We start from the raw sequence: 144,179 nt of genomic DNA, 5'->3' as shown, positions 1-144,179 counted from the left end.
AAAAATAGAAAAAAAATTTGGGAAAAAATTTGGTAAAAAATGGTGATAATTCCGCTAAATATCGTTTAAAGTCATTTGTATTGAACCAATCATACTTTTATTATTTTTATCGTTAAGTTCACATTATTTTACATCTAAAACACGTCTTTACAATACATTTGGGTGAATATAAAAGGTCGTAAAAAAATTTTGAAATACAGGTGATGAATCCCCTAAATATCGTCTTAAGTCATTTCTATTAAACTAATCATACTTTTTATATTTTTAACGTTAAGTTCACATTATTTTACATCTAAAACACGTGTTTACAATACATTTGGATGAATACAAAAAATAGAAAAAAAATTTGGGAAAAAATTGGGTAAAAAATGGTGATAATTCCGCTAAATATCGTTTAAAGTCATTTGTATTGAACTAATCATACTTTTTATATTTTTATCGTTAAGTTCACATTATTTTACATCTAAAACACGTATTTACAATACATTTGGGTGAATACAAAAAATAGAAAAAAAATTTGGGAAAAAATTTGGTAAAAAATGGTGATAATTCCGCTAAATATCGTTTAAAGTCATTTGTATTAAACTAATCATACTTTTTATATTTTCATCGTTAAGTTCACATTATTTTACATCTAAAACACGTATTTACAATACATTTGGGTGAATATAAAAGGTCGTAAAAAAATTTTGAAATACAGCTGATGAATCCGCTAAATATCGTCTTAAGTCATTTCTATTAAACTAATCATATTTTTTATATTTTTAACGTTAAGTTCACATTATTTTACATCTAAAACACGTGTTTACAATACATTTGGGTGAATACAAAAAATAGAAAAAAAATTTGGTAAAAAATGGTGATAATTCCGCTAAATATCGTTTAAAGTCATTTGTATTGAACTAATCATACTTTTTATATTTTTATCGTTAAGTTCACATTATTTTACATCTAAAACACGTATTTACAATACATTTGGGTGAATACAAAAAATAGAAAAAAAATTTGGGAAAAAATTTGGTAAAAAATGGTGATAATTCCGCTAAATATCGTTTAAAGTCATTTGTATTGATCTAATCATACTTTTTATATTTTTATCGTTAAGTTCACATTATTTTACATCTAAAACACGTATTTACAATACATTTGGGTGAATACAAAAAATAGAAAAAAAATTTGGTAAAAAATGGTGATAATTCCGCTAAATATCGTTTAAAGTCATTTCTATTCAACTAATCATACTTTTTATATTTTTAACGTTAAGTTCACATTATTTTACATATAAAACACGTATTTACAATACATTTGGGTGAATATAAAAGGTCGTAAAAAAATTTTGAAATACAGGTGATGAATACGCTAAATATCGTCTTAAGTCATTTCTATTAAACTAATCATATTTTTTATATTTTTAACGTTAAGTTCACATTATTTTACATCTAAAACACGTGTTTACAATACATTTGGGTGAATACAAAAATAAAGAAAAAAAATTTGGTAAAAAATGGTGATAATTCCGCTAAATATCGTTTAAAGTCATTTGTATTGAACTAATCATACTTTTTATATTTTTATCGTTAAGTTCACATTATTTTACATCTAAAACACGTATTTACAATACATTTGGGTGAATACAAAAAATAGAAAAAAAATTTGGGAAAAAATTTGGTAAAAAATGGTGATAATTCCGCTAAATATCGTTTAAAGTCATTTGTATTGAACTAATCATACTTTTTATATTTTTATCGTTAAGTTCACATTATTTTACATCTAAAACACGTATTTACAATACATTTGGGTGAATACAAAAAATAGAAAAAAAATTTGGGAAAAAATTTGGGAAAAAATTTGGTAAAAAATGGTGATAATTCCGCTAAATATCGTTTAAAGTCATTTGTATTGAACTAATCATACTTTTTATATTTGTATCGTTAAGTTCACATTATTTTACATCTAAAACACGTCTTTACAATACATTTGGGTGAATATAAAAGGTCGTAAAAAAATTTTGAAATACAGGTGATGAATCCGCTAAATATCGTCTTAAGTCATTTCTATTAAACTAATCATACTTTTTATATTTTTAACGTTAAGTTCACATTATTTTACATCTAAAACACGTGTTTACAATACATTTGGATGAATACAAAAAATAGAAAAAAAATTTGGGAAAAAATTGGGTAAAAAATGGTGATAATTCCGCTAAATATCGTTTAAAGTCATTTGTATTGAACTAATCATACTTTTTATATTTTTATCGTTAAGTTCACATTATTTTACATCTAAAACACGTATTTACAATACATTTGGGTGAATACAAAAAATAGAAAAAAAATTTGGGGAAAAATTTGGGAAAAAATTTGGTAAAAAATGGTGATAATTCCGCTAAATATCGTTTAAAGTCATTTGTATTGAACTAATCATACTTTTTATATTTTTATCGTTAAGTTCACATTATTTTACATCTAAAACACGTCTTTACAATACATTTGGGTGAATATAAAAGGTCGTAAAAAAATTTTGAAATACAGGTGATGAATCCGCTAAATATCGTCTTAAGTCATTTGTATTGAACTAATCATACTTTTTATATTTTTATCGTTAAGTTCACATTATTTTACATCTAAAACACGTATTTACAATACATTTGGGTGAATATAAAAGGTCGTAAAAGAATTTTGAAATACAGGTGATGAATCCGCTAAATATCGTCTTAAGTCATTTCTATTAAACTAATCATATTTTTTATATTTTTAACGTTAAGTTCACATTATTTTACATCTAAAACACGTGTTTACAATACATTTGGGTGAATACAAAAAATAGAAAAAAAATTTGGTAAAAAATGGTGATAATTCCGCTAAATATCGTTTAAAGTCATTTGTATTGAACTAATCATACTTTTTATATTTTTATCGTTAAGTTCACATTATTTTACATCTAAAACACGTATTTACAATACATTTGGGTGAATACAAAAAATAGAAAAAAAATTTGGGAAAAAATTTGGTAAAAAATGGTGATAATTCCGCTAAATATCGTTTAAAGTCATTTGTATTGAACTAATCATACTTTTTATATTTTTATCGTTAAGTTCACATTATTTTACATCTAAAACACGTCTTTACAATACATTTGGGTGAATATAAAAGGTCGTAAAAAAATTTTGAAATACAGGTGATGAATCCGCTAAATATCGTCTTAAGTCATTTCTATTAAACTAATCATACTTTTTATATTTTTAACGTTAAGTTCACATTATTTTACATCTAAAACACGTGTTTACAATACATTTGGATGAATACAAAAAATAGAAAAAAAATTTGGGAAAAAATTTGGTAAAAAATGGTGATAATTCCGCTAAATATCGTTTAAAGTCATTTGTATTGAACTAATCATACTTTTTATATTTTTATCGTTAAGTTCACATTATTTTACATCTAAAACACGTCTTTACAATACATTTGGGTGAATATAAAAGGTCGTAAAAAAATTTTGAAATACAGGTGATGAATCCGCTAAATATCGTCTTAAGTCATTTCTATTAAACTAATCATACTTTTTATATTTTTAACGTTAAGTTCACATTATTTTACATCTAAAACACGTGTTTACAATACATTTGGATGAATACAAAAAATAGAAAAAAAATTTGGGAAAAAATTTGGTAAAAAATGGTGATAATTCCGCTAAATATCGTTTAAAGTCATTTGTATTGAACTAATCATACTTTTTATATTTTTATCGTTAAGTTCACATTATTTTACATCTAAAACACGTCTTTACAATACATTTGGGTGAATATAAAAGGTCGTAAAAAAATTTTGAAATACAGGTGATGAATCCGCTAAATATCGTCTTAAGTCATTTCTATTAAACTAATCATACTTTTTATATTTTTAACGTTAAGTTCACATTATTTTACATCTAAAACACGTGTTTACAATACATTTGGATGAATACAAAAAATAGAAAAAAAATTTGGGAAAAAATTTGGTAAAAAATGGTGATAATTCCGCTAAATATCGTTTAAAGTCATTTGTATTAAACTAATCATACTTTTTATATTTTTATCGTTAAGTTCACATTATTTTACATCTAAAACACGTATTTACAATACATTTGGGTGAATATAAAAGGTCGTAAAAAAATTTTGAAATACAGCTGATGAATCCGCTAAATATCGTCTTAAGTCATTTCTATTAAACTAATCATACTTTTTATATTTTTAACGTTAAGTTCACATTATTTTACATCTAAAACACGTATTTACAATACATTTGGGTGAATATAAAAGGTCGTAAATAAATTTTGAAATACAGGTGATGAATCCGCTAAATATCGTCTTAAGTCATTTCTATTAAACTAATCATACTTTTTATATTTTTAACGTTAAGTTCACATTATTTTACATCTAAAACACGTGTTTACAATACATTTGGGTGAATACAAAAAATAGAAAAAAAATTTGGGAAAAAATTGGGTAAAAAATGGTGATAATTCCGCTAAATATCGTTTAAAGTCATTTGTATTGAACTAATCATACTTTTTATATTTTTATCGTTAAGTTCACATTATTTTACATCTAAAACACGTATTTACAATACATTTGGGTGAATACAAAAAATAGAAAAAAAATTTGGTAAAAAATGGTGATAATTCCGCTAAATATCGTTTAAAGTCATTTGTATTGAACTAATCATACTTTTTATATTTTTATCGTTAAGTTCACATTATTTTACATCTAAAACACGTATTTACAATACATTTGGGTGAATATAAAAGGTCGTAAAAGAATTTTGAAATACAGGTGATGAATCCGCTAAATATCGTCTTAAGTCATTTGTATTGAACTAATCATACTTTTTATATTTTTATCGTTAAGTTCACATTATTTTACATCTAAAACACGTATTTACAATACATTTGGGTGAATATAAAAGGTCGTAAAAGAATTTTGAAATACAGGTGATGAATCCGCTAAATATCGTCTTAAGTCATTTCTATTAAACTAATCATATTTTTTATATTTTTAACGTTAAGTTCACATTATTTTACATCTAAAACACGTGTTTACAATACATTTGGGTGAATACAAAAAATAGAAAAAAAATTTTGAAATACAGGTGATGAATCCGCTAAATATCGTCTTAAGTCATTTCTATTAAACTAATCATATTTTTTATATTTTTAACGTTAAGTTCACATTATTTTACATCTAAAACACGTGTTTACAATACATTTGGGTGAATACAAAAAATAGAAAAAAAATTTGGTAAAAAATGGTGATAATTCCGCTAAATATCGTTTAAAGTCATTTGTATTGAACTAATCATACTTTTTATATTTTCATCGTTAAGTTCACATTATTTTACATCTAAAACACGTATTTACAATACATTTGGGTGAATATAAAAGGTCGTAAAAAAATTTTGAAATACAGGTGATGAATCCGCTAAATATCGTCTTAAGTCATTTCTATTAAACTAATCATACTTTTTATATTTTTAACGTTAAGTTCACATTATTTTACATCTAAAACACGTGTTTACAATACATTTGGATGAATACAAAAAATAGAAAAAAAATTTGGGAAAAAATTTGGTAAAAAATGGTGATAATTCCGCTAAATATCGTTTAAAGTCATTTGTATTAAACTAATCATACTTTTTATGTTTTTATCGTTAAGTTCACATTATTTTACATCTAAAACACGTATTTACAATACATTTGGGTGAATATAAAAGGTCGTAAAAAAATTTTGAAATACAGCTGATGAATCCGCTAAATATCGTCTTAAGTCATTTCTATTAAACTAATCATACTTTTTATATTTTTAACGTTAAGTTCACATTATTTTACATCTAAAACACGTATTTACAATACATTTGGGTGAATATAAAAGGTCGTAAATAAATTTTGAAATACAGGTGATGAATCCGCTAAATATCGTCTTAAGTCATTTCTATTAAACTAATCATACTTTTTATATTTTTAACGTTAAGTTCACATTATTTTACATCTAAAACACGTGTTTACAATACATTTGGGTGAATACAAAAAATAGAAAAAAAATTTGGGAAAAAATTGGGTAAAAAATGGTGATAATTCCGCTAAATATCGTTTAAAGTCATTTGTATTGAACTAATCATACTTTTTATATTTTTATCGTTAAGTTCACATTATTTTACATCTAAAACACGTATTTACAATACATTTGGGTGAACACAAAAAATAGAAAAAAAATTTGGGAAAAAATTTGGTAAAAAATGGTGATAATTCCGCTAAATATCGTTTAAAGTCATTTGTATTGAACTAATCATACTTTTTATATTTTTATCGTTAAGTTCACATTATTTTACATCTAAAACACGTGTTTACAATACATTTGGATGAATACAAAATATAGAAAAAAAATTTGGGAAAAAATTGGGTAAAAAATGGTGATAATTCCGCTAAATATCGTTTAAAGTCATTTGTATTGTACTAATCATACTTTTTATATTTTTATCGTTAAGTTCACATTATTTTACATCTAAAACACGTATTTACAATACATTTGGGTGAATACAAAAAATAGAAAAAAAATTTGGGAAAAAATTTGGTAAAAAATGGTGATAATTCCGCTAAATATCGTTTAAAGTCATTTGTATTGATCTAATCATACTTTTTATATTTTTATCGTTAAGTTCACATTATTTTACATCTAAAACACGTATTTACAATACATTTGGGTGAATACAAAAAATAGAAAAAAAATTTGGTAAAAAATGGTGATAATTCCGCTAAATATCGTTTAAAGTCATTTGTATTGAACTAATCATACTTTTTATATTTTTATCGTTAAGTTCACATTATTTTACATCTAAAACACGTATTTACAATACATTTGGGTGAATATAAAAGGTCGTAAAAGAATTTTGAAATACAGGTGATGAATCCGCTAAATATCGTCTTAAGTCATTTGTATTGAACTAATCATACTTTTTATATTTTTATCGTTAAGTTCACATTATTTTACATCTAAAACACGTATTTACAATACATTTGGGTGAATATAAAAGGTCGTAAAAGAATTTTGAAATACAGGTGATGAATCCGCTAAATATCGTCTTAAGTCATTTCTATTAAACTAATCATATTTTTTATATTTTTAACGTTAAGTTCACATTATTTTACATCTAAAACACGTGTTTACAATACATTTGGGTGAATACAAAAAATAGAAAAAAAATTTTGAAATACAGGTGATGAATCCGCTAAATATCGTCTTAAGTCATTTCTATTAAACTAATCATATTTTTTATATTTTTAACGTTAAGTTCACATTATTTTACATCTAAAACACGTGTTTACAATACATTTGGGTGAATACAAAAAATAGAAAAAAAATTTGGTAAAAAATGGTGATAATTCCGCTAAATATCGTTTAAAGTCATTTGTATTGAACTAATCATACTTTTTATATTTTTATCGTTAAGTTCACATTATTTTACATCTAAAACACGTATTTACAATACATTTGGGTGAATACAAAAAATAGAAAAAAAATTTGGGAAAAAATTTGGTAAAAAATGGTGATAATTCCGCTAAATATCGTTTAAAGTCATTTGTATTGAACTAATCATACTTTTTATATTTTTATCGTTAAGTTCACATTATTTTACATCTAAAACACGTATTTACAATACATTTGGGTGAATACAAAAAATAGAAAAAAAATTTGGGAAAAAATTGGGTAAAAAATGGTGATAATTCCGCTAAATATCGTTTAAAGTCATTTGTATTAAACTAATCATACTTTTTATGTTTTTATCGTTAAGTTCACATTATTTTACATCTAAAACACGTATTTACAATACATTTGGGTGAATATAAAAGGTCGTAAAAAAATTTTGAAATACAGCTGATGAATCCGCTAAATATCGTCTTAAGTCATTTCTATTAAACTAATCATACTTTTTATATTTTTAACGTTAAGTTCACATTATTTTACATCTAAAACACGTATTTACAATACATTTGGGTGAATATAAAAGGTCGTAAATAAATTTTGAAATACAGGTGATGAATCCGCTAAATATCGTCTTAAGTCATTTCTATTAAACTAATCATACTTTTTATATTTTTAACGTTAAGTTCACATTATTTTACATCTAAAACACGTGTTTACAATACATTTGGGTGAATACAAAAAATAGAAAAAAAATTTGGGAAAAAATTGGGTAAAAAATGGTGATAATTCCGCTAAATATCGTTTAAAGTCATTTGTATTGAACTAATCATACTTTTTATATTTTTATCGTTAAGTTCACATTATTTTACATCTAAAACACGTATTTACAATACATTTGGGTGAACACAAAAAATAGAAAAAAAATTTGGGAAAAAATTTGGTAAAAAATGGTGATAATTCCGCTAAATATCGTTTAAAGTCATTTGTATTGAACTAATCATACTTTTTATATTTTTATCGTTAAGTTCACATTATTTTACATCTAAAACACGTGTTTACAATACATTTGGATGAATACAAAATATAGAAAAAAAATTTGGGAAAAAATTGGGTAAAAAATGGTGATAATTCCGCTAAATATCGTTTAAAGTCATTTGTATTGTACTAATCATACTTTTTATATTTTTATCGTTAAGTTCACATTATTTTACATCTAAAACACGTATTTACAATACATTTGGGTGAATACAAAAAATAGAAAAAAAATTTGGGAAAAAATTTGGTAAAAAATGGTGATAATTCCGCTAAATATCGTTTAAAGTCATTTGTATTGATCTAATCATACTTTTTATATTTTTATCGTTAAGTTCACATTATTTTACATCTAAAACACGTATTTACAATACATTTGGGTGAATACAAAAAATAGAAAAAAAATTTGGTAAAAAATGGTGATAATTCCGCTAAATATCGTTTAAAGTCATTTGTATTGAACTAATCATACTTTTTATATTTTTATCGTTAAGTTCACATTATTTTACATCTAAAACACGTATTTACAATACATTTGGGTGAATATAAAAGGTCGTAAAAGAATTTTGAAATACAGGTGATGAATCCGCTAAATATCGTCTTAAGTCATTTGTATTGAACTAATCATACTTTTTATATTTTTATCGTTAAGTTCACATTATTTTACATCTAAAACACGTATTTACAATACATTTGGGTGAATATAAAAGGTCGTAAAAGAATTTTGAAATACAGGTGATGAATCCGCTAAATATCGTCTTAAGTCATTTCTATTAAACTAATCATATTTTTTATATTTTTAACGTTAAGTTCACATTATTTTACATCTAAAACACGTGTTTACAATACATTTGGGTGAATACAAAAAATAGAAAAAAAATTTTGAAATACAGGTGATGAATCCGCTAAATATCGTCTTAAGTCATTTCTATTAAACTAATCATATTTTTTATATTTTTAACGTTAAGTTCACATTATTTTACATCTAAAACACGTGTTTACAATACATTTGGGTGAATACAAAAAATAGAAAAAAAATTTGGTAAAAAATGGTGATAATTCCGCTAAATATCGTTTAAAGTCATTTGTATTGAACTAATCATACTTTTTATATTTTTATCGTTAAGTTCACATTATTTTACATCTAAAACACGTATTTACAATACATTTGGGTGAATACAAAAAATAGAAAAAAAATTTGGGAAAAAATTTGGTAAAAAATGGTGATAATTCCGCTAAATATCGTTTAAAGTCATTTGTATTGAACTAATCATACTTTTTATATTTTTATCGTTAAGTTCACATTATTTTACATCTAAAACACGTCTTTACAATACATTTGGGTGAATATAAAAGGTCGTAAAAAAATTTTGAAATACAGGTGATGAATCCGCTAAATATCGTCTTAAGTCATTTCTATTAAACTAATCATACTTTTTATATTTTTAACGTTAAGTTCACATTATTTTACATCTAAAACACGTGTTTACAATACATTTGGATGAATACAAAAAATAGAAAAAAAATTTGGGAAAAAATTTGGTAAAAAATGGTGATAATTCCGCTAAATATCGTTTAAAGTCATTTGTATTGAACTAATCATACTTTTTATATTTTTATCGTTAAGTTCACATTATTTTACATCTAAAACACGTCTTTACAATATATTTGGGTGAATATAAAAGGTCGTAAAAAAATTTTGAAATACAGGTGATGAATCCGCTAAATATCGTCTTAAGTCATTTCTATTAAACTAATCATACTTTTTATATTTTTAACGTTAAGTTCACATTATTTTACATCTAAAACACGTGTTTACAATACATTTGGATGAATACAAAAAATAGAAAAAAAATTTGGGAAAAAATTTGGTAAAAAATGGTGATAATTCCGCTAAATATCGTTTAAAGTCATTTGTATTAAACTAATCATACTTTTTATATTTTTATCGTTAAGTTCACATTATTTTACATCTAAAACACGTATTTACAATACATTTGGGTGAATATAAAAGGTCGTAAAAAAATTTTGAAATACAGCTGATGAATCCGCTAAATATCGTCTTAAGTCATTTCTATTAAACTAATCATACTTTTTATATTTTTAACGTTAAGTTCACATTATTTTACATCTAAAACACGTATTTACAATACATTTGGGTGAATATAAAAGGTCGTAAATAAATTTTGAAATACAGGTGATGAATCCGCTAAATATCGTCTTAAGTCATTTCTATTAAACTAATCAGACTTTTTATATTTTTAACGTTAAGTTCACATTATTTTACATCTAAAACACGTGTTTACAATACATTTGGGTGAATACAAAAAATAGAAAAAAAATTTGGGAAAAAATTGGGTAAAAAATGGTGATAATTCCGCTAAATATCGTTTAAAGTCATTTGTATTGAACTAATCATACTTTTTATATTTTTATCGTTAAGTTCACATTATTTTACATCTAAAACACGTATTTACAATACATTTGGGTGAACACAAAAAATAGAAAAAAAATTTGGGAAAAAATTTGGTAAAAAATGGTGATAATTCCGCTAAATATCGTTTAAAGTCATTTGTATTGAACTAATCATACTTTTTATATTTTTATCGTTAAGTTCACATTATTTTACATCTAAAACACGTGTTTACAATACATTTGGATGAATACAAAATATAGAAAAAAAATTTGGGAAAAAATTGGGTAAAAAATGGTGATAATTCCGCTAAATATCGTTTAAAGTCATTTGTATTGTACTAATCATACTTTTTATATTTTTATCGTTAAGTTCACATTATTTTACATCTAAAACACGTATTTACAATACATTTGGGTGAATACAAAAAATAGAAAAAAAATTTGGGAAAAAATTTGGTAAAAAATGGTGATAATTCCGCTAAATATCGTTTAAAGTCATTTGTATTGATCTAATCATACTTTTTATATTTTTATCGTTAAGTTCACATTATTTTACATCTAAAACACGTATTTACAATACATTTGGGTGAATACAAAAAATAGAAAAAAAATTTGGTAAAAAATGGTGATAATTCCGCTAAATATCGTTTAAAGTCATTTGTATTAAACTAATCATACTTTTTATATTTTTATCGTTAAGTTCACATTATTTTACATCTAAAACACGTATTTACAATACATTTGGGTGAATACAAAAAATAGAAAAAAAATTTGGGAAAAAATTTGGTAAAAAATGGTGATAATTCCGCTAAATATCGTTTAAAGTCATTTCTATTCAACTAATCATACTTTTTATATTTTTAACGTTAAGTTCACATTATTTTACATATAAAACACGTATTTACAATACATTTGGGTGAATATAAAAGGTCGTAAAAAAATTTTGAAATACAGGTGATGAATCCGCTAAATATCGTCTTAAGTCATTTCTATTAAACTAATCATATTTTTTATATTTTTAACGTTAAGTTCACATTATTTTACATCTAAAACACGTGTTTACAATACATTTGGGTGAATACAAAAATAAAGAAAAAAAATTTGGTAAAAAATGGTGATAATTCCGCTAAATATCGTTTAAAGTCATTTGTATTGAACTAATCATACTTTTTATATTTTTATCGTTAAGTTCACATTATTTTACATCTAAAACACGTATTTACAATACATTTGGGTGAATACAAAAAATAGAAAAAAAATTTGGGAAAAAATTTGGTAAAAAATGGTGATAATTCCGCTAAATATCGTTTAAAGTCATTTGTATTGAACTAATCATACTTTTTATATTTTTATCGTTAAGTTCACATTATTTTACATCTAAAACACGTATTTACAATACATTTGGGTGAATACAAAAAATAGAAAAAAAATTTGGGAAAAAATTTGGTAAAAAATGGTGATAATTCCGCTAAATATCGTTTAAAGTCATTTGTATTGAACTAATCATACTTTTTATATTTTTATCGTTAAGTTCACATTATTTTACATCTAAAACACGTCTTTACAATACATTTGGGTGAATATAAAAGGTCGTAAAAAAATTTTGAAATACAGGTGATGAATCCGCTAAATATCGTCTTAAGTCATTTCTATTAAACTAATCATACTTTTTATATTTTTAACGTTAAGTTCACATTATTTTACATCTAAAACACGTATTTACAATACATTTGGGTGAATACAAAAAATAGAAAAAAAATTTGGGAAAAAATTTGGGAAAAAATTTGGGAAAAAATTTGGTAAAAAATGGTGATAATTCCGCTAAATATCGTTTAAAGTCATTTGTATTGAACTAATCATACTTTTTATATTTTTATCGTTAAGTTCACATTATTTTACATCTAAAACACGTCTTTACAATACATTTGGGTGAATATAAAAGGTCGTAAAAAAATTTTGAAATACAGGTGATGAATCCGCTAAATATCGTCTTAAGTCATTTCTATTAAACTAATCATACTTTTTATATTTTTAACGTTAAGTTCACATTATTTTACATCTAAAACACGTATTTACAATACATTTGGATGAATACAAAAAATAGAAAAAAAATTTGGGAAAAAATTTGGTAAAAAATGGTGATAATTCCGCTAAATATCGTTTAAAGTCATTTGTATTAAACTAATCATACTTTTTATATTTTTATCGTTAAGTTCACATTATTTTACATCTAAAACACGTATTTACAATACATTTGGGTGAATATAAAAGGTCGTAAAAAAATTTTGAAATACAGCTGATGAATCCGCTAAATATCGTCTTAAGTCATTTGTATTGAACTAATCATACTTTTTATATTTTTATCGTTAAGTTCACATTATTTTACATCTAAAACACGTATTTACAATACATTTGGGTGAATATAAAAGGTCGTAAAAAAATTTTGAAATACAGGTGATGAATCCGCTAAATATCGTCTTAAGTCATTTCTATTAAACTAATCATATTTTTTATATTTTTAACGTTAAGTTCACATTATTTTACATCTAAAACACGTGTTTACAATACATTTGGGTGAATACAAAAAATAGAAAAAAAATTTGGTAAAAAATGGTGATAATTCCGCTAAATATCGTTTAAAGTCATTTGTATTGAACTAATCATACTTTTTATATTTTTATCGTTAAGTTCACATTATTTTACATCTAAAACACGTATTTACAATACATTTGGGTGAATACAAAAAATAGAAAAAAAATTTGGGAAAAAATTTGGGAAAAAATTTGGTAAAAAATGGTGATAATTCCGCTAAATATCGTTTAAAGTCATTTGTATTGAACTAATCATACTTTTTATATTTTTATCGTTAAGTTCACATTATTTTACATCTAAAACACGTCTTTACAATACATTTGGGTGAATATAAAAGGTCGTAAAAAAATTTTGAAATACAGGTGATGAATCCGCTAAATATCGTCTTAAGTCATTTCTATTAAACTAATCATACTTTTTATATTTTTAACGTTAAGTTCACATTATTTTACATCTAAAACACGTGTTTACAATACATTTGGATGAATACAAAAAATAAAAAAAAAATTTGGGAAAAAATTTGGTAAAAAATGGTGATAATTCCGCTAAATATCGTTTAAAGTCATTTGTATTGAACTAATCATACTTTTTATATTTTTATCGTTAAGTTCACATTATTTTACATCTAAAACACGTCTTTACAATACATTTGGGTGAATATAAAAGGTCGTAAAAAAATTTTGAAATACAGGTGATGAATCCGCTAAATATCGTCTTAAGTCATTTCTATTAAACTAATCATACTTTTTATATTTTTAACGTTAAGTTCACATTATTTTACATCTAAAACACGTGTTTACAATACATTTGGATGAATACAAAAAATAGAAAAAAAATTTGGGAAAAAATTTGGTAAAAAATGGTGATAATTCCGCTAAATATCGTTTAAAGTCATTTGTATTAAACTAATCATACTTTTTATATTTTTATCGTTAAGTTCACATTATTTTACATCTAAAACACGTATTTACAATACATTTGGGTGAATATAAAAGGTCGTAAAAAAATTTTGAAATACAGCTGATGAATCCGCTAAATATCGTCTTAAGTCATTTCTATTAAACTAATCATACTTTTTATATTTTTAACGTTAAGTTCACATTATTTTACATCTAAAACACGTATTTACAATACATTTGGGTGAATATAAAAGGTCGTAAAAAAATTTTGAAATACAGGTGATGAATCCGCTAAATATCGTCTTAAGTCATTTCTATTAAACTAATCATACTTTTTATATTTTTAACGTTAAGTTCACATTATTTTACATCTAAAACACGTGTTTACAATACATTTGGGTGAATACAAAAAATAGAAAAAAAATTTGGGAAAAAATTGGGTAAAAAATGGTGATAATTCCGCTAAATATCGTTTAAAGTCATTTGTATTGAACTAATCATACTTTTTATATTTTTATCGTTAAGTTCACATTATTTTACATCTAAAACACGTATTTACAATACATTTGGGTGAACACAAAAAATAGAAAAAAAATTTGGGAAAAAATTTGGTAAAAAATGGTGATAATTCCGCTAAATATCGTTTAAAGTCATTTGTATTGAACTAATCATACTTTTTATATTTTTATCGTTAAGTTCACATTATTTTACATCTAAAACACGTATTTACAATACATTTGGGTGAATATAAAAGGTCGTAAAAAAATTTTGAAATACAGGTGATGAATCCGCTAAATATCGTCTTAAGTCATTTCTATTAAACTAATCATATTTTTTATATTTTTAACGTTAAGTTCACATTATTTTACATCTAAAACACGTGTTTACAATACATTTGGGTGAATACAAAAAATAGAAAAAAAATTTGGTAAAAAATGGTGATAATTCCGCTAAATATCGTTTAAAGTCATTTGTATTGAACTAATCATACTTTTTATATTTTTAACGTTAAGTTCACATTATTTTACATCTAAAACACGTGTTTACAATACATTTGGATGAATACAAAAAATAGAAAAAAAATTTGGGAAAAAATTGGGTAAAAAATGGTGATAATTCCGCTAAATATCGTTTAAAGTCATTTGTATTGAACTAATCATACTTTTTATATTTTTATCGTTAAGTTCACATTATTTTACATCTAAAACACGTGTTTACAATACATTTGGATGAATACAAAAAATAGAAAAAAAATTTGGGAAAAAATTGGGTAAAAAATGGTGATAATTCCGCTAAATATCGTTTAAAGTCATTTGTATTGAACTAATCATACTTTTTATATTTTTATCGTTAAGTTCACATTATTTTACATCTAAAACACGTATTTACAATACATTTGGGTGAACACAAAAAATAGAAAAAAAATTTGGGAAAAAATTTGGTAAAAAATGGTGATAATTCCGCTAAATATCGTTTAAAGTCATTTGTATTGAACTAATCATACTTTTTATATTTTTATCGTTAAGTTCACATTATTTTACATCTAAAACACATCTTTACAATACATTTGGGTGAATATAAAAGGTCGTAAAAAAATTTTGAAATACAGGTGATGAATCCGCTAAATATCGTCTTAAGTCATTTCTATTAAACTAATCATACTTTTTATATTTTTAACGTTAAGTTCACATTATTTTACATCTAAAACACGTGTTTACAATACATTTGGATGAATACAAAAAATAGAAAAAAAATTTGGGAAAAAATTTGGTAAAAAATGGTGATAATTCCGCTAAATATCGTTTAAAGTCATTTGTATTGAACTAATCATACTTTTTATATTTTTATCGTTAAGTTCACATTATTTTACATCTAAAACACGTATTTACAATACATTTGGGTGAATATAAAAGGTCGTAAAAAAATTTTGAAATACAGGTGATGAATCCGCTAAATATCGTCTTAAGTCATTTCTATTAAACTAATCATACTTTTTATATTTTTAACGTTAAGTTCACATTATTTTACATCTAAAACACGTGTTTACAATACATTTGGATGAATACAAAAAATAGAAAAAAAATTTGGGAAAAAATTTGGTAAAAAATGGTGATAATTCCGCTAAATATCGTTTAAAGTCATTTGTATTGAACTAATCATACTTTTTATATTTTTATCGTTAAGTTCACATTATTTTACATCTAAAACACGTCTTTACAATACATTTGGGTGAATATAAAAGGTCGTAAAAAAATTTTGAAATACAGGTGATGAATCCGCTAAATATCGTCTTAAGTCATTTCTATTAAACTAATCATACTTTTTATATTTTTAACGTTAAGTTCACATTATTTTACATCTAAAACACGTGTTTACAATACATTTGGATGAATACAAAAAATAGAAAAAAAATTTGGGAAAAAATTTGGTAAAAAATGGTGATAATTCCGCTAAATATCGTTTAAAGTCATTTGTATTAAACTAATCATACTTTTTATATTTTTATCGTTAAGTTCACATTATTTTACATCTAAAACACGTATTTACAATACATTTGGGTGAATATAAAAGGTCGTAAAAAAATTTTGAAATACAGCTGATGAATCCGCTAAATATCGTCTTAAGTCATTTCTATTAAACTAATCATACTTTTTATATTTTTAACGTTAAGTTCACATTATTTTACATCTAAAACACGTATTTACAATACATTTGGGTGAATATAAAAGGTCGTAAAAAAATTTTGAAATACAGGTGATGAATCCGCTAAATATCGTCTTAAGTCATTTCTATTAAACTAATCATACTTTTTATATTTTTAACGTTAAGTTCACATTATTTTACATCTAAAACACGTGTTTACAATACATTTGGGTGAATACAAAAAATAGAAAAAAAATTTGGGAAAAAATTGGGTAAAAAATGGTGATAATTCCGCTAAATATCGTTTAAAGTCATTTGTATTGAACTAATCATACTTTTTATATTTTTATCGTTAAGTTCACATTATTTTACATCTAAAACACGTATTTACAATACATTTGGGTGAACACAAAAAATAGAAAAAAAATTTGGGAAAAAATTTGGTAAAAAATGGTGATAATTCCGCTAAATATCGTTTAAAGTCATTTGTATTGAACTAATCATACTTTTTATATTTTTATCGTTAAGTTCACATTATTTTACATCTAAAACACGTATTTACAATACATTTGGGTGAATATAAAAGGTCGTAAAAAAATTTTGAAATACAGGTGATGAATCCGCTAAATATCGTCTTAAGTCATTTCTATTAAACTAATCATATTTTTTATATTTTTAACGTTAAGTTCACATTATTTTACATCTAAAACACGTGTTTACAATACATTTGGGTGAATACAAAAAATAGAAAAAAAATTTGGTAAAAAATGGTGATAATTCCGCTAAATATCGTTTAAAGTCATTTGTATTGAACTAATCATACTTTTTATATTTTTAACGTTAAGTTCACATTATTTTACATCTAAAACACGTGTTTACAATACATTTGGATGAATACAAAAAATAGAAAAAAAATTTGGGAAAAAATTGGGTAAAAAATGGTGATAATTCCGCTAAATATCGTTTAAAGTCATTTGTATTGAACTAATCATACTTTTTATATTTTTATCGTTAAGTTCACATTATTTTACATCTAAAACACGTGTTTACAATACATTTGGATGAATACAAAAAATAGAAAAAAAATTTGGGAAAAAATTGGGTAAAAAATGGTGATAATTCCGCTAAATATCGTTTAAAGTCATTTGTATTGAACTAATCATACTTTTTATATTTTTATCGTTAAGTTCACATTATTTTACATCTAAAACACGTATTTACAATACATTTGGGTGAACACAAAAAATAGAAAAAAAATTTGGGAAAAAATTTGGTAAAAAATGGTGATAATTCCGCTAAATATCGTTTAAAGTCATTTGTATTGAACTAATCATACTTTTTATATTTTTATCGTTAAGTTCACATTATTTTACATCTAAAACACGTCTTTACAATACATTTGGGTGAATATAAAAGGTCGTAAAAAAATTTTGAAATACAGGTGATGAATCCGCTAAATATCGTCTTAAGTCATTTCTATTAAACTAATCATACTTTTTATATTTTTAACGTTAAGTTCACATTATTTTACATCTAAAACACGTGTTTACAATACATTTGGATGAATACAAAAAATAGAAAAAAAATTTGGGAAAAAATTTGGTAAAAAATGGTGATAATTCCGCTAAATATCGTTTAAAGTCATTTGTATTGAACTAATCATACTTTTTATATTTTTATCGTTAAGTTCACATTATTTTACATCTAAAACACGTCTTTACAATACATTTGGGTGAATATAAAAGGTCGTAAAAAAATTTTGAAATACAGGTGATGAATCCGCTAAATATCGTCTTAAGTCATTTCTATTAAACTAATCATACTTTTTATATTTTTAACGTTAAGTTCACATTATTTTACATCTAAAACACGTGTTTACAATACATTTGGATGAATACAAAAAATAGAAAAAAAATTTGGGAAAAAATTTGGTAAAAAATGGTGATAATTCCGCTAAATATCGTTTAAAGTCATTTGTATTAAACTAATCATACTTTTTATATTTTTATCGTTAAGTTCACATTATTTTACATCTAAAACACGTATTTACAATACATTTGGGTGAATATAAAAGGTCGTAAAAAAATTTTGAAATACAGCTGATGAATCCGCTAAATATCGTCTTAAGTCATTTCTATTAAACTAATCATATTTTTTATATTTTTAACGTTAAGTTCACATTATTTTACATCTAAAACACGTGTTTACAATACATTTGGGTGAATACAAAAAATAGAAAAAAAATTTGGTAAAAAATGGTGATAATTCCGCTAAATATCGTTTAAAGTCATTTGTATTGAACTAATCATACTTTTTATATTTTTAACGTTAAGTTCACATTATTTTACATCTAAAACACGTGTTTACAATACATTTGGATGAATACAAAAAATAGAAAAAAAATTTGGGAAAAAATTGGGTAAAAAATGGTGATAATTCCGCTAAATATCGTTTAAAGTCATTTGTATTGAACTAATCATACTTTTTATATTTTTATCGTTAAGTTCACATTATTTTACATCTAAAACACGTGTTTACAATACATTTGGATGAATACAAAAAATAGAAAAAAAATTTGGGAAAAAATTGGGTAAAAAATGGTGATAATTCCGCTAAATATCGTTTAAAGTCATTTGTATTGAACTAATCATACTTTTTATATTTTTATCGTTAAGTTCACATTATTTTACATCTAAAACACGTATTTACAATACATTTGGGTGAACACAAAAAATAGAAAAAAAATTTGGGAAAAAATTTGGGAAAAAATTTGGTAAAAAATGGTGATAATTCCGCTAAATATCGTTTAAAGTCATTTGTATTGAACTAATCATACTTTTTATATTTTTATCGTTAAGTTCACATTATTTTACATCTAAAACACGTCTTTACAATACATTTGGGTGAATATAAAAGGTCGTAAAAAAATTTTGAAATACAGGTGATGAATCCGCTAAATATCGTCTTAAGTCATTTCTATTAAACTAATCATACTTTTTATATTTTTAACGTTAAGTTCACATTATTTTACATCTAAAACACGTGTTTACAATACATTTGGATGAATACAAAAAATAGAAAAAAAATTTGGGAAAAAATTGGGTAAAAAATGGTGATAATTCCGCTAAATATCGTTTAAAGTCATTTGTATTGAACTAATCATACTTTTTATATTTTTATCGTTAAGTTCACATTATTTTACATCTAAAACACGTATTTACAATACATTTGGGTGAATACAAAAAATAGAAAAAAAATTTGGGAAAAAATTTGGTAATAAATGGTGATAATTCCGCTAAATATCGTTTAAAGTCATTTGTATTAAACTAATCATACTTTTTATATTTTCATCGTTAAGTTCACATTATTTTACATTTAAAACACGTATTTACAATACATTTGGGTGAATATAAAAGGTCGTAAAAAAATTTTGAAATACAGCTGATGAATCCGCTAAATATCGTCTTAAGTCATTTCTATTAAACTAATCATATTTTTTATATTTTTAACGTTAAGTTCACATTATTTTACATCTAAAACACGTGTTTACAATACATTTGGGTGAATATAAAAAATAGAAAAAAAATTTGGTAAAAAATGGTGATAATTCCGCTAAATATCGTTTAAAGTCATTTGTATTGAACTAATCATACTTTTTATATTTTTATCGTTAAGTTCACATTATTTTACATCTAAAACACGTATTTACAATACATTTGGGTGAATACAAAAAATAGAAAAAAAATTTGGGAAAAAATTTGGTAAAAAATGGTGATAATTCCGCTAAATATCGTTTAAAGTCATTTGTATTGAACTAATCATACTTTTTATATTTTTATCGTTAAGTTCACATTATTTTACATCTAAAACACGTCTTTACAATACATTTGGGTGAATATAAAAGGTCGTAAAAAAATTTTGAAATACAGGTGATGAATCCGCTAAATATCGTCTTAAGTCATTTCTATTAAACTAATCATACTTTTTATATTTTTAACGTTAAGTTCACATTATTTTACATCTAAAACACGTGTTTACAATACATTTGGATGAATACAAAAAATAGAAAAAAAATTTGGGAAAAAATTGGGTAAAAAATGGTGATAATTCCGCTAAATATCGTTTAAAGTCATTTGTATTGAACTAATCATACTTTTTATATTTTTATCGTTAAGTTCACATTATTTTACATCTAAAACACGTATTTACAATACATTTGGGTGAATACAAAAAATAGAAAAAAAATTTGGGAAAAAATTTGGTAAAAAATGGTGATAATTCCGCTAAATATCGTTTAAAGTCATTTGTATTGAACTAATCATACTTTTTATATTTTTATCGTTAAGTTCACATTATTTTACATCTAAAACACGTCTTTACAATACATTTGGGTGAATATAAAAGGTCGTAAAAAAATTTTGAAATACAGGTGATGAATCCGCTAAATATCGTCTTAAGTCATTTCTATTAAACTAATCATACTTTTTATATTTTTAACGTTAAGTTCACATTATTTTACATCTAAAACACGTGTTTACAATACATTTGGATGAATACAAAAAATAGAAAAAAAATTTGGGAAAAAATTTGGTAAAAAATGGTGATAATTCCGCTAAATATGGTTTAAAGTCATTTGTATTAAACTAATCATACTTTTTATATTTTTATCGTTAAGTTCACATTATTTTACATCTAAAACACGTATTTACAATACATTTGGGTGAATATAAAAGGTCGTAAAAAAATTTTGAAATACAGCTGATGAATCCGCTAAATATCGTCTTAAGTCATTTCTATTAAACTAATCATACTTTTTATATTTTTAACGTTAAGTTCACATTATTTTACATCTAAAACACGTATTTACAATACATTTGGGTGAATATAAAAGGTCGTAAAAAAATTTTGAAATACAGGTGATGAATCCGCTAAGTATCGTCTTAAGTCATTTCTATTAAACTAATCATATTTTTTATATTTTTAACGTTAAGTTCACATTATTTTACATCTAAAACACGTGTTTACAATACATTTGGGTGAATACAAAAAATAGAAAAAAAATTTGGTAAAAAATGGTGATAATTCCGCTAAATATCGTTTAAAGTCATTTGTATTGAACTAATCATACTTTTTATATTTTTATCGTTAAGTTCACATTATTTTACATCTAAAACACGTCTTTACAATACATTTGGGTGAATATAAAAGGTCGTAAAAAAATTTTAAAATACAGGTGATGAATCCGCTAAATATCGTCTTAAGTCATTTCTATTAAACTAATCATACTTTTTATATTTTTAACGTTAAGTTCACATTATTTTACATCTAAAACACGTGTTTACAATACATTTGGATGAATACAAAAAATAGAAAAAAAATTTGGGAAAAAATTGGGTAAAAAATGGTGATAATTCCGCTAAATATCGTTTAAAGTCATTTGTATTGAACTAATCATACTTTTTATATTTTTATCGTTAAGTTCACATTATTTTACATCTAAAACACGTATTTACAATACATTTGGGTGAATACAAAAAATAGAAAAAAAATTTGGGAAAAAATTTGGGAAAAAATTTGGTAAAAAATGGTGATAATTCCGCTAAATATCGTTTAAAGTCATTTGTATTGAACTAATCATACTTTTTATATTTTTATCGTTAAGTTCACATTATTTTACATCTAAAACACGTCTTTACAATACATTTGGGTGAATATAAAAGGTCGTAATAAAATTTTGAAATACAGGTGATGAATCCGCTAAATATCGTCTTAAGTCATTTCTATTAAACTAATCATACTTTTTATATTTTTAACGTTAAGTTCACATTATTTTACATCTAAAACACGTGTTTACAATACATTTGGATGAATACAAAAAATAGAAAAAAAATTTGGGAAAAAATTTGGTAAAAAATGGTGATAATTCCGCTAAATATCGTTTAAAGTCATTTGTATTAAACTAATCATACTTTTTATATTTTTATCGTTAAGTTCACATTATTTTACATCTAAAACACGTATTTACAATACATTTGGGTGAATATAAAAGGTCGTAAAAAAATTTTGAAATACAGCTGATGAATCCGCTAAATATCGTCTTAAGTCATTTCTATTAAACTAATCATACTTTTTATATTTTTAACGTTAAGTTCACATTATTTTACATCTAAAACACGTATTTACAATACATTTGGGTGAATATAAAAGGTCGTAAAAAAATTTTGAAATACAGGTGATGAATCCGCTAAATATCGTCTTAAGTCATTTCTATTAAACTAATCATACTTTTTATATTTTTAACGTTAAGTTCACATTATTTTACATCTAAAACACGTGTTTACAATACATTTGGGTGAATACAAAAAATAGAAAAAAAATTTGGGAAAAAATTGGGTAAAAAATGGTGATAATTCCGCTAAATATCGTTTAAAGTCATTTGTATTGAACTAATCATACTTTTTATATTTTTATCGTTAAGTTCACATTATTTTACATCTAAAACACGTATTTACAATACATTTGGGTGAACACAAAAAATAGAAAAAAAATTTGGGAAAAAATTTGGTAAAAAATGGTGATAATTCCGCTAAATATCGTTTAAAGTCATTAGTATTGAACTAATCATACTTTTTATATTTTTATCGTTAAGTTCACATTATTTTACATCTAAAACACGTCTTTACAATACATTTGGGTGAATATAAAAGGTCGTAAAAAAATTTTAAAATACAGGTGATGAATCCGCTAAATATCGTCTTAAGTCATTTCTATTAAACTAATCATACTTTTTATATTTTTAACGTTAAGTTCACATTATTTTACATCTAAAACACGTGTTTACAATACATTTGGATGAATACAAAAAATAGAAAAAAAATTTGGGAAAAAATTGGGTAAAAAATGGTGATAATTCCGCTAAATATCGTTTAAAGTCATTTGTATTGAACTAATCATACTTTTTATATTTTTATCGTTAAGTTCACATTATTTTACATCTAAAACACGTATTTACAATACATTTGGGTGAATACAAAAAATAGAAAAAAAATTAGGGAAAAAATTTGGGAAAAAATTTGGTAAAAAATGGTGATAATTCCGCTAAATATCGTTTAAAGTCATTTGTATTGAACTAATCATACTTTTTATATTTTTATCGTTAAGTTCACATTATTTTACATCTAAAACACGTGTTTACAATACATTTGGGTGAATACAAAAAATAGAAAAAAAATTTGGTAAAAAATGGTGATAATTCCGCTAAATATCGTTTAAAGTCATTTGTATTGAACTAATCATACTTTTCATATTTTTATCGTTAAAATCACATTATTTTACATCTAAAACACGTATTTACAATACATTTGGGTGAATACAAAAAATAGAAAAAAAATTTGGGAAAAAATTTGGTAAAAAATGGTGATAATTCCGCTAAATATCGTTTAAAGTCATTTGTATTGAACTAATCATACTTTTTATATTTTTATCGTTAAGTTCACATTATTTTACATCTAAAACACGTCTTTACAATACATTTGGGTGAATATAAAAGGTCGTAAAAAAATTTTGAAATACAGGTGATGAATCCGCTAAATATCGTCTTAAGTCATTTCTATTAAACTAATCATACTTTTTATATTTTTAACGTTAAGTTCACATTATTTTACATCTAAAACACGTGTTTACAATACATTTGGATGAATACAAAAAATAGAAAAAAAATTTGGGAAAAAATTGGGTAAAAAATGGTGATAATTCCGCTAAATATCGTTTAAAGTCATTTGTATTGAACTAATCATACTTTTTATATTTTTATCGTTAAGTTCACATTATTTTACATCTAAAACACGTATTTACAATACATTTGGGTGAATACAAAAAATAGAAAAAAAATTTGGGAAAAAATTTGGGAAAAAATTTGGTAAAAAATGGTGATAATTCCGCTAAATATCGTTTAAAGTCATTTGTATTGAACTAATCATACTTTTTATATTTTTATCGTTAAGTTCACATTATTTTACATCTAAAACACGTCTTTACAATACATTTGGGTGAATATAAAAGGTCGTAATAAAATTTTGAAATACAGGTGATGAATCCGCTAAATATCGTCTTAAGTCATTTCTATTAAACTAATCATACTTTTTATATTTTTAACGTTAAGTTCACATTATTTTACATCTAAAACACGTGTTTACAATACATTTGGATGAATACAAAAAATAGAAAAAAAATTTGGGAAAAAATTTGGTAAAAAATGGTGATAATTCCGCTAAATATCGTTTAAAGTCATTTGTATTAAACTAATCATACTTTTTATATTTTTATCGTTAAGTTCACATTATTTTACATCTAAAACACGTATTTACAATACATTTGGGTGAATATAAAAGGTCGTAAAAAAATTTTGAAATACAGCTGATGAATCCGCTAAATATCGTCTTAAGTCATTTCTATTAAACTAATCATACTTTTTATATTTTTAACGTTAAGTTCACATTATTTTACATCTAAAACACGTATTTACAATACATTTGGGTGAATATAAAAGGTCGTAAAAAAATTTTGAAATACAGGTGATGAATCCGCTAAATATCGTCTTAAGTCATTTCTATTAAACTAATCATACTTTTTATATTTTTAACGTTAAGTTCACATTATTTTACATCTAAAACACGTGTTTACAATACATTTGGGTGAATACAAAAAATAGAAAAAAAATTTGGGAAAAAATTGGGTAAAAAATGGTGATAATTCCGCTAAATATCGTTTAAAGTCATTTGTATTGAACTAATCATACTTTTTATATTTTTATCGTTAAGTTCACATTATTTTACATCTAAAACACGTATTTACAATACATTTGGGTGAACACAAAAAATAGAAAAAAAATTTGGGAAAAAATTTGGTAAAAAATGGTGATAATTCCGCTAAATATCGTTTAAAGTCATTTGTATTGAACTAATCATACTTTTTATATTCTTATCGTTAAGTTCACATTATTTTACATCTAAAACACGTATTTACAATACATTTGGGTGAATACAAAAAATAGAAAAAAAATTTGGGAAAAAATTTGGTAAAAAATGGTGATAATTCCGCTAAATATCGTTTAAATCATTTGTATTGAACTAATCATACTTTTTATATTTTTATCGTTAAGTTCACATTATTTTACATCTAAAACACGTCTTTACAATACATTTGGGTGAATATAAAAGGTCGTAAAAAAATTTTGAAATACAGGTGATGAATCCGCTAAATATCGTCTTAAGTCATTTCTATTAAACTAATCATACTTTTTATATTTTTAACGTTAAGTTCACATTATTTTACATCTAAAACACGTGTTTACAATACATTTGGATGAATACAAAAAATAGAAAAAAAATTTGGGAAAAAATTTGGTAAAAAATGGTGATAATTCCGCTAAATATCGTTTAAAGTCATTTGTATTGAACTAATCATACTTTTTATATTTTTATCGTTAAGTTCACATTATTTTACATCTAAAACACGTCTTTACAATACATTTGGGTGAATATAAAAGGTCGTAAAAAAATTTTGAAATACAGGTGATGAATCCGCTAAATATCGTCTTAAGTCATTTCTATTAAACTAATCATACTTTTTATATTTTTAACGTTAAGTTCACATTATTTTACATCTAAAACACGTGTTTACAATACATTTGGATGAATACAAAAAATTTGGGAAAAAATTTGGTAAAAAATGGTGATAATTCCGCTAAATATCGTTTAAAGTCATTTGTATTAAACTAATCATACTTTTTATATTTTTATCGTTAAGTTCACATTATTTTACATCTAAAACACGTATTTACAATACATTTGGGTGAATATAAAAGGTCGTAAAAAAATTTTGAAATACAGCTGATGAATCCGCTAAATATCGTCTTAAGTCATTTCTATTAAACTAATCATACTTTTTATATTTTTAACGTTAAGTTCACATTATTTTACATCTAAAACACGTATTTACAATACATTTGGGTGAATATAAAAGGTCGTAAAAAAATTTTGAAATACAGGTGATGAATCCGCTAAATATCGTCTTAAGTCATTTCTATTAAACTAATCATACTTTTTATATTTTTAACGTTAAGTTCACATTATTTTACATCTAAAACAAGTGTTTACAATACATTTGGGTGAATACAAAAAATAGAAAAAAAATTTGGGAAAAAATTGGGTAAAAAATGGTGATAATTCCGCTAAATATCGTTTAAAGTCATTTGTATTGAACTAATCATACTTTTTATATTTTTATCGTTAAGTTCACATTATTTTACATCTAAAACACGTATTTACAATACATTTGGGTGAACACAAAAAATAGAAAAAAAATTTGGGAAAAAATTTGGTAAAAAATGGTGATAATTCCGCTAAATATCGTTTAAAGTCATTTGTATTGAACTAATCATACTTTTTATATTTTTATCGTTAAGTTCACATTATTTTACATCTAAAACACGTATTTACAATACATTTGGGTGAATATAAAAGGTCGTAAAAAAATTTTGAAATACAGGTGATGAATCCGCTAAATATCGTCTTAAGTCATTTCTATTAAACTAATCATATTTTTTATATTTTTAACGTTAAGTTCACATTATTTTACATCTAAAACACGTGTTTACAATACATTTGGGTGAATACAAAAAATAGAAAAAAAATTTGGTAAAAAATGGTGATAATTCCGCTAAATATCGTTTAAAGTCATTTGTATTGAACTAATCATACTTTTTATATTTTTATCGTTAAGTTCACATTATTTTACATCTAAAACACGTCTTTACAATACATTTGGGTGAATATAAAAGGTCGTAATAAAATTTTGAAATACAGGTGATGAATCCGCTAAATATCGTCTTAAGTCATTTCTATTAAACTAATCATACTTTTTATATTTTTAACGTTAAGTTCACATTATTTTACATCTAAAACACGTGTTTACAATACATTTGGATGAATACAAAAAATAGAAAAAAAATTTGGGAAAAAATTTGGTAAAAAATGGTGATAATTCCGCTAAATATCGTTTAAAGTCATTTGTATTAAACTAATCATACTTTTTATATTTTTATCGTTAAGTTCACATTATTTTACATCTAAAACACGTGTTTACAATACATTTGGATGAATACAAAAAATAGAAAAAAAATTTGGGAAAAAATTTGGTAAAAAATGGTGATAATTCCGCTAAATATCGTTTAAAGTCATTTGTATTAAACTAATCATACTTTTTATATTTTTATCGTTAAGTTCACATTATTTTACATCTAAAACACGTATTTACAATACATTTGGGTGAATATAAAAGGTCGTAAAAAAATTTTGAAATACAGCTGATGAATCCGCTAAATATCGTCTTAAGTCATTTCTATTAAACTAATCATACTTTTTATATTTTTAACGTTAAGTTCACATTATTTTACATCTAAAACACGTATTTACAATACATTTGGGTGAATATAAAAGGTCGTAAAAAAATTTTGAAATACAGGTGATGAATCCGCTAAATATCGTCTTAAGTCATTTCTATTAAACTAATCATACTTTTTATATTTTTAACGTTAAGTTCACATTATTTTACATCTAAAACAAGTGTTTACAATACATTTGGGTGAATACAAAAAATAGAAAAAAAATTTGGGAAAAAATTGGGTAAAAAATGGTGATAATTCCGCTAAATATCGTTTAAAGTCATTTGTATTGAACTAATCATACTTTTTATATTTTTATCGTTAAGTTCACATTATTTTACATCTAAAACACGTATTTACAATACATTTGGGTGAACACAAAAAATAGAAAAAAAATTTGGGAAAAAATTTGGTAAAAAATGGTGATAATTCCGCTAAATATCGTTTAAAGTCATTTGTATTGAACTAATCATACTTTTTATATTTTTATCGTTAAGTTCACATTATTTTACATCTAAAACACGTATTTACAATACATTTGGGTGAATATAAAAGGTCGTAAAAAAATTTTGAAATACAGGTGATGAATCCGCTAAATATCGTCTTAAGTCATTTCTATTAAACTAATCATATTTTTTATATTTTTAACGTTAAGTTCACATTATTTTACATCTAAAACACGTGTTTACAATACATTTGGGTGAATACAAAAAATAGAAAAAAAATTTGGTAAAAAATGGTGATAATTCCGCTAAATATCGTTTAAAGTCATTTGTATTGAACTAATCATACTTTTTATATTTTTATCGTTAAGTTCACATTATTTTACATCTAAAACACGTCTTTACAATACATTTGGGTGAATATAAAAGGTCGTAATAAAATTTTGAAATACAGGTGATGAATCCGCTAAATATCGTCTTAAGTCATTTCTATTAAACTAATCATACTTTTTATATTTTTAACGTTAAGTTCACATTATTTTACATCTAAAACACGTGTTTACAATACATTTGGATGAATACAAAAAATAGAAAAAAAATTTGGGAAAAAATTTGGTAAAAAATGGTGATAATTCCGCTAAATATCGTTTAAAGTCATTTGTATTAAACTAATCATACTTTTTATATTTTTATCGTTAAGTTCACATTATTTTACATCTAAAACACGTATTTACAATACATTTGGGTGAATATAAAAGGTCGTAAAAAAATTTTGAAATACAGCTGATGAATCCGCTAAATATCGTCTTAAGTCATTTCTATTAAACTAATCATACTTTTTATATTTTTAACGTTAAGTTCACATTATTTTACATCTAAAACACGTATTTACAATACATTTGGGTGAATATAAAAGGTCGTAAAAAAATTTTGAAATACAGGTGATGAATCCGCTAAATATCGTCTTAAGTCATTTCTATTAAACTAATCATACTTTTTATATTTTTAACGTTAAGTTCACATTATTTTACATCTAAAACACGTGTTTACAATACATTTGGGTGAATACAAAAAATAGAAAAAAAATTTGGGAAAAAATTGGGTAAAAAATGGTGATAATTCCGCTAAATATCGTTTAAAGTCATTTGTATTGAACTAATCATACTTTTTATATTTTTATCGTTAAGTTCACATTATTTTACATCTAAAACACGTATTTACAATACATTTGGGTGAACACAAAAAATAGAAAAAAAATTTGGGAAAAAATTTGGTAAAAAATGGTGATAATTCCGCTAAATATCGTTTAAAGTCATTTGTATTGAACTAATCATACTTTTTATATTTTTATCGTTAAGTTCACATTATTTTACATCTAAAACACGTATTTACAATACATTTGGGTGAATATAAAAGGTCGTAAAAAAATTTTGAAATACAGGTGATGAATCCGCTAAATATCGTCTTAAGTCATTTCTATTAAACTAATCATATTTTTTATATTTTTAACGTTAAGTTCACATTATTTTACATCTAAAACACGTGTTTACAATACATTTGGGTGAATACAAAAAATAGAAAAAAAATTTGGTAAAAAATGGTGATAATTCCGCTAAATATCGTTTAAAGTCATTTGTATTGAACTAATCATACTTTTTATATTTTTATCGTTAAGTTCACATTATTTTACATCTAAAACACGTATTTACAATACATTTGGGTGAATATAAAAGGTCGTAAAAAAATTTTGAAATACAGGTGATGAATCCGCTAAATATCGTCTTAAGTCATTTCTATTAAACTAATCATATTTTTTATATTTTTAACGTTAAGTTCACATTATTTTACATCTAAAACACGTGTTTACAATACATTTGGGTGAATACAAAAAATAGAAAAAAAATTTGGTAAAAAATGGTGATAATTCCGCTAAATATCGTTTAAAGTCATTTGTATTGAACTAATCATACTTTTTATATTTTTATCGTTAAGTTCACATTATTTTACATCTAAAACACGTCTTTACAATACATTTGGGTGAATATAAAAGGTCGTAAAAAAATTTTGAAATACAGGTGATGAATCCGCTAAATATCGTCTTAAGTCATTTCTATTAAACTAATCATACTTTTTATATTTTTAACGTTAAGTTCACATTATTTTACATCTAAAACACGTGTTTACAATACATTTGGATGAATACAAAAAATAGAAAAAAAATTTGGGAAAAAATTGGGTAAAAAATGGTGATAATTCCGCTAAATATCGTTTAAAGTCATTTGTATTGAACTAATCATACTTTTTATATTTTTATCGTTAAGTTCACATTATTTTACATCTAAAACACGTATTTACAATACATTTGGGTGAATACAAAAAATAGAAAAAAAATTTGGGAAAAAATTTGGGAAAAAATTTGGTAAAAAATGGTGATAATTCCGCTAAATATCGTTTAAAGTCATTTGTATTGAACTAATCATACTTTTTATATTTTTATCGTTAAGTTCACATTATTTTACATCTAAAACACGTCTTTACAATACATTTGGGTGAATATAAAAGGTCGTAATAAAATTTTGAAATACAGGTGATGAATCCGCTAAATATCGTCTTAAGTCATTTCTATTAAACTAATCATACTTTTTATATTTTTAACGTTAAGTTCACATTATTTTACATCTAAAACACGTGTTTACAATACATTTGGATGAATACAAAAAATAGAAAAAAAATTTGGGAAAAAATTTGGTAAAAAATGGTGATAATTCCGCTAAATATCGTTTAAAGTCATTTGTATTAAACTAATCATACTTTTTATATTTTTATCGTTAAGTTCACATTATTTTACATCTAAAACACGTATTTACAATACATTTGGGTGAATATAAAAGGTCGTAAAAAAATTTTGAAATACAGCTGATGAATCCGCTAAATATCGTCTTAAGTCATTTCTATTAAACTAATCATACTTTTTATATTTTTAACGTTAAGTTCACATTATTTTACATCTAAAACACGTATTTACAATACATTTGGGTGAATATAAAAGGTCGTAAAAAAATTTTGAAATACAGGTGATGAATCCGCTAAATATCGTCTTAAGTCATTTCTATTAAACTAATCATACTTTTTATATTTTTAACGTTAAGTTCACATTATTTTACATCTAAAACACGTGTTTACAATACATTTGGGTGAATACAAAAAATAGAAAAAAAATTTGGGAAAAAATTGGGTAAAAAATGGTGATAATTCCGCTAAATATCGTTTAAAGTCATTTGTATTGAACTAATCATACTTTTTATATTTTTATCGTTAAGTTCACATTATTTTACATCTAAAACACGTATTTACAATACATTTGGGTGAACACAAAAAATAGAAAAAAAATTTGGGAAAAAATTTGGTAAAAAATGGTGATAATTCCGCTAAATATCGTTTAAAGTCATTTGTATTGAACTAATCATACTTTTTATATTTTTATCGTTAAGTTCACATTATTTTACATCTAAAACACGTATTTACAATACATTTGGGTGAATATAAAAGGTCGTAAAAAAATTTTGAAATACAGGTGATGAATCCGCTAAATATCGTCTTAAGTCATTTCTATTAAACTAATCATATTTTTTATATTTTTAACGTTAAGTTCACATTATTTTACATCTAAAACACGTGTTTACAATACATTTGGGTGAATACAAAAAATAGAAAAAAAATTTGGTAAAAAATGGTGATAATTCCGCTAAATATCGTTTAAAGTCATTTGTATTGAACTAATCATACTTTTTATATTTTTATCGTTAAGTTCACATTATTTTACATCTAAAACACGTCTTTACAATACATTTGGGTGAATATAAAAGGTCGTAAAAAAATTTTGAAATACAGGTGATGAATCCGCTAAATATCGTCTTAAGTCATTTCTATTAAACTAATCATACTTTTTATATTTTTAACGTTAAGTTCACATTATTTTACATCTAAAACACGTGTTTACAATACATTTGGATGAATACAAAAAATAGAAAAAAAATTTGGGAAAAAATTGGGTAAAAAATGGTGATAATTCCGCTAAATATCGTTTAAAGTCATTTGTATTGAACTAATCATACTTTTTATATTTTTATCGTTAAGTTCACATTATTTTACATCTAAAACACGTATTTACAATACATTTGGGTGAATACAAAAAATAGAAAAAAAATTTGGGAAAAAATTTGGGAAAAAATTTGGTAAAAAATGGTGATAATTCCGCTAAATATCGTTTAAAGTCATTTGTATTGAACTAATCATACTTTTTATATTTTTATCGTTAAGTTCACATTATTTTACATCTAAAACACGTCTTTACAATACATTTGGGTGAATATAAAAGGTCGTAAAAAAATTTTGAAATACAGGTGATGAATCCGCTAAATATCGTCTTAAGTCATTTCTATTAAACTAATCATACTTTTTATATTTTTAACGTTAAGTTCACATTATTTTACATCTAAAACACGTGTTTACAATACATTTGGATGAATACAAAAAATAGAAAAAAAATTTGGGAAAAAATTCGGTAAAAAATGGTGATAATTCCGCTAAATATCGTTTAAAGTCATTTGTATTAAACTAATCATACTTTTTATATTTTTATCGTTAAGTTCACATTATTTTACATCTAAAACACGTATTTACAATACATTTGGGTGAATATAAAAGGTCGTAAAAAAATTTTGAAATACAGCTGATGAATCCGCTAAATATCGTCTTAAGTCATTTCTATTAAACTAATCATACTTTTTATATTTTTAACGTTAAGTTCACATTATTTTACATCTAAAACACGTCTTTACAATACATTTGGGTGAATATAAAAGGTCGTAAAAAAATTTTGAAATACAGGTGATGAATCCGCTAAATATCGTCTTAAGTCATTTCTATTAAACTAATCATACTTTTTATATTTTTAACGTTAAGTTCACATTATTTTACATCTAAAACACGTGTTTACAATACATTTGGATGAATACAAAAAATAGAAAAAAAATTTGGGAAAAAATTGGGTAAAAAATGGTGATAATTCCGCTAAATATCGTTTAAAGTCATTTGTATTGAACTAATCATACTTTTTATATTTTTATCGTTAAGTTCACATTATTTTACATCTAAAACACGTATTTACAATACATTTGGGTGAATATAAAAGGTCGTAAAAAAATTTTGAAATACAGGTGATGAATCCGCTAAATATCGTCTTAAGTCATTTCTATTAAACTAATCATATTTTTTATATTTTTAACGTTAAGTTCACATTATTTTACATCTAAAACACGTGTTTACAATACATTTGGGTGAATACAAAAAATAGAAAAAAAATTTGGTAAAAAATGGTGATAATTCCGCTAAATATCGTTTAAAGTCATTTGTATTGAACTAATCATACTTTTTATATTTTTATCGTTAAGTTCACATTATTTTACATCTAAAACACGTATTTACAATACATTTGGGTGAATACAAAAAATAGAAAAAAAATTTGGGAAATAATTTGGTAAAAAATGGTGATAATTCCGCTAAATATCGTTTAAAGTCATTTGTATTGAACTAATCATACTTTTTATATTTTTATCGTTAAGTTCACATTATTTTACATCTAAAACACGTCTTTACAATACATTTGGGTGAATATAAAAGGTCGTAAAAAAATTTTGAAATACAGGTGATGAATCCGCTAAATATCGTCTTAAGTCATTTCTATTAAACTAATCATACTTTTTATATTTTTAACGTTAAGTTCACATTATTTTACATCTAAAACACGTGTTTACAATACATTTGGGTGAATACAAAAAATAGAAAAAAAATTTGGGAAAAAATTGGGTAAAAAATGGTGATAATTCCGCTAAATATCGTTTAAAGTCATTTGTATTGAACTAATCATACTTTTTATATTTTTATCGTTAAGTTCACATTATTTTACATCTAAAACACGTATTTACAATACATTTGGGTGAACACAAAAAATAGAAAAAAAATTTGGGAAAAAATTTGGTAAAAAATGGTGATAATTCCGCTAAATATCGTTTAAAGTCATTTGTATTGAACTAATCATACTTTTTATATTTTTATCGTTAAGTTCACATTATTTTACATCTAAAACACGTATTTACAATACATTTGGGTGAATATAAAAGGTCGTAAAAAAATTTTGAAATACAGGTGATGAATCCGCTAAATATCGTCTTAAGTCATTTCTATTAAACTAATCATATTTTTTATATTTTTAACGTTAAGTTCACATTATTTTACATCTAAAACACGTGTTTACAATACATTTGGGTGAATACAAAAAATAGAAAAAAAATTTGGTAAAAAATGGTGATAATTCCGCTAAATATCGTTTAAAGTCATTTGTATTGAACTAATCATACTTTTTATATTTTTATCGTTAAGTTCACATTATTTTACATCTAAAACACGTCTTTACAATACATTTGGGTGAATATAAAAGGTCGTAAAAAAATTTTGAAATACAGGTGATGAATCCGCTAAATATCGTCTTAAGTCATTTCTATTAAACTAATCATACTTTTTATATTTTTAACGTTAAGTTCACATTATTTTACATCTAAAACACGTGTTTACAATACATTTGGATGAATACAAAAAATAGAAAAAAAATTTGGGAAAAAATTGGGTAAAAAATGGTGATAATTCCGCTAAATATCGTTTAAAGTCATTTGTATTGAACTAATCATACTTTTTATATTTTTATCGTTAAGTTCACATTATTTTACATCTAAAACACGTATTTACAATACATTTGGGTGAATACAAAAAATAGAAAAAAAATTTGGGAAAAAATTTGGGAAAAAATTTGGTAAAAAATGGTGATAATTCCGCTAAATATCGTTTAAAGTCATTTGTATTGAACTAATCATACTTTTTATATTTTTATCGTTAAGTTCACATTATTTTACATCTAAAACACGTCTTTACAATACATTTGGGTGAATATAAAAGGTCGTAAAAAAATTTTGAAATACAGGTGATGAATCCGCTAAATATCGTCTTAAGTCATTTCTATTAAACTAATCATACTTTTTATATTTTTAACGTTAAGTTCACATTATTTTACATCTAAAACACGTGTTTACAATACATTTGGATGAATACAAAAAATAGAAAAAAAATTTGGGAAAAAATTCGGTAAAAAATGGTGATAATTCCGCTAAATATCGTTTAAAGTCATTTGTATTAAACTAATCATACTTTTTATATTTTTATCGTTAAGTTCACATTATTTTACATCTAAAACACGTATTTACAATACATTTGGGTGAATATAAAAGGTCGTAAAAAAATTTTGAAATACAGCTGATGAATCCGCTAAATATCGTCTTAAGTCATTTCTATTAAACTAATCATACTTTTTATATTTTTAACGTTAAGTTCACATTATTTTACATCTAAAACACGTCTTTACAATACATTTGGGTGAATATAAAAGGTCGTAAAAAAATTTTGAAATACAGGTGATGAATCCGCTAAATATCGTCTTAAGTCATTTCTATTAAACTAATCATACTTTTTATATTTTTAACGTTAAGTTCACATTATTTTACATCTAAAACACGTGTTTACAATACATTTGGATGAATACAAAAAATAGAAAAAAAATTTGGGAAAAAATTGGGTAAAAAATGGTGATAATTCCGCTAAATATCGTTTAAAGTCATTTGTATTGAACTAATCATACTTTTTATATTTTTATCGTTAAGTTCACATTATTTTACATCTAAAACACGTATTTACAATACATTTGGGTGAATATAAAAGGTCGTAAAAAAATTTTGAAATACAGGTGATGAATCCGCTAAATATCGTCTTAAGTCATTTCTATTAAACTAATCATATTTTTTATATTTTTAACGTTAAGTTCACATTATTTTACATCTAAAACACGTGTTTACAATACATTTGGGTGAATACAAAAAATAGAAAAAAAATTTGGTAAAAAATGGTGATAATTCCGCTAAATATCGTTTAAAGTCATTTGTATTGAACTAATCATACTTTTTATATTTTTATCGTTAAGTTCACATTATTTTACATCTAAAACACGTATTTACAATACATTTGGGTGAATACAAAAAATAGAAAAAAAATTTGGGAAATAATTTGGTAAAAAATGGTGATAATTCCGCTAAATATCGTTTAAAGTCATTTGTATTGAACTAATCATACTTTTTATATTTTTATCGTTAAGTTCACATTATTTTACATCTAAAACACGTCTTTACAATACATTTGGGTGAATATAAAAGGTCGTAAAAAAATTTTGAAATACAGGTGATGAATCCGCTAAATATCGTCTTAAGTCATTTCTATTAAACTAATCATACTTTTTATATTTTTAACGTTAAGTTCACATTATTTTACATCTAAAACACGTGTTTACAATACATTTGGATGAATACAAAAAATAGAAAAAAAATTTGGGAAAAAATTCGGTAAAAAATGGTGATAATTCCGCTAAATATCGTTTAAAGTCATTTGTATTGAACTAATCATACTTTTTATATTTTTATCGTTAAGTTCACATTATTTTACATCTAAAACACGTATTTACAATACATTTGGGTTAATACAAAAAATAGAAAAAAAATTTGGGAAAAAATTTGGTAAAAAATGGTGATAATTCCGCTAAATATCGTTTAAAGTCATTTCTATTAAACTAATCATACTTTTTATATTTTTAACGTTAAGTTCACATTATTTTAAATCTAAAACACGTGTTTACAATACATTTGGATGAATACAAAAAATAGAAAAAAAATTTGGGAAAAAATTGGGTAAAAAATGGTGATAATTCCGCTAAATATCGTTTAAAGTCATTTGTATTGAACTAATCATACTTTTTATATTTTTATCGTTAAGTTCACATTATTTTACATCTAAAACACGTATTTACAATACATTTGGGTGAATACAAAAAATAGAAAAAAAATTTGGGAAAAAATTTGGTAAAAAATGGTGATAATTCCGCTAAATATCGTTTAAAGTCATTTGTATTGAACTAATCATACTTTTTATATTTTTATCGTTAAGTTCACATTATTTTACATCTAAAACACGTATTTACAATACATTTGGGTGAATACAAAAAATAGAAAAAAAATTTGGGAAAAAATTTGGGAAAAAATTTGGTAAAAAATGGTGATAATTCCGCTAAATATCGTTTAAAGTCATTTGTATTGAACTAATCATACTTTTTATATTTTTATCGTTAAGTTCACATTATTTTACATCTAAAACACGTCTTTACAATACATTTGGGTGAATATAAAAGGTCGTAATAAAATTTTGAAATACAGGTGATGAATCCGCTAAATATCGTCTTAAGTCATTTCTATTAAACTAATCATACTTTTTATATTTTTAACGTTAAGTTCACATTATTTTACATCTAAAACACGTGTTTACAATACATTTGGATGAATACAAAAAATAGAAAAAAAATTTGGGAAAAAATTTGGTAAAAAATGGTGATAATTCCGCTAAATATCGTTTAAAGTCATTTGTATTAAACTAATCATACTTTTTATATTTTTATCGTTAAGTTCACATTATTTTACATCTAAAACACGTATTTACAATACATTTGGGTGAATATAAAAGGTCGTAAAAAAATTTTGAAATACAGCTGATGAATCCGCTAAATATCGTCTTAAGTCATTTCTATTAAACTAATCATACTTTTTATATTTTTAACGTTAAGTTCACATTATTTTACATCTAAAACACGTATTTACAATACATTTGGGTGAATATAAAAGGTCGTAAAAAAATTTTGAAATACAGGTGATGAATCCGCTAAATATCGTCTTAAGTCATTTCTATTAAACTAATCATACTTTTTATATTTTTAACGTTAAGTTCACATTATTTTACATCTAAAACACGTGTTTACAATACATTTGGGTGAATACAAAAAATAGAAAAAAAATTTGGGAAAAAATTGGGTAAAAAATGGTGATAATTCCGCTAAATATCGTTTAAAGTCATTTGTATTGAACTAATCATACTTTTTATATTTTTATCGTTAAGTTCACATTATTTTACATCTAAAACACGTATTTACAATACATTTGGGTGAATACAAAAAATAGAAAAAAAATTTGGGAAAAAATTTGGGAAAAAATTTGGTAAAAAATGGTGATAATTCCGCTAAATATCGTTTAAAGTCATTTGTATTGAACTAATCATACTTTTTATATTTTTATCGTTAAGTTCACATTATTTTACATCTAAAACACGTCTTTACAATACATTTGGGTGAATATAAAAGGTCGTAAAAAAATTTTGAAATACAGGTGATGAATCCGCTAAATATCGTCTTAAGTCATTTCTATTAAACTAATCATACTTTTTATATTTTTAACGTTAAGTTCACATTATTTTACATCTAAAACACGTGTTTACAATACATTTGGATGAATACAAAAAATAGAAAAAAAATTTGGGAAAAAATTCGGTAAAAATTGGTGATCATTCCGCTAAATATCGTTTAAAGTCATTTGTATTAAACTAATCATACTTTTTATATTTTTATCGTTAAGTTCACATTATTTTACATCTAAAACACGTATTTACAATACATTTGGGTGAATATAAAAGGTCGTAAAAAAATTTTGAAATACAGCTGATGAATCCGCTAAATATCGTCTTAAGTCATTTCTATTAAACTAATCATACTTTTTATATTTTTAACGTTAAGTTCACATTATTTTACATCTAAAACACGTATTTACAATACATTTGGGTGAATATAAAAGGTCGTAAAAAAATTTTGAAATACAGGTGATGAATCCGCTAAATATCGTCTTAAGTCATTTCTATTAAACTAATCATATTTTTTATATTTTTAACGTTAAGTTCACATTATTTTACATCTAAAACACGTGTTTACAATACATTTGGGTGAATACAAAAAATAGAAAAAAAATTTGGGAAAAAATTGGGTAAAAAATGGTGATAATTCCGCTAAATATCGTTTAAAGTCATTTGTATTGAACTAATCATACTTTTTATATTTTTATCGTTAAGTTCACATTATTTTACATCTAAAACACGTATTTACAATACATTTGGGTGAACACAAAAAATAGAAAAAAAATTTGGGAAAAAATTTGGTAAAAAATGGTGATAATTCCGCTAAATATCGTTTAAAGTCATTTGTATTGAACTAATCATACTTTTTATATTTTTATCGTTAAGTTCACATTATTTTACATCTAAAACACGTCTTTACAATACATTTGGGTGAATATAAAAGGTCGTAAAAAAATTTTGAAATACAGGTGATGAATCCGCTAAATATCGTCTTAAGTCATTTCTATTAAACTAATCATACTTTTTATATTTTTATCGTTAAGTTCACATTATTTTACATCTAAAACACGTATTTACAATACATTTGGGTGAACACAAAAAATAGAAAAAAAATTTGGGAAAAAATTTGGTAAAAAATGGTGATAATTCCGCTAAATATCGTTTAAAGTCATTTGTATTGAACTAATCATACTTTTTATATTTTTATCGTTAAGTTCACATTATTTTACATCTAAAACACGTATTTACAATACATTTGGGTGAATATAAAAGGTCGTAAAAAAATTTTGAAATACAGGTGATGAATCCGCTAAATATCGTCTTAAGTCATTTCTATTAAACTAATCATATTTTTTATATTTTTAACGTTAAGTTCACATTATTTTACATCTAAAACACGTGTTTACAATACATTTGGGTGAATACAAAAAATAGAAAAAAAATTTGGTAAAAAATGGTGATAATTCCGCTAAATATCGTTTAAAGTCATTTGTATTGAACTAATCATACTTTTTATATTTTTATCGTTAAGTTCACATTATTTTACATCTAAAACACGTCTTTACAATACATTTGGGTGAATATAAAAGGTCGTAAAAAAATTTTGAAATACAGCTGATGAATCCGCTAAATATCGTCTTAAGTCATTTCTATTAAACTAATCATACTTTTTATATTTTTAACGTTAAGTTCACATTATTTTACATCTAAAACACGTATTTACAATACATTTGGGTGAATATAAAAGGTCGTAAAAAAATTTTGAAATACAGGTGATGAATCCGCTAAATATCGTCTTAAGTCATTTCTATTAAACTAATCATACTTTTTATATTTTTAACGTTAAGTTCACATTATTTTACATCTAAAACACGTGTTTACAATACATTTGGGTGAATACAAAAAATAGAAAAAAAATTTGGGAAAAAATTGGGTAAAAAATGGTGATAATTCCGCTAAATATCGTTTAAAGTCATTTGTATTGAACTAATCATACTTTTTATATTTTTATCGTTAAGTTCACATTATTTTACATCTAAAACACGTATTTACAATACATTTGGGTGAACACAAAAAATAGAAAAAAAATTTGGGAAAAAATTTGGTAAAAAATGGTGATAATTCCGCTAAATATCGTTTAAAGTCATTTGTATTGAACTAATCATACTTTTTATATTTTTATCGTTAAGTTCACATTATTTTACATCTAAAACACGTCTTTACAATACATTTGGGTGAATATAAAAGGTCGTAAAAAAATTTTGAAATACAGGTGATGAATCCGCTAAATATCGTCTTAAGTCATTTCTATTAAACTAATCATACTTTTTATATTTTTATCGTTAAGTTCACATTATTTTACATCTAAAACACGTATTTACAATACATTTGGGTGAACACAAAAAATAGAAAAAAAATTTGGGAAAAAATTTGGTAAAAAATGGTGATAATTCCGCTAAATATCGTTTAAAGTCATTTGTATTGAACTAATCATACTTTTTATATTTTTATCGTTAAGTTCACATTATTTTACATCTAAAACACGTATTTACAATACATTTGGGTGAATATAAAAGGTCGTAAAAAAATTTTGAAATACAGGTGATGAATCCGCTAAATATCGTCTTAAGTCATTTCTATTAAACTAATCATATTTTTTATATTTTTAACGTTAAGTTCACATTATTTTACATCTAAAACACGTGTTTACAATACATTTGGGTGAATACAAAAAATAGAAAAAAAATTTGGTAAAAAATGGTGATAATTCCGCTAAATATCGTTTAAAGTCATTTGTATTGAACTAATCATACTTTTTATATTTTTATCGTTAAGTTCACATTATTTTACATCTAAAACACGTCTTTACAATACATTTGGGTGAATATAAAAGGTCGTAAAAAAATTTTGAAATACAGGTGATGAATCCGCTAAATATCGTCTTAAGTCATTTCTATTAAACTAATCATACTTTTTATATTTTTATCGTTAAGTTCACATTATTTTACATCTAAAACACGTGTTTACAATACATTTGGATGAATACAAAAAATAGAAAAAAAATTTGGGAAAAAATTGGGTAAAAAATGGTGATAATTCCGCTAAATATCGTTTAAAGTCATTTGTATTGAACTAATCATACTTTTTATATTTTTATCGTTAAGTTCACATTATTTTACATCTAAAACACGTATTTACAATACATTTGGGTGAATACAAAAAATAGAAAAAAAATTTGGGAAAAAATTTGGGAAAAAATTTGGTAAAAAATGGTGATAATTCCGCTAAATATCGTTTAAAGTCATTTGTATTGAACTAATCATACTTTTTATATTTTTATCGTTAAGTTCACATTATTTTACATCTAAAACACGTCTTTACAATACATTTGGGTGAATATAAAAGGTCGTAAAAAAATTTTGAAATACAGGTGATGAATCCGCTAAATATCGTCTTAAGTCATTTCTATTAAACTAATCATACTTTTTATATTTTTAACGTTAAGTTCACATTATTTTACATCTAAAACACGTGTTTACAATACATTTGGATGAATACAAAAAATAGAAAAAAAATTTGGGAAAAAATTCGGTAAAAAATGGTGATAATTCCGCTAAATATCGTTTAAAGTCATTTGTATTAAACTAATCATACTTTTTATATTTTTATCGTTAAGTTCACATTATTTTACATCTAAAACACGTATTTACAATACATTTGGGTGAATATAAAAGGTCGTAAAAAAATTTTGAAATACAGCTGATGAATCCGCTAAATATCGTCTTAAGTCATTTCTATTAAACTAATCATACTTTTTATATTTTTAACGTTAAGTTCACATTATTTTACATCTAAAACACGTCTTTACAATACATTTGGGTGAATATAAAAGGTCGTAAAAAAATTTTGAAATACAGGTGATGAATCCGCTAAATATCGTCTTAAGTCATTTCTATTAAACTAATCATACTTTTTATATTTTTAACGTTAAGTTCACATTATTTTACATCTAAAACACGTGTTTACAATACATTTGGATGAATACAAAAAATAGAAAAAAAATTTGGGAAAAAATTGGGTAAAAAATGGTGATAATTCCGCTAAATATCGTTTAAAGTCATTTGTATTGAACTAATCATACTTTTTATATTTTTATCGTTAAGTTCACATTATTTTACATCTAAAACACGTATTTACAATACATTTGGGTGAACACAAAAAATAGAAAAAAAATTTGGGAAAAAATTTGGTAAAAAATGGTGATAATTCCGCTAAATATCGTTTAAAGTCATTTGTATTGAACTAATCATACTTTTTATATTTTTATCGTTAAGTTCACATTATTTTACATCTAAAACACGTATTTACAATACATTTGGGTGAATATAAAAGGTCGTAAAAAAATTTTGAAATACAGGTGATGAATCCGCTAAATATCGTCTTAAGTCATTTCTATTAAACTAATCATATTTTTTATATTTTTAACGTTAAGTTCACATTATTTTACATCTAAAACACGTGTTTACAATACATTTGGGTGAATACAAAAAATAGAAAAAAAATTTGGTAAAAAATGGTGATAATTCCGCTAAATATCGTTTAAAGTCATTTGTATTGAACTAATCATACTTTTTATATTTTTATCGTTAAGTTCACATTATTTTACATCTAAAACACGTCTTTACAATACATTTGGGTGAATATAAAAGGTCGTAAAAAAATTTTGAAATACAGGTGATGAATCCGCTAAATATCGTCTTAAGTCATTTCTATTAAACTAATCATACTTTTTATATTTTTATCGTTAAGTTCACATTATTTTACATCTAAAACACGTGTTTACAATACATTTGGATGAATACAAAAAATAGAAAAAAAATTTGGGAAAAAATTGGGTAAAAAATGGTGATAATTCCGCTAAATATCGTTTAAAGTCATTTGTATTGAACTAATCATACTTTTTATATTTTTATCGTTAAGTTCACATTATTTTACATCTAAAACACGTATTTACAATACATTTGGGTGAATACAAAAAATAGAAAAAAAATTTGGGAAAAAATTTGGGAAAAAATTTGGTAAAAAATGGTGATAATTCCGCTAAATATCGTTTAAAGTCATTTGTATTGAACTAATCATACTTTTTATATTTTTATCGTTAAGTTCACATTATTTTACATCTAAAACACGTCTTTACAATACATTTGGGTGAATATAAAAGGTCGTAAAAAAATTTTGAAATACAGGTGATGAATCCGCTAAATATCGTCTTAAGTCATTTCTATTAAACTAATCATACTTTTTATATTTTTAACGTTAAGTTCACATTATTTTACATCTAAAACACGTGTTTACAATACATTTGGATGAATACAAAAAATAGAAAAAAAATTTGGGAAAAAATTCGGTAAAAAATGGTGATAATTCCGCTAAATATCGTTTAAAGTCATTTGTATTAAACTAATCATACTTTTTATATTTTTATCGTTAAGTTCACATTATTTTACATCTAAAACACGTATTTACAATACATTTGGGTGAATATAAAAGGTCGTAAAAAAATTTTGAAATACAGCTGATGAATCCGCTAAATATCGTCTTAAGTCATTTCTATTAAACTAATCATACTTTTTATATTTTTAACGTTAAGTTCACATTATTTTACATCTAAAACACGTCTTTACAATACATTTGGGTGAATATAAAAGGTCGTAAAAAAATTTTGAAATACAGGTGATGAATCCGCTAAATATCGTCTTAAGTCATTTCTATTAAACTAATCATACTTTTTATATTTTTAACGTTAAGTTCACATTATTTTACATCTAAAACACGTGTTTACAATACATTTGGATGAATACAAAAAATAGAAAAAAAATTTGGGAAAAAATTGGGTAAAAAATGGTGATAATTCCGCTAAATATCGTTTAAAGTCATTTGTATTGAACTAATCATACTTTTTATATTTTTATCGTTAAGTTCACATTATTTTACATCTAAAACACGTATTTACAATACATTTGGGTGAATATAAAAGGTCGTAAAAAAATTTTGAAATACAGGTGATGAATCCGCTAAATATCGTCTTAAGTCATTTCTATTAAACTAATCATATTTTTTATATTTTTAACGTTAAGTTCACATTATTTTACATCTAAAACACGTGTTTACAATACATTTGGGTGAATACAAAAAATAGAAAAAAAATTTGGTAAAAAATGGTGATAATTCCGCTAAATATCGTTTAAAGTCATTTGTATTGAACTAATCATACTTTTTATATTTTTATCGTTAAGTTCACATTATTTTACATCTAAAACACGTATTTACAATACATTTGGGTGAATACAAAAAATAGAAAAAAAATTTGGGAAATAATTTGGTAAAAAATGGTGATAATTCCGCTAAATATCGTTTAAAGTCATTTGTATTGAACTAATCATACTTTTTATATTTTTATCGTTAAGTTCACATTATTTTACATCTAAAACACGTCTTTACAATACATTTGGGTGAATATAAAAGGTCGTAAAAAAATTTTGAAATACAGGTGATGAATCCGCTAAATATCGTCTTAAGTCATTTCTATTAAACTAATCATACTTTTTATATTTTTAACGTTAAGTTCACATTATTTTACATCTAAAACACGTGTTTACAATACATTTGGATGAATACAAAAAATAGAAAAAAAATTTGGGAAAAAATTCGGTAAAAAATGGTGATAATTCCGCTAAATATCGTTTAAAGTCATTTGTATTGAACTAATCATACTTTTTATATTTTTATCGTTAAGTTCACATTATTTTACATCTAAAACACGTATTTACAATACATTTGGGTTAATACAAAAAATAGAAAAAAAATTTGGGAAAAAATTTGGTAAAAAATGGTGATAATTCCGCTAAATATCGTTTAAAGTCATTTCTATTAAACTAATCATACTTTTTATATTTTTAACGTTAAGTTCACATTATTTTACATCTAAAACACGTGTTTACAATACATTTGGATGAATACAAAAAATAGAAAAAAAATTTGGGAAAAAATTGGGTAAAAAATGGTGATAATTCCGCTAAATATCGTTTAAAGTCATTTGTATTGAACTAATCATACTTTTTATATTTTTATCGTTAAGTTCACATTATTTTACATCTAAAACACGTATTTACAATACATTTGGGTGAATACAAAAAATAGAAAAAAAATTTGGGAAAAAATTTGGTAAAAAATGGTGATAATTCCGCTAAATATCGTTTAAAGTCATTTGTATTGAACTAATCATACTTTTAATATTTTTATCGTTAAGTTCACATTATTTTACATCTAAAACACGTCTTTACAATACATTTGGGTGAATATAAAAGGTCGTAAAAAAATTTTGAAATACAAGTGATGAATCCGCTAAATATGGTCTTAAGTCATTTCTATTAAACTAATCATACTTTTTATATTTTTAACGTTAAGTTCACATTATTTTACATCTAAAACACGTGTTTACAATACATTTGGATGAATACAAAAAATAGAAAAAAAATTTGGGAAAAAATTGGGTAAAAAATGGTGATAATTCCGCTAAATATCGTTTAAAGTCATTTGTATTGAACTAATCATACTTTTTATATTTTTATCGTTAAGTTCACATTATTTTACATCTAAAACACGTATTTACAATACATTTGGGTGAATACAAAAAATAGAAAAAAAATTTGGGAAAAAATTTGGTAAAAAATGGTGATAATTCCGCTAAATATCGTTTAAAGTCATTTCTATTAAACTAATCATACTTTTTATATTTTTAACGTTAAGTTCACATTATTTTACATCTAAAACACGTGTTTACAATACATTTGAATGAATACAAAAAATAGAAAAAAAATTTGGGAAAAAATTGGGTAAAAAATGGTGATAATTCCGCTAAATATCGTTTAAAGTCATTTGTATTGAACTAATCATACTTTTTATATTTTTAACGTTAAGTTCACATTATTTTACATCTAAAACACGTGTTTACAATACATTTGGATGAATACAAAAAATAGAAAAAAAATTTGGGAAAAAATTTGGGAAAAAATTGGGTAAAAAATGGTGATAATTCCGCTAAATATCGTTTAAAGTCATTTGTATTGAACTAATCATACTTTTTATATTTTTATCGTTAAGTTCACATTATTTTACATCTAAAACACGTATTTACAATACATTTGGGTGAACACAAAAAATAGAAAAAAAATTTGGGAAAAAAATGGTGATAATTCCGCTAAATATCGTTTAAAGTCATTTGTATTGAACTAATCATACTTTTTATATTTTTATCGTTAAGTTCACATTATTTTACATCTAAAACACGTCTTTACAATACATTTGGGTGAATATAAAAGGTCGTAAAAAAATTTTGAAATACAGGTGATGAATCCGCTAAATATCGTCTTAAGTCATTTCTATTAAACTAATCATACTTTTTATATTTTTAACGTTAAGTTCACATTATTTTACATCTAAAACACGTGTTTACAATACATTTGGATGAATACAAAAAATAGAAAAAAAATTTGGGAAAAAATTGGGTAAAAAATGGTGATAATTCCGCTAAATATCGTTTAAAGTCATTTGTATTGAACTAATCATACTTTTTATATTTTTATCGTTAAGTTCACATTATTTTACATCTAAAACACGTATTTACAATACATTTGGGTGAACACAAAAAATAGAAAAAAAATTTGGGAAAAAAATGGTGATAATTCCGCTAAATATCGTTTAAAGTCATTTGTATTGAACTAATCATACTTTTTATATTTTTATCGTTAAGTTCACATTATTTTACATCTAAAACACGTCTTTACAATACATTTGGGTGAATATAAAAGGTCGTAAAAAAATTTTGAAATACAGGTGATGAATCCGCTAAATATCGTCTTAAGTCATTTCTATTAAACTAATCATATTTTTTATATTTTTAACGTTAAGTTCACATTATTTTACATCTAAAACACGTGTTTACAATACATTTGGGTGAATACAAAAAATAGAAAAAAAATTTGGTAAAAAATGGTGATAATTCCGCTAAATATCGTTTAAAGTCATTTCTATTAAACTAATCATACTTTTTATATTTTTAACGTTAAGTTCACATTATTTTACATCTAAAACACGTGTTTACAATACATTTGGATGAATACAAAAAATAGAAAAAAAATTTGGGAAAAAATTCGGTAAAAAATGGTGATAATTCCGCTAAATATCGTTTAAAGTCATTTGTATTGAACTAATCATACTTTTTATATTTTTATCGTTAAGTTCACATTATTTTACATCTAAAACACGTATTTACAATACATTTGGGTTAATACAAAAAATAGAAAAAAAATTTGGGAAAAAATTTGGTAAAAAATGGTGATAATTCCGCTAAATATCGTTTAAAGTCATTTCTATTAAACTAATCATACTTTTTATATTTTTAACGTTAAGTTCACATTATTTTACATCTAAAACACGTGTTTACAATACATTTGGATGAATACAAAAAATAGAAAAAAAATTTGGGAAAAAATTGGGTAAAAAATGGTGATAATTCCGCTAAATATCGTTTAAAGTCATTTGTATTGAACTAATCATACTTTTTATATTTTTATCGTTAAGTTCACATTATTTTACATCTAAAACACGTATTTACAATACATTTGGGTGAATACAAAAAATAGAAAAAAAATTTGGGAAAAAATTTGGTAAAAAATGGTGATAATTCCGCTAAATATCGTTTAAAGTCATTTGTATTGAACTAATCATACTTTTAATATTTTTATCGTTAAGTTCACATTATTTTACATCTAAAACACGTCTTTACAATACATTTGGGTGAATATAAAAGGTCGTAAAAAAATTTTGAAATACAAGTGATGAATCCGCTAAATATCGTCTTAAGTCATTTCTATTAAACTAATCATATTTTTTATATTTTTAACGTTAAGTTCACATTATTTTACATCTAAAACACGTGTTTACAATACATTTGGGTGAATACAAAAAATAGAAAAAAAATTTGGTAAAAAATGGTGATAATTCCGCTAAATATCGTTTAAAGTCATTTGTATTGAACTAATCATACTTTTTATATTTTTATCGTTAAGTTCACATTATTTTACATCTAAAACACGTATTTACAATACATTTGGGTGAATACAAAAAATAGAAAAAAAATTTGGGAAATAATTTGGTAAAAAATGGTGATAATTCCGCTAAATATCGTTTAAAGTCATTTGTATTGAACTAATCATACTTTTTATATTTTTATCGTTAAGTTCACATTATTTTACATCTAAAACACGTCTTTACAATACATTTGGGTGAATATAAAAGGTCGTAAAAAAATTTTGAAATACAGGTGATGAATCCGCTAAATATCGTCTTAAGTCATTTCTATTAAACTAATCATACTTTTTATATTTTTAACGTTAAGTTCACATTATTTTACATCTAAAACACGTGTTTACAATACATTTGGATGAATACAAAAAATAGAAAAAAAATTTGGGAAAAAATTGGGTAAAAAATGGTGATAATTCCGCTAAATATCGTTTAAAGTCATTTGTATTGAACTAATCATACTTTTTATATTTTTATCGTTAAGTTCACATTATTTTACATCTAAAACACGTATTTACAATACATTTGGGTGAACACAAAAAATAGAAAAAAAATTTGGGAAAAAAATGGTGATAATTCCGCTAAATATCGTTTAAAGTCATTTGTATTGAACTAATCATACTTTTTATATTTTTATCGTTAAGTTCACATTATTTTACATCTAAAACACGTCTTTACAATACATTTGGGTGAATATAAAAGGTCGTAAAAAAATTTTGAAATACAGGTGATGAATCCGCTAAATATCGTCTTAAGTCATTTCTATTAAACTAATCATATTTTTTATATTTTTAACGTTAAGTTCACATTATTTTACATCTAAAACACGTGTTTACAATACATTTGGGTGAATACAAAAAATAGAAAAAAAATTTGGTAAAAAATGGTGATAATTCCGCTAAATATCGTTTAAAGTCATTTCTATTAAACTAATCATACTTTTTATATTTTTAACGTTAAGTTCACATTATTTTACATCTAAAACACGTGTTTACAATACATTTGGATGAATACAAAAAATAGAAAAAAAATTTGGGAAAAAATTCGGTAAAAAATGGTGATAATTCCGCTAAATATCGTTTAAAGTCATTTGTATTGAACTAATCATACTTTTTATATTTTTATCGTTAAGTTCACATTATTTTACATCTAAAACACGTATTTACAATACATTTGGGTTAATACAAAAAATAGAAAAAAAATTTGGGAAAAAATTTGGTAAAAAATGGTGATAATTCCGCTAAATATCGTTTAAAGTCATTTCTATTAAACTAATCATACTTTTTATATTTTTAACGTTAAGTTCACATTATTTTACATCTAAAACACGTGTTTACAATACATTTGGATGAATACAAAAAATAGAAAAAAAATTTGGGAAAAAATTGGGTAAAAAATGGTGATAATTCCGCTAAATATCGTTTAAAGTCATTTGTATTGAACTAATCATACTTTTTATATTTTTATCGTTAAGTTCACATTATTTTACATCTAAAACACGTATTTACAATACATTTGGGTGAATACAAAAAATAGAAAAAAAATTTGGGAAAAAATTTGGTAAAAAATGGTGATAATTCCGCTAAATATCGTTTAAAGTCATTTGTATTGAACTAATCATACTTTTAATATTTTTATCGTTAAGTTCACATTATTTTACATCTAAAACACGTCTTTACAATACATTTGGGTGAATATAAAAGGTCGTAAAAAAATTTTGAAATACAAGTGATGAATCCGCTAAATATCGTCTTAAGTCATTTCTATTAAACTAATCATATTTTTTATATTTTTAACGTTAAGTTCACATTATTTTACATCTAAAACACGTGTTTACAATACATTTGGGTGAATACAAAAAATAGAAAAAAAATTTGGTAAAAAATGGTGATAATTCCGCTAAATATCGTTTAAAGTCATTTGTATTGAACTAATCATACTTTTTATATTTTTATCGTTAAGTTCACATTATTTTACATCTAAAACACGTATTTACAATACATTTGGGTTAATACAAAAAATAGAAAAAAAATTTGGGAAATAATTTGGTAAAAAATGGTGATAATTCCGCTAAATATCGTTTAAAGTCATTTCTATTAAACTAATCATACTTTTTATATTTTTAACGTTAAGTTCACATTATTTTACATCTAAAACACGTGTTTACAATACATTTGGATGAATACAAAAAATAGAAAAAAAATTTGGGAAAAAATTGGGTAAAAAATGGTGATAATTCCGCTAAATATCGTTTAAAGTCATTTGTATTGAACTAATCATACTTTTTATATTTTTATCGTTAAGTTCACATTATTTTACATCTAAAACACGTATTTACAATACATTTGGGTGAATACAAAAAATAGAAAAAAAATTTGGGAAAAAATTTGGTAAAAAATGGTGATAATTCCGCTAAATATCGTTTAAAGTCATTTGTATTGAACTAATCATACTTTTAATATTTTTATCGTTAAGTTCACATTATTTTACATCTAAAACACGTCTTTACAATACATTTGGGTGAATATAAAAGGTCGTAAAAAAATTTTGAAATACAAGTGATGAATCCGCTAAATATGGTCTTAAGTCATTTCTATTAAACTAATCATACTTTTTATATTTTTAACGTTAAGTTCACATTATTTTACATCTAAAACACGTGTTTACAATACATTTGGATGAATACAAAAAATAGAAAAAAAATTTGGGAAAAAATTGGGTAAAAAATGGTGATAATTCCGCTAAATATCGTTTAAAGTCATTTGTATTGAACTAATCATACTTTTTATATTTTTATCGTTAAGTTCACATTATTTTACATCTAAAACACGTATTTACAATACATTTGGGTGAATACAAAAAATAGAAAAAAAATTTGGGAAAAAATTTGGTAAAAAATGGTGATAATTCCGCTAAATATCGTTTAAAGTCATTTCTATTAAACTAATCATACTTTTTATATTTTTAACGTTAAGTTCACATTATTTTACATCTAAAACACGTGTTTACAATACATTTGAATGAATACAAAAAATAGAAAAAAAATTTGGGAAAAAATTGGGTAAAAAATGGTGATAATTCCGCTAAATATCGTTTAAAGTCATTTGTATTGAACTAATCATACTTTTTATATTTTTAACGTTAAGTTCACATTATTTTACATCTAAAACACGTGTTTACAATACATTTGGATGAATACAAAAAATAGAAAAAAAATTTGGGAAAAAATTTGGGAAAAAATTGGGTAAAAAATGGTGATAATTCCGCTAAATATCGTTTAAAGTCATTTGTATTGAACTAATCATACTTTTTATATTTTTATCGTTAAGTTCACATTATTTTACATCTAAAACACGTATTTACAATACATTTGGGTGAACACAAAAAATAGAAAAAAAATTTGGGAAAAAAATGGTGATAATTCCGCTAAATATCGTTTAAAGTCATTTGTATTGAACTAATCATACTTTTTATATTTTTATCGTTAAGTTCACATTATTTTACATCTAAAACACGTCTTTACAATACATTTGGGTGAATATAAAAGGTCGTAAAAAAATTTTGAAATACAGGTGATGAATCCGCTAAATATCGTCTTAAGTCATTTCTATTAAACTAATCATACTTTTTATATTTTTAACGTTAAGTTCACATTATTTTACATCTAAAACACGTGTTTACAATACATTTGGATGAATACAAAAAATAGAAAAAAAATTTGGGAAAAAATTGGGTAAAAAATGGTGATAATTCCGCTAAATATCGTTTAAAGTCATTTGTATTGAACTAATCATACTTTTTATATTTTTATCGTTAAGTTCACATTATTTTACATCTAAAACACGTATTTACAATACATTTGGGTGAACACAAAAAATAGAAAAAAAATTTGGGAAAAAAATGGTGATAATTCCGCTAAATATCGTTTAAAGTCATTTGTATTGAACTAATCATACTTTTTATATTTTTATCGTTAAGTTCACATTATTTTACATCTAAAACACGTCTTTACAATACATTTGGGTGAATATAAAAGGTCGTAAAAAAATTTTGAAATACAGGTGATGAATCCGCTAAATATCGTCTTAAGTCATTTCTATTAAACTAATCATATTTTTTATATTTTTAACGTTAAGTTCACATTATTTTACATCTAAAACACGTGTTTACAATACATTTGGGTGAATACAAAAAATAGAAAAAAAATTTGGTAAAAAATGGTGATAATTCCGCTAAATATCGTTTAAAGTCATTTGTATTGAACTAATCATACTTTTTATATTTTTATCGTTAAGTTCACATTATTTTACATCTAAAACACGTATTTACAATACATTTGGGTGAATACAAAAAATAGAAAAAAAATTTGGGAAAAAATTTGGTAAAAAATGGTGATAATTCCGCTAAATATCGTTTAAAGTCATTTGTATTGAACTAATCATACTTTTTATATTTTTATCGTTAAGTTCACATTATTTTACATCTAAAACACGTCTTTACAATACATTTGGGTGAATATAAAAGGTCGTAAAAAAATTTTGAAATACAGGTGATGAATCCGCTAAATATCGTCTTAAGTCATTTCTATTAAACTAATCATACTTTTTATATTTTTAACGTTAAGTTCACATTATTATACATCTAAAACACGTGTTTACAATACATTTGGATGAATACAAAAAATAGAAAAAAAATTTGGGAAAAAATTGGGTAAAAAATGGTGATAATTCCGCTAAATATCGTTTAAAGTCATTTGTATTGAACTAATCATACTTTTTATATTTTTATCGTTAAGTTCACATTATTTTACATCTAAAACACGTATTTACAATACATTTGGGTTAATACAAAAAATAGAAAAAAAATTTGGGAAAAAATTTGGTAAAAAATGGTGATAATTCCGCTAAATATCGTTTAAAGTCATTTCTATTAAACTAATCATACTTTTTATATTTTTAACGTTAAGTTCACATTATTTTACATCTAAAACACGTGTTTACAATACATTTGGATGAATACAAAAAATAGAAAAAAAATTTGGGAAAAAATTGGGTAAAAAATGGTGATAATTCCGCTAAATATCGTTTAAAGTCATTTGTATTGAACTAATCATACTTTTTATATTTTTATCGTTAAGTTCACATTATTTTACATCTAAAACACGTATTTACAATACATTTGGGTGAATACAAAAAATAGAAAAAAAATTTGGGAAAAAATTTGGTAAAAAATGGTGATAATTCCGCTAAATATCGTTTAAAGTCATTTGTATTGAACTAATCATACTTTTAATATTTTTATCGTTAAGTTCACATTATTTTACATCTAAAACACGTCTTTACAATACATTTGGGTGAATATAAAAGGTCGTAAAAAAATTTTGAAATACAAGTGATGAATCCGCTAAATATGGTCTTAAGTCATTTCTATTAAACTAATCATACTTTTTATATTTTTAACGTTAAGTTCACATTATTTTACATCTAAAACACGTGTTTACAATACATTTGGATGAATACAAAAAATAGAAAAAAAATTTGGGAAAAAATTGGGTAAAAAATGGTGATAATTCCGCTAAATATCGTTTAAAGTCATTTGTATTGAACTAATCATACTTTTTATATTTTTATCGTTAAGTTCACATTATTTTACATCTAAAACACGTATTTACAATACATTTGGGTGAATACAAAAAATAGAAAAAAAATTTGGGAAAAAATTTGGTAAAAAATGGTGATAATTCCGCTAAATATGGTCTTAAGTCATTTCTATTAAACTAATCATACTTTTTATATTTTTAACGTTAAGTTCACATTATTTTTACATCTAAAACACGTGTTTACAATACATTTGAATGAATACAAAAAATAGAAAAAAAATTTGGGAAAAAATTGGGTAAAAAATGGTGATAATTCCGCTAAATATCGTTTAAAGTCATTTGTATTGAACTAATCATACTTTTTATATTTTTATCGTTAAGTTCACATTATTTTACATCTAAAACACGTATTTACAATACATTTGGGTGAATACAAAAAATAGAAAAAAAATTTGGGAAAAAATTTGGTAAAAAATGGTGATAATTCCGCTAAATATCGTTTAAAGTCATTTGTATTGAACTAATCATACTTTTAATATTTTTATCGTTAAGTTCACATTATTTTTACATCTAAAACACGTCTTTACAATACATTTGGGTGAATATAAAAGGTCGTAAAAAAATTTTGAAATACAGGTGATGAATCCGCTAAATATGGTCTTAAGTCATTTCTATTAAACTAATCATACTTTTTATATTTTTAACGTTAGTTCACATTATTTTACATCTAAAACACGTGTTTACAATACATTGGATGAATACAAAAAATAGAAAAAAAATTTGGGAAAAAATTGGGTAAAAAATGGTGATAATTCCGCTAAATATCGTTTAAAGTCATTTGTATTGAACTAATCATACTTTTTATATTTTATCGTTAAGTTCACATTATTTTACATCTAAAACACGTATTTACAATACATTTGGGTGAACACAAAAAATAGAAAAAAAATTTGGGAAAAAAATGGTGATAATTCCGCTAAATATCGTTTAAAGTCATTTGTATTGAACTAATCATACTTTTTATATTTTTATCGTTAAGTTCACATTATTTTACATCTAAAACACGTATTTACAATACATTTGGGTGAATACAAAAAATAGAAAAAAAATTTGGGAAAAAATTTGGTAAAAAATGGTGATAATTCCGCTAAATATCGTTTAAAGTCATTTGTATTGAACTAATCATACTTTTAATATTTTTATCGTTAAGTTCACATTATTTTACATCTAAAACACGTCTTTACAATACATTTGGGTGAATATAAAAGGTCGTAAAAAAATTTTGAAATACAGGTGATGAATCCGCTAAATATGGTCTTAAGTCATTTCTATTAAACTAATCATACTTTTTATATTTTTAACGTTAAGTTCACATTATTTTACATCTAAAACACGTGTTTACAATACATTTGGATGAATACAAAAAATAGAAAAAAAATTTGGGAAAAAATTTGGTAAAAAATGGTGATAATTCCGCTAAATATCGTTTAAAGTCATTTGTATTGAACTAATCATACTTTTTATATTTTTATCGTTAAGATCACATTATTTTACATCTAAAACACGTATTTACAATACATTTGGGTGAATACAAAAAATAGAAAAAAAATTTGGGAAAAAATTTGGGAAAAAATTTGGTAAAAAATGGTGATAATTCCGCTAAATATCGTTTAAAGTCATTTGTATTGAACTAATCATACTTTTTATATTTTTATCGTTAAGTTCACATTATTTTACATCTAAAACACGTATTTACAATACATTTGGGTGAATACAAAAAAATAGAAAAAAAATTTGGGAAAAAATTTGGTAAAAAATGGTGATAATTCCGCTAAATATCGTTTAAAGTCATTTGTATTGAACTAATCATACTTTTAATATTTTTATCGTTAAGTTCACATTATTTTACATCTAAAACACGTCTTTACAATACATTTGGGTGAATATAAAAGGTCGTAAAAAAATTTTGAAATACAGGTGATGAATCCGCTAAATATGGTCTTAAGTCATTTCTATTAAACTAATCATACTTTTTATATTTTTAACGTTTAAGTTCACATTATTTTACATCTAAAACACGTGTTTACAATACATTTGGATGAATACAAAAAATAGAAAAAAAATTTGGGAAAAAATTGGGTAAAAAATGGTGATAATTCCGCTAAATATCGTTTAAAGTCATTTGTATTGAACTAATCATACTTTTTATATTTTTATCGTTAAGTTCACATTATTTTACATCTAAAACACGTATTTACAATACATTTGGGTGAACACAAAAAATAGAAAAAAAATTTGGGAAAAAATTGGGTAAAAAATGGTGATAATTCCGCTAAATATCGTTTAAAGTCATTTGTATTGAACTAATCATACTTTTTATATTTTTATCGTTAAGTTCACATTATTTTACATCTAAAACACGTATTTACAATACATTTGGGTGAATACAAAAAATAGAAAAAAAATTTGGGAAAAAATTTGGTAAAAAATGGTGATAATTCCGCTAAATATCGTTTAAAGTCATTTGTATTGAACTAATCATACTTTTTATATTTTTATCGTTAAGTTCACATTATTTTACATCTAAAACACGTCTTTACAATACATTTGGGTGAATATAAAAGGTCGTAAAAAAATTTTGAAATACAGGTGATGAATCCGCTAAATATCGTGTTAAGTCATTTCTATTAAACTAATCATACTTTTTATATTTTTAACGTTAAGTTCACATTATTTTACATCTAAAACACGTGTTTACAATACATTTGGATGAATACAAAAAATAGAAAAAAAATTTGGGAAAAAATTCGGTAAAAAATGGTGATAATTCCGCTAAATATCGTTTAAAGTCATTTGTATTAAACTAATCATACTTTTTATATTTTTATCGTTAAGTTCACATTATTTTACATCTAAAACACGTATTTACAATACATTTGGGTGAATATAAAAGGTCGTAAAAAAATTTTGAAATACAGGTGATGAATCCGCTAAATATCGTCTTAAGTCATTTCTATTAAACTAATCATACTTTTTATATTTTTAACGTTAAGTTCACATTATTTTACATCTAAAACACGTGTTTACAATACATTTGGGTGAATACAAAAAATAGAAAAAAAATTTGGGAAAAAATTGGGTAAAAAATGGTGATAATTCCGCTAAATATCGTTTTAAGTCATTTGTATTGAACTAATCATACTTTTTATATTTTTATCGTTAAGTTCACATTATTTTACATCTAAAACACGTATTTACAATACATTTGGGTGAATATAAAAGGTCGTAAAAAAATTTTGAAATACAGGTGATGAATCCGCTAAATATCGTCTTAAGTCATTTCTATTAAACTAATCATATTTTTTATATTTTTAACGTTAAGTTCACATTATTTTACATCTAAAACACGTGTTTACAATACATTTGGGTGAATACAAAAAATAGAAAAAAAATTTGGTAAAAAATGGTGATAATTCCGCTAAATATCGTTTAAAGTCATTTGTATTGAACTAATCATACTTTTTATATTTTTATCGTTAAGTTCACATTATTTTACATCTAAAACACGTATTTACAATACATTTGGGTGAATACAAAATATAGAAAAAAAATTTGGAAAAAATTTGGTAAAAAATGGTGATAATTCCGCTAAATATCGTTTAAGTCATTTGTATTGAACTAATCATACTTTTTATATTTTTATCGTTAAGTTCACATTATTTTACATCTAAAACACGTCTTTACAATACATTTGGGTGAATATAAAAGGTCGTAAAAAAATTTTGAAATACAGGTGATGAATCCGCTAAATATCGTCTTAAGTCATTTTTATTAAACTAATCATACTTTTTATATTTTTAACGTTAAGTTCATATTATTTTACATCTAAAACACGTGTTTACAATACATTTGGATGAATACAAAAAATAGAAAAAAAATTTGGGAAAAAATTGGGTAAAAAAATGGTGATAATTCCGCTAAATATCGTTTAAAGTCATTTGTATTGAACTAATCATACTTTTTATATTGTTATCGTTAAGTTCACATTATTTTACATCTAAAACACGTATTTACAATACATTTGGGTGAATACAAAAAATAGAAAAAAAATTTGGGAAAAAATTTGGTAAAAAATGGTGATAATTCCGCTAAATATCGTTTAAAGTCATTTGTATTGAACTAATCATACTTTTTATATTTTTATCGTTAAGTTTCACATTATTTTACATCTAAAACACGTCTTTACAATACATTTGGGTGAATATAAAAGGTCGTAAAAAAAATTTTGAAATACAGGTGATGAATCCGCTAAATATCGTCTTAAGTCATTTCTATTAAACTAATCATACTTTTTATATTTTTAACGTTAAGTTCACATTATTTTACATCTAAAACACGTGTTTACAATACATTTGGATGAATACAAAAAATAGAAAAAAAAATTTGGGAAAAAATTGGGTAAAAAATGGTGATAATTCCGCTAAATATCGTTTAAAGTCATTTGTATTGAACTAATCATACTTTTTATATTTTTATCGTTAAGTTCACATTATTTTACATCTAAAACACGTATTTACAATACATTTGGGTGAATACAAAAAATAGAAAAAAAATTTGGGAAAAAATTTGGTAAAAAATGGTGATAATTCCGCTAAATATCGTTTAAAGTCATTTCTATAAACTAATCATACTTTTTATATTTTTAACGTTAAGTTCACATTATTTTACATCTAAAACACGTGTTTACAATACATTTGGATGAATACAAAAAATAGAAAAAAAATTTGGGAAAAAATTGGGTAAAAAATGGTGATAATTCCGCTAAATATCGTTTTAAGTCATTTCTATTAAACTAATCATACTTTTTATATTTTTAACGTTAAGTTCACATTATTTTACATCTAAAACACGTATTTACAATACATTTGGGTGAATACAAAAAAATAGAAAAAAAATTTGGGAAAAAATTTGGTAAAAAAATGGTGATAATTCCGCTAAATATCGTTTAAAGTCATTTGTATTGAACTAATCATACTTTTAATATTTTTATCGTTAAGTTCACATTATTTTACATCTAAAACACGTCTTTACAATACATTTGGGTGAATATAAAAGGTCGTAAAAAAATTTTGAAATACAGGTGATGAATCCGCTAAATATCGTCTTAAGTCATTTCTATTAAACTAATCATACTTTTTATATTTTTATCGTTAAGTTCACATTATTTTACATCTAAAACACGTATTTACAATACATTTGGGTGAATACAAAAAATAGAAAAAAAATTTGGGAAAAAATTTGGTAAAAAATGGTGATAATTCCGCTAAATATCGTTTAAAGTCATTTGTATTGAACTAATCATACTTTTTATATTTTTATCGTTAAGTTCACATTATTTTACATCTAAAACACGTATTTACAATACATTTGGGTGAATACAAAAAATAGAAAAAAAATTTGGGAAAAAATTTGGTAAAAAATGGTGATAATTCCGCTAAATATCGTTTAAAGTCATTTCTATTAAACTAATCATACTTTTTATATTTTTAACGTTAAGTTCACATTATTTTACATCTAAAACACGTGTTTACAATACATTTGGGTGAATATAAAAGGTCGTAAAAAAATTTTGAAATACAGCTGATGAATCCGCTAAATATCGTCTTAAGTCATTTCTATTAAACTAATCATACTTTTTATATTTTTAACGTTAAGTTCACATTATTTTACATCTAAAACACGTATTTACAATACATTTGGGTGAATATAAAAGGTCGTAAAAAAATTTTGAAATACAGGTGATGAATCCGCTAAATATCGTCTTAAGTCATTTCTATTAAACTAATCATACTTTTTATATTTTTAACGTTAAGTTCACATTATTTTACATCTAAAACACGTGTTTACAATACATTTGGGTGAATACAAAAATAGAAAAAAAATTTGGGAAAAAATTGGGTAAAAAATGGTGATAATTCCGCTAAATATCGTTTAAAGTCATTTGTATTGAACTAATCATACTTTTTATATTTTTATCGTTAAGTTCACATTATTTTACATCTAAAACACGTATTTACAATACATTTGGGTGAACACAAAAAATAGAAAAAAAATTTGGGAAAAAATTTGGTAAAAAATGGTGATAATTCCGCTAAATATCGTTTAAAGTCATTTGTATTGAACTAATCATACTTTTTATATTTTTATCGTTAAGTTCACATTATTTTACATCTAAAACACGTATTTACAATACATTTGGGTGAATATAAAAGGTCGTAAAAAAATTTTGAAATACAGGTGATGAATCCGCTAAATATCGTCTTAAGTCATTTCTATTAAACTAATCATATTTTTTATATTTTTAACGTTAAGTTCACATTATTTTACATCTAAAACACGTGTTTACAATACATTTGGGTGAATACAAAAAATAGAAAAAAAATTTGGTAAAAAATGGTGATAATTCCGCTAAATATCGTTTAAAGTCATTTGTATTGAACTAATCATACTTTTTATATTTTATCGTTAAGTTCACATTATTTTACATCTAAAACACGTATTTACAATACATTTGGGTGAATACAAAAAATAGAAAAAAAATTTGGGAAAAAATTTGGTAAAAAAATGGTGATAATTCCGCTAAATATCGTTTAAAGTCATTTGTATTGAACTAATCATACTTTTTATATTTTTATCGTTAAGTTCACATTATTTTACATCTAAAACACGTCTTTACAATACATTTGGGTGAATATAAAAGGTCGTAAAAAAATTTTGAAATACAGGTGATGAATCCGCTAAATATCGTCTTAAGTCATTTTTATTAAACTAATCATACTTTTTATATTTTTAACGTTAAGTTCACATTATTTTACATCTAAAACACGTATTTACAATACATTTGGATGAATACAAAAAATAGAAAAAAAAATTTGGGAAAAAATTGGGTAAAAAATGGTGATAATTCCGCTAAATATCGTTTAAAGTCATTTGTATTGAACTAATCATACTTTTTATATTTTTATCGTTAAGTTCACATTATTTTACATCTAAAACACGTATTTACAATACATTTGGGTGAATACAAAAAATAGAAAAAAAATTTGGGAAAAAATTTGGTAAAAAATGGTGATAATTCCGCTAAATATCGTTTAAAGTCTTTGTATTAAACTAATCATACTTTTTATATTTTTATCGTTAAGTTCACATTATTTTACATCTAAAACACGTATTTACAATACATTTGGGTGAATATAAAAGGTCGTAAAAAAAATTTTGAAATACAGCTGATGAATCCGCTAAATATCGTCTTAAGTCATTTCTATTAAACTAATCATACTTTTTATATTTTTAACGTTAAGTTCACATTATTTTACATCTAAAACACGTATTTACAATACATTTGGGTGAATATAAAAGGTCGTAAAAAAATTTTGAAATACAGGTGATGAATCCGCTAAATATCGTCTTAAGTCATTTCTATTAAACTAATCATACTTTTTATATTTTTAACGTTAAGTTCACATTATTTTACATCTAAAACACGTGTTTACAATACATTTGGGTGAATACAAAAAATAGAAAAAAAATTTGGGAAAAAATTGGGTAAAAAATGGTGATAATTCCGCTAAATATCGTTTAAAGTCATTTGTATTGAACTAATCATACTTTTTATATTTTTATCGTTAAGTTCACATTATTTTACATCTAAAACACGTATTTACAATACATTTGGGTGAACACAAAAAATAGAAAAAAAATTTGGGAAACAATTTGGTAAAAAATGGTGATAATTCCGCTAAATATCGTTTAAAGTCATTTGTATTGAACTAATCATACTTTTATATTGTTATCGTTAAGTTCACATTATTTTACATCTAAAACACGTATTTACAATACATTTGGGTGAATACAAAAAATAGAAAAAAAATTTGGGAAAAAATTTGGTAAAAAATGGTGATAATTCCGCTAAATATCGTTTAAAGTCATTTGTATTGAACTAATCATACTTTTTATATTTTTATCGTTAAGTTCACATTATTTTACATCTAAAACACGTCTTTACAATACATTTGGGTGAATATAAAAGGTCGTAAAAAAATTTTGAAATACAGGTGATGAATCCGCTAAATATCGTCTTAAGTCATTTCTATTAAACTAATCATACTTTTTATATTTTTAACGTTAAGTTCACATTATTTTACATCTAAAACACGTGTTTACAATACATTTGGATGAATACAAAAAATAGAAAAAAAATTTGGGAAAAAATTGGGTAAAAAATGGTGATAATTCCGCTAAATATCGTTTAAAGTCATTTGTATTGAACTAATCATACTTTTTATATTTTTATCGTTAAGTTCACATTATTTTACATCTAAAAACACGTATTTACAATACATTTGGGTGAATACAAAAAATAGAAAAAAAATTTGGGAAAAAATTTGGTAAAAAATGGTGATAATTCCGCTAAATATCGTTTAAAGTCATTTCTATTAAACTAATCATACTTTTTATATTTTTAACGTTAAGTTCACATTATTTTACATCTAAAACACGTGTTTACAATACATTTGGATGAATACAAAAAATAGAAAAAAAATTTGGGAAAAAATTGGGTAAAAAATGGTGATAATTCCGCTAAATATCGTTTAAAGTCATTTGTATTGAACTAATCATACTTTTTATATTTTTATCGTTAAGTTCACATTATTTTACATCTAAAACACGTATTTACAATACATTTGGGTGAATACAAAAAATAGAAAAAAAATTTGGGAAAAATTTGGTAAAAAATGGTGATAATTCCGCTAAATATCGTTTAAAGTCATTTGTATTGAACTAATCATACTTTTAATATTTTTATCGTTAAGTTCACATTATTTTACATCTAAAACACGTCTTTACAATACATTTGGGTGAATATAAAAGGTCGTAAAAAAATTTTGAAATACAGGTGATGAATCCGCTAAATATCGTCTTAAGTCATTTCTATTAAACTAATCATACTTTTTATATTTTTATCGTTAAGTTCACATTATTTTACATCTAAAACACGTATTTACAATACATTTGGGTGAATACAAAAAATAGAAAAAAAATTTGGGAAAAAATTTGGTAAAAAATGGTGATAATTCCGCTAAATATCGTTTAAAGTCATTTGTATTGAACTAATCATACTTTTTATATTTTTATCGTTAAGTTCACATTATTTTACATCTAAAACACGTATTTACAATACATTTGGGTGAATACAAAAAATAGAAAAAAAATTTGGGAAAAAATTTGGTAAAAAATGGTGATAATTCCGCTAAATATCGTTTAAAGTCATTTCTATTAAACTAATCATACTTTTTATATTTTTAACGTTAAGTTCACATTATTTTACATCTAAAACACGTGTTTACAATACATTTGGGTGAATATAAAAGGTCGTAAAAAAATTTTGAAATACAGCTGATGAATCCGCTAAATATCGTCTTAAGTCATTTCTATTAAACTAATCATACTTTTTATATTTTTAACGTTAAGTTCACATTATTTTACATCTAAAACACGTATTTACAATACATTTGGGTGAATATAAAAGGTCGTAAAAAAATTTTGAAATACAGGTGATGAATCCGCTAAATATCGTCTTAAGTCATTTCTATTAAACTAATCATACTTTTTATATTTTTAACGTTAAGTTCACATTATTTTACATCTAAAACACGTGTTTACAATACATTTGGGTGAATACAAAAAATAGAAAAAAAATTTGGGAAAAAATTGGGTAAAAAATGGTGATAATTCCGCTAAATATCGTTTAAAGTCATTTGTATTGAACTAATCATACTTTTTATATTTTTATCGTTAAGTTCACATTATTTTACATCTAAAACACGTATTTACAATACATTTGGGTGAACACAAAAAATAGAAAAAAAATTTGGGAAAAAATTTGGTAAAAAATGGTGATAATTCCGCTAAATATCGTTTAAAGTCATTTCTATTAAACTAATCATACTTTTTATATTTTTAACGTTAAGTTCACATTATTTTACATCTAAAACACGTGTTTACAATACATTTGGATGAATACAAAAAATAGAAAAAAAATTTGGGAAAAAATTGGGTAAAAAATGGTGATAATTCCGCTAAATATCGTTTAAAGTCATTTGTATTGAACTAATCATACTTTTTATATTTTTATCGTTAAGTTCACATTATTTTACATCTAAAACACGTATTTACAATACATTTGGGTGAATACAAAAAATAGAAAAAAAATTTGGGAAAAAATTTGGTAAAAAATGGTGATAATTCCGCTAAATATCGTTTAAAGTCATTTGTATTGAACTAATCATACTTTTAATATTTTTATCGTTAAGTTCACATTATTTTACATCTAAAACACGTCTTTACAATACATTTGGGTGAATATAAAAGGTCGTAAAAAAATTTTGAAATACAGGTGATGAATCCGCTAAATATCGTCTTAAGTCATTTCTATTAAACTAATCATACTTTTTATATTTTTATCGTTAAGTTCACATTATTTTTACATCTAAAACACGTATTTACAATACATTTGGGTGAATACAAAAAATAGAAAAAAAATTTGGGAAAAAATTTGGTAAAAAATGGTGATAATTCCGCTAAATATCGTTTAAAGTCATTTGTATTGAACTAATCATACTTTTTATATTTTTATCGTTAAGTTCACATTATTTTACATCTAAAACACGTATTTACAATACATTTGGGTGAATATAAAAGGTCGTAAAAAAATTTTGAAATACAGGTGATGAATCCGCTAAATATCGTCTTAAGTCATTTCTATTAAACTAATCATACTTTTTATATTTTTAACGTTAAGTTCACATTATTTTACATCTAAAACACGTGTTTACAATACATTTGGGTGAATACAAAAAATAGAAAAAAAATTTGGGAAAAAATTGGGTAAAAAATGGTGATAATTCCGCTAAATATCGTTTAAAGTCATTTGTATTGAACTAATCATACTTTTTATATTTTTATCGTTAAGTTCACATTATTTTACATCTAAAACACGTATTTACAATACATTTGGGTGAACACAAAAAATAGAAAAAAAATTTGGGAAAAAATTTGGTAAAAAATGGTGATAATTCCGCTAAATATCGTTTAAAGTCATTTGTATTGAACTAATCATACTTTTTATATTTTTATCGTTAAGTTCACATTATTTTACATCTAAAACACGTATTTACAATACATTTGGGTGAATATAAAAGGTCGTAAAAAAATTTTGAAATACAGGTGATGAATCCGCTAAATATCGTCTTAAGTCATTTCTATTAAACTAATCATATTTTTTATATTTTTAACGTTAAGTTCACATTATTTTACATCTAAAACACGTGTTTACAATACATTTGGGTGAATACAAAAAATAGAAAAAAAATTTGGTAAAAAATGGTGATAATTCCGCTAAATATCGTTTAAAGTCATTTGTATTGAACTAATCATACTTTTTATATTTTTATCGTTAAGTTCACATTATTTTACATCTAAAACACGTATTTACAATACATTTGGGTGAATACAAAAAATAGAAAAAAAATTTGGGAAAAAATTTGGTAAAAAATGGTGATAATTCCGCTAAATATCGTTTAAAGTCATTTGTATTGAACTAATCATACTTTTTATATTTTTATCGTTAAGTTCACATTATTTTACATCTAAAACACGTCTTTACAATACATTTGGGTGAATATAAAAGGTCGTAAAAAAATTTTGAAATACAGGTGATGAATCCGCTAAATATCGTCTTAAGTCATTTTTATTAAACTAATCATACTTTTTATATTTTTAACGTTAAGTTCACATTATTTTACATCTAAAACACGTATTTACAATACATTTGGATGAATACAAAAAATAGAAAAAAAATTTGGGAAAAAATTGGGTAAAAAATGGTGATAATTCCGCTAAATATCGTTTAAAGTCATTTGTATTGAACTAATCATACTTTTTATATTTTTATCGTTAAGTTCACATTATTTTACATCTAAAACACGTATTTACAATACATTTGGGTGAATACAAAAAATAGAAAAAAAATTTGGGAAAAAATTTGGTAAAAAATGGTGATAATTCCGCTAAATATCGTTTAAAGTCTTTGTATTAAACTAATCATACTTTTTATATTTTTATCGTTAAGTTCACATTATTTTACATCTAAAACACGTATTTACAATACATTTGGGTGAATATAAAAGGTCGTAAAAAAATTTTGAAATACAGCTGATGAATCCGCTAAATATCGTCTTAAGTCATTTCTATTAAACTAATCATACTTTTTATATTTTTAACGTTAAGTTCACATTATTTTACATCTAAAACACGTATTTACAATACATTTGGGTGAATATAAAAGGTCGTAAAAAAATTTTGAAATACAGGTGATGAATCCGCTAAATATCGTCTTAAGTCATTTCTATTAAACTAATCATACTTTTTATATTTTTAACGTTAAGTTCACATTATTTTACATCTAAAACACGTGTTTACAATACATTTGGGTGAATACAAAAAATAGAAAAAAAATTTGGGAAAAAAATTGGGTAAAAAATGGTGATAATTCCGCTAAATATCGTTTAAAGTCATTTGTATTGAACTAATCATACTTTTTATATTTTTATCGTTAAGTTCACATTATTTTACATCTAAAACACGTATTTACAATACATTTGGGTGAACACAAAAAATAGAAAAAAAATTTGGGAAACAATTTGGTAAAAAATGGTGATAATTCCGCTAAATATCGTTTAAAGTCATTTGTATTGAACTAATCATACTTTTTATATTTTTATCGTTAATTTCACATTATTTTACATCTAAAACACGTATTTACAATACATTTGGGTGAATACAAAAAATAGAAAAAAAATTTGGGAAAAAATTGGGTAAAAAATGGTGATAATTCCGCTAAATATCGTTTAAAGTCATTTGTATTGAACTAATCATACTTTTTATATTTTTATCGTTAATTTCACATTATTTTACATCTAAAACACGTCTTTACAATACATTTGGGTGAATATAAAAGGTCGTAAAAAAATTTTGAAATACAGGTGATGAATCCGCTAAATATCGTCTTAAGTCATTTCTATAAAACTAATCATACTTTTTATATTTTTAACGTTAAGTTCACATTATTTTACATCTAAAACACGTGTTTACAATACATTTGGGTGAATACAAAAAATAGAAAAAAAATTTGGTAAAAAATGGTGATAATTCCGCTAAATATCGTTTAAAGTCATTTGTATTGAACTAATCATACTTTTTATATTTTTATCGTTAAGTTCACATTATTATACATCTAAAACACGTCTTTACAATACATTTGGGTGAATATAAAAGGTCGTAAAAAAATTTTGAAATACAGGTGATGAATCCGATAAATATCGTCTTAAGTCATTTCTATTAAACTAATCATACTTTTTATATTTTTAACGTTAAGTTCACATTATTTTACATCTAAAACACGTGTTTACAATACATTTGGATGAATACAAAAAATAGAAAAAAAATTTGGGAAAAAATTGGGTAAAAAATGGTGATAATTCCGCTAAATATCGTTTAAAGTCATTTGTATTGAACTAATCATACTTTTTATATTTTTATCGTTAAGTTCACATTATTTTACATCTAAAACACGTATTTACAATACATTTGGGTGAATACAAAAAATAGAAAAAAAATTTGGGAAAAAATTTGGTAAATAATGGTGATAATTCCGCTAAATATCGTTTAAAGTCATTTGTATTGAACTAATCATACTTTTTATATTTTTATCGTTAAGTTCACATTATTTTACATCTAAAACACGTCTTTACAATACATTTGGGTGAATATAAAAGGTCGTAAAAAAATTTTGAAATACAGGTGATGAATCCGCTAAATATCGTCTTAAGTCATTTTTATTAAACTAATCATACTTTTTATATTTTTAACGTTAAGTTCACATTATTTTACATCTAAAACACGTGTTTACAATACATTTGGATGAATACAAAAAATATAAAAAAAATTTGGGAAAAAATTGGGTAAAAAATGGTGATAATTCCGCTAAATATCGTTTAAAGTCATTTGTATTGAACTAATCATACTTTTTATATTTTTATCGTTAAGTTCACATTATTTTACATCTAAAACACGTATTTACAATACATTTGGGTGAATATAAAAGGTCGTATAAAAATTTTGAAATACAGCTGATGAATCCGCTAAATATCGTCTTAAGTCATTTCTATTAAACTAATCATACTTTTTATATTTTTAACGTTAAGTTCACATTATTTTACATCTAAAACACGTATTTACAATACATTTGGGTGAATATAAAAGGTCGTAAAAAAATTTTGAAATACAGGTGATGAATCCGCTAAATATCGTCTTAAGTCATTTCTATTAAACTAATCATACTTTTTATATTTTTAACGTTAAGTTCACATTATTTTACATCTAAAACACGTGTTTACAATACATTTGGATGAATACAAAAAATAGAAAAAAAATTTGGGAAAAAATTGGGTAAAAAATGGTGATAATTCCGCTAAATATCGTTTAAAGTCATTTGTATTGAACTAATCATACTTTTTATATTTTTATCGTTAAGTTCACATTATTTTACATCTAAAACACGTATTTACAATACATTTGGGTGAATACAAAAAATAGAAAAAAAATTTGGGAAAAAATTTGGTAAAAAATGGTGATAATTCCGCTAAATATCGTTTAAAGTCATTTCTATTAAACTAATCATACTTTTTATATTTTTAACGTTAAGTTCACATTATTTTACATCTAAAACACGTGTTTACAATACATTTGGATGAATACAAAAAATAGAAAAAAAATTTGGGAAAAAATTGGGTAAAAAATGGTGATAATTCCGCTAAATATCGTTTAAAGTCATTTCTATTAAACTAATCATACTTTTTATATTTTTAACGTTAAGTTCACATTATTTTACATCTAAAACACGTGTTTACAATACATTTGGATGAATACAAAAAATAGAAAAAAAATTTGGGAAAAAATTGGGTAAAAAATGGTGATAATTCCGCTAAATATCGTTTAAAGTCATTTGTATTGAACTAATCATACTTTTTATATTTTTATCGTTAAGTTCACATTATTTTACATCTAAAACACGTATTTACAATACATTTGGGTGAATACAAAAAATAGAAAAAAAATTTGGGAAAAAATTTGGTAAAAAATGGTGATAATTCCGCTAAATATCGTTTAAAGTCATTTGTATTGAACTAATCATACTTTTTATATTTTTAACGTTAAGTTCACATTATTTTACATCTAAAACACGTGTTTACAATACATTTGGATGAATACAAAAAATAGAAAAAAAATTTGGGAAAAAATTGGGTAAAAAATGGTGATAATTCCGCTAAATATCGTTTAAAGTCATTTGTATTGAACTAATCATACTTTTTATATTTTTATCGTTAAGTTCACATTATTTTACATCTAAAACACGTGTTTACAATACATTTGGATGAATACAAAAAATAGAAAAAAAATTTGGGAAAAAATTGGGTAAAAAATGGTGATAATTCCGCTAAATATCGTTTAAAGTCATTTGTATTGAACTAATCATACTTTTTATATTTTTATCGTTAAGTTCACATTATTTTACATCTAAAACACGTCTTTACAATACATTTGGGTGAATATAAAAGGTCGTAAAAAAATTTTGAAATACAGGTGATGAATCCGCTAAATATCGTCTTAAGTCATTTCTATTAAACTAATCATACTTTTTATATTTTTAACGTTAAGTTCACATTATTTTACATCTAAAACACGTGTTTACAATACATTTGGATGAATACAAAAAATAGAAAAAAAATTTGGGAAAAAATTGGGTAAAAAATGGTGATAATTCCGCTAAATATCGTTTAAAGTCATTTGTATTGAACTAATCATACTTTTTATATTTTTATCGTTAAGTTCACATTATTTTACATCTAAAACACGTCTTTACATTACATTTGGGTGAATATAAAAGGTCGTAAAAAAATTTTGAAATACAGGTGATGAATCCGCTAAATATCGTCTTAAGTCATTTTTATTAAACTAATCATACTTTTTATATTTTTAACGTTAAGTTCACATTATTTTACATCTAAAACACGTGTTTACAATACATTTGGATGAATACAAAAAATAGAAAAAAAATTTGGGAAAAAATTGGGTAAAAAATGGTGATAATTCCGCTAAATATCGTTTAAAGTCATTTGTATTGAACTAATCATACTTTTTATATTTTTATCGTTAAGTTCACATTATTTTACATCTAAAACACGTATTTACAATACATTTGGGTGAATACAAAAAATAGAAAAAAAATTTGGGAAAAAATTTGGTAAAAAATGGTGATAATTCCGCTAAATATCGTTTAAAGTCATTTCTATTAAACTAATCATACTTTTTATATTTTCAACGTTAAGTTCACATTATTTTACATCTAAAACACGTGTTTACAATACATTTGGATGAATACAAAAAATAGAAAAAAAATTTGGGAAAAAATTGGGTAAAAAATGGTGATAATTCCGCTAAATATCGTTTAAAGTCATTTGTATTGAACTAATCATACTTTTTATATTTTTATCGTTAAGTTCACATTATTTTACATCTAAAACACGTATTTACAATACATTTGGGTGAATACAAAAAATAGAAAAAAAATTTGGGAAAAAATTTGGTAAAAAATGGTGATAATTCCGCTAAATATCGTTTAAAGTCATTTGTATTGAACTAATCATACTTTTTATATTTTTAACGTTAAGTTCACATTATTTTACATCTAAAACACGTGTTTACAATACATTTGGATGAATACAAAAAATAGAAAAAAAATTTGGGAAAAAATTGGGTAAAAAATGGTGATAATTCCGCTAAATATCGTTTAAAGTCATTTGTATTGAACTAATCATACTTTTTATATTTTTATCGTTAAGTTCACATTATTTTACATCTAAAACACGTGTTTACAATACATTTGGATGAATACAAAAAATAGAAAAAAAATTTGGGAAAAAATTGGGTAAAAAATGGTGATAATTCCGCTAAATATCGTTTAAAGTCATTTGTATTGAACTAATCATACTTTTTATATTTTTATCGTTAAGTTCACATTATTTTACATCTAAAACACGTCTTTACAATACATTTGGGTGAATATAAAAGGTCGTAAAAAAATTTTGAAATACAGGTGATGAATCCGCTAAATATCGTCTTAAGTCATTTCTATTAAACTAATCATACTTTTTATATTTTTAACGTTAAGTTCACATTATTTTACATCTAAAACACGTGTTTACAATACATTTGGATGAATACAAAAAATAGAAAAAAAATTTGGGAAAAAATTGGGTAAAAAATGGTGATAATTCCACTAAATATCGTTTAAAGTCATTTGTATTGAACTAATCATACTTTTTATATTTTTATCGTTAAGTTCACATTATTTTACATCTAAAACACGTCTTTACATTACATTTGGGTGAATATAAAAGGTCGTAAAAAAATTTTGAAATACAGGTGATGAATCCGCTAAATATCGTCTTAAGTCATTTTTATTAAACTAATCATACTTTTTATATTTTTAACGTTAAGTTCACATTATTTTACATCTAAAACACGTGTTTACAATACATTTGGATGAATACAAAAAATAGAAAAAAAATTTGGGAAAAAATTGGGTAAAAAATGGTGATAATTCCGCTAAATATCGTTTAAAGTCATTTGTATTGAACTAATCATACTTTTTATATTTTTATCGTTAAGTTCACATTATTTTACATCTAAAACACGTCTTTACAATACATTTGGGTGAATATAAAAGGTCGTAAAAAAATTTTGAAATACAGCTGATGAATCCGCTAAATATCGTCTTAAGTCATTTCTATTAAACTAATCATACTTTTTATATTTTTAACGTTAAGTTCACATTATTTTACATCTAAAACACGTATTTACAATACATTTGGGTGAATATAAAAGGTCGTAAAAAAATTTTGAAATACAGGTGATGAATCCGCTAAATATCGTCTTAAGTCATTTCTATTAAACTAATCATACTTTTTATATTTTTAACGTTAAGTTCACATTATTTTACATCTAAAACACGTGTTTACAATACATTTGGGTGAATACAAAAAATAGAAAAAAAATTTGGGAAAAAATTGGGTAAAAAATGGTGATAATTCCGCTAAATATCGTTTAAAGTCATTTGTATTGAACTAATCATACTTTTTATATTTTTATCGTTAAGTTCACATTATTTTACATCTAAAACACGTATTTACAATACATTTGGGTGAATACAAAAAATAGAAAAAAAATTTGGGAAAAAATTTGGTATAAAATGGTGATAATTCCGCTAAATATCGTTTAAAGTCATTTGTATTAAACTAATCATACTTTTTATATTTTCATCGTTAAGTTCACATTATTTTACATCTAAAACACGTATTTACAATACATTTGGGTGAATATAAAAGGTCGTAAAAAAATTTTGAAATACAGCTGATGAATCCGCTAAATATCGTCTTAAGTCATTTCTATTAAACTAATCATACTTTTTATATTTTTAACGTTAAGTTCACATTATTTTACATCTAAAACACGTATTTACAATACATTTGGGTGAATATAAAAGGTCGTAAAAAAATTTTGAAATACAGGTTATGAATCCGCTAAATATCGTCTTAAGTCATTTCTATTAAACTAATCATACTTTTTATATTTTTAACGTTAAGTTCACATTATTTTACATCTAAAACACGTGTTTACAATACATTTGGGTGAATACAAAAAATAGAAAAAAAATTTGGGAAAAAATTGGGTAAAAAATGGTGATAATTCCGCTAAATATCGTTTAAAGTCATTTGTATTGAACTAATCATACTTTTTATATTTTTATCGTTAAGTTCACATTATTTTACATCTAAAACACGTATTTACAATACATTTGGGTGAACACAAAAAATAGAAAAAAAATTTGGGAAAAAATTTGGTAAAAAATGGTGATAATTCCGCTAAATATCGTTTAAAGTCATTTGTATTGAACTAATCATACTTTTAATATTTTTATCGTTAAGTTCACATTATTTTACATCTAAAACACGTCTTTACAATACATTTGGGTGAATATAAAAGGTCGTAAAAAAATTTTGAAATACAGGTGATGAATCCGATAAATATCGTCTTAAGTCATTTCTATTAAACTAATCATACTTTTTATATTTTTAACGTTAAGTTCACATTATTTTACATCTATAACACGTGTTTACAATACATTTGGATGAATACAAAAAATAGAAAAAAAATTTGGGAAAAAATTGGGTAAAAAATGGTGATAATTCCGCTAAATATCGTTTAAAGTCATTTGTATTGAACTAATCATACTTTTTATATTTTTATCGTTAAGTTCACATTATTTTACATCTAAAACACGTATTTACAATACATTTGGGTGAATACAAAATATAGAAAAAAAATTTGGGAAAAAATTTGGTAAAAAATGGTGATAATTCCGCTAAATATCGTTTAAAGTCATTTGTATTGAACTAATCATACTTTTTATATTTTTATCGTTAAGTTCACATTATTTTACATCTAAAACACGTCTTTACAATACATTTGGGTGAATATAAAAGGTCGTAAAAAAATTTTGAAATACAGGTGATGAATCCGCTAAATATCGTCTTAAGTCATTTTTATTAAACTAATCATACTTTTTATATTTTTAACGTTAAGTTCATATTATTTTACATCTAAAACACGTGTTTACAATACATTTGGATGAATACAAAAAATAGAAAAAAAATTTGGGAAAAAATTGGGTAAAAAATGGTGATAATTCCGCTAAATATCGTTTAAAGTCATTTGTATTGAACTAATCATACTTTTTATATTGTTATCGTTAAGTTCACATTATTTTACATCTAAAACACGTATTTACAATACATTTGGGTGAATACAAAAAATAGAAAAAAAATTTGGGAAAAAATTTGGTAAAAAATGGTGATAATTCCGCTAAATATCGTTTAAAGTCATTTGTATTGAACTAATCATACTTTTTATATTTTTATCGTTAAGTTCACATTATTTTACATCTAAAACACGTATTTACAATACATTTGGGTGAATATAAAAGGTCGTAAAAAAATTTTGAAATACAGGTGATGAATCCGCTAAATATCGTCTTAAGTCATTTCTATTAAACTAATCATACTTTTTATTTTTTTAACGTTAAGTTCACATTATTTTACATCTAAAACACGTGTTTACAATACATTTGGATGAATACAAAAAATAGAAAAAAAATTTGGGAAAAAATTGGGTAAAAAATGGTGATAATTCCGCTAAATATCGTTTAAAGTCATTTGTATTGAACTAATCATACTTTTTATATTTTTATCGTTAAGTTCACATTATTTTACATCTAAAACACGTATTTACAATACATTTGGGTGAATACAAAAAATAGAAAAAAAATTTGGGAAAAAATTTGGTAAAAAATGGTGATAATTCCGCTAAATATCGTTTAAAGTCATTTCTATTAAACTAATCATACTTTTTATATTTTTAACGTTAAGTTAACATTATTTTACATCTAAAACACGTGTTTACAATACATTTGGATGAATACAAAAAATAGAAAAAAAATTTGGGAAAAAATTGGGTAAAAAATGGTGATAATTCCGCTAAATATCGTTTAAAGTCATTTGTATTGAACTAATCATACTTTTTATATTTTTATCGTTAAGTTCACATTATTTTACATCTAAAACACGTATTTACAATACATTTGGGTGAATACAAAAAATAGAAAAAAAATTTGGGAAAAAATTTGGTAAAAAATGGTGATAATTCCGCTAAATATCGTTTAAAGTCATTTGTATTGAACTAATCATACTTTTTATATTTTTAACGTTAAGTTCACATTATTTTACATCTAAAACACGTGTTTACAATACATTTGGGTGAATACAAAAAATAGAAAAAAAATTTGGGAAAAAATTGGGTAAAAAATGGTGATAATTCCGCTAAATATCGTTTAAAGTCATTTGTATTGAACTAATCATACTTTTTATATTTTTATCGTTAAGTTCACATTATTTTACATCTAAAACACGTATTTACAATACATTTGGGTGAATACAAAAAATAGAAAAAAAATTTGGGAAAAAATTTGGTATAAAATGGTGATAATTCCGCTAAATATCGTTTAAAGTCATTTGTATTAAACTAATCATACTTTTTATATTTTCATCGTTAAGTTCACATTATTTTACATCTAAAACACGTATTTACAATACATTTGGGTGAATATAAAAGGTCGTAAAAAAATTTTGAAATACAGCTGATGAATCCGCTAAATATCGTCTTAAGTCATTTCTATTAAACTAATCATACTTTTTATATTTTTAACGTTAAGTTCACATTATTTTACATCTAAAACACGTATTTACAATACATTTGGGTGAATATAAAAGGTCGTAAAAAAATTTTGAAATACAGGTTATGAATCCGCTAAATATCGTCTTAAGTCATTTCTATTAAACTAATCATACTTTTTATATTTTTAACGTTAAGTTCACATTATTTTACATCTAAAACACGTGTTTACAATACATTTGGGTGAATACAAAAAATAGAAAAAAAATTTGGGAAAAAATTGGGTAAAAAATGGTGATAATTCCGCTAAATATCGTTTAAAGTCATTTGTATTGAACTAATCATACTTTTTATATTTTTATCGTTAAGTTCACATTATTTTACATCTAAAACACGTATTTACAATACATTTGGGTGAACACAAAAAATAGAAAAAAAATTTGGGAAAAAATTTGGTAAAAAATGGTGATAATTCCGCTAAATATCGTTTAAAGTCATTTGTATTGAACTAATCATACTTTTAATATTTTTATCGTTAAGTTCACATTATTTTACATCTAAAACACGTCTTTACAATACATTTGGGTGAATATAAAAGGTCGTAAAAAAATTTTGAAATACAGGTGATGAATCCGATAAATATCGTCTTAAGTCATTTCTATTAAACTAATCATACTTTTTATATTTTTAACGTTAAGTTCACATTATTTTACATCTATAACACGTGTTTACAATACATTTGGATGAATACAAAAAATAGAAAAAAAATTTGGGAAAAAATTGGGTAAAAAATGGTGATAATTCCGCTAAATATCGTTTAAAGTCATTTGTATTGAACTAATCATACTTTTTATATTTTTATCGTTAAGTTCACATTATTTTACATCTAAAACACGTATTTACAATACATTTGGGTGAATACAAAATATAGAAAAAAAATTTGGGAAAAAATTTGGTAAAAAATGGTGATAATTCCGCTAAATATCGTTTAAAGTCATTTGTATTGAACTAATCATACTTTTTATATTTTTATCGTTAAGTTCACATTATTTTACATCTAAAACACGTCTTTACAATACATTTGGGTGAATATAAAAGGTCGTAAAAAAATTTTGAAATACAGGTGATGAATCCGCTAAATATCGTCTTAAGTCATTTTTATTAAACTAATCATACTTTTTATATTTTTAACGTTAAGTTCATATTATTTTACATCTAAAACACGTGTTTACAATACATTTGGATGAATACAAAAAATAGAAAAAAAATTTGGGAAAAAATTGGGTAAAAAATGGTGATAATTCCGCTAAATATCGTTTAAAGTCATTTGTATTGAACTAATCATACTTTTTATATTGTTATCGTTAAGTTCACATTATTTTACATCTAAAACACGTATTTACAATACATTTGGGTGAATACAAAAAATAGAAAAAAAATTTGGGAAAAAATTTGGTAAAAAATGGTGATAATTCCGCTAAATATCGTTTAAAGTCATTTGTATTGAACTAATCATACTTTTTATATTTTTATCGTTTATTTCACATTATTTTACATCTAAAACACGTCTTTACAATACATTTGGGTGAATATAAAAGGTCGTAAAAAAATTTTGAAATACAGGTGATGAATCCGCTAAATATCGTCTTAAGTCATTTCTATTAAACTAATCATACTTTTTATATTTTTAACGTTAAGTTCACATTATTTTACATCTAAAACACGTGTTTACAATACATTTGGGTGAATACAAAAAATAGAAAAAAAATTTGGTAAAAAATGGTGATAATTCCGCTAAATATCGTTTAAAGTCATTTGTATTGAACTAATCATACTTTTTATATTTTTATCGTTAAGTTCACATTATTATACATCTAAAACACGTCTTTACAATACATTTGGGTGAATATAAAAGGTCGTAAAAAAATTTTGAAATACAGGTGATGAATCCGATAAATATCGTCTTAAGTCATTTCTATTAAACTAATCATACTTTTTATATTTTTAACGTTAAGTTCACATTATTTTACATCTAAAACACGTGTTTACAATACATTTGGATGAATACAAAAAATAGAAAAAAAATTTGGGAAAAAATTGGGTAAAAAATGGTGATAATTCCGCTAAATATCGTTTAAAGTCATTTGTATTGAACTAATCATACTTTTTATATTTTTATCGTTAAGTTCACATTATTTTACATCTAAAACACGTATTTACAATACATTTGGGTGAATACAAAAAATAGAAAAAAAATTTGGGAAAAAATTTGGTAAATAATGGTGATAATTCCGCTAAATATCGTTTAAAGTCATTTTTATTGAACTAATCATACTTTTTATATTTTTATCGTTAAGTTCACATTATTTTACATCTAAAACACGTCTTTACAATACATTTGGGTGAATATAAAAGGTCGTAAAAAAATTTTGAAATACAGGTGATGAATCCGCTAAATATCGTCTTAAGTCATTTTTATTAAACTAATCATACTTTTTATATTTTTAACGTTAAGTTCACATTATTTTACATCTAAAACACGTGTTTACAATACATTTGGATGAATACAAAAAATAGAAAAAAAATTTGGGAAAAAATTGGGTAAAAAATGGTGATAATTCCGCTAAATATCGTTTAAAGTCATTTGTATTGAACTAATCATACTTTTTATATTTTTATCGTTAAGTTCACATTATTTTACATCTAAAACACGTATTTACAATACATTTGGGTGAATATAAAAGGTCGTAAAAAAATTTTGAAATACAGGTGATGAATCCGCTAAATATCGTCTTAAGTCATTTCTATTAAACTAATCATACTTTTTATTTTTTTAACGTTAAGTTCACATTATTTTACATCTAAAACACGTGTTTACAATACATTTGGATGAATACAAAAAATAGAAAAAAAATTTGGGAAAAAATTGGGTAAAAAATGGTGATAATTCCGCTAAATATCGTTTAAAGTCATTTGTATTGAACTAATCATACTTTTTATATTTTTATCGTTAAGTTCACATTATTTTACATCTAAAACACGTATTTACAATACATTTGGGTGAATACAAAAAATAGAAAAAAAATTTGGGAAAAAATTTGGTAAAAAATGGTGATAATTCCGCTAAATATCGTTTAAAGTCATTTGTATTGAACTAATCATACTTTTTATATTGTTATCGTTAAGTTCACATTATTTTACATCTAAAACACGTATTTACAATACATTTGGGTGAATACAAAAAATAGAAAAAAAATTTGGGAAAAAATTTGGTAAAAAATGGTGATAATTCCGCTAAATATCGTTTAAAGTCATTTGTATTGAACTAATCATACTTTTTATATTTTTATCGTTTATTTCACATTATTTTACATCTAAAACACGTCTTTACAATACATTTGGGTGAATATAAAAGGTCGTAAAAAAATTTTGAAATACAGGTGATGAATCCGCTAAATATCGTCTTAAGTCATTTCTATTAAACTAATCATACTTTTTATATTTTTAACGTTAAGTTCACATTATTTTACATCTAAAACACGTGTTTACAATACATTTGGGTGAATACAAAAAATAGAAAAAAAATTTGGTAAAAAATGGTGATAATTCCGCTAAATATCGTTTAAAGTCATTTGTATTGAACTAATCATACTTTTTATATTTTTATCGTTAAGTTCACATTATTATACATCTAAAACACGTCTTTACAATACATTTGGGTGAATATAAAAGGTCGTAAAAAAATTTTGAAATACAGGTGATGAATCCGATAAATATCGTCTTAAGTCATTTCTATTAAACTAATCATACTTTTTATATTTTTAACGTTAAGTTCACATTATTTTACATCTAAAACACGTGTTTACAATACATTTGGATGAATACAAAAAATAGAAAAAAAATTTGGGAAAAAATTGGGTAAAAAATGGTGATAATTCCGCTAAATATCGTTTAAAGTCATTTGTATTGAACTAATCATACTTTTTATATTTTTATCGTTAAGTTCACATTATTTTACATCTAAAACACGTATTTACAATACATTTGGGTGAATACAAAAAATAGAAAAAAAATTTGGGAAAAAATTTGGTAAATAATGGTGATAATTCCGCTAAATATCGTTTAAAGTCATTTTTATTGAACTAATCATACTTTTTATATTTTTATCGTTAAGTTCACATTATTTTACATCTAAAACACGTCTTTACAATACATTTGGGTGAATATAAAAGGTCGTAAAAAAATTTTGAAATACAGGTGATGAATCCGCTAAATATCGTCTTAAGTCATTTTTATTAAACTAATCATACTTTTTATATTTTTAACGTTAAGTTCACATTATTTTACATCTAAAACACGTGTTTACAATACATTTGGATGAATACAAAAAATAGAAAAAAAATTTGGGAAAAAATTGGGTAAAAAATGGTGATAATTCCGCTAAATATCGTTTAAAGTCATTTGTATTGAACTAATCATACTTTTTATATTTTTATCGTTAAGTTCACATTATTTTACATCTAAAACACGTATTTACAATACATTTGGGTGAATATAAAAGGTCGTAAAAAAATTTTGAAATACAGGTGATGAATCCGCTAAATATCGTCTTAAGTCATTTCTATTAAACTAATCATACTTTTTATTTTTTTAACGTTAAGTTCACATTATTTTACATCTAAAACACGTGTTTACAATACATTTGGATGAATACAAAAAATAGAAAAAAAATTTGGGAAAAAATTGGGTAAAAAATGGTGATAATTCCGCTAAATATCGTTTAAAGTCATTTGTATTGAACTAATCATACTTTTTATATTTTTATCGTTAAGTTCACATTATTTTACATCTAAAACACGTATTTACAATACATTTGGGTGAATACAAAAAATAGAAAAAAAATTTGGGAAAAAATTTGGTAAAAAATGGTGATAATTCCGCTAAATATCGTTTAAAGTCATTTCTATTAAACTAATCATACTTTTTATATTTTTAACGTTAAGTTAACATTATTTTACATCTAAAACACGTGTTTACAATACATTTGGATGAATACAAAAAATAGAAAAAAAATTTGGGAAAAAATTGGGTAAAAAATGGTGATAATTCCGCTAAATATCGTTTAAAGTCATTTGTATTGAACTAATCATACTTTTTATATTTTTATCGTTAAGTTCACATTATTTTACATCTAAAACACGTATTTACAATACATTTGGGTGAATACAAAAAATAGAAAAAAAATTTGGGAAAAAATTTGGTAAAAAATGGTGATAATTCCGCTAAATATCGTTTAAAGTCATTTGTATTGAACTAATCATACTTTTTATATTTTTAACGTTAAGTTCACATTATTTTACATCTAAAACACGTGTTTACAATACATTTGGATGAATACAAAAAATAGAAAAAAAATTTGGGAAAAAATTGGGTAAAAAATGGTGATAATTCCGCTAAATATCGTTTAAAGTCATTTGTATTGAACTAATCATACTTTTTATATTTTTATCGTTAAGTTCACATTATTTTACATCTAAAACACGTGTTTACAATACATTTGGATGAATACAAAAAATAGAAAAAAAATTTGGGAAAAAATTGGGTAAAAAATGGTGATAATTCCGCTAAATATCGTTTAAAGTCATTTGTATTGAACTAATCATACTTTTTATATTTTTATCGTTAAGTTCACATTATTTTACATCTAAAACACGTCTTTACAATACATTTGGGTGAATATAAAAGGTCGTAAAAAAATTTTGAAATACAGGTGATGAATCCGCTAAATATCGTCTTAAGTCATTTCTATTAAACTAATCATACTTTTTATATTTTTAACGTTAAGTTCACATTATTTTACATCTAAAACACGTGTTTACAATACATTTGGATGAATACAAAAAATAGAAAAAAAATTTGGGAAAAAATTGGGTAAAAAATGGTGATAATTCCGCTAAATATCGTTTAAAGTCATTTGTATTGAACTAATCATACTTTTTATATTTTTATCGTTAAGTTCACATTATTTTACATCTAAAACACGTATTTACAATACATTTGGGTGAATACAAAAAATAGAAAAAAAATTTGGGAAAAAATTTGGTATAAAATGGTGATAATTCCGCTAAATATCGTTTAAAGTCATTTGTATTAAACTAATCATACTTTTTATATTTTCATCGTTAAGTTCACATTATTTTACATCTAAAACACGTATTTACAATACATTTTGGTGAATATAAAAGGTCGTAAAAAAATTTTGAAATACAGCTGATGAATCCGCTAAATATCGTCTTAAGTCATTTCTATTAAACTAATCATACTTTTTATATTTTTAACGTTAAGTTCACATTATTTTACATCTAAAACACGTATTTACAATACATTTGGGTGAATATAAAAGGTCGTAAAAAAATTTTGAAATACAGGTGATGAATCCGCTAAATATCGTCTTAAGTCATTTCTATTAAACTAATCATACTTTTTATATTTTTAACGTTAAGTTCACATTATTTTACATCTAAAACACGTGTTTACAATACATTTGGGTGAATACAAAAAATAGAAAAAAAATTTGGGAAAAAATGGTGATAATTCCGCTAAATATCGTTTAAAGTCATTTGTATTAAACTAATCATACTTTTTATATTTTTATCGTTAAGTTCACATTATTTTACATCTAAAACACGTGTTTACAATACATTTGGATGAATACAAAAAATAGAAAAAAAATTTGGGAAAAAATTGGGTAAAAAATGGTGATAATTCCGCTAAATATCGTTTAAAGTCATTTGTATTGAACTAATCATACTTTTTATATTTTTATCGTTAAGTTCACATTATTTTACATCTAAAACACGTCTTTACAATACATTTGGGTGAATATAAAAGGTCGTAAAAAAATTTTGAAATACAGGTGATGAATCCGCTAAATATCGTCTTAAGTCATTTCTATTAAACTAATCATACTTTTTATATTTTTAACGTTAAGTTCACATTATTTTACATCTAAAACACGTGTTTACAATACATTTGGATGAATACAAAAAATAGAAAAAAAATTTGGGAAAAAATTGGGTAAAAAATGGTGATAATTCCGCTAAATATCGTTTAAAGTCATTTGTATTGAACTAATCATACTTTTTATATTTTTATCGTTAAGTTCACATTATTTTACATCTAAAACACGTATTTACAATACATTTGGGTGAATATAAAAGGTCGTAAAAAAATTTTGAAATACAGGTGATGAATCCGCTAAATATCGTCTTAAGTCATTTCTATTAAACTAATCATACTTTTTATTTTTTTAACGTTAAGTTCACATTATTTTACATCTAAAACACGTGTTTACAATACATTTGGATGAATACAAAAAATAGAAAAAAAATTTGGGAAAAAATTGGGTAAAAAATGGTGATAATTCCGCTAAATATCGTTTAAAGTCATTTGTATTGAACTAATCATACTTTTTATATTTTTATCGTTAAGTTCACATTATTTTACATCTAAAACACGTATTTACAATACATTTGGGTGAATACAAAAAATAGAAAAAAAATTTGGGAAAAAATTTGGTAAAAAATGGTGATAATTCCGCTAAATATCGTTTAAAGTCATTTCTATTAAACTAATCATACTTTTTATATTTTTAACGTTAAGTTAACATTATTTTACATCTAAAACACGTGTTTACAATACATTTGGATGAATACAAAAAATAGAAAAAAAATTTGGGAAAAAATTGGGTAAAAAATGGTGATAATTCCGCTAAATATCGTTTAAAGTCATTTGTATTGAACTAATCATACTTTTTATATTTTTATCGTTAAGTTCACATTATTTTACATCTAAAACACGTATTTACAATACATTTGGGTGAATATAAAAGGTCGTAAAAAAATTTTGAAATACAGGTGATGAATCCGCTAAATATCGTCTTAAGTCATTTCTATTAAACTAATCATACTTTTTATTTTTTTAACGTTAAGTTCACATTATTTTACATCTAAAACACGTGTTTACAATACATTTGGATGAATACAAAAAATAGAAAAAAAATTTGGGAAAAAATTGGGTAAAAAATGGTGATAATTCCGCTAAATATCGTTTAAAGTCATTTGTATTGAACTAATCATACTTTTTATATTTTTATCGTTAAGTTCACATTATTTTACATCTAAAACACGTATTTACAATACATTTGGGTGAATACAAAAAATAGAAAAAAAATTTGGGAAAAAATTTGGTAAAAAATGGTGATAATTCCGCTAAATATCGTTTAAAGTCATTTCTATTAAACTAATCATACTTTTTATATTTTTAACGTTAAGTTAACATTATTTTACATCTAAAACACGTGTTTACAATACATTTGGATGAATACAAAAAATAGAAAAAAAATTTGGGAAAAAATTGGGTAAAAAATGGTGATAATTCCGCTAAATATCGTTTAAAGTCATTTGTATTGATCTAATCATACTTTTTATATTTTTATCGTTAAGTTCACATTATTTTACATCTAAAACACGTATTTACAATACATTTGGGTGAATACAAAAAATAGAAAAAAAATTTGGGAAAAAATTTGGTAAAAAATGGTGATAATTCCGCTAAATATCGTTTAAAGTCATTTGTATTGAACTAATCATACTTTTTATATTTTTAACGTTAAGTTCACATTATTTTACATCTAAAACACGTGTTTACAATACATTTGGATGAATACAAAAAATAGAAAAAAAATTTAGGAAAAAATTGGGTAAAAAATGGTGATAATTCCGCTAAATATCGTTTAAAGTCATTTGTATTGAACTAATCATACTTTTTATATTTTTATCGTTAAGTTCACATTATTTTACATCTAAAACACGTGTTTACAATACATTTGGATGAATACAAAAAATAGAAAAAAAATTTGGGAAAAAATTGGGTAAAAAATGGTGATAATTCCGCTAAATATCGTTTAAAGTCATTTGTATTGAACTAATCATACTTTTTATATTTTTATCGTTAAGTTCACATTATTTTACATCTAAAACACGTCTTTACAATACATTTGGGTGAATATAAAAGGTCGTAAAAAAATTTTGAAATACAGGTGATGAATCCGCTAAATATCGTCTTAAGTCATTTCTATTAAACTAATCATACTTTTTATATTTTTAACGTTAAGTTCACATTATTTTACATCTAAAACACGTGTTTACAATACATTTGGATGAATACAAAAAATAGAAAAAAAATTTGGGAAAAAATTGGGTAAAAAATGGTGATAATTCCGCTAAATATCGTTTAAAGTCATTTGTATTGAACTAATCATACTTTTTATATTTTTATCGTTAAGTTCACATTATTTTACATCTAAAACACGTATTTACAATACATTTGGGTGAACACAAAAAATAGAAAAAAAATTTGGGAAAAAATTTGGTAAAAAATGGTGATAATTCCGCTATATATCGTTTAAAGTCATTTGTATTGAACTAATCATACTTTTTATATTTTTAACGTTAAGTTCACATTATTTTACATCTAAAACACGTCTTTACAATACATTTGGGTGAATAGAAAAGGTCGTAAAAAAATTTTGAAATACAGGTGATGAATCCGCTAAATATCGTCTTAAGTCATTTCTATTAAACTAATCATACTTTTTATATTTTTAACGTTAAGTTCACATTATTTTACATCTAAAAAACGTGTTTACAATACATTTGGGTGAATACAAAAAATAGAAAAAAAATTTGGTAAAAAATGGTGATAATTCCGCTAAATATCGTTTAAAGTCATTTGTATTGAACTAATCATACTTTTTATATTTTTATTGTTAAGTTCACATTATTTTACATCTAAAACACGTATTTACAATACATTTGGGTGAATACAAAAAATAGAAAAAAAATTTGGGAAAAAATTTGGTAAAAAATGGTGATAATTCCGCTAAATATCGTTTAAAGTCATTTGTATTGAACTAATCATACTTTTTATATTTTTATCGTTAAGTTCACATTATTTTACATCTAAAACACGTCTTTACAATACATTTGGGTGAATATAAAAGGTCGTAAAAAAATTTTGAAATACAGGTGATGAATCCGCTAAATATCGTCTTAAGTCATTTTTATTAAACTAATCATACTTTTTATATTTTTAACGTTAAGTTCACATTATTTTACATCTAAAACACGTGTTTACAATACATTTGGATGAATACAAAAAATAGAAAAAAAATTTGGGAAAAAATTGGGTAAAAAATGGTGATAATTCCGCTAAATATCGTTTAAAGTCATTTGTATTGAACTAATCATACTTTTTATATTTTTATCGTTAAGTTCACATTATTTTACATCTAAAACACGTATTTACAATACATTTGGGTGAATACAAAAAATAGAAAAAAAATTTGGGAAAAAATTTGGTAAAAAATGGTGATAATTCCGCTAAATATCGTTTAAAGTCATTTGTATTAAACTAATCATACTTTTTATATTTTTATCGTTAAGTTCACATTATTTTACATCTAAAACACGTATTTACAATACATTTGGGTGAATATAAAAGGTCGTAAAAAAATTTTGAAATACAGCTGATGAATCCGCTAAATATCGTCTTAAGTCATTTCTATTAAACTAATCATACTTTTTATATTTTTAACGTTAAGTTCACATTATTTTACATCTAAAACACGTATTTACAATACATTTGGGTGAATATAAAAGGTCGTAAAAAAATTTTGAAATACAGGTGATGAATCCGCTAAATATCGTCTTAAGTCATTTCTATTAAACTAATCATACTTTTTATATTTTTAACGTTAAGTTCACATTATTTTACATCTAAAACACGTGTTTACAATACATTTGGGTGAATACAAAAAATAGAAAAAAAATTTGGGAAAAAATTGGGTAAAAAATGGTGATAATTCCGCTAAATATCGTTTAAAGTCATTTGTATTGAACTAATCATACTTTTTATATTTTTATCGTTAAGTTCACATTATTTTACATCTAAAACACGTATTTACAATACATTTGGGTGAACACAAAAAATAGAAAAAAAATTTGGGAAACAATTTGGTAAAAAATGGTGATAATTCCGCTAAATATCGTTTAAAGTCATTTGTATTGAACTAATCATACTTTTTATATTTTTATCGTTAATTTCACATTATTTTACATCTAAAACACGTATTTACAATACATTTGGGTGAATACAAAAAATAGAAAAAAAATTTGGGAAAAAATTGGGTAAAAAATGGTGATAATTCCGCTAAATATCGTTTAAAGTCATTTGTATTGAACTAATCATACTTTTTATATTTTTATCGTTAATTTCACAATATTTTACATCTAAAACACGTCTTTACAATACATTTGGGTGAATATAAAAGGTCGTAAAAAAATTTTGAAATACAGGTGATGAATCCGCTAAATATCGTCTTAAGTCATTTCTATTAAACTAATCATACTTTTTATATTTTTAACGTTAAGTTCACATTATTTTACATCTAAAACACGTGTTTACAATACATTTGGGTGAATACAAAAAATAGAAAAAAAATTTGGTAAAAAATGGTGATAATTCCGCTAAATATCGTTTAAAGTCATTTGTATTGAACTAATCATACTTTTTATATTTTTATCGTTAAGTTCACATTATTATACATCTAAAACACGTCTTTACAATACATTTGGGTGAATATAAAAGGTCGTAAAAAAATTTTGAAATACAGGTGATGAATCCGATAAATATCGTCTTAAGTCATTTCTATTAAACTAATCATACTTTTTATATTTTTAACGTTAAGTTCACATTATTTTACATCTAAAACACGTGTTTACAATACATTTGGATGAATACAAAAAATAGAAAAAAAATTTGGGAAAAAATTGGGTAAAAAATGGTGATAATTCCGCTAAATATCGTTTAAAGTCATTTGTATTGAACTAATCATACTTTTTATATTTTTATCGTTAAGTTCACATTATTTTACATCTAAAACACGTATTTACAATACATTTGGGTGAATACAAAAAATAGAAAAAAAATTTGGGAAAAAATTTGGTAAATAATGGTGATAATTCCGCTAAATATCGTTTAAAGTCATTTGTATTGAACTAATCATACTTTTTATATTTTTATCGTTAAGTTCACATTATTTTACATCTAAAACACGTCTTTACAATACATTTGGGTGAATATAAAAGGTCGTAAAAAAATTTTGAAATACAGGTGATGAATCCGCTAAATATCGTCTTAAGTCATTTTTATTAAACTAATCATACTTTTTATATTTTTAACGTTAAGTTCACATTATTTTACATCTAAAACACGTGTTTACAATACATTTGGATGAATACAAAAAATATAAAAAAAATTTGGGAAAAAATTGGGTAAAAAATGGTGATAATTCCGCTAAATATCGTTTAAAGTCATTTGTATTGAACTAATCATACTTTTTATATTTTTATCGTTAAGTTCACATTATTTTACATCTAAAACACGTATTTACAATACATTTGGGTGAATATAAAAGGTCGTAAAAAAATTTTGAAATACAGCTGATGAATCCGCTAAATATCGTCTTAAGTCATTTCTATTAAACTAATCATACTTTTTATATTTTTAACGTTAAGTTCACATTATTTTACATCTAAAACACGTATTTACAATACATTTGGGTGAATATAAAAGGTCGTAAAAAAATTTTGAAATACAGGTGATGAATCCGCTAAATATCGTCTTAAGTCATTTCTATTAAACTAATCATACTTTTTATATTTTTAACGTTAAGTTCACATTATTTTACATCTAAAACACGTGTTTACAATACATTTGGATGAATACAAAAAATAGAAAAAAAATTTGGGAAAAAATTGGGTAAAAAATGGTGATAATTCCGCTAAATATCGTTTAAAGTCATTTGTATTGAACTAATCATACTTTTTATATTTTTATCGTTAAGTTCACATTATTTTACATCTAAAACACGTATTTACAATACATTTGGGTGAATACAAAAAATAGAAAAAAAATTTGGGAAAAAATTTGGTAAAAAATGGTGATAATTCCGCTAAATATCGTTTAAAGTCATTTCTATTAAACTAATCATACTTTTTATATTTTTAACGTTAAGTTCACATTATTTTACATCTAAAACACGTGTTTACAATACATTTGGATGAATACAAAAAATAGAAAAAAAATTTGGGAAAAAATTGGGTAAAAAATGGTGATAATTCCGCTAAATATCGTTTAAAGTCATTTGTATTGAACTAATCATACTTTTTATATTTTTATCGTTAAGTTCACATTATTTTACATCTAAAACACGTATTTACAATACATTTGGGTGAATACAAAAAATAGAAAAAAAATTTGGGAAAAAATTTGGTAAAAAATGGTGATAATTCCGCTAAATATCGTTTAAAGTCATTTGTATTGAACTAATCATACTTTTTATATTTTTAACGTTAAGTTCACATTATTTTACATCTAAAACACGTGTTTACAATACATTTGGATGAATACAAAAAATAGAAAAAAAATTTGGGAAAAAATTGGGTAAAAAATGGTGATAATTCCGCTAAATATCGTTTAAAGTCATTTGTATTGAACTAATCATACTTTTTATATTTTTATCGTTAAGTTCACATTATTTTACATCTAAAACACGTGTTTACAATACATTTGGATGAATACAAAAAATAGAAAAAAAATTTGGGAAAAAATTGGGTAAAAAATGGTGATAATTCCGCTAAATATCGTTTAAAGTCATTTGTATTGAACTAATCATACTTTTTATATTTTTATCGTTAAGTTCACATTATTTTACATCTAAAACACGTCTTTACAATACATTTGGGTGAATATAAAAGGTCGTAAAAAAATTTTGAAATACAGGTGATGAATCCGCTAAATATCGTCTTAAGTCATTTCTATTAAACTAATCATACTTTTTATATTTTTAACGTTAAGTTCACATTATTTTACATCTAAAACACGTGTTTACAATACATTTGGATGAATACAAAAAATAGAAAAAAAATTTGGGAAAAAATTGGGTAAAAAATGGTGATAATTCCGCTAAATATCGTTTAAAGTCATTTGTATTGAAATAATCATACTTTTTATATTTTTATCGTTAAGTTCACATTATTTTACATCTAAAACACGTCTTTACATTACATTTGGGTGAATATAAAAGGTCGTAAAAAATTTTGAAATACAGGTGATGAATCCGCTAAATATCGTCTTAAGTCATTTCTATTAAACTAATCATACTTTTTATATTTTTAACGTTAAGTTCACATTATTTTACATCTAAAACACGTATTTACAATACATTTGGGTGAATATAAAAGGTCGTAAAAAAATTTTGAAATACAGGTGATGAATCCGCTAAATATCGTCTTAAGTCATTTCTATTAAACTAATCATACTTTTTATATTTTTAACGTTAAGTTCACATTATTTTACATCTAAAACACGTGTTTACAATACATTTGGGTGAATACAAAAAATAGAAAAAAAATTTGGGAAAAAATTGGGTAAAAAATGGTGATAATTCCGCTAAATATCGTTTAAAGTCATTTGTATTGAACTAATCATACTTTTTATATTTTTATCGTTAAGTTCACATTATTTTACATCTAAAACACGTATTTACAATACATTTGGGTGAATACAAAAAATAGAAAAAAAATTTGGGCAAAAATTTGGTAAAAAATGGTGATAATTCCGCTAAATATCGTTTAAAGTCATTTGTATTAAACTAATCATGCTTTTTATATTTTTATCGTTAAGTTCACATTATTTTACATCTAAAACACGTATTTACAATACATTTGGGTGAATATAAAAGGTCGTAAAAAAATTTTGAAATACAGCTGATGAATCCGCTAAATATCGTCTTAAGTCATTTCTATTAAACTAATCATACTTTTTATATTTTTAACGTTAAGTTCACATTATTTTACATCTAAAACACGTGTTTACAATACATTTGGATGAATACAAAAAATAGAAAAAAAATTTGGGAAAAAATTGGGTAAAAAATGGTGATAATTCCGCTAAATATCGTTTAAAGTCATTTGTATTGAACTAATCATACTTTTTATATTTTTATCGTTAAGTTCACATTATTTTACATCTAAAACACGTATTTACAATACATTTGGGTGAATACAAAAAATAGAAAAAAAATTTGGGAAAAAATTTGGTAAATAATGGTGATAATTCCGCTAAATATCGTTTAAAGTCATTTGTATTGAACTAATCATACTTTTTATATTTTTATCGTTAAGTTCACATTATTTTACATCTAAAACACGTCTTTACAATACATTTGGGTGAATATAAAAGGTCGTAAAAAAATTTTGAAATACAGGTGATGAATCCGCTAAATATCGTCTTAAGTCATTTTTATTAAACTAATCATACTTTTTATATTTTTAACGTTAAGTTCACATTATTTTACATCTAAAACACGTGTTTACAATACATTTGGATGAATACAAAAAATATAAAAAAAATTTGGGAAAAAATTGGGTAAAAAATGGTGATAATTCCGCTAAATATCGTTTAAAGTCATTTGTATTGAACTAATCATACTTTTTATATTTTTATCGTTAAGTTCACATTATTTTACATCTAAAACACGTATTTACAATACATTTGGGTGAATATAAAAGGTCGTAAAAAAATTTTGAAATACAGCTGATGAATCCGCTAAATATCGTCTTAAGTCATTTCTATTAAACTAATCATACTTTTTATATTTTTAACGTTAAGTTCACATTATTTTACATCTAAAACACGTGTTTACAATACATTTGGATGAATACAAAAAATAGAAAAAAAATTTGGGAAAAAATTGGGTAAAAAATGGTGATAATTCCGCTAAATATCGTTTAAAGTCATTTGTATTGAAATAATCATACTTTTTATATTTTTATCGTTAAGTTCACATTATTTTACATCTAAAACACGTCTTTACATTACATTTGGGTGAATATAAAAGGTCGTAAAAAATTTTGAAATACAGGTGATGAATCCGCTAAATATCGTCTTAAGTCATTTCTATTAAACTAATCATACTTTTTATATTTTTAACGTTAAGTTCACATTATTTTACATCTAAAACACGTATTTACAATACATTTGGGTGAATATAAAAGGTCGTAAAAAAATTTTGAAATACAGGTGATGAATCCGCTAAATATCGTCTTAAGTCATTTCTATTAAACTAATCATACTTTTTATATTTTTAACGTTAAGTTCACATTATTTTACATCTAAAACACGTGTTTACAATACATTTGGGTGAATACAAAAAATAGAAAAAAAATTTGGGAAAAAATTGGGTAAAAAATGGTGATAATTCCGCTAAATATCGTTTAAAGTCATTTGTATTGAACTAATCATACTTTTTATATTTTTATCGTTAAGTTCACATTATTTTACATCTAAAACACGTATTTACAATACATTTGGGTGAATACAAAAAATAGAAAAAAAATTTGGGCAAAAATTTGGTAAAAAATGGTGATAATTCCGCTAAATATCGTTTAAAGTCATTTGTATTAAACTAATCATGCTTTTTATATTTTTATCGTTAAGTTCACATTATTTTACATCTAAAACACGTATTTACAATACATTTGGGTGAATATAAAAGGTCGTAAAAAAATTTTGAAATACAGCTGATGAATCCGCTAAATATCGTCTTAAGTCATTTCTATTAAACTAATCATACTTTTTATATTTTTAACGTTAAGTTCACATTATTTTACATCTAAAACACGTGTTTACAATACATTTGGGTGAATACAAAAAATAGAAAAAAAATTTGGGAAAAAATTGGGTAAAAAATGGTGATAATTCCGCTAAATATCGTTTAAAGTCATTTGTATTGAACTAATCATACTTTTTATATTTTTATCGTTAAGTTCACATTATTTTACATCTAAAACACGTATTTACAATACATTTGGGTGAATACAAAAAATAGAAAAAAAATTTGGGCAAAAATTTGGTAAAAAATGGTGATAATTCCGCTAAATATCGTTTAAAGTCATTTGTATTAAACTAATCATGCTTTTTATATTTTTATCGTTAAGTTCACATTATTTTACATCTAAAACACGTATTTACAATACATTTGGGTGAATATAAAAGGTCGTAAAAAAATTTTGAAATACAGCTGATGAATCCGCTAAATATCGTCTTAAGTCATTTTTATTAAACTAATCATACTTTTTATATTTTTAACGTTAAGTTCACATTATTTTACATCTAAAACACGTGTTTACAATACATTTGGATGAATACAAAAAATAGAAAAAAAATTTGGGAAAAAATTGGGTAAAAAATGGTGATAATTCCGCTAAATATCGTTTAAAGTCATTTGTATTGAACTAATCATACTTTTTATATTTTTATCGTTAAGTTCACATTATTTTACATCTAAAACACGTATTTACAATACATTTGGGTGAATACAAAAAATAGAAAAAAAATTTGGGAAAAAATTTGGTAAAAAATGGTGATAATTCCGCTAAATATCGTTTAAAGTCATTTGTATTAAACTAATCATACTTTTTATATTTTTATCGTTAAGTTCACATTATTTTACATCTAAAACACGTATTTACAATACATTTGGGTGAATATAAAAGGTCGTAAAAAAATTTTGAAATACAGCTGATGAATCCGCTAAATATCGTCTTAAGTCATTTCTATTAAACTAATCATACTTTTTATATTTTTAACGTTAAGTTCACATTATTTTACATCTAAAACACGTATTTACAATACATTTGGGTGAATATAAAAGGTCGTAAAAAAATTTTGAAATACAGGTGATGAATCCGCTAAATATCGTCTTAAGTCATTTCTATTAAACTAATCATACTTTTTATATTTTTAACGTTAAGTTCACATTATTTTACATCTAAAACACGTGTTTACAATACATTTGGGTGAATACAAAAAATAGAAAAAAAATTTGGGAAAAAATTGGGTAAAAAATGGTGATAATTCCGCTAAATATCGTTTAAAGTCATTTGTATTGAACTAATCATACTTTTTATATTTTTATCGTTAATTTCACATTATTTTACATCTAAAACACGTCTTTACAATACATTTGGGTGAATATAAAAGGTCGTAAAAAAATTTTGAAATACAGGTGATGAATCCGCTAAATATCGTCTTAAGTCATTTCTATTAAACTAATCATACTTTTTATATTTTTAACGTTAAGTTCACATTATTTTACATCTAAAACACGTGTTTACAATACATTTGGGTGAATACAAAAAATAGAAAAAAAATTTGGTAAAAAATGGTGATAATTCCGCTAAATATCGTTTAAAGTCATTTGTATTGAACTAATCATACTTTTTATATTTTTATCGTTAAGTTCACATTATTATACATCTAAAACACGTATTTACAATACATTTGGGTGAATACAAAAAATAGAAAAAAAATTTGGGAAAAAATTTGGTAAATAATGGTGATAATTCCGCTAAATATCGTTTAAAGTCATTTGTATTGAACTAATCATACTTTTTATATTTTTATCGTTAAGTTCACATTATTTTACATCTAAAACACGTCTTTACAATACATTTGGGTGAATATAAAAGGTCGTAAAAAAATTTTGAAATACAGGTGATGAATCCGCTAAATATCGTCTTAAGTCATTTTTATTAAACTAATCATACTTTTTATATTTTTAACGTTAAGTTCACATTATTTTACATCTAAAACACGTGTTTACAATACATTTGGATGAATACAAAAAATAGAAAAAAAATTTGGGAAAAAATTGGGTAAAAAATGGTGATAATTCCGCTAAATATCGTTTAAAGTCATTTGTATTGAACTAATCATACTTTTTATATTTTTATCGTTAAGTTCACATTATTTTACATCTAAAACACGTATTTACAATACATTTGGGTGAATATAAAAGGTCGTAAAAAAATTTTGAAATACAGGTGATGAATCCGCTAAATATCGTCTTAAGTCATTTCTATTAAACTAATCATACTTTTTATTTTTTTAACGTTAAGTTCACATTATTTTACATCTAAAACACGTGTTTACAATACATTTGGATGAATACAAAAAATAGAAAAAAAATTTGGGAAAAAATTGGGTAAAAAATGGTGATAATTCCGCTAAATATCGTTTAAAGTCATTTGTATTGAACTAATCATACTTTTTATATTTTTATCGTTAAGTTCACATTATTTTACATCTAAAACACGTATTTACAATACATTTGGGTGAATACAAAAAATAGAAAAAAAATTTGGGAAAAAATTTGGTAAAAAATGGTGATAATTCCGCTAAATATCGTTTAAAGTCATTTCTATTAAACTAATCATACTTTTTATATTTTTAACGTTAAGTTCACATTATTTTACATCTAAAACACGTGTTTACAATACATTTGGATGAATACAAAAAATAGAAAAAAAATTTGGGAAAAAATTGGGTAAAAAATGGTGATAATTCCGCTAAATATCGTTTAAAGTCATTTGTATTGAACTAATCATACTTTTTATATTTTTATCGTTAAGTTCACATTATTTTACATCTAAAACACGTATTTACAATACATTTGGGTGAATACAAAAAATAGAAAAAAAATTTGGGAAAAAATTTGGTAAAAAATGGTGATAATTCCGCTAAATATCGTTTAAAGTCATTTGTATTGAACTAATCATACTTTTTATATTTTTAACGTTAAGTTCACATTATTTTACATCTAAAACACGTGTTTACAATACATTTGGATGAATACAAAAAATAGAAAAAAAATTTGGGAAAAAATTGGGTAAAAAATGGTGATAATTCCGCTAAATATCGTTTAAAGTCATTTGTATTGAACTAATCATACTTTTTATATTTTTATCGTTAAGTTCACATTATTTTACATCTAAAACACGTGTTTACAATACATTTGGATGAATACAAAAAATAGAAAAAAAATTTGGGAAAAAATTGGGTAAAAAATGGTGATAATTCCGCTAAATATCGTTTAAAGTCATTTGTATTGAACTAATCATACTTTTTATATTTTTATCGTTAAGTTCACATTATTTTACATCTAAAACACGTCTTTACAATACATTTGGGTGAATATAAAAGGTCGTAAAAAAATTTTGAAATACAGGTGATGAATCCGCTAAATATCGTCTTAAGTCATTTCTATTAAACAAATCATACTTTTTATATTTTTAACGTTAAGTTCACATTATTTTACATCTAAAACACGTGTTTACAATACATTTGGATGAATACAAAAAATAGAAAAAAAATTTGGGAAAAAATTGGGTAAAAAATGGTGATAATTCCGCTAAATATCGTTTAAAGTCATTTGTATTGAACTAATCATACTTTTTATATTTTTATCGTTAAGTTCACATTATTTTACATCTAAAACACGTATTTACAATACATTTGGGTGAATACAAAATATAGAAAAAAAATTTGGGAAAAAATTTGGTATAAAATGGTGATAATTCCGCTAAATATCGTTTAAAGTCATTTGTATTAAACTAATCATACTTTTTATATTTTCATCGTTAAGTTCACATTATTTTACATCTAAAACACGTATTTACAATACATTTGGGTGAATATAAAAGGTCGTAAAAAAATTTTGAAATACAGCTGATGAATCCGCTAAATATCGTCTTAAGTCATTTCTATTAAACTAATCATACTTTTTATATTTTTAACGTTAAGTTCACATTATTTTACATCTAAAACACGTATTTACAATACATTTGGGTGAATATAAAAGGTCGTAAAAAAATTTTGAAATACAGGTGATGAATCCGCTAAATATCGTCTTAAGTCATTTCTATTAAACTAATCATACTTTTTATATTTTTAACGTTAAGTTCACATTATTTTACATCTAAAACACGTGTTTACAATACATTTGGGTGAATACAAAAAATAGAAAAAAAATTTGGTAAAAAATGGTGATAATTCCGCTAAATATCGTTTAAAGTCATTTGTATTGAACTAATCATACTTTTTATATTTTTATCGTTAAGTTCACATTATTATACATCTAAAACACGTATTTACAATACATTTGGGTGAATACAAAAAATAGAAAAAAAATTTGGGAAAAAATTTGGTAAATAATGGTGATAATTCCGCTAAATATCGTTTAAAGTCATTTGTATTGAACTAATCATACTTTTTATATTTTTATCGTTAAGTTCACATTATTTTACATCTAAAACACGTCTTTACAATACATTTGGGTGAATATAAAAGGTCGTAAAAAAATTTTGAAATACAGGTGATGAATCCGCTAAATATCGTCTTAAGTCATTTTTATTAAACTAATCATACTTTTTATATTTTTAACGTTAAGTTCACATTATTTTACATCTAAAACACGTGTTTACAATACATTTGGATGAATACAAAAAATAGAAAAAAAATTTGGGAAAAAATTGTGTAAAAAATGGTGATAATTCCGCTAAATATCGTTTAAAGTCATTTGTATTGAACTAATCATACTTTTTATATTTTTATCGTTAAGTTCACATTATTTTACATCTAAAACACGTATTTACAATACATTTGGGTGAATATAAAAGGTCGTAAAAAAATTTTGAAATACAGGTGATGAATCCGCTAAATATCGTCTTAAGTCATTTCTATTAAACTAATCATACTTTTTATTTTTTTAACGTTAAGTTCACATTATTTTACATCTAAAACACGTGTTTACAATACATTTGGATGAATACAAAAAATAGAAAAAAAATTTGGGAAAAAATTGGGTAAAAAATGGTGATAATTCCGCTAAATATCGTTTAAAGTCATTTGTATTGAACTAATCATACTTTTTATATTTTTATCGTTAAGTTCACATTATTTTACATCTCAAAAACGTATTTACAATACATTTGGGTGAATACAAAAAATAGAAAAAAAATTTGGGAAAAAATTTGGTAAAAAATGGTGATAATTCCGCTAAATATCGTTTAAAGTCATTTCTATTAAACTAATCATACTTTTTATATTTTTAACGTTAAGTTCACATTATTTTACATCTAAAACACGTGTTTACAATACATTTGGATGAATACAAAAAATAGAAAAAAAATTTGGGAAAAAATTGGGTAAAAAATGGTGATAATTCCGCTAAATATCGTTTAAAGTCATTTGTATTGAACTAATCATACTTTTTATATTTTTATCGTTAAGTTCACATTATTTTACATCTAAAACACGTATTTACAATACATTTGGGTGAATACAAAAAATAGAAAAAAAATTTGGGAAAAAATTTGGTAAAAAATGGTGATAATTCCGCTAAATATCGTTTAAAGTCATTTGTATTGAACTAATCATACTTTTTATATTTTTAACGTTAAGTTCACATTATTTTACATCTAAAACACGTGTTTACAATACATTTGGATGAATACAAAAAATAGAAAAAAAATTTGGGAAAAAATTGGGTAAAAAATGGTGATAATTCCGCTAAATATCGTTTAAAGTCATTTGTATTGAACTAATCATACTTTTTATATTTTTATCGTTAAGTTCACATTATTTTACATCTAAAACACGTGTTTACAATACATTTGGATGAATACAAAAAATAGAAAAAAAATTTGGGAAAAAATTGGGTAAAAAATGGTGATAATTCCGCTAAATATCGTTTAAAGTCATTTGTATTGAACTAATCATACTTTTTATATTTTTATCGTTAAGTTCACATTATTTTACATCTAAAACACGTATTTACAATACATTTGGGTGAATACAAAAAATAGAAAAAAAATTTGGGAAAAAATTTGGTAAAAAATGGTGATAATTCCGCTAAATATCGTTTAAAGTCATTTGTATTGAACTAATCATACTTTTTATATTTTTAACGTTAAGTTCACATTATTTTACATCTAAAACACGTGTTTACAATACATTTGGATGAATACAAAAAATAGAAAAAAAATTTGGGAAAAAATTGGGTAAAAAATGGTGATAATTCCGCTAAATATCGTTTAAAGTCATTTGTATTGAACTAATCATACTTTTTATATTTTTATCGTTAAGTTCACATTATTTTACATCTAAAACACGTATTTACAATACATTTGGGTGAATACAAAAAATAGAAAAAAAATTTGGGAAAAAATTTGGTATAAAATGGTGATAATTCCGCTAAATATCGTTTAAAGTCATTTGTATTAAACTAATCATACTTTTTATATTTTCATCGTTAAGTTCACATTATTTTACATCTAAAACACGTATTTACAATACATTTGGGTGAATATAAAAGGTCGTAAAAAAATTTTGAAATACAGCTGATGAATCCGCTAAATATCGTCTTAAGTCATTTCTATTAAACTAATCATACTTTTTATATTTTTAACGTTAAGTTCACATTATTTTACATCTAAAACACGTATTTACAATACATTTGGGTGAATATAAAAGGTCGTAAAAAAATTTTGAAATACAGGTGATGAATCCGCTAAATATCGTCTTAAGTCATTTCTATTAAACTAATCATACTTTTTATATTTTTAACGTTAAGTTCACATTATTTTACATCTAAAACACGTGTTTACAATACATTTGGGTGAATACAAAAAATAGAAAAAAAATTTGGGAAAAAATTTGGTAAAAAATGGTGATAATTCCGCTAAATATCGTTTAAAGTCATTTCTATTAAACTAATCATACTTTTTATATTTTTAACGTTAAGTTCACATTATTTTACATCTAAAACACGTGTTTACAATACATTTGGATGAATACAAAAAATAGAAAAAAAATTTGGGAAAAAATTGGGTAAAAAATGGTGATAATTCCGCTAAATATCGTTTAAAGTCATTTGTATTGAACTAATCATACTTTTTATATTTTTATCGTTAAGTTCACATTATTTTACATCTAAAACACGTATTTACAATACATTTGGGTGAATACAAAAAATAGAAAAAAAATTTGGGAAAAAATTTGGTAAAAAATGGTGATAATTCCGCTAAATATCGTTTAAAGTCATTTGTATTGAACTAATCATACTTTTTATATTTTTAACGTTAAGTTCACATTATTTTACATCTAAAACACGTGTTTACAATACATTTGGATGAATACAAAAAATAGAAAAAAAATTTGGGAAAAAATTGGGTAAAAAATGGTGATAATTCCGCTAAATATCGTTTAAAGTCATTTGTATTGAACTAATCATACTTTTTATATTTTTATCGTTAAGTTCACATTATTTTACATCTAAAACACGTGTTTACAATACATTTGGATGAATACAAAAAATAGAAAAAAAATTTGGGAAAAAATTGGGTAAAAAATGGTGATAATTCCGCTAAATATCGTTTAAAGTCATTTGTATTGAACTAATCATACTTTTTATATTTTTATCGTTAAGTTCACATTATTTTACATCTAAAACACGTCTTTACAATACATTTGGGTGAATATAAAAGGTCGTAAAAAAATTTTGAAATACAGGTGATGAATCCGCTAAATATCGTCTTAAGTCATTTCTATTAAACTAATCATACTTTTTATATTTTTAACGTTAAGTTCACATTATTTTACATCTAAAACACGTGTTTACAATACATTTGGATGAATACAAAAAATAGAAAAAAAATTTGGGAAAAAATTGGGTAAAAAATGGTGATAATTCCGCTAAATATCGTTTAAAGTCATTTGTATTGAACTAATCATACTTTTTATATTTTTATCGTTAAGTTCACATTATTTTACATCTAAAACACGTATTTACAATACATTTGGGTGAATACAAAAAATAGAAAAAAAATTTGGGAAAAAATTTGGTATAAAATGGTGATAATTCCGCTAAATATCGTTTAAAGTCATTTGTATTAAACTAATCATACTTTTTATATTTTCATCGTTAAGTTCACATTATTTTACATCTAAAACACGTATTTACAATACATTTGGGTGAATATAAAAGGTCGTAAAAAAATTTTGAAATACAGCTGATGAATCCGCTAAATATCGTCTTAAGTCATTTCTATTAAACTAATCATACTTTTTATATTTTTAACGTTAAGTTCACATTATTTTACATCTAAAACACGTATTTACAATACATTTGGGTGAATATAAAAGGTCGTAAAAAAATTTTGAAATACAGGTGATGAATCCGCTAAATATCGTCTTAAGTCATTTCTATTAAACTAATCATACTTTTTATATTTTTAACGTTAAGTTCACATTATTTTACATCTAAAACACGTGTTTACAATACATTTGGGTGAATACAAAAAATAGAAAAAAAATTTGGGAAAAAATTGGGTAAAAAATGGTGATAATTCCGCTAAATATCGTTTAAAGTCATTTGTATTGAACTAATCATACTTTTTATATTTTTATCGTTAAGTTCACATTATTTTACATCTAAAACACGTATTTACAATACATTTGGGTGAACACAAAAAATAGAAAAAAAATTTGGGAAAAAATTTGGTAAAAAATGGTGATAATTCCGCTAAATATCGTTTAAAGTCATTTGTATTGAACTAATCATACTTTTTATATTTTTATCGTTAAGTTCATATTATTTTACATCTAAAACACGTATTTACAATACATTTGGGTGAATATAAAAGGTCGTAAAAAAATTTTGAAATACAGGTGATGAATCCGCTAAATATCGTCTTAAGTCATTTCTATTAAACTAATCATACTTTTTATATTTTTAACGTTAAGTTCACATTATTTTACATCTAAAACACGTGTTTACAATACATTTGGATGAATACAAAAAATAGAAAAAAAATTTGGGAAAAAATTGGGTAAAAAATGGTGATAATTCCGCTAAATATCGTTTAAAGTCATTTGTATTGAACTAATCATACTTTTTATATTTTTATCGTTAAGTTCACATTATTTTACATCTAAAACACGTATTTACAATACATTTGGGTGAATACAAAAAATAGAAAAAAAATTTGGGAAAAAATTTGGTAAAAAATGGTGATAATTCCGCTAAATATCGTTTAAAGTCATTTGTATTAAACTAATCATACTTTTTATATTTTTATCGTTAAGTTCACATTATTTTACATCTAAAACACGTATTTACAATACATTTGGGTGAACACAAAAAATAGAAAAAAAATTTGGGAAAAAATTTGGTAAAAAATGGTGATAATTCCGCTAAATATCGTTTAAAGTCATTTGTATTAAACTAATCATACTTTTTATATTTTTATCGTTAAGTTCACATTATTTTACATCTAAAACACGTATTTACAATACATTTGGGTGACTATAAAAGGTCGTAAAAAAATTTTGAAATACAGCTGATGAATCCGCTAAATATCGTCTTAAGTCATTTCTATTAAACTAATCATACTTTTTATATTTTTAACGTTAAGTTCACATTATTTTACATCTAAAACACGTATTTACAATACATTTGGGTGAATATAAAAGGTCGTAAAAAAATTTTGAAATACAGGTGATGAATCCGCTAAATATCGTCTTAAGTCATTTCTATTAAACTAATCATACTTTTTATATTTTTAACGTTAAGTTCACATTATTTTACATCTAAAACACGTGTTTACAATACATTTGGGTGAATACAAAAAATAGAAAAAAAATTTGGGAAAAAATTGGGTAAAAAATGGTGATAATTCCGCTAAATATCGTTTAAAGTCATTTGTATTGAACTAATCATACTTTTTATATTTTTATCGTTAATTTCACATTATTTTACATCTAAAACACGTCTTTACAATACATTTGGGTGAATATAAAAGGTCGTAAAAAAATTTTGAAATACAGGTGATGAATCCGCTAAATATCGTCTTAAGTCATTTCTATTAAACTAATCATACTTTTTATATTTTTAACGTTAAGTTCACATTATTTTACATCTAAAACACGTGTTTACAATACATTTGGGTGAATACAAAAAATAGAAAAAAAATTTGGTAAAAAATGGTGATAATTCCGCTAAATATCGTTTAAAGTCATTTGTATTGAACTAATCATACTTTTTATATTTTTATCGTTAAGTTCACATTATTTTACATCTAAAACACGTATTTACAATACATTTGGGTGAATACAAAAAATAGAAAAAAAATTTGGGAAAAAATTTGGTAAATAATGGTGATAATTCCGCTAAATATCGTTTAAAGTCATTTGTATTGAACTAATCATACTTTTTATATTTTTATCGTTAAGTTCACATTATTTTACATCTAAAACACGTCTTTACAATACATTTGGGTGAATATAAAAGGTCGTAAAAAAATTTTGAAATACAGGTGATGAATCCGCTAAATATCGTCTTAAGTCATTTTTATTAAACTAATCATACTTTTTATATTTTTAACGTTAAGTTCACATTATTTTACATCTAAAACACGTGTTTACAATACATTTGGATGAATACAAAAAATAGAAAAAAAATTTGGGAAAAAATTGGGTAAAAAATGGTGATAATTCCGCTAAATATCGTTTAAAGTCATTTGTATTGAACTAATCATACTTTTTATATTTTTATCGTTAAGTTCACATTATTTTACATCTAAAACACGTATTTACAATACATTTGGGTGAATATAAAAGGTCGTAAAAAAATTTTGAAATACAGGTGATGAATCCGCTAAATATCGTCTTAAGTCATTTCTATTAAACTAATCATACTTTTTATTTTTTTAACGTTAAGTTCACATTATTTTACATCTAAAACACGTGTTTACAATACATTTGGATGAATACAAAAAATAGAAAAAAAATTTGGGAAAAAATTGGGTAAAAAATGGTGATAATTCCGCTAAATATCGTTTAAAGTCATTTGTATTGAACTAATCATACTTTTTATATTTTTATCGTTAAGTTCACATTATTTTACATCTAAAACACGTATTTACAATACATTTGGGTGAATACAAAAAATAGAAAAAAAATTTGGGAAAAAATTTGGTAAAAAATGGTGATAATTCCGCTAAATATCGTTTAAAGTCATTTGTATTGAACTAATCATACTTTTTATATTTTTAACGTTAAGTTCACATTATTTTACATCTAAAACACGTGTTTACAATACATTTGGATGAATACAAAAAATAGAAAAAAAATTTGGGAAAAAATTGGGTAAAAAATGGTGATAATTCCGCTAAATATCGTTTAAAGTCATTTGTATTGAACTAATCATACTTTTTATATTTTTATCGTTAAGTTCACATTATTTTACATCTAAAACACGTATTTACAATACATTTGGGTGAATATAAAAGGTCGTAAAAAAATTTTGAAATACAGGTGATGAATCCGCTAAATATCGTCTTAAGTCATTTCTATTAAACTAATCATACTTTTTATATTTTTAACGTTAAGTTCACATTATTTTACATCTAAAACACGTGTTTACAATACATTTGGGTGAATACAAAAAATAGAAAAAAAATTTGGGAAAAAATTTGGTAAAAAATGGTGATAATTCCGCTAAATATCGTTTAAAGTCATTTCTATTAAACTAATCATACTTTTTATATTTTTAACGTTAAGTTCACATTATTTTACATCTAAAACACGTGTTTACAATACATTTGGATGAATACAAAAAATAGAAAAAAAATTTGGGAAAAAATTGGGTAAAAAATGGTGATAATTCCGCTAAATATCGTTTAAAGTCATTTGTATTGATCTAATCATACTTTTTATATTTTTATCGTTAAGTTCACATTATTTTACATCTAAAACACGTATTTACAATACATTTGGGTGAATACAAAAAATAGAAAAAAAATTTGGGAAAAAATTTGGTAAAAAATGGTGATAATTCCGCTAAATATCGTTTAAAGTCATTTGTATTGAACTAATCATACTTTTTATATTTTTAACGTTAAGTTCACATTATTTTACATCTAAAACACGTGTTTACAATACATTTGGATGAATACAAAAAATAGAAAAAAAATTTGGGAAAAAATTGGGTAAAAAATGGTGATAATTCCGCTAAATATCGTTTAAAGTCATTTGTATTGAACTAATCATACTTTTTATATTTTTATCGTTAAGTTCACATTATTTTACATCTAAAACACGTGTTTACAATACATTTGGATGAATACAAAAAATAGAAAAAAAATTTGGGAAAAAATTGGGTAAAAAATGGTGATAATTCCGCTAAATATCGTTTAAAGTCATTTGTATTGAACTAATCATACTTTTTATATTTTTATCGTTAAGTTCACATTATTTTACATCTAAAACACGTCTTTACAATACATTTGGGTGAATATAAAAGGTCGTAAAAAAATTTTGAAATACAGGTGATGAATCCGCTAAATATCGTCTTAAGTCATTTCTATTAAACTAATCATACTTTTTATATTTTTAACGTTAAGTTCACATTATTTTACATCTAAAACACGTGTTTACAATACATTTGGATGAATACAAAAAATAGAAAAAAAATTTGGGAAAAAATTGGGTAAAAAATGGTGATAATTCCGCTAAATATCGTTTAAAGTCATTTGTATTGAACTAATCATACTTTTTATATTTTTATCGTTAAGTTCACATTATTTTACATCTAAAACACGTATTTACAATACATTTGGGTGAATACAAAAAATAGAAAAAAAATTTGGGAAAAAATTTGGTATAAAATGGTGATAATTCCGCTAAATATCGTTTAAAGTCATTTGTATTAAACTAATCATACTTTTTATATTTTCATCGTTAAGTTCACATTATTTTACATCTAAAACACGTATTTACAATACATTTGGGTGAATATAAAAGGTCGTAAAAAAATTTTGAAATACAGCTGATGAATCCGCTAAATATCGTCTTAAGTCATTTCTATTAAACTAATCATACTTTTTATATTTTTAACGTTAAGTTCACATTATTTTACATCTAAAACACGTATTTACAATACATTTGGGTGAATATAAAAGGTCGTAAAAAAATTTTGAAATACAGGTGATGAATCCGCTAAATATCGTCTTAAGTCATTTCTATTAAACTAATCATACTTTTTATATTTTTAACGTTAAGTTCACATTATTTTACATCTAAAACACGTGTTTACAATACATTTGGGTGAATACAAAAAATAGAAAAAAAATTTGGGAAAAAATTGGGTAAAAAATGGTGATAATTCCGCTAAATATCGTTTAAAGTCATTTGTATTGAACTAATCATACTTTTTATATTTTTATCGTTAAGTTCACATTATTTTACATCTAAAACACGTATTTACAATACATTTGGGTGAACACAAAAAATAGAAAAAAAATTTGGGAAAAAATTTGGTAAAAAATGGTGATAATTCCGCTAAATATCGTTTAAAGTCATTTGTATTGAACTAATCATACTTTTTATATTTTTATCGTTAAGTTCATATTATTTTACATCTAAAACACGTATTTACAATACATTTGGGTGAATATAAAAGGTCGTAAAAAAATTTTGAAATACAGGTGATGAATCCGCTAAATATCGTCTTAAGTCATTTCTATTAAACTAATCATACTTTTTATATTTTTAACGTTAATTTCACATTATTTTACATCTAAAACACGTGTTTACAATACATTTGGATGAATACAAAAAATAGAAAAAAAATTTGGGAAAAAATTGGGTAAAAAATGGTGATAATTCCGCTAAATATCGTTTAAAGTCATTTGTATTGAACTAATCATACTTTTTATATTTTTATCGTTAAGTTCACATTATTTTACATCTAAAACACGTATTTACAATACATTTGGGTGAATACAAAAAATAGAAAAAAAATTTGGGAAAAAATTTGGTAAAAAATGGTGATAATTCCGCTAAATATCGTTTAAAGTCATTTGTATTAAACTAATCATACTTTTTATATTTTTATCGTTAAGTTCACATTATTTTACATCTAAAACACGTATTTACAATACATTTGGGTGAATATAAAAGGTCGTAAAAAAATTTTGAAATACAGCTGATGAATCCGCTAAATATCGTCTTAAGTCATTTCTATTAAACTAATCATACTTTTTATATTTTTAACGTTAAGTTCACATTATTTTACATCTAAAACACGTATTTACAATACATTTGGGTGAATATAAAAGGTCGTAAAAAAATTTTGAAATACAGGTGATGAATCCGCTAAATATCGTCTTAAGTCATTTCTATTAAACTAATCATACTTTTTATATTTTTAACGTTAAGTTCACATTATTTTACATCTAAAACACGTGTTTACAATACATTTGGGTGAATACAAAAAATAGAAAAAAAATTTGGGAAAAAATTGGGTAAAAAATGGTGATAATTCCGCTAAATATCGTTTAAAGTCATTTGTATTGAACTAATCATACTTTTTATATTTTTATCGTTAATTTCACATTATTTTACATCTAAAACACGTCTTTACAATACATTTGGGTGAATATAAAAGGTCGTAAAAAAATTTTGAAATACAGGTGATGAATCCGCTAAATATCGTCTTAAGTCATTTCTATTAAACTAATCATACTTTTTATATTTTTAACGTTAAGTTCACATTATTTTACATCTAAAACACGTGTTTACAATACATTTGGGTGAATACAAAAAATAGAAAAAAAATTTGGTAAAAAATGGTGATAATTCCGCTAAATATCGTTTAAAGTCATTTGTATTGAACTAATCATACTTTTTATATTTTTATCGTTAAGTTCACATTATTATACATCTAAAACACGTCTTTACAATACATTTGGGTGAATATAAAAGGTCGTAAAAAAATTTTGAAATACAGGTGATGAATCCGATAAATATCGTCTTAAGTCATTTCTATTAAACTAATCATACTTTTTATATTTTTAACGTTAAGTTCACATTATTTTACATCTAAAACACGTGTTTACAATACATTTGGATGAATACAAAAAATAGAAAAAAAATTTGGGAAAAAATTGGGTAAAAAATGGTGATAATTCCGATAAATATCGTTTAAAGTCATTTGTATTGAACTAATCATACTTTTTATATTTTTATCGTTAAGTTCACATTATTTTACATCTAAAACACGTATTTACAATACATTTGGGTGAATACAAAAAATAGAAAAAAAATTTGGGAAAAAATTTGGTAAATAATGGTGATAATTCCGCTAAATATCGTTTAAAGTCATTTGTATTGAACTAATCATACTTTTTATATTTTTATCGTTAAGTTCACATTATTTTACATCTAAAACACGTCTTTACAATACATTTGGGTGAATATAAAAGGTCGTAAAAAAATTTTGAAATACAGGTGATGAATCCGCTAAATATCGTCTTAAGTCATTTTTATTAAACTAATCATACTTTTTATATTTTTAACGTTAAGTTCACATTATTTTACATCTAAAACACGTGTTTACAATACATTTGGATGAATACAAAAAATAGAAAAAAAATTTGGGAAAAAATTGGGTAAAAAATGGTGATAATTCCGCTAAATATCGTTTAAAGTCATTTGTATTGAACTAATCATACTTTTTATATTTTTATCGTTAAGTTCACATTATTTTACATCTAAAACACGTATTTACAATACATTTGGGTGAATATAAAAGGTCGTAAAAAAATTTTGAAATACAGGTGATGAATCCGCTAAATATCGTCTTAAGTCATTTCTATTAAACTAATCATACTTTTTATTTTTTTAACGTTAAGTTCACATTATTTTACATCTAAAACACGTGTTTACAATACATTTGGATGAATACAAAAAATAGAAAAAAAATTTGGGAAAAAATTGGGTAAAAAATGGTGATAATTCCGCTAAATATCGTTTAAAGTCATTTGTATTGAACTAATCATACTTTTTATATTTTTATCGTTAAGTTCACATTATTTTACATCTAAAACACGTATTTACAATACATTTGGGTGAATACAAAAAATAGAAAAAAAATTTGGGAAAAAATTTGGTAAAAAATGGTGATAATTCCGCTAAATATCGTTTAAAGTCATTTGTATTGAACTAATCATACTTTTTATATTTTTAACGTTAAGTTCACATTATTTTACATCTAAAACACGTGTTTACAATACATTTGGATGAATACAAAAAATAGAAAAAAAATTTGGGAAAAAATTGGGTAAAAAATGGTGATAATTCCGCTAAATATCGTTTAAAGTCATTTGTATTGAACTAATCATACTTTTTATATTTTTATCGTTAAGTTCACATTATTTTACATCTAAAACACGTGTTTACAATACATTTGGATGAATACAAAAAATAGAAAAAAAATTTGGGAAAAAATTGGGTAAAAAATGGTGATAATTCCGCTAAATATCGTTTAAAGTCATTTGTATTGAACTAATCATACTTTTTATATTTTTATCGTTAAGTTCACATTATTTTACATCTAAAACACGTCTTTACAATACATTTGGGTGAATATAAAAGGTCGTAAAAAAATTTTGAAATACAGGTGATGAATCCGCTAAATATCGTCTTAAGTCATTTCTATTAAACTAATCATACTTTTTATATTTTTAACGTTAAGTTCACATTATTTTACATCTAAAACACGTGTTTACAATACATTTGGATGAATACAAAAAATAGAAAAAAAATTTGGGAAAAAATTGGGTAAAAAATGGTGATAATTCCGCTAAATATCGTTTAAAGTCATTTGTATTGAACTAATCATACTTTTTATATTTTTATCGTTAAGTTCACATTATTTTACATCTAAAACACGTATTTACAATACATTTGGGTGAATACAAAAAATAGAAAAAAAATTTGGGAAAAAATTTGGTATAAAATGGTGATAATTCCGCTAAATATCGTTTAAAGTCATTTGTATTAAACTAATCATACTTTTTATATTTTCATCGTTAAGTTCACATTATTTTACATCTAAAACACGTATTTACAATACATTTGGGTGAATATAAAAGGTCGTAAAAAAATTTTGAAATACAGCTGATGAATCCGCTAAATATCGTCTTAAGTCATTTCTATTAAACTAATCATACTTTTTATATTTTTAACGTTAAGTTCACATTATTTTACATCTAAAACACGTATTTACAATACATTTGGGTGAATATAAAAGGTCGTAAAAAAATTTTGAAATACAGGTGATGAATCCGCTAAATATCGTCTTAAGTCATTTCTATTAAACTAATCATACTTTTTATATTTTTAACGTTAAGTTCACATTATTTTACATCTAAAACACGTGTTTACAATACATTTGGGTGAATACAAAAAATAGAAAAAAAATTTGGGAAAAAATTGGGTAAAAAATGGTGATAATTCCGCTAAATATCGTTTAAAGTCATTTGTATTGAACTAATCATACTTTTTATATTTTTATCGTTAAGTTCACATTATTTTACATCTAAAACACGTATTTACAATACATTTGGGTGAACACAAAAAATAGAAAAAAAATTTGGGAAAAAATTTGGTAAAAAATGGTGATAATTCCGCTAAATATCGTTTAAAGTCATTTGTATTGAACTAATCATACTTTTTATATTTTTATCGTTAAGTTCATATTATTTTACATCTAAAACACGTATTTACAATACATTTGGGTGAATATAAAAGGTCGTAAAAAAATTTTAAAATACAGGTGATGAATCCGCTAAATATCGTCTTAAGTCATTTCTATTAAACTAATCATATTTTTTATATTTTTAACGTTAAGTTCACATTATTTTACATCTAAAACACGTGTTTACAATACATTTGGGTGAATACAAAAAATAGAAAAAAAATTTGGTAAAAAATGGTGATAATTCCGCTAAATATCGTTTAAAGTCATTTGTATTGAACTAATCATACTTTTTATATTTTTATCGTTAAGTTCACATTATTTTACATCTAAAACACGTATTTACAATACATTTAGGTGAATACAAAAAATAGAAAAAAAATTTGGGAAAAAATTTGGTAAAAAATGGTGATAATTCCGCTAAATATCGTTTAAAGTCATTTGTATTGAACTAATCATACTTTTTATATTTTTATCGTTAAGTTCACATTATTTTACATCTAAAACACGTAATTACAATACATTTGGGTGAATACAAAAAATAGAAAAAAAATTTGGGAAAAAATTTGGTAAAAAATGGTGATAATTCCGCTAAATATCGTTTAAAGTCATTTGTATTGAACTAATCATACTTTTTATATTTTTATCGTTAAGTTCACATTATTTTACATCTAAAACACGTATTTACAATACATTTGGGTAAATACAAAAAATAGAAAAAAAATTTGGGAAAAAATTTGGTAAAAAATGGTGATAATTCCGCTAAATATTGTTTAAAGTCATTTGTATTAAACTAATCATACTTTTTATATTTTTATCGTTAAGTTCACATTATTTTACATCTAAAACACGTATTTACAATACATTTGGGTGAATATAAAAGGTCGTAAAAAAATTTTGAAATACAGCTGATGAATCCGCTAAATATCGTCTTAAGTCATTTCTATTAAACTAATCATACTTTTTATATTTTTAACGTTAAGTTCACATTATTTTACATCTAAAACACGTGTTTACAATACATTTGGGTGAATACAAAAAATAGAAAAAAAATTTGGGAAAAAATTGGGTAAAAAATGGTGATAATTCCGCTAAATATCGTTTAAAGTCATTTGTATTGAACTAATCATACTTTTTATATTTTTATCGTTAAGTTCACATTATTTTACATCTAAAACACGTATTTACAATACATTTGGGTGAACACAAAAAATAGAAAAAAAATTTGGGAAAAAATTTGGTAAAAAATGGTGATAATTCCGCTAAATATCGTTTAAAGTCATTTGTATTGAACTAATCATACTTTTTATATTTTTATCGTTAAGTTCACATTATTATACATCTAAAACACGTCTTTACAATACATTTGGGTGAATATAAAAGGTCGTAAAAAAATTTTGAAATACAGGTGATGAATCCGATAAATATCGTCTTAAGTCATTTCTATTAAACTAATCATACTTTTTATATTTTTAACGTTAAGTTCACATTATTTTACATCTAAAACACGTGTTTACAATACATTTGGATGAATACAAAAAATAGAAAAAAAATTTGGGAAAAAATTGGGTAAAAAATGGTGATAATTCCGCTAAATATCGTTTAAAGTCATTTGTATTGAACTAATCATACTTTTTATATTTTTATCGTTAAGTTCACATTATTTTACATCTAAAACACGTATTTACAATACATTTGGGTGAATACAAAAAATAGAAAAAAAATTTGGGAAAAAATTTGGTAAATAATGGTGATAATTCCGCTAAATATCGTTTAAAGTCATTTGTATTGAACTAATCATACTTTTTATATTTTTATCGTTAAGTTCACATTATTTTACATCTAAAACACGTATTTACAATACATTTGGGTGAATATAAAAGGTCGTAAAAAAATTTTGAAATACAGGTGATGAATCCGCTAAATATCGTCTTAAGTCATTTCTATTAAACTAATCATACTTTTTATATTTTTAACGTTAAGTTCACATTATTTTACATCTAAAACACGTGTTTACAATACATTTGGATGAATACAAAAAATAGAAAAAAAATTTGGGAAAAAATTGGGTAAAAAATGGTGATAATTCCGCTAAATATCGTTTAAAGTCATTTGTATTGAACTAATCATACTTTTTATATTTTTATCGTTAAGTTCACATTATTTTACATCTAAAACACGTATTTACAATACATTTGGGTGAATACAAAAAATAGAAAAAAAATTTGGGAAAAAATTTGGTAAAAAATGGTGATAATTCCGCTAAATATCGTTTAAAGTCATTTGTATTAAACTAATCATACTTTTTATATTTTTATCGTTAAGTTCACATTATTTTACATCTAAAACACGTATTTACAATACATTTGGGTGAACACAAAAAATAGAAAAAAAATTTGGGAAAAAATTTGGTAAAAAATGGTGATAATTCCGCTAAATATCGTTTAAAGTCATTTGTATTGAACTAATCATACTTTTTATATTTTTATCGTTAAGATCACATTATTTTACATCTAAAACACGTATTTACAATACATTTGGGTGAATACAAAAAATAGAAAAAAAATTTGGGAAAAAATTGGGTAAAAATGGTGATAATTCCGCTAAATATCGTTTAAAGTCATTTGTATTGAACTAATCATACTTTTTATATTTTTATCGTTAATTTCACATTATTTTACATCTAAAACACGTCTTTACAATACATTTGGGTGAATATAAAAGGTCGTAAAAAAATTTTGAAATACAGGTGATGAATCCGCTAAATATCGTCTTAAGTCATTTCTATTAAACTAATCATACTTTTTATATTTTTAACGTTAAGTTCACATTATTTTACATCTAAAACACGTGTTTACAATACATTTGGGTGAATACAAAAAATAGAAAAAAAATTTGGTAAAAAATGGTGATAATTCCGCTAAATATCGTTTAAAGTCATTTGTATTGAACTAATCATACTTTTTATATTTTTATCGTTAAGTTCACATTATTATACATCTAAAACACGTCTTTACAATACATTTGGGTGAATATAAAAGGTCGTAAAAAAATTTTGAAATACAGGTGATGAATCCGCTAAATATCGTCTTAAGTCATTTCTATTAAACTAATCATACTTTTTATATTTTTAACATTAAGTTCACATTATTTTACATCTAAAACACGTGTTTACAATACATTTGGATGAATACAAAAAATAGAAAAAAAATTTGGGAAAAAATTGGGTAAAAAATGGTGATAATTCCGCTAAATATCGTTTAAAGTCATTTGTATTGAACTAATCATACTTTTTATATTTTTATCGTTAAGTTCACATTATTTTACATCTAAAACACGTAATTACAATACATTTGGGTGAATACAAAAAATAGAAAAAAAATTTGGGAAAAAATTTGGTAAAAAATGGTGATAATTCCGCTAAATATCGTTTAAAGTCATTTGTATTGAACTAATCATACTTTTTATATTTTTATCGTTAAGTTCACATTATTTTACATCTAAAACACGTCTTTACAATACATTTGGGTGAATATAAAAGGTCGTAAAAAAATTTTGAAATACAGGTGATGAATCCGCTAAATATCGTCTTAAGTCATTTTTATTAAACTAATCATACTTTTTATATTTTTAACGTTAAGTTCACATTATTTTACATCTAAAACACGTGTTTACAATACATTTGGATGAATACAAAAAATAGAAAAAAAATTTGGGAAAAAATTGGGTAAAAAATGGTGATAATTCCGCTAAATATCGTTTAAAGTCATTTGTATTGAACTAATCATACTTTTTATATTTTTATCGTTAAGTTCACATTATTTTACATCTAAAACACGTATTTACAATACATTTGGGTGAATACAAAAAATAGAAAAAAAATTTGGGAAAAAATTTGGTAAAAAATGGTGATAATTCCGCTAAATATTGTTTAAAGTCATTTGTATTAAACTAATCATACTTTTTATATTTTTATCGTTAAGTTCACATTATTTTACATCTAAAACACGTATTTACAATACATTTGGGTGAATATAAAAGGTCGTAAAAAAATTTTGAAATACAGCTGATGAATCCGCTAAATATCGTCTTAAGTCATTTCTATTAAACTAATCATACTTTTTATATTTTTAACGTTAAGTTCACATTATTTTACATCTAAAACACGTGTTTACAATACATTTGGGTGAATACAAAAAATAGAAAAAAAATTTGGGAAAAAATTGGGTAAAAAATGGTGATAATTCCGCTAAATATCGTTTAAAGTCATTTGTATTGAACTAATCATACTTTTTATATTTTTATCGTTAAGTTCACATTATTTTACATCTAAAACACGTATTTACAATACATTTGGGTGAACACAAAAAATAGAAAAAAAATTTGGGAAAAAATTTGGTAAAAAATGGTGATAATTCCGCTAAATATCGTTTAAAGTCATTTGTATTGAACTAATCATACTTTTTATATTTTTATCGTTAATTTCACATTATTTTACATCTAAAACACGTATTTACAATACATTTGGGTGAATACAAAAGGTCGTAAAAAAATTTTGAAATACAGGTGATGAATCCGATAAATATCGTCTTAAGTCATTTCTATTAAACTAATCATACTTTTTATATTTTTAACGTTAAGTTCACATTATTTTACATCTAAAACACGTGTTTACAATACATTTGGATGAATACAAAAAATAGAAAAAAAATTTGGGAAAAAATTGGGTAAAAAATGGTGATAATTCCGCTAAATATCGTTTAAAGTCATTTGTATTGAACTAATCATACTTTTTATATTTTTATCGTTAAGTTCACATTATTTTACATCTAAAACACGTATTTACAATACATTTGGGTGAATACAAAAAATAGAAAAAAAATTTGGGAAAAAATTTGGTAAATAATGGTGATAATTCCGCTAAATATCGTTTAAAGTCATTTGTATTGAACTAATCATACTTTTTATATTTTTATCGTTAAGTTCACATTATTTTACATCTAAAACACGTATTTACAATACATTTGGGTGAATATAAAAGGTCGTAAAAAAATTTTGAAATACAGCTGATGAATCCGCTAAATATCGTCTTAAGTCATTTCTATTAAACTAATCATACTTTTTATATTTTTAACGTTAAGTTCACATTATTTTACATCTAAAACACGTATTTACAATACATTTGGGTGAATATAAAAGGTCGTAAAAAAATTTTGAAATACAGGTGATGAATCCGCTAAATATCGTCTTAAGTCATTTCTATTAAACTAATCATACTTTTTATATTTTTAACGTTAAGTTCACATTATTTTACATCTAAAACACGTGTTTACAATACATTTGGGTGAATACAAAAAATAGAAAAAAAATTTGGGAAAAAATTGGGTAAAAAATGGTGATAATTCCGCTAAATATCGTTTAAAGTCATTTGTATTGAACTAATCATACTTTTTATATTTTTATCGTTAAGTTCACATTATTTTACATCTAAAACACGTATTTACAATACATTTGGGTGAACACAAAAAATAGAAAAAAAATTTGGGAAAAAATTTGGTAAAAAATGGTGATAATTCCGCTAAATATCGTTTAAAGTCATTTGTATTGAACTAATCATACTTTTTATATTTTTATCGTTAAGTTCACATTATTTTACATCTAAAACACGTATTTACAATACATTTGGGTGAATACAAAAAATAGAAAAAAAATTTGGGAAAAAATTGGGTAAAAAATGGTGATAATTCCGCTAAATATCGTTTAAAGTCATTTGTATTGAACTAATCATACTTTTTATATTTTTATCGTTAATTTCACATTATTTTACATCTAAAACACGTCTTTACAATACATTTGGGTGAATATAAAAGGTCGTAAAAAAATTTTGAAATACAGGTGATGAATCCGCTAAATATCGTCTTAAGTCATTTCTATTAAACTAATCATACTTTTTATATTTTTAACGTTAAGTTCACATTATTTTACATCTAAAACACGTGTTTACAATACATTTGGGTGAATACAAAAAATAGAAAAAAAATTTGGTAAAAAATGGTGATAATTCCGCTAAATATCGTTTAAAGTCATTTGTATTAAACTAATCATACTTTTTATATTTTTAACGTTAAGTTCACATTATTTTACATCTAAAACACGTATTTACAATACATTTGGGTGAATATAAAAGGTCGTAAAAAAATTTTGAAATACAGCTGATGAATCCGCTAAATATCGTCTTAAGTCATTTCTATTAAACTAATCATACTTTTTATATTTTTAACGTTAAGTTCACATTATTTTACATCTAAAACACGTATTTACAATACATTTGGGTGAATATAAAAGGTCGTAAAAAAATTTTGAAATACAGGTGATGAATCCGCTAAATATCGTCTTAAGTCATTTCTATTAAACTAATCATACTTTTTATATTTTTAACGTTAAGTTCACATTATTTTACATCTAAAACACGTGTTTACAATACATTTGGGTGAATACAAAAAATAGAAAAAAAATTTGGTAAAAAATGGTGATAATTCCGCTAAATATCGTTTAAAGTCATTTGTATTGAACTAATCATACTTTTTATATTTTTATCGTTAAGTTCACATTATTATACATCTAAAACACGTCTTTACAATACATTTGGGTGAATATAAAAGGTCGTAAAAAAATTTTGAAATACAGGTGATGAATCCGATAAATATCGTCTTAAGTCATTTCTATTAAACTAATCATACTTTTTATATTTTTAACGTTAAGTTCACATTATTTTACATCTAAAACACGTGTTTACAATACATTTGGATGAATACAAAAAATAGAAAAAAAATTTGGGAAAAAATTGGGTAAAAAATGGTGATAATTCCGCTAAATATCGTTTAAAGTCATTTGTATTGAACTAATCATACTTTTTATATTTTTATCGTTAAGTTCACATTATTTTACATCTAAAACACGTATTTACAATACATTTGGGTGAACACAAAAAATAGAAAAAAAATTTGGGAAAAAATTTGGTAAAAAATGGTGATAATTCCGCTAAATATCGTTTAAAGTCATTTGTATTGAACTAATCATACTTTTTATATTTTTATCGTTAATTTCACATTATTTTACATCTAAAACACGTATTTACAATACATTTGGGTGAACACAAAAAATAGAAAAAAAATTTGGGAAAAAATTTGGTAAAAAATGGTGATAATTCCGCTAAATATCGTTTAAAGTCATTTGTATTGAACTAATCATACTTTTTATATTTTTATCGTTAAGTTCACATTATTATACATCTAAAACACGTCTTTACAATACATTTGGGTGAATATAAAAGGTCGTAAAAAAATTTTGAAATACAGGTGATGAATCCGATAAATATCGTCTTAAGTCATTTCTATTAAACTAATCATACTTTTTATATTTTTAACGTTAAGTTCACATTATTTTACATCTAAAACACGTGTTTACAATACATTTGGATGAATACAAAAAATAGAAAAAAAATTTGGGAAAAAATTGGGTAAAAAATGGTGATAATTCCGCTAAATATCGTTTAAAGTCATTTGTATTGAACTAATCATACTTTTTATATTTTTATCGTTAAGTTCACATTATTTTACATCTAAAACACGTATTTACAATACATTTGGGTGAACACAAAAAATAGAAAAAAAATTTGGGAAAAAATTTGGTAAAAAATGGTGATAATTCCGCTAAATATCGTTTAAAGTCATTTGTATTGAACTAATCATACTTTTTATATTTTTATCGTTAATTTCACATTATTTTACATCTAAAACACGTATTTACAATACATTTGGGTGAATACAAAAAATAGAAAAAAAATTTGGGAAAAAATTGGGTAAAAAATGGTGATAATTCCGCTAAATATCGTTTAAAGTCATTTGTATTGAACTAATCATACTTTTTATATTTTTATCGTTAAGTTCACATTATTTTACATCTAAAACACGTATTTACAATACATTTGGGTGAACACAAAAAATAGAAAAAAAATTTGGGAAAATATTTGGTAAAAAATGGTGATAATTCCGCTAAATATCGTTTAAAGTCATTTGTATTGAACTAATCATACTTTTTATATTTTTATCGTTAATTTCACATTATTTTACATCTAAAACACGTATTTACAATACATTTGGGTGAATACAAAAGGTCGTAAAAAAATTTTGAAATACAGGTGATGAATCCGATAAATATCGTCTTAAGTCATTTCTATTAAACTAATCATACTTTTTATATTTTTAACGTTAAGTTCACATTATTTTACATCTAAAACACGTGTTTACAATACATTTGGATGAATACAAAAAATAGAAAAAAAATTTGGGAAAAAATTGGGTAAAAAATGGTGATAATTCCGCTAAATATCGTTTAAAGTCATTTGTATTGAACTAATCATACTTTTTATATTTTTATCGTTAAGTTCACATTATTTTACATCTAAAACACGTATTTACAATACATTTGGGTGAATACAAAAAATAGAAAAAAAATTTGGGAAAAAATTTGGTAAATAATGGTGATAATTCCGCTAAATATCGTTTAAAGTCATTTGTATTGAACTAATCATACTTTTTATATTTTTATCGTTAAGTTCACATTATTTTACATCTAAAACACGTATTTACAATACATTTGGGTGAATATAAAAGGTCGTAAAAAAATTTTGAAATACAGCTGATGAATCCGCTAAATATCGTCTTAAGTCATTTCTATTAAACTAATCATACTTTTTATATTTTTAACGTTAAGTTCACATTATTTTACATCTAAAACACGTATTTACAATACATTTGGGTGAATATAAAAGGTCGTAAAAAAATTTTGAAATACAGGTGATGAATCCGCTAAATATCGTCTTAAGTCATTTCTATTAAACTAATCATACTTTTTATATTTTTAACGTTAAGTTCACATTATTTTACATCTAAAACACGTGTTTACAATACATTTGGGTGAATACAAAAAATAGAAAAAAAATTTGGGAAAAAATTGGGTAAAAAATGGTGATAATTCCGCTAAATATCGTTTAAAGTCATTTGTATTGAACTAATCATACTTTTTATATTTTTATCGTTAAGTTCACATTATTTTACATCTAAAACACGTATTTACAATACATTTGGGTGAACACAAAAAATAGAAAAAAAATTTGGGAAAAAATTTGGTAAAAAATGGTGATAATTCCGCTAAATATCGTTTAAAGTCATTTGTATTGAACTAATCATACTTTTTATATTTTTATCGTTAAGTTCACATTATTTTACATCTAAAACACGTATTTACAATACATTTGGGTGAATACAAAAAATAGAAAAAAAATTTGGGAAAAAATTGGGTAAAAAATGGTGATAATTCCGCTAAATATCGTTTAAAGTCATTTGTATTGAACTAATCATACTTTTTATATTTTTATCGTTAATTTCACATTATTTTACATCTAAAACACGTCTTTACAATACATTTGGGTGAATATAAAAGGTCGTAAAAAAATTTTGAAATACAGGTGATGAATCCGCTAAATATCGTCTTAAGTCATTTCTATTAAACTAATCATACTTTTTATATTTTTAACGTTAAGTTCACATTATTTTACATCTAAAACACGTGTTTACAATACATTTGGGTGAATACAAAAAATAGAAAAAAAATTTGGTAAAAAATGGTGATAATTCCGCTAAATATCGTTTAAAGTCATTTGTATTAAACTAATCATACTTTTTATATTTTTAACGTTAAGTTCACATTATTTTACATCTAAAACACGTATTTACAATACATTTGGATGAATACAAAAAATAGAAAAAAAATTTGGGAAAAAATTGGGTAAAAAATGGTGATAATTCCGCTAAATATCGTTTAAAGTCATTTGTATTGAACTAATCATACTTTTTATATTTTTATCGTTAAGTTCACATTATTTTACATCTAAAACACGTATTTACAATACATTTGGGTGAATACAAAAAATAGAAAAAAAATTTGGGAAAAAATTTGGTAAATAATGGTGATAATTCCGCTAAATATCGTTTAAAGTCATTTGTATTGAACTAATCATACTTTTTATATTTTTATCGTTAAGTTCACATTATTTTACATCTAAAACACGTATTTACAATACATTTGGGTGAATATAAAAGGTCGTAAAAAAATTTTGAAATACAGCTGATGAATCCGCTAAATATCGTCTTAAGTCATTTCTATTAAACTAATCATACTTTTTATATTTTTAACGTTAAGTTCACATTATTTTACATCTAAAACACGTATTTACAATACATTTGGGTGAATATAAAAGGTCGTAAAAAAATTTTGAAATACAGGTGATGAATCCGCTAAATATCGTCTTAAGTCATTTCTATTAAACTAATCATACTTTTTATATTTTTAACGTTAAGTTCACATTATTTTACATCTAAAACACGTGTTTACAATACATTTGGGTGAATACAAAAAATAGAAAAAAAATTTGGGAAAAAATTGGGTAAAAAATGGTGATAATTCCGCTAAATATCGTTTAAAGTCATTTGTATTGAACTAATCATACTTTTTATATTTTTATCGTTAAGTTCACATTATTTTACATCTAAAACACGTATTTACAATACATTTGGGTGAACACAAAAAATAGAAAAAAAATTTGGGAAAAAATTTGGTAAAAAATGGTGATAATTCCGCTAAATATCGTTTAAAGTCATTTGTATTGAACTAATCATACTTTTTATATTTTTATCGTTAAGTTCACATTATTTTACATCTAAAACACGTATTTACAATACATTTGGGTGAATACAAAAAATAGAAAAAAAATTTGGGAAAAAATTGGGTAAAAAATGGTGATAATTCCGCTAAATATCGTTTAAAGTCATTTGTATTGAACTAATCATACTTTTTATATTTTTATCGTTAATTTCACATTATTTTACATCTAAAACACGTCTTTACAATACATTTGGGTGAATATAAAAGGTCGTAAAAAAATTTTGAAATACAGGTGATGAATCCGCTAAATATCGTCTTAAGTCATTTCTATTAAACTAATCATACTTTTTATATTTTTAACGTTAAGTTCACATTATTTTACATCTAAAACACGTGTTTACAATACATTTGGGTGAATACAAAAAATAGAAAAAAAATTTGGTAAAAAATGGTGATAATTCCGCTAAATATCGTTTAAAGTCATTTGTATTAAACTAATCATACTTTTTATATTTTTAACGTTAAGTTCACATTATTTTACATCTAAAACACGTATTTACAATACATTTGGGTGAATATAAAAGGTCGTAAAAAAATTTTGAAATACAGCTGATGAATCCGCTAAATATCGTCTTAAGTCATTTCTATTAAACTAATCATACTTTTTATATTTTTAACGTTAAGTTCACATTATTTTACATCTAAAACACGTATTTACAATACATTTGGGTGAATATAAAAGGTCGTAAAAAAATTTTGAAATACAGGTGATGAATCCGCTAAATATCGTCTTAAGTCATTTCTATTAAACTAATCATACTTTTTATATTTTTAACGTTAAGTTCACATTATTTTACATCTAAAACACGTGTTTACAATACATTTGGGTGAATACAAAAAATAGAAAAAAAATTTGGTAAAAAATGGTGATAATTCCGCTAAATATCGTTTAAAGTCATTTGTATTGAACTAATCATACTTTTTATATTTTTATCGTTAAGTTCACATTATTATACATCTAAAACACGTCTTTACAATACATTTGGGTGAATATAAAAGGTCGTAAAAAAATTTTGAAATACAGGTGATGAATCCGATAAATATCGTCTTAAGTCATTTCTATTAAACTAATCATACTTTTTATATTTTTAACGTTAAGTTCACATTATTTTACATCTAAAACACGTGTTTACAATACATTTGGATGAATACAAAAAATAGAAAAAAAATTTGGGAAAAAATTGGGTAAAAAATGGTGATAATTCCGCTAAATATCGTTTAAAGTCATTTGTATTGAACTAATCATACTTTTTATATTTTTATCGTTAAGTTCACATTATTTTACATCTAAAACACGTATTTACAATACATTTGGGTGAACACAAAAAATAGAAAAAAAATTTGGGAAAAAATTTGGTAAAAAATGGTGATAATTCCGCTAAATATCGTTTAAAGTCATTTGTATTGAACTAATCATACTTTTTATATTTTTATCGTTAATTTCACATTATTTTACATCTAAAACACGTATTTACAATACATTTGGGTGAACACAAAAAATAGAAAAAAAATTTGGGAAAAAATTTGGTAAAAAATGGTGATAATTCCGCTAAATATCGTTTAAAGTCATTTGTATTGAACTAATCATACTTTTTATATTTTTATCGTTAAGTTCACATTATTATACATCTAAAACACGTCTTTACAATACATTTGGGTGAATATAAAAGGTCGTAAAAAAATTTTGAAATACAGGTGATGAATCCGATAAATATCGTCTTAAGTCATTTCTATTAAACTAATCATACTTTTTATATTTTTAACGTTAAGTTCACATTATTTTACATCTAAAACACGTGTTTACAATACATTTGGATGAATACAAAAAATAGAAAAAAAATTTGGGAAAAAATTGGGTAAAAAATGGTGATAATTCCGCTAAATATCGTTTAAAGTCATTTGTATTGAACTAATCATACTTTTTATATTTTTATCGTTAAGTTCACATTATTTTACATCTAAAACACGTATTTACAATACATTTGGGTGAACACAAAAAATAGAAAAAAAATTTGGGAAAAAATTTGGTAAAAAATGGTGATAATTCCGCTAAATATCGTTTAAAGTCATTTGTATTGAACTAATCATACTTTTTATATTTTTATCGTTAATTTCACATTATTTTACATCTAAAACACGTATTTACAATACATTTGGGTGAATACAAAAAATAGAAAAAAAATTTGGGAAAAAATTGGGTAAAAAATGGTGATAATTCCGCTAAATATCGTTTAAAGTCATTTGTATTGAACTAATCATACTTTTTATATTTTTATCGTTAATTTCACATTATTTTACATCTAAAACACGTCTTTACAATACATTTGGGTGAATATAAAAGGTCGTAAAAAAATTTTGAAATACAGGTGATGAATCCGCTAAATATCGTCTTAAGTCATTTCTATTAAACTAATCATACTTTTTATATTTTTAACGTTAAGTTCACATTATTTTACATCTAAAACACGTGTTTACAATACATTTGGGTGAATACAAAAAATAGAAAAAAAATTTGGTAAAAAATGGTGATAATTCCGCTAAATATCGTTTAAAGTCATTTGTATTGAACTAATCATACTTTTTATATTTTTATCGTTAATTTCACATTATTTTACATCTAAAACACGTATTTACAATACATTTGGGTGAATACAAAAAATAGAAAAAAAATTTGGGAAAAAATTGGGTAAAAAATGGTGATAATTCCGCTAAATATCGTTTAAAGTCATTTGTATTGAACTAATCATACTTTTTATATTTTTATCGTTAAGTTCACATTATTATACATCTAAAACACGTCTTTACAATACATTTGGGTGAATATAAAAGGTCGTAAAAAAATTTTGAAATACAGGTGATGAATCCGATAAATATCGTCTTAAGTCATTTCTATTAAACTAATCATACTTTTTATATTTTTAACGTTAAGTTCACATTATTTTACATCTAAAACACGTGTTTACAATACATTTGGATGAATACAAAAAATAGAAAAAAAATTTGGGAAAAAATTGGGTAAAAAATGGTGATAATTCCGCTAAATATCGTTTAAAGTCATTTGTATTGAACTAATCATACTTTTTATATTTTTATCGTTAAGTTCACATTATTTTACATCTAAAACACGTATTTACAATACATTTGGGTGAATACAAAAAATAGAAAAAAAATTTGGGAAAAAATTTGGTAAATAATGGTGATAATTCCGCTAAATATCGTTTAAAGTCATTTGTATTGAACTAATCATACTTTTTATATTTTTATCGTTAAGTTCACATTATTTTACATCTAAAACACGTATTTACAATACATTTGGGTGAATATAAAAGGTCGTAAAAAAATTTTGAAATACAGCTGATGAATCCGCTAAATATCGTCTTAAGTCATTTCTATTAAACTAATCATACTTTTTATATTTTTAACGTTAAGTTCACATTATTTTACATCTAAAACACGTATTTACAATACATTTGGGTGAATATAAAAGGTCGTAAAAAAATTTTGAAATACAGGTGATGAATCCGCTAAATATCGTCTTAAGTCATTTCTATTAAACTAATCATACTTTTTATATTTTTAACGTTAAGTTCACATTATTTTACATCTAAAACACGTGTTTACAATACATTTGGGTGAATACAAAAAATAGAAAAAAAATTTGGGAAAAAATTGGGTAAAAAATGGTGATAATTCCGCTAAATATCGTTTAAAGTCATTTGTATTGAACTAATCATACTTTTTATATTTTTATCGTTAAGTTCACATTATTTTACATCTAAAACACGTATTTACAATACATTTGGGTGAACACAAAAAATAGAAAAAAAATTTGGGAAAAAATTTGGTAAAAAATGGTGATAATTCCGCTAAATATCGTTTAAAGTCATTTGTATTGAACTAATCATACTTTTTATATTTTTATCGTTAAGTTCACATTATTTTACATCTAAAACACGTATTTACAATACATTTGGGTGAATACAAAAAATAGAAAAAAAATTTGGGAAAAAATTGGGTAAAAAATGGTGATAATTCCGCTAAATATCGTTTAAAGTCATTTGTATTGAACTAATCATACTTTTTATATTTTTATCGTTAATTTCACATTATTTTACATCTAAAACACGTCTTTACAATACATTTGGGTGAATATAAAAGGTCGTAAAAAAATTTTGAAATACAGGTGATGAATCCGCTAAATATCGTCTTAAGTCATTTCTATTAAACTAATCATACTTTTTATATTTTTAACGTTAAGTTCACATTATTTTACATCTAAAACACGTGTTTACAATACATTTGGGTGAATACAAAAAATAGAAAAAAAATTTGGTAAAAAATGGTGATAATTCCGCTAAATATCGTTTAAAGTCATTTGTATTGAACTAATCATACTTTTTATATTTTTATCGTTAAGTTCACATTATTATACATCTAAAACACGTCTTTACAATACATTTGGGTGAATATAAAAGGTCGTAAAAAAATTTTGAAATACAGGTGATGAATCCGATAAATATCGTCTTAAGTCATTTCTATTAAACTAATCATACTTTTTATATTTTTAACGTTAAGTTCACATTATTTTACATCTAAAACACGTGTTTACAATACATTTGGATGAATACAAAAAATAGAAAAAAAATTTGGGAAAAAATTGGGTAAAAAATGGTGATAATTCCGCTAAATATCGTTTAAAGTCATTTGTATTGAACTAATCATACTTTTTATATTTTTATCGTTAAGTTCACATTATTTTACATCTAAAACACGTATTTACAATACATTTGGGTGAACACAAAAAATAGAAAAAAAATTTGGGAAAAAATTTGGTAAAAAATGGTGATAATTCCGCTAAATATCGTTTAAAGTCATTTGTATTGAACTAATCATACTTTTTATATTTTTATCGTTAATTTCACATTATTTTACATCTAAAACACGTATTTACAATACATTTGGGTGAATACAAAAAATAGAAAATAAATTTGGGAAAAAATTTGGTAAAAAATGGTGATAATTCCGCTAAATATCGTTTAAAGTCATTTGTATTGAACTAATCATACTTTTTATATTTTTATCGTTAAGTTTACATTATTATACATCTAAAACACGTCTTTACAATACATTTGGGTGAATATAAAAGGTCGTAAAAAAATTTTGAAATACAGGTGATGAATCCGATAAATATCGTCTTAAGTCATTTCTATTAAACTAATCATACTTTTTATATTTTTAACGTTAAGTTCACATTATTTTACATCTAAAACACGTGTTTACAATACATTTGGATGAATACAAAAAATAGAAAAAAAATTTGGGAAAAAATTGGGTAAAAAATGGTGATAATTCCGCTAAATATCGTTTAAAGTCATTTGTATTGAACTAATCATACTTTTTATATTTTTATCGTTAAGTTCACATTATTTTACATCTAAAACACGTATTTACAATACATTTGGGTGAACACAAAAAATAGAAAAAAAATTTGGGAAAAAATTTGGTAAAAAATGGTGATAATTCCGCTAAATATCGTTTAAAGTCATTTGTATTGAACTAATCATACTTTTTATATTTTTATCGTTAAGTTCACATTATTTTACATCTAAAACACGTGTTTACAATACATTTGGGTGAATACAAAAAATAGAAAAAAAATTTGGTAAAAAATGGTGATAATTCCGCTAAATATCGTTTAAAGTCATTTGTATTGAACTAATCATACTTTTTATATTTTTATCGTTAAGTTCACATTATTATACATCTAAAACACGTCTTTACAATACATTTGGGTGAATATAAAAGGTCGTAAAAAAATTTTGAAATACAGGTGATGAATCCGATAAATATCGTCTTAAGTCATTTCTATTAAACTAATCATACTTTTTATATTTTTAACGTTAAGTTCACATTATTTTACATCTAAAACACGTGTTTACAATACATTTGGATGAATACAAAAAATAGAAAAAAAATTTGGGAAAAAATTGGGTAAAAAATGGTGATAATTCCGCTAAATATCGTTTAAAGTCATTTGTATTGAACTAATCATACTTTTTATATTTTTATCGTTAAGTTCACATTATTTTACATCTAAAACACGTATTTACAATACATTTGGGTGAACACAAAAAATAGAAAAAAAATTTGGGAAAAAATTTGGTAAAAAATGGTGATAATTCCGCTAAATATCGTTTAAAGTCATTTGTATTGAACTAATCATACTTTTTATATTTTTATCGTTAATTTCACATTATTTTACATCTAAAACACGTATTTACAATACATTTGGGTGAATACAAAAAATAGAAAAAAAATTTGGGAAAAAATTTGGTAAAAAATGGTGATAATTCCGCTAAATATCGTTTAAAGTCATTTGTATTGAACTAATCATACTTTTTATATTTTTATCGTTAAGTTTACATTATTATACATCTAAAACACGTCTTTACAATACATTTGGGTGAATATAAAAGGTCGTAAAAAAATTTTGAAATACAGGTGATGAATCCGATAAATATCGTCTTAAGTCATTTCTATTAAACTAATCATACTTTTTATATTTTTAACGTTAAGTTCACATTATTTTACATCTAAAACACGTGTTTACAATACATTTGGATGAATACAAAAAATAGAAAAAAAATTTGGGAAAAAATTGGGTAAAAAATGGTGATAATTCCGCTAAATATCGTTTAAAGTCATTTGTATTGAACTAATCATACTTTTTATATTTTTATCGTTAAGTTCACATTATTTTACATCTAAAACACGTATTTACAATACATTTGGGTGAACACAAAAAATAGAAAAAAAATTTGGGAAAAAATTTGGTAAAAAATGGTGATAATTCCGCTAAATATCGTTTAAAGTCATTTGTATTGAACTAATCATACTTTTTATATTTTTATCGTTAATTTCACATTATTTTACATCTAAAACACGTATTTACAATACATTTGGGTGAATACAAAAAATAGAAAAAAAATTTGGGAAAAAATTGGGTAAAAAATGGTGATAATTCCGCTAAATATCGTTTAAAGTCATTTGTATTGAACTAATCATACTTTTTATATTTTTATCGTTAATTTCACATTATTTTACATCTAAAACACGTCTTTACAATACATTTGGGTGAATATAAAAGGTCGTAAAAAAATTTTGAAATACAGGTGATGAATCCGCTAAATATCGTCTTAAGTCATTTCTATTAAACTAATCATACTTTTTATATTTTTAACGTTAAGTTCACATTATTTTACATCTAAAACACGTGTTTACAATACATTTGGGTGAATACAAAAAATAGAAAAAAAATTTGGTAAAAAATGGTGATAATTCCGCTAAATATCGTTTAAAGTCATTTGTATTGAACTAATCATACTTTTTATATTTTTATCGTTAATTTCACATTATTTTACATCTAAAACACGTCTTTACAATACATTTGGGTGAATATAAAAGGTCGTAAAAAAATTTTGAAATACAGGTGATGAATCCGCTAAATATCGTCTTAAGTCATTTCTATTAAACTAATCATACTTTTTATATTTTTAACGTTAAGTTCACATTATTTTACATCTAAAACACGTGTTTACAATACATTTGGGTGAATACAAAAAATAGAAAAAAAATTTGGTAAAAAATGGTGATAATTCCGCTAAATATCGTTTAAAGTCATTTGTATTAAACTAATCATACTTTTTATATTTTTATCGTTAAGTTCACATTATTATACATCTAAAACACGTCTTTACAATACATTTGGGTGAATATAAAAGGTCGTAAAAAAATTTTGAAATACAGGTGATGAATCCGATAAATATCGTCTTAAGTCATTTCTATTAAACTAATCATACTTTTTATATTTTTAACGTTAAGTTCACATTATTTTACATCTAAAACACGTATTTACAATACATTTGGGTGAATATAAAAGGTCGTAAAAAAATTTTGAAATACAGCTGATGAATCCGCTAAATATCGTCTTAAGTCATTTCTATTAAACTAATCATACTTTTTATATTTTTAACGTTAAGTTCACATTATTTTACATCTAAAACACGTATTTACAATACATTTGGGTGAATATAAAAGGTCGTAAAAAAATTTTGAAATACAGCTGATGAATCCGCTAAATATCGTCTTAAGTCATTTCTATTAAACTAATCATACTTTTTATATTTTTAACGTTAAGTTCACATTATTTTACATCTAAAACACGTATTTACAATACATTTGGGTGAATATAAAAGGTCGTAAAAAAATTTTGAAATACAGCTGATGAATCCGCTAAATATCGTCTTAAGTCATTTCTATTAAACTAATCATACTTTTTATATTTTTAACGTTAAGTTCACATTATTTTACATCTAAAACACGTATTTACAATACATTTGGGTGAATATAAAAGGTCGTAAAAAAATTTTGAAATACAGGTGATGAATCCGCTAAATATCGTCTTAAGTCATTTCTATTAAACTAATCATACTTTTTATATTTTTAACGTTAAGTTCACATTATTTTACATCTAAAACAAGTGTTTACAATACATTTGGGTGAATACAAAAAATAGAAAAAAAATTTGGGAAAAAATTGGGTAAAAAATGGTGATAATTCCGCTAAATATCGTTTAAAGTCATTTGTATTGAACTAATCATACTTTTTATATTTTTATCGTTAAGTTCACATTATTTTACATCTAAAACACGTATTTACAATACATTTGGGTGAACACAAAAAATAGAAAAAAAATTTGGGAAAAAATTTGGTAAAAAATGGTGATAATTCCGCTAAATATCGTTTAAAGTCATTTGTATTGAACTAATCATACTTTTTATATTTTTATCGTTAATTTCACATTATTTTACATCTAAAACACGTATTTACAATACATTTGGGTGAATACAAAAAATAGAAAAAAAATTTGGGAAAAAATTGGGTAAAAAATGGTGATAATTCCGCTAAATATCGTTTAAAGTCATTTGTATTGAACTAATCATACTTTTTATATTTTTATCGTTAATTTCACATTATTTTACATCTAAAACACGTCTTTACAATACATTTGGGTGAATATAAAAGGTCGTAAAAAAATTTTGAAATACAGGTGATGAATCCGCTAAATATCGTCTTAAGTCATTTCTATTAAACTAATCATACTTTTTATATTTTTAACGTTAAGTTCACATTATTTTACATCTAAAACACGTGTTTACAATACATTTGGGTGAATACAAAAAATAGAAAAAAAATTTGGTAAAAAATGGTGATAATTCCGCTAAATATCGTTTAAAGTCATTTGTATTGAACTAATCATACTTTTTATATTTTTATCGTTAAGTTCACATTATTATACATCTAAAACACGTCTTTACAATACATTTGGGTGAATATAAAAGGTCGTAAAAAAATTTTGAAATACAGGTGATGAATCCGATAAATATCGTCTTAAGTCATTTCTATTAAACTAATCATACTTTTTATATTTTTAACGTTAAGTTCACATTATTTTACATCTAAAACACGTGTTTACAATACATTTGGATGAATACAAAAAATAGAAAAAAAATTTGGGAAAAAATTGGGTAAAAAATGGTGATAATTCCGCTAAATATCGTTTAAAGTCATTTGTATTGAACTAATCATACTTTTTATATTTTTATCGTTAAGTTCACATTATTTTACATCTAAAACACGTATTTACAATACATTTGGGTGAATACAAAAAATAGAAAAAAAATTTGGGAAAAAATTTGGTAAAAAATGGTGATAATTCCGCTAAATATCGTTTAAAGTCATTTGTATTGAACTAATCATACTTTTTATATTTTTATCGTTAAGTTCACATTATTTTACATCTAAAACACGTCTTTACAATACATTTGGGTGAATATAAAAGGTCGTAAAAAAATTTTGAAATACAGGTGATGAATCCGCTAAATATCGTCTTAAGTCATTTTTATTAAACTAATCATACTTTTTATATTTTTATCGTTAAGTTCACATTATTTCACATCTAAAACACGTGTTTACAATACATTTGGATGAATACAAAAAATAGAAAAAAAATTTGGGAAAAAATTGGGTAAAAAATGGTGATAATTCCGCTAAATATCGTTTAAAGTCATTTGTATTGAACTAATCATACTTTTTATATTTTTATCGTTAAGTTCACATTATTTTACATCTAAAACACGTATTTACAATACATTTGGGTGAATACAAAAAATAGAAAAAAAATTTGGGAAAAAATTTGGTAAAAAATGGTGATAATTCCGCTAAATATCGTTTAAAGTCATTTGTATTGAACTAATCATACTTTTTATATTTTTATCGTTAAGTTCACATTATTTTACATCTAAAACACGTATTTACAATACATTTGGGTGAATACAAAAAATAGAAAAAAAATTTGGGAAAAAATTTGGTAAAAAATTGTGATAATTCCGCTAAATATCGTTTAAAGTCATTTGTATTGAACTAACCATACTTTTTATATTTTTATCGTTAAGTTCACATTATTTTACATCTAAAACACGTATTTACAATACATTTGGGTGAATATAAAAGGTCGTAAAAAAATTTTGAAATACAGGTGATGAATCCGCTAAATATCGTCTTAAGTCATTTCTATTAAACTAATCATACTTTTTATATTTTTAACGTTAAGTTCACATTATTTTACATCTAAAACAAGTGTTTACAATACATTTGGGTGAATACAAAAAATAGAAAAAAAATTTGGGAAAAAATTGGGTAAAAAATGGTGATAATTCCGCTAAATATCGTTTAAAGTCATTTGTATTGAACTAATCATACTTTTTATATTTTTATCGTTAAGTTCACATTATTTTACATCTAAAACACGTATTTACAATACATTTGGGTGAACACAAAAAATAGAAAAAAAATTTGGGAAAAAATTTGGTAAAAAATGGTGATAATTCCGCTAAATATCGTTTAAAGTCATTTGTATTGAACTAATCATACTTTTTATATTTTTATCGTTAATTTCACATTATTTTACATCTAAAACACGTATTTACAATACATTTGGGTGAATACAAAAAATAGAAAAAAAATTTGGGAAAAAATTGGGTAAAAAATGGTGATAATTCCGCTAAATATCGTTTAAAGTCATTTGTATTGAACTAATCATACTTTTTATATTTTTATCGTTAATTTCACATTATTTTACATCTAAAACACGTCTTTACAATACATTTGGGTGAATATAAAAGGTCGTAAAAAAATTTTGAAATACAGGTGATGAATCCGCTAAATATCGTCTTAAGTCATTTCTATTAAACTAATCATACTTTTTATATTTTTAACGTTAAGTTCACATTATTTTACATCTAAAACACGTGTTTACAATACATTTGGGTGAATACAAAAAATAGAAAAAAAATTTGGTAAAAAATGGTGATAATTCCGCTAAATATCGTTTAAAGTCATTTGTATTGAACTAATCATACTTTTTATATTTTTATCGTTAAGTTCACATTATTATACATCTAAAACACGTCTTTACAATACATTTGGGTGAATATAAAAGGTCGTAAAAAAATTTTGAAATACAGGTGATGAATCCGATAAATATCGTCTTAAGTCATTTCTATTAAACTAATCATACTTTTTATATTTTTAACGTTAAGTTCACATTATTTTACATCTAAAACACGTGTTTACAATACATTTGGATGAATACAAAAAATAGAAAAAAAATTTGGGAAAAAATTGGGTAAAAAATGGTGATAATTCCGCTAAATATCGTTTAAAGTCATTTGTATTGAACTAATCATACTTTTTATATTTTTATCGTTAAGTTCACATTATTTTACATCTAAAACACGTATTTACAATACATTTGGGTGAATACAAAAAATAGAAAAAAAATTTGGGAAAAAATTTGGTAAAAAATGGTGATAATTCCGCTAAATATCGTTTAAAGTCATTTGTATTGAACTAATCATACTTTTTATATTTTTATCGTTAAGTTCACATTATTTTACATCTAAAACACGTCTTTACAATACATTTGGGTGAATATAAAAGGTCGTAAAAAAATTTTGAAATACAGGTGATGAATCCGCTAAATATCGTCTTAAGTCATTTTTATTAAACTAATCATACTTTTTATATTTTTATCGTTAAGTTCACATTATTTTACATCTAAAACACGTGTTTACAATACATTTGGATGAATACAAAAAATAGAAAAAAAATTTGGGAAAAAATTGGGTAAAAAATGGTGATAATTCCGCTAAATATCGTTTAAAGTCATTTGTATTGAACTAATCATACTTTTTATATTTTTATCGTTAAGTTCACATTATTTTACATCTAAAACACGTATTTACAATACATTTGGGTGAATACAAAAAATAGAAAAAAAATTTGGGAAAAAATTTGGTAAAAAATGGTGATAATTCCGCTAAATATCGTTTAAAGTCATTTGTATTAAACTAATCATACTTTTTATATTTTTATCGTTAAGTTCACATTATTTTACATCTAAAACACGTATTTACAATACATTTGGGTGAATATAAAAGGTCGTAAAAAAATTTTGAAATACAGCTGATGAATCCGCTAAATATCGTCTTAAGTCATTTCTATTAAACTAATCATACTTTTTATATTTTTAACGTTAAGTTCACAATATTTTACATCTAAAACACGTATTTACAATACATTTGGGTGAATATAAAAGGTCGTAAATAAATTTTGAAATACAGGTGATGAATCCGCTAAATATCGTCTTAAGTCATTTCTATTAAACTAATCATACTTTTTATATTTTTAACGTTAAGTTCACATTATTTTACATCTAAAACACGTGTTTACAATACATTTGGGTGAATACAAAAAATAGAAAAAAAATTTGGGAAAAAATTTGGTAAAAAATGGTGATAATTCCGCTAAATACCGTTTAAAGTCATTTGTATTGAACTAATCATACTTTTTATATTTTTATCGTTAAGTTCACATTATTTTACATCTAAAACACGTCTTTACAATACATTTGGGTGAATATAAAAGGTCGTAAAAAAATTTTGAAATACAGGTGATGAATCCGCTAAATATCGTCTTAAGTCATTTCTATTAAACTAATCATACTTTTTATATTTTTAACGTTAAGTTCACATTATTTTACATCTAAAACACGTGTTTACAATACATTTGGATGAATACAAAAAATAGAAAAAAAATTTGGGAAAAAATTGGGTAAAAAATGGTGATAATTCCGCTAAATATCGTTTAAAGTCATTTGTATTGAACTAATCATACTTTTTATATTTTTATCGTTAAGTTCACATTATTTTACATCTAAAACACGTATTTACAATACATTTGGGTGAATACAAAAAATAGAAAAAAAATTTGGGAAAAAATTTGGTAAAAAATGGTGATAATTCCGCTAAATATCGTTTAAAGTCATTTGTATTGAACTAATCATAAGTTTTATATTTTTATCGTTAAGTTCACATTAATTTACATCTAAAACACGTCTTTACAATACATTTGGGTGAATATAAAAGGTCGTAAAAAAATTTTGAAATACAGGTGATGAATCCGCTAAATATCGTCTTAAGTCATTTTTATTAAACTAATCATACTTTTTATATTTTTAACGTTAAGTTCACATTATTTTACATCTAAAACACGTGTTTACAATACATTTGGATGAATACAAAAAATAGAAAAAAAATTTGGGAAAAAATTGGGTAAAAAATGGTGATAATTCCGCTAAATATCGTTTAAAGTCATTTGTATTGAACTAATCATACTTTTTATATTTTTATCGTTAAGTTCACATTATTTTACATCTAAAACACGTATTTACAATACATTTGGGTGAATACAAAAAATAGAAAAAAAATTTGGGAAAAAATTTGGTAAAAAATGGTGATAATTCCGCTAAATATCGTTTAAAGTCATTTGTATTGAACTAATCATACTTTTTATATTTTTATCGTTAAGTTCACATTATTTTACATCTAAAACACGTATTTACAATACATTTGGGTGAATACAAAAAATAGAAAAAAAATTTGGGAAAAAATTGGGTAAAAAATTGTGATAATTCCGCTAAATATCGTTTAAAGTCATTTGTATTGAACTAATCATACTTTTTATATTTTTATCGTTAAGTTCACATTATTTTACATCTAAAACACGTCTTTACAATACATTTGGGTGAATATAAAAGGTCGTAAAAAAATTTTGAAATACAGGTGATGAAACCGCTAAATATCGTCTTAAGTCATTTGTATTGAACTAATCATACTTTTTATATTTTTATCGTTAAGTTCACATTATTTTACATCTAAAACACGTCTTTACAATACATTTGGGTGAATATAAAAGGTCGTAAAAAAATTTTGAAATACAGGTGATGAATCCGCTAAATATCGTCTTAAGTCATTTCTATTAAACTAATCATACTTTTTATATTTTTAACGTTAAGTTCACATTATTTTACATCTAAAACACGTGTTTACAATACATTTGGATGAATACAAAAAATAGAAAAAAAATTTGGGAAAAAATTGGGTAAAAAATGGTGATAATTCCGCTAAATATCGTTTAAAGTCATTTGTATTGAACTAATCATACTTTTTATATTTTTATCGTTAAGTTCACATTATTTTACATCTAAAACACGTATTTACAATACATTTGGGTGAATACAAAAAATAGAAAAAAAATTTGGGAAAAAATTTGGTAAAAAATGGTGATAATTCCGCTAAATATCGTTTAAAGTCGTTTGTATTGAACTAATCATACTTTTTATATTTTTATCGTTAAGATCACATTATTTTACATCTAAAACCCGTATTTACAATACATTTGGGTGAATATAAAAGGTCGTAAAAAAATTTTGAAATACAGCTGATGAATCCGCTAAATATCGTCTTAAGTCATTTCTATTAAACTAATCATACTTTTTATATTTTTAACGTTAAGTTCACATTATTTTACATCTAAAACACGTGTTTACAATACATTTGGGTGAATACAAAAAATAGAAAAAAAATTTGGGAAAAAATTGGGTAAAAAATGGTGATAATTCCGCTAAATATCGTTTAAAGTCATTTGTATTGAACTAATCATACTTTTTATATTTTTATCGTTAAGTTCACATTATTTTACATCTAAAACACGTATTTACAATACATTTGGGTGAATACAAAAAATAGAAAAAAAATTTGGGAAAAAATTTGGTAAAAAATGGTGATAATTCCGCTAAATATCGTTTAAAGTCATTTGTATTGAACTAATCATACTTTTTATATTTTTATCGTTAAGTTCACATTATTTTACATCTAAAACACGTCTTTACAATACATTTGGGTGAATATAAAAGGTCGTAAAAAAATTTTGAAATACAGGTGATGAATCCGCTAAATATCGTCTTAAGTCATTTTTATTAAACTAATCATACTTTTTATATTTTTATCGTTAAGTTCACATTATTTTACATCTAAAACACGTGTTTACAATACATTTGGATGAATACAAAAAATAGAAAAAAAATTTGGGAAAAAATTGGGTAAAAAATGGTGATAATTCCGCTAAATATCGTTTAAAGTCATTTGTATTGAACTAATCATACTTTTTATATTTTTATCGTTAAGTTCACATTATTTTACATCTAAAACACGTATTTACAATACATTTGGGTGAATACAAAAAATAGAAAAAAAATTTGGGAAAAAATTTGGTAAAAAATGGTGATAATTCCGCTAAATATCGTTTAAAGTCATTTGTATTAAACTAATCATACTTTTTATATTTTTATCGTTAAGTTCACATTATTTTACATCTAAAACACGTATTTACAATACATTTGGGTGAATATAAAAGGTCGTAAAAAAATTTTGAAATACAGCTGATGAATCCGCTAAATATCGTCTTAAGTCATTTCTATTAAACTAATCATACTTTTTATATTTTTAACGTTAAGTTCACAATATTTTACATCTAAAACACGTATTTACAATACATTTGGGTGAATATAAAAGGTCGTAAAAAAATTTTGAAATACAGGTGATGAATCCGCTAAATATCGTCTTAAGTCATTTCTATTAAACTAATCATACTTTTTATATTTTTAACGTTAAGTTCACATTATTTTACATCTAAAACACGTGTTTACAATACATTTGGGTGAATACAAAAAATAGAAAAAAAATTTGGGAAAAAATTTGGTAAAAAATGGTGATAATTCCGCTAAATACCGTTTAAAGTCATTTGTATTGAACTAATCATACTTTTTATATTTTTATCGTTAAGTTCACATTATTTTACATCTAAAACACGTCTTTACAATACATTTGGGTGAATATAAAAGGTCGTAAAAAAATTTTGAAATACAGGTGATGAATCCGCTAAATATCGTCTTAAGTCATTTCTATTAAACTAATCATACTTTTTATATTTTTAACGTTAAGTTCACATTATTTTACATCTAAAACACGTGTTTACAATACATTTGGATGAATACAAAAAATAGAAAAAAAATTTGGGAAAAAATTGGGTAAAAAATGGTGATAATTCCGCTAAATATCGTTTAAAGTCATTTGTATTGAACTAATCATACTTTTTATATTTTTATCGTTAAGTTCACATTATTTTACATCTAAAACACGTATTTACAATACATTTGGGTGAATACAAAAAATAGAAAAAAAATTTGGGAAAAAATTTGGTAAAAAATGGTGATAATTCCGCTAAATATCGTTTAAAGTCATTTGTATTGAACTAATCATAAGTTTTATATTTTTATCGTTAAGTTCACATTAATTTACATCTAAAACACGTCTTTACAATACATTTGGGTGAATATAAAAGGTCGTAAAAAAATTTTGAAATACAGGTGATGAATCCGCTAAATATCGTCTTAAGTCATTTTTATTAAACTAATCATACTTTTTATATTTTTAACGTTAAGTTCACATTATTTTACATCTAAAACACGTGTTTACAATACATTTGGATGAATACAAAAAATAGAAAAAAAATTTGGGAAAAAATTGGGTAAAAAATGGTGATAATTCCGCTAAATATCGTTTAAAGTCATTTGTATTGAACTAATCATACTTTTTATATTTTTATCGTTAAGTTCACATTATTTTACATCTAAAACACGTATTTACAATACATTTGGGTGAATACAAAAAATAGAAAAAAAATTTGGGAAAAAATTTGGTAAAAAATGGTGATAATTCCGCTAAATATCGTTTAAAGTCATTTGTATTAAACTAATCATACTTTTTATATTTTTATCGTTAAGTTCACATTATTTTACATCTAAAACACGTATTTACAATACATTTGGGTGAATATAAAAGGTCGTAAAAAAATTTTGAAATACAGCTGATGAATCCGCTAAATATCGTCTTAAGTCATTTCTATTAAACTAATCATACTTTTTATATTTTTAACGTTAAGTTCACATTATTTTACATCTAAAACACGTATTTACAATACATTTGGGTGAATATAAAAGGTCGTAAAAAAATTTTGAAATACAGGTGATGAATCCGCTAAATATCGTCTTAAGTCATTTCTATTAAACTAATCATACTTTTTATATTTTTAACGTTAAGTTCACATTATTTTACATCTAAAACACGTGTTTACAATACATTTGGGTGAATACAAAAAATAGAAAAAAAATTTGGGAAAAAATTTGGTAAAAAATGGTGATAATTCCGCTAAATACCGTTTAAAGTCATTTGTATTGAACTAATCATACTTTTTATATTTTTATCGTTAAGTTCACATTATTTTACATCTAAAACACGTCTTTACAATACATTTGGGTGAATATAAAAGGTCGTAAAAAAATTTTGAAATACAGGTGATGAATCCGCTAAATATCGTCTTAAGTCATTTCTATTAAACTAATCATACTTTTTATATTTTTAACGTTAAGTTCACATTATTTTACATCTAAAACACGTGTTTACAATACATTTGGGTGAATACAAAAAATAGAAAAAAAATTTGGGAAAAAATTTGGTAAAAAATGGTGATAATTCCGCTAAATACCGTTTAAAGTCATTTGTATTGAACTAATCATACTTTTTATATTTTTATCGTTAAGTTCACATTATTTTACATCTAAAACACGTCTTTACAATATATTTGGGTGAATATAAAAGGTCGTAAAAAAATTTTGAAATACAGGTGATGAATCCGCTAAATATCGTCTTAAGTCATTTCTATTAAACTAATCATACTTTTTATATTTTTAACGTTAAGTTCACATTATTTTACATCTAAAACACGTGCTTACAATACATTTGGGTGAATACAAAAAATAGAAAAAAAATTTGGGAAAAAATTGGGTAAAAAATGGTGATAATTCCGCTAAATATCGTTTAAAGTCATTTGTATTGAACTAATCATACTTTTTATATTTTTATCGTTAAGTTCACATTATTTTACATCTAAAACACGTATTTACAATACATTTGGGTGAATACAAAAAATAGAAAAAAAATTTGGGAAAAAATTTGGTAAAAAATGGTGATAATTCCGCTAAATATCGTTTAAAGTCATTTGTATTGAACTAATCATACTTCTTATATTTTTATCGTTAAGTTCACATTATTTTACATCTAAAACACGAATTTACAATACATTTGGGTGAATACAAAAAATAGAAAAAAAATTTGGGAAAAAATTTGGTAAAAAATGGTGATAATTCCGCTAAATATCGTTTAAAGTCATTTGTATTGAACTAATCATACTTTTTATATTTTTATCGTTAAGTTCACATTATTTTACATCTAAAACACGTATTTACAATACATTTGGGTGAATATAAAAGGTCGTAAAAAAATTTTGAAATACAGCTGATGAATCCGCTAAATATCGTCTTAAGTCATTTCTATTAAACTAATCATACTTTTTATATTTTTAACGTTAAGTTCACATTATTTTACATCTAAAACACGTATTTACAATACATTTGGGTGAATACAAAAAATAGAAAAAAAATTTGGGAAAAAATTGGGTAAAAAATGGTGATAATTCCGCTAAATATCGTTTAAAGTCATTTGTATTGAACTAATCATACTTTTTATATTTTTATCGTTAAGTTCACATAATTTTACATCTAAAACACGTCTTTACAATACATTTGGGTGAATATAAAAGGTCGTAAAAAAATTTTGAAATACAGGTGATGAATCCGCTAAATATCGTCTTAAGTCATTTCTATTAAACTAATCATACTTTTTATATTTTTAACGTTAAGTTCACATTATTTTACATCTAAAACACGTGCTTACAATACATTTGGGTGAATACAAAAAATAGAAAAAAAATTTGGGAAAAAATTGGGTAAAAAATGGTGATAATTCCGCTAAATATCGTTTAAAGTCATTTGTATTGAACTAATCATACTTTTTATATTTTTATCGTTAAGTTCACATTATTTTACATCTAAAACACGTATTTACAATACATTTGGGTGAATACAAAAAATAGAAAAAAAATTTGGGAAAAAATTTGGTAAAAAATGGTGATAATTCCGCTAAATATCGTTTAAAGTCATTTGTATTGAACTAATCATACTTTTTATATTTTTATCGTTAAGTTCACATTATTTTACATCTAAAACACGAATTTACAATACATTTGGGTGAATACAAAAAATAGAAAAAAAATTTGGGAAAAAATTGGGTAAAAAATGGTGATAATTCCGCTAAATATCGTTTAAATTCATTTGTATTGAACTAATCATACTTTTTATATTTTTATCGTTAAGTTCACATTATTTTACATCTAAAACACGTCTTTACAATACATTTGGGTGAATATAAAAGGTCGTAAAAAAATTTTGAAATACAGGTGATGAATCCGCTAAATATCGTCTTAAGTCATTTCTATTAAACTAATCATACTTTTTATATTTTTAACGTTAAGTTCACATTATTTTACATCTAAAACACGTGTTTACAATACATTTGGATGAATACAAAAAATAGAAAAAAAATTTGGGAAAAAATTGGGTAAAAAATGGTGATAATTCCGCTAAATATCGTTTAAAGTCATTTGTATTGAACTAATCATACTTTTTATATTTTTATCGTTAAGTTCACATCATTTTACATCTAAAACACTTCTTTACAATACATTTGGGTGAATATAAAAGGTCGTAAAAAAATTTTGAAATACAGGTGATGAAACCGCTAAATATCGTCTTAAGTCATTTCTATTAAACTAATCATACTTTTTATATTTTTAACGTTAAGTTCACATTATTTTACATCTAAAACACGTGTTTACAATACATTTGGGTGAATACAAAAAATAGAAAAAAAATTTGGTAAAAAATGGTGATAATTCCGCTAAATATCGTTTAAAGTCATTTGTATTGAACTAATCATACTTTTTATATTTTTATCGTTAAGTTCACATTATTTTACATCTAAAACACGTATTTACAATACATTTGGGTGAATACAAAAAATAGAAAAAAAATTTGGGAAAAAATTTGGTAAAAAATGGTGATAATTCCGCTAAATATCGTTTAAAGTCATTTGTATTGAACTAATCATACTTTTTATATTTTTATCGTTAAGTTCACATTATTTTACATCTAAAACACGAATTTACAATACATTTGGGTGAATACAAAAAATAGAAAAAAAATTTGGGAAAAAATTTGGTAAAAAATGGTGATAATTCCGCTAAATATCGTTTAAAGTCATTTGTATTGAACTAATCATACTTTTTATATTTTTATCGTTAAGTTCACATTATTTTACATCTAAAACACGTATTTACAATACATTTGGGTGAATATAAAAGGTCGTAAAAAAATTTTGAAATACAGCTGATGAATCCGCTAAATATCGTCTTAAGTCATTTCTATTAAACTAATCATACTTTTTATATTTTTAACGTTAAGTTCACATTATTTTACATCTAAAACACGTATTTACAATACATTTGGGTGAATACAAAAAATAGAAAAAAAATTTGGGAAAAAATTGGGTAAAAAATGGTGATAATTCCGCTAAATATCGTTTAAAGTCATTTGTATTGAACTAATCATACTTTTTATATTTTTATCGTTAAGTTCACATCATTTTACATCTAAAACACGTCTTTACAATACATTTGGGTGAATATAAAAGGTCGTAAAAAAATTTTGAAATACAGGTGATGAAACCGCTAAATATCGTCTTAAGTCATTTCTATTAAACTAATCATACTTTTTATATTTTTAACGTTAAGTTCACATTATTTTACATCTAAAACACGTGTTTACAATACATTTGGGTGAATACAAAAAATAGAAAAAAAATTTGGTAAAAAATGGTGATAATTCCGCTAAATATCGTTTAAAGTCATTTGTATTGAACTAATCATACTTTTTATATTTTTATCGTTAAGTTCACATTATTTTACATCTAAAACACGAATTTACAATACATTTGGGTGAATACAAAAAATAGAAAAAAAATTTGGGAAAAAATTGGGTAAAAAATGGTGATAATTCCGCTAAATATCGTTTAAAGTCATTTGTATTGAACTAATCATACTTTTTATATTTTTATCGTTAAGTTCACATTATTTTACATCTAAAACACGTCTTTACAATACATTTGGGTGAATATAAAAGGTCGTAAAAAAATTTTGAAATACAGGTGATGAATCCGCTAAATATCGTCTTAAGTCATTTCTATTAAACTAATCATACTTTTTATATTTTTAACGTTAAGTTCACATTATTTTACATCTAAAACACGTGTTTACAATACATTTGGATGAATACAAAAAATAGAAAAAAAATTTGGGAAAAAATTGGGTAAAAAATGGTGATAATTCCGCTAAATATCGTTTAAAGTCATTTGTATTGAACTAATCATACTTTTTATATTTTTATCGTTAAGTTCACATCATATTACATCTAAAACACGTCTTTACAATACATTTGGGTGAATATAAAAGGTCGTAAAAAAATTTTGAAATACAGGTGATGAAACCGCTAAATATCGTCTTAAGTCATTTCTATTAAACTAATCATACTTTTTATATTTTTAACGTTAAGTTCACATTATTTTACATCTAAAACACGTGTTTACAATACATTTGGGTGAATACAAAAAATAGAAAAAAAATTTGGTAAAAAATGGTGATAATTCCGCTAAATATCGTTTAAAGTCATTTGTATTGAACTAATCATACTTTTTATATTTTTATCGTTAAGTTCACATTATTTTACATCTAAAACACGAATTTACAATACATTTGGGTGAATACAAAAAATAGAAA

This window comes from Diuraphis noxia, unplaced genomic scaffold (genome assembly GCF_037042655.1).
Source record: "Diuraphis noxia isolate RWA-SAM2 unplaced genomic scaffold, SU_Dnox_SAM2 contig0004, whole genome shotgun sequence".
NCBI classification, from domain to species: Eukaryota; Metazoa; Arthropoda; class Insecta; order Hemiptera; family Aphididae; genus Diuraphis; species Diuraphis noxia.
This window is presented reverse-complemented; position numbering follows the sequence as displayed.